Source organism: Salvelinus fontinalis, chromosome 17, assembly GCF_029448725.1.
Source record: "Salvelinus fontinalis isolate EN_2023a chromosome 17, ASM2944872v1, whole genome shotgun sequence".
Taxonomy (NCBI): Eukaryota; Metazoa; Chordata; class Actinopteri; order Salmoniformes; family Salmonidae; genus Salvelinus; species Salvelinus fontinalis.
The window spans coordinates 36,246,545-36,390,723 of NC_074681.1; the positions used below are offsets into that span (position 1 = coordinate 36,246,545).

Here is a 144,179-nt window from a genome sequence, read left to right on the forward strand (position 1 = left end):
CGCTGCTGTAGAGGACAAGTTCCTTTTAGAGTTACCAGCCTCAGAAATTGGCAATTAATTGCACCTCAAATTGCAGCACAAATAAATTCTTCACATAGTTCAAGTAACAGACCCATCTCAACAACTCTTCAGAGGAGACTGAGTGAATCAGGCCTTCATGGTCAAATTGCTGCAAAGAAACCACTACTAAAGGATACAAATAAGAAGAGACTTGCTTGGGCCAATTAACACGAGCAATGAACATTAGACCGGTGGAAATCTGTCCTTTGGTCTGATGAGTCCAAATTTGAGATTTTTGGATCCAACCGCCGTGTCTTTGTGAGACGCAGAGTAGATCCAAACTTTTGACTGGTACTGTACATGTCTCATCACAAATCTACAGACAGTTACTTGGACTTCATGGTATAGTTCCTGTTCTGACATGCGCTGACAACTGTGGGACCTTTATTTATATATATATATATACACTGCTCAAAAAAATAAAGGGAACACTTAAACAACACAATGTAACTCCAAGTCAATCACACTTCTGTGAAATCAAACTGTCCACTTAGGAAGCAACACTGATTGACAATAAATTTCACATGCTGTTGTGCAAATGGAATGGACAAAAGGTGGAAATTATAGGCAATTAGCAAGACACCCCCTAAAACAGGAATGATTCTGCAGGTGGTGACCACAGACCACTTCTCAGTTCCTATGCTTCCTGGCTGATGTTTTGGTCACTTTTGAATGCTGGCGGTGCTCTCACTCTAGTGGTAGCATGAGACGGAGTCTAGAACCCACACAAGTCGCTCAGGTAGTGCAGTTCATCCAGGATGACACATCAATGCGAACTGTGGCAAAAAGGTTTGCTGTGTCTGTCAGCGTAGTGTCCAGAGCATGCAGGCGCTACCAGGAGACAGGCCAGTACATCAGGAGACGTGGAGGAGGCCATAGGAGGGCAACAACCCAGCAGCAGGACCGGTACCTCCGCCTTAGTGCAAGGAGGTGCACTGCCAGAGCCCTGCAAAATGACCTCCAGCAGGCCACAAATGTGCATGTGTCAGCATATGGTCTCACAAGGGGTCTGAGGATCTCATCTCGGTACCTAATGGCAGTCAGGCTACCTCTGGCGAGCACATGGAGGGCTGTGCGGCCCCAAAAAGAAATGCCACCCCACACCATGACTGACCCATCGCCAAACCGGTCATGCTGGAGGATGTTGCAGGCAGCAGAACCTTCTCCACGGCGTCTCCAGACTGTGTCACGTCTGTCACATGTGCTCATGTGCTCAGTATGAACCTGCTTTCATCTGTGAAGAGCACAGGGCGCCAGTGGCGAATTTGCCAATCTTGGTGTTCTCTGGCAAATGCCAAACATCCTGCACGGTGTTGGGCTGTAAGCACAACCCCCACCTGTGGACGTCGGGCCCTCATACCACCCTGATGGAGTCTGTTTCTGACCGTTTGAGCAGACGCATGCACATTTGTGGCCTGCTGGAGGTCATTTTGCAGGGCGTTGGCAGTGCTCCTCCTTGCACAAAGGCAGAGGTAGCGGTCCTGCTGCTGGGTTGTTGCCCTCCTACGGCCTCCTCCACGTCTCCTGATGTACTGGCCTGTCTCCTGGTAGCGCCTGCATGCTCTGGACACTACGCTGACAGACACAGCAAACCTTTTTGCCACAGTTCGCATTGATGTGTCATCCTGGATGAACTGCACTACCTGAGCGACTTGTGTGGGTTGTAGACTCCGTCTCATGCTACCACTAGAGTGAGAGCACCGCCAGCATTCAAAAGTGACCAAAACATCAGCCAGGAAGCATAGGAACTGAGAAGTGGTCTGTGGTCACCACCTGCAGAATCACTCCTGTTTTGGGGGGTGTCTTGCTAATTGCCTATAAGTTCCACCTTTGTCTATTCCATTTGCGCAACAGCATGTGAAATTTATTGTCAGTGTTGCTTCCTAAGTGGACAGTTTGATTTCACAGAAGTGTGATTGACTTGGAGTTACATTGTGTTGTTTAAGTGTTCCCTTTATTTTTTTGAGCAGTGTATATATAAGGTTTATTTATTTTTATATCATGTCTAAACATTTGATTTGGGCGCAGGTGGACTCCAATGAAGTTGTAGTGATGATCAAAGGAAATTGGATGCACCTGAGCTCAATTTGGAGTGTTGTAGAAAAGGGGTGTGTATACTTGAATTATTAAATTAAATTTCATTCTTTCATTTTCAATAAATGTGCAAATATTTCTAAAAGTACGTCTTCACTTTGTCATTATGGTGTGTTTTTGTTTTATGAATTCAGGCTGTAACATGTGTAATGTGTAATAAGTCAAGGCATATGACTACTTTCTGAAGGCACTTTAATTGTGATAGACATGAATAAACAAGCCGTTTATGATACACTGTAATTACATGGCGACGAGAGCTGACAGTGACATCTCCACACCCTAAACTGTTTCACCTGTCCTTGTGCTTGTCTCCAGCCCCTCCAGGTGTCACCCATCTTCCCCATTATCCCCTGGGTATTTAAACCTGTGTTTTGTCTGTCTGTGCCAGTTCGTTTCGTATTTTCCAAGTCAACCAGCATTTTTTCCCCCCGTGCGCCTGCCTTTTCTATTCTCTTTCACTAGTCCTCCCGGTTTTGACCCTTGTCTGTTTTCTGGACTCTGTACCCGCCTGCCTGACCCTTCTGCCTGCCCTGACCTTACGCCTGCCTGCCACACTGTACCTCCTGGACTCTGAACTGGCTTTGACCTTTTGCCTGTCCACGACCAATCTCTTGTCTACCCCTTTTGGATTATTAATAAATATCAAAGACTCAAACTATCTGCCTCCTGTGTCTGGGTCTCGCCTTGTGACCCTTACACCTCCACAGACTCCCTCTTCTTAAAACTCACTGACAGTACAGGCAAATGAACAGGTTAGAGGACTGAAAGCACTTGCAAATCCCTCAAGCATACAGTATCCTTGAGTTAGATGGTAAATGTACATGATCTCTATGGAGACAAAGAGCAAACGCTCACCAAGTTGGAGAGAGCGGCGCAGTTACACGGGAAACGCTCACCAAGCTGGAGAGAGCAACGCAGTTACACGGGAAACGCTCACCGAGCTGGAGAGAGCAACGCAGTTACACGGGAAACGCTCACCGAGCTGGAGAGGGCGGTGCAGTTACACGGGAAACGCTCACCGAGCTGGAGAGAGCGGTGCAGTTACACGGGAAACGCTCACCGAGCTGGAGAGGGCGGTGCAGTTACACGGGTAACGCTCACCGAGCTGGAGAGGGCGGCGCAGTTACACGGGAAACGCTCACCGAGCTGGAGAGAGCGGTGCAGTTACACGGGAAACGCTCACCGAGCTGGAGAGAGCGGTGCAGTTACACGGGAAACGCTCACCGAGCTGGAGAGAGCGGTGCAGTTACACGGGAAACGCTCACCGAGCTGGAGAGAGCGGTGCAGTTACACGGGAAACGCTCACCGAGCTGGAGAGAGCGGTGCAGTTACACAGGAAACGCTCACCGAGCTGGAGAGGGCGGCGCAGTTACACGGGAAACGCTCACCAAGCTGGAGAGAGCAACGCAGTTACACTGGAAACGCTCACCGAGCTGGAGAGAGCAACGCAGTTACACTGGAAACGCTCACCGAGCTGGAGAGGGCGGTGCAGTTACACGGGAAACGCTCACCGAGCTGGAGAGAGCAACGCAGTTACACTGGAAACGCTCACCGAGCTGGAGAGAGCGGCGCAGTTACACGGGAAACGCTCACCGAGCTGCAGAGAGCGGCGCAGTTACACGGGAATTGCTCACCAAGCTGCAGACTGCGTAGAGCCCCACTGGGAGTACAAACCCTCCAGTACTACGGAGGCCAGGATCACAGCTTTAACACTGGAGAGAGACGGCTCCATAAACACCGGCCAGTTCTCCAGCGCTGAGCCTGCAGAAACTCAGCATCAAAAATTCCTGGGTTTGTATATAGGAGCCTATGTCTGTAAGCTCAGTAGCATTTTGGGTGCAAGAGATGTCACAAGGCTTTGCTACATGTTGAGTAGAAGTGGCCTTAGACGTTCCAACACAGCAAGGATGGTCTGTCTATTTCTCAGTAGACATGGCTTAGCTATCACTATAGCAACCTGAAAGAGAACATTAACATTAATTAAACCTTGGATATAGTAGGTTTACAGGCCCATGACAGAGATTAGACCATCTCTCTGTATAAATTGTGTGGGGTGGGGTTGATCTCAGAGAGCATTCCCCTCCCCCTACACACAAATCAGATAACTTGTTAAATTCGCTGTAGCAGTAACTGTTTCCTCTCAGATGCCACAACACATCTGGATAGTCCTCAGAGATACTTTAATATGAGTTGCTATGGTCTCTGATACTAGCTATTAGTGTGATAATATGACAAAGTATATCCTAAATTTACCTTTTCTTTTCAAAGGAATATGTTTGAAGCATGATCAGATATCTCCATCTGATAAACATTAAGCGTTTACTTTGAAAGATCACCGGAGCACATGCAACTGGCTCTCTCCACAGTCACCTTGAACTCTCCCAGCTCTCCCCTTGGTCACTGTCACCAGAGAGTCTTCAAACCAATGATGTATGTAAACCCTGGATTGTTGATGCCATTTAATGGCCAATGGGAGGCTTTGATGCCACCTGTCTGCCATATCGGCACTACCCAGAAGCAGTCCTCATAGGAATGATTGGAATTCTACAGTATTATAATTAAATGTTTCAAGGACAAAATTACATGTATTTAAGTATTTTTTGGGGTGTAGTGGGGACGGTAACATGAATGAATATATTAAGGAAAAGAAAAATCATTTTTTAATGTTTAGCTCATAAAATATAATTTAAAAGTATGATAGAATAGAATAAACATGGCAAAACAAATGTAGACATTAATAAATACATTTCAACAGCTTCCAAAATATTTTTACAATGGAGGGGGAGTGCCAAGATGGCGACGCGCTGGCTTTAAAATGGTGCCCCCTGTCAGTCATCTAATGCATTGGTTCCCAACCCTTTTCTGTTACTGTACCACCAACTGAATTGAGTACCCCTGAAGTAAGCCTGATGTGCACCAACAACAATTAACAAAGGAGAAAAAAAAGGAAAACACAAAACAATGCAAAAACAAAAGTCATCAAGGACAACAAAAATCAAAACAAGGCCACTGTATACATTCAGAGCATGTGTGGCACAGATTCTGCAGTTTCCCAATCACCTATCCTTGCCAAACAACAAAATGACCCCTTGAGGTGGGGTCATCTTTCCCTCGATCTTGACTAGTCTCCCAGTCCCTGCTGCTGAAAAACAATCCCACAGCATGATGCTGCCACCACCATGCTTCATCGTAGGGATGGTGCCAGGTTTCCTCGAGACGTGATGCTTGGTTTCATCAGACCAGAGAATCTTGTTTCTCATGGTCCGAGATTCTTTAGGTGCCTTTTGGCAAACTCCAAACTGGCTGTCATGTACCTTTTACTGAGGAATGGCTTCCATCTGGCCACTTTACCATAAAGGCCTGATTGGTAGAGTGCTGCAGATATGGTTGTCCTTCTGGAAGGTTTTTCCATCTCCACAGAGAAACTCTGGAACTCTGTCAGAGTGACCATCGAGTTTTTGGTCATCTCCCTGACCAAGGCCATACTCCCCCGATTGCGCAGTTTGGCTAGGTGGCCAGCTCTAAGAAGAGTCTTGGTGGTTCCAAACTTCTTCCATTTAAGAATGATGGAGGCCACTGTGTTCTTGGGGATCTTCAATGCTGCAGACATTTTTGGTACCCTTCCCCCACATTTGTGCCTCGACACAATCCTGTCTCGGAACTCTACGGACAATTCCTTTGACCCCATGGCTTGGTTTTTGCTTTGACATGCACTGTCAACTGTGTGACCATATACAGACAGGTGTGTGCCTTTCCAAATAATGTCCAATAAATAGAATTTACCAAAGGTGGACTCCAATCAAGTTGTAGAAATATCTAAAGGATGATCAATGGAAACAGGATGCACCTGAGCTCAATTTTGAGTCTCATAACAAAGGGTATGAATACTTATGTAAATAAGGTATTTATTTTTATTAATGTGCAAAAATGTATTAAAGTGTTTTTGCTTTGTCATTATGGGGTATTGTGTGTAGATTGATGAGGGAATGTTTTATTGAATCCATTTTAGAATAACATGCTGGCCACACAACCCACATTGCGTGCGCAAGCGTTGCAAAATAAATGTACACAGATGTTATTCAATCATTGCACCCACACTGCTCGCATGCTTCAACGAGGGTCTGCGTAGCCAGGCGCTGAAATAGAACTTGGTTTTATTTGTGACACTTGATGCGCTGCAAGTCCCGCCTCTCCCCATTGTTTTAGCATATTTCCACGTGGGTGATTGAAAGATGAACTGAGGTCCACACTCCAGTCCAGTTGGTGGTGGCAATGCACCTTAAAGTTGGTTGCCAACCGCCATATAAAGTCCAAAGAAGAAGAAGCCTGAAGGAGAGATTACTAGATACAAACTCGGTTAACCCTTTTATCTCTGGATTAATTGTTGGAGTACAGGACCTTGTGCATTTCAGGTAAAATAACACGCCAATGTTTATATCCCGGGACAAATGAGCTAGCAACAGTAAGCTAGCTAGCTAAATTGCCATAAATGTTTAATCAACATGCGTGCGAGCGGTGTGGTCAGCATGCAAGGCTGTAACGTAACAAAATGTGGAAAAAGTCAAGGGGTCTGAATACTTTCCGAATGTACTGCATATTTAAACTCACTATATGCCATTTTGATCTTTTGAAATGCATTTTCTGAAGTTCATAAGGTTCCTTAAGGAATTAATAATGAATGATTTTTGTGGTGGTGTTTATTTAATGGATTTTAACACTTTTTTTGTAGGCTACATACAGTGACACATTTTTTTGTTGCTTTGGCTCTGTACTCCAGCACTTTGGATTTGAAAGGATGATACAATGCCTATGAGGTTAAAGTGCAGACTGTCAGTTTTAATTTGAGTTTTTTTTAATCCATATCGGGTGAGCAGTTTAGAAATCACTGTCCTATTTGTACATAATCCCCCCCATGTAATCATTGCAGAAAATGAGACCAAATACTAAACTTTTGACTACTTTAATATACAAACTCAGCAAAAAAGAAACGTCCCTTTTTCAGGACCCTGTCTTTCAATGATAATTCGGAAAAATCCAAATAACTTCACAGATCTTCATTGTAAAGGGTTTTAACACTGTTCCCCATGCTTGTTCAATGAACCATGAACAATTAATGAACATGCACCTGTGGAACGGTCGTTAAGACACTAACAGCTTACAGACGAGAGGCAATTAAGGACACAGTTATGAAAACTTAGGACACTAAAGAGGCCTTTCTACTAACTCTGAAAAACACCAAAAGAAAGATGCCCAGGGTCCCTGCTCATATGCATGAACGTGCCTTAGGCATGCTGCAAGGAGGCATGAGGACTGCAGATGTGGCCAGGGCAATAAATTGCAATGTCCGTACTGTGAGACGCCTAAGAGAGCGCTACAGGGAGACAGGATGGACAGCTGACCGTCCTCGCAGTGGCAGACCACGTGTAACAACAACACAAACATCACACCTGCGGGACAGGTATGGCAACAACAACTACCCGAGTTACACCAGGAACGCACAACTGTCCACAATAGGCTGAGAGAGGCTGGACTCAGGGCTTGTAGGCCTTTGTAAGGCAGGTCCTCACCAGACATCACTGGCAACAATGTTGCCTATGGGCACAAACCCACCGTCGCTGGACCAGACAGGACTGGCAAAAAGTGCTCTTCACTGACGAGTCGAGGTTTTGTCTCACCAGGGGTGATGGTCGGATTCGCGTTTATCGTTGAAGGAATGAGTGTTACACTGAGGCCTGTACTCTGGAGCGGGATGGATTTGAAGATGGAGGGTCCGTCATGGTCTGGGGCGGTGTGTCACAGAATCATCGGACTGAGCTTGTTGTCATTGCAGGCAATCTCAATGCTGTGCATTACAGGGTAGACATCCTCTTCCCTCATGTAGTACCCTTCCTGCAGGCTCATCCTGACATGACAATGCCACCAGCCATATTGCTCGTCCTGTGTGTGATTTCCTGCAAGACAGAAATGTCAGTGTTTGGTCATGGCCAGCGAAGAGCCCGGATCTCAATCCCATTGAGCACGTCTGGGACCTGTTGGATCGGAGGGTGAGGGTTAGGGCCATTCCCCCCAGAAATGTCCGGGAACTTGCAGGTGCCTTGGTGGAAGAGTGGGGTAGCATCTCACAGCAAGAACTGGCAAATCTGGTGCAGTCCATGAGGAGGAGATGCACTGCAGTACTTAATGCAGCTGGTGTCCACACCAGATACTGACTGTTACTTTTGATCCCCCCTTTGTTCAGGGACACATTATTCCATTTATGTTAGTCACATGTCTGTGGAACTTGTTCAGTTTATGTCTCAGTTGTTGAATCTTGTTATGTCAATACAAATATTTACACATGTTAAGTTTGCTGAAAATAAACGCAGTTGACAGTTAAGAGGATGTTTATTTTTTTGCTGAGTATATAAGTGAATTTGTTTGAGGGAAAGAGTAATACAGTGCCTTCAAAAAGTAGATAAGTACTCACCAAGGGCGCAACTTTGGTTTTAGAAGTGGGGTGGACAACTTTTTTTTATATATATATATATACGTGACTCGTTTCAGGAAACTAGGCATATCGCGGGTAACTACTTCAGAGGAGAGCCATTTAAACCTTAACATTTTGGGCAGAAATGCCTTCTGGAACATTTGAACTTTATTGTGCATTAATAACAAACTTGTATGCCATCTGTAAATACAATTGTTAAATTACGATCCTAGTTGGTTTAGCCACAGAAAAAGCCAACAACCTTCCCGCTAGCCATGATTGGCTGAGACAATGAGCGGGCTGGATATGCCGAAAGTTGAGTTTGGATTGGTCTGCCATATAGCATGGCGTCCGTGACAGGGAGAAGTGTCCATCCATGATGTATACGAGTAAGATAGTCTAGCTAGCTACATTTTCAGATATTACACGTCTCTAATTTTGGCAGAAAGTCATTTTCATTTCAAGTTAGTGTACTGTTAGCTAGCTAGCTAACGTAAGCTGGCTGGCTCACTAGCTAACGTTACGTGTATGATCTTATTATTCATATCTCAGAGCCTTTTGCTTTGCTAGTTATAGCCTTGAACCTGGTTGGTAGCAACCTGCAGATTCATGCAGGGTAGTAATGTCATTAGTTGGGATTATGGTTCATTGTTTACCTAGTTAGCTAGCTACATGTCTTACCAAATGACTCCACTATGCAAGTGACCCTTTCAATAGAATGTCACAACTATTGATAGATGTAGCTGGTAAGTTCTCTCTGGCTATCTTCTCCAATTTCAGAGCACTCTCGTCTGAGTGTGCCAGAGCAGAATAACTGATGAATTTACAAACACTCAACGCCCATTGAATATGGCCGGTGTCAGTAAATGTTGGAAAAAAAGTGTAAATTGTTTCCAGCAGCACAGTTGCAGTCACCAACGCTCTAGATAACATAAAAACAGCCTAACCAGCTCTGCTAGTGTGAGTAAAATGGTCAGATTGAGCTGTTCCCTTATTTGTGTCTGGAAGTAGCTGGCAAGCTAGCCAACGCTAGCAAGTTAGCTTGGGTGCTTGACTGCTGTTGTTAGGACAGAATGCTTGGATCAACCCTTAAAGAGATGGGTGGGGCTAAAGCTTAAGAGGGTGTGAACGATTCTGAATGATTGTAGACAAAGAAGAGCTCTCCAGTAGGTACCAAACATTCAAAGGCCATTTTATCAAAAGTGAGGTTACAAGTTTATCAACATTCAAAGCAGAATTACTTTCCCATTGTTCTTCAAATGCAGTGTATGATACACACTCTGTAGCTTTGTGTCTCTGATTTTATCCAATGTAAAAAACACAATTTCAAATGTTGCTACATAAGACTGAATCAAGGCGGTCGGTCACATATTTTTAAACACTCCAAATAGCCTACCCGACCTCTTCGGAGGCGTCGCATGGTCTTAAAGCACACCAGTGCCTTGTTTGGTATCACATTCCAATGATAAAACCTGGGGGGGACAAAAATGCAATTTCAAAATGTCCCCTCCGTCCCCCGTGAAAGTTGCACCCCTGCTATTCACACCCCTGAGTCAATACATGTTAGAATCACCGTTGGAAGCGATTACAGCTGTGAATCGTTCTGGGTACGTCTAAGAACTTTACACACCTGGACTGTGCAACATTTGCCTATTATTCTTTTCAAAATTCTTCAAGCTCTTTCAAATTGTTTGTTTATAATTTTGAGACAACCATTTTCAGGTCTTGCCATAGATTTACAAACAGATTTAAGTCAAAACTGTAACTTGGCCAAAATTTCACTGTCATCTTTTTAAGCAACTCCAGTGTAGATTTGGCCTTGTGTTCTAGGCCATTGTCCTGCTGAAAGGTGAATTAATCTCCCAGTGTATGGTGGAAAGCCGACTGAACCAGGTTTTCCTCTAGAATTTTGCCTGTGCTTAGCTCAATTCCATGTATTTTTATCCTTAAAAACTCCCCAGTCCTTAACGATTACAAGCATACCCATAACATGATGCAGCCACCACTATGCAAGAAAATATGGAGAGGTACTCAGTAATGTGTTTTATTGGATTTGCCCCAAACATAACACTTTATATTCAGGATAAAAAGTGAATTGCTTTGCCACATTTTTTGCAGTATTACTTTAGTGCCTTGTTGCAAACAGGATGCTTGTTTATTATTCGGTCAATTAGGTTACTATTGTGGAGTAACTACAATGTTGTTGATCCATCCTCAGTTTTCTCCTATCACTGCCATTAAACTCTGTAACTGTTTTAATGTCACCATTAGCCTCATGGTGAAATCCCTGAGCGGTTTCTTTCCTCTCCGTCAACTGAGTTAGGAAGGATGCCTGTAGCTTTGTAGTGACTGGGTGTATTGATACACCATCCAAAGTGTAATTAATACACTATATATACAAAAGTACGTGGTCACTCCTTCCAATTGGTGGATTCGGCTGTTTCAGCCACACCTGTGTATAAAATTGAGCACACAGCCATGCAATCCCCATAGACAAACATTGGCAGTATAATGGCCGTACTGAAGAGCTCATTGACTTTCAACGTGGCACCGTCATAGGATGCCACCTTTCCAACAAATCAGTTCGTAAAATTTCTGCCCTGCTGGAGCTGTCCCAGTCAACTGATTCTTTACTTCCAATTTTGTGGCAACAGTTTGGGGAAGGCTCTTTCCTGTTTCAGCATGACAATGCCACGTGCACAAAGCAAGGTTCATACAGAAATGGTTTGTTGAGATCGGTGTGGAAGAACTTTACTGGCCTGCACAGAGCCCTGACCTCAACCCCATTGAACACCTTAGGGATGAATTGGAACGCAGACTGCGAGCTAGGCCTAATCACCCAACATCAGAGCCTGACCTCCCTAATGCTCTTGTGGCTGAATGGAAACAAGTCTCCGCCGCAATGTTCCAACATCTAGTGGAAAGACTTCCCAGAAGAGTGGAGGCTGTTATAGCAGCAAAGGGGGGAACAACTCCATAATAATAACCAGGATTTTGGAATGAGATGTTCGACATACACTACATCACCAAAAATAACTTCACCATGCTCAAAGGAATATTCAATGTCTGCTTATTATTAAAAGAAATCTCCCAATAGGATCTCTGTGGGCCTAGTTGTCAAAGATTTGTCATTGAACTTTTAAAATATATGACCTTTTATTGTGGCATAACCACAACCAGTCATGTTGTTTTCATCTGATTGTCAAACAATCACTTCAAAGGACTATATTTCCATCCTCCAAACAGTGGTGAATGGAAAGAGACATCTTTTACACAAAACACCAAAAAGTGTATTGACATTTGGCAATTGTCATTAGGCCAGAAATGATGTGTCCTCTGCTGTCCATGTGCATCTCGGTGTTTGCCACTCATCTCTGCCATAGCAAAATTTCAGTGTTCTTATAGAACCACATTACATTTAGGAGTGTAGACTATAGGCCTACCACCTGATTTCAAGTCTATTCACTCCTTTTCCATGTCTCTGACATACAGTAATGATAAAACGTGGTGTAATAGCCTACAGTTTTCTTGACCTTTTGTTTGATTTATTGTGATCGGCTCATGTTTTACCGACACAGTGTACCCCCACTATTTATTTTGCCTTGATGCCGGACAGTACCACCTTACTTTCACCCATGGTTGTAATAATCTTGGGCTCCCGAATGACGCAGCGGTCTAAGGCACTGCATCTCAGTACAAGAGGCGTCACTACAGTCCCTGGTTCGAATCCAGGCTGTATCACACCCGGCCGTGATTGGGAGTCCCATAGGGCGGCGCACAATTGGCCCAGCGTCGTCAGGGTTTGGCCGGGGTAGGTCGTCATTGTAAATAAGAATTTGTTCTTAAATTACATGCCTAGTTAAATAAAAGTTAAATTAATTAATTAATAATACAACAAAAGTCAAGGAGTGTGAATACTTTTTGAAAGCACCTTAAGGAATTTGGAGTGCATCTGCCTGTCCTCCTCCCACACCAGACGCCTCTTCTCAAACACAGGCGTATCATCCATCACCTCTGACACACAACACACAAGCATTGAAATAGTGGAACACTCCTAATAGTGTGTGTGTGTGTGTGTGTGTCTGTGTATATCTGTGTATGTATGTATCTGTGTGTATTTGAGGCGGGAGCAGCAGGAGCGCTCAGCTGCATCCGGTTGGCCAGGTGCCTTAACAGGAAGAGGATATGACATCACACAGGGAGAAATAAATGGTGCAGGCAGGGTTATTGTAAAAGCGCTATGTGATACCTGCCGGTGTAAAAAAGGCCATATAAATTTGCTTGATTGATTGATTGTATAAGTAGAAGAAAAGACCTATAACCCATCAGGTAGGAAGAAGCACTTTAAACACCTCCACTAACATCTTCTGTCTGCACCCCAGGTCCCTCTAACCACAGATAGACCACACATTAACCACGCAAGATGGTCAATACACGGTCAAATCAAACTACCGGGAATACACACTTCATAGAAAAGTAAACACAATGTTATCTCTCACAAAAAAGACACACTTTTTCTGAGTAGGACAGACTAAAACAACTGACACACGCAAGCACACATGGACACACTCACATGTGGAGGTAGAGATTTGTGTATGTCCTGGTCAAAGAAGAGGAAGGTCATGTTTTGCGGGACGTTTTCCTCAGAAAGCATCATGTGAAGCAGCAGCTTTGAGCCTTCACACACTAACCCCTTCAGAGAGGACAGAGGGTATGACCCAGTTGGACTAAGTAGGACTATACCACCAGTAGTAGGCCTGTGCCAAATATCACAGTCAACTGATAAGTCACGATAATACTTTTTTGATAATACTGCAGGCCTATTCCCCACAACCACAGTAGCTACATGACAGAACCCTTAGTTTCTCTCCCAAGAATTACACAGTGTTTGGCCACAACTTATTTCGACACATTATTACAAATAATAATTTTGACCAGTTTTTATTCCACACCCAACCTCCCATCCCATCCCACAACCCCACCCATTCAACATGTCTCCATCCAATGTATCCAATCTAACTTTGTCCCAGAAGCATTTAACCATAGGGCAGTCCCACACAGGGACGGTTGGAGCCCTTCAAGATGAGCGAGGATACATTTTGACTGTCATTCATATTCCACTCACCCAGCTCAATGTAACATCAGTATGTGATATACCCATCATGAGGTTGCTACAACCTGGCCTATGAATGAAAGTTTACAACATAGGTGCACAGGTTGAGAGAAATTTGAGTAATCAAGGTGACAGACATTGACACATTCGGATCTACAGTAGGGTGTAATCATTAGTTCAACAGTTGCAAACAAGAGTTTCTATTGGACAAATTCAGGTATGTTAATCCCCGCTTCATTCTGTTTGCTTCCATTTAAGAAACAATTTTCAACAGAATCGGTGGAATGAATCCCCCCGATCACACACAAACACAGTTCACTTTCATAGCAGCCACATACAAACGGCATGATCACTTTGCTTGTTGTAAATCCTTCTCGCACTTACGCTCTCTCCTCCTCTCACCTGTTCCCTTCGCTTGTGGAATTCAGTTCACGACACATCAGCATCAAAAAAAAATCCAAGCCAAACCTTCATATCATCACCGCTACACACAGCTTACATTGATGTCACCATATTAGCTAACGGCAAGTCAACATAGCTACTAGAACTAATGTGTTAGTAAACCCGCTTCAGTCATGCAGTACAGTGTATAGTTAGCAAGCAGTTTAACAGTTACACCGGCGTGCCCCAGTAGCAATAAATTAATAAAACCAAAAGCTTACCTTGACTTGGAAGAGTTCCAGTGTTGGATAGCCAGAGCCAGCTAGGTAACATATCCTTCTCTGTTTGAGCTGGGTGTTTGAGTAGGCTGAACTAGCTAGCTGCATTCGCTAGCTAAGTAAATGAAAGTGAACCAGAAATACAGCCGATATGATGCAAAATGCCTCACACCGGCTGTATTTATGTATTTTGAAAGTTAAAGATCTTGAAAACTTGATTGCTGACATGGATAACATTTTGGAACTATATCAACAAGGACTAATGAAACAAATACCAAAAGATAGTTTTTGGGTGGACTTTTCCTTTAAGGGACCTAATGGGAATGTTGCTGAATGTCCTCAGGACATGCCCTGTTTGCTGGGATGCTGGATTGCATGGAGACAATACTATTTTTTCAGTCTCATCAACTGTAGGCTACTAACAACAGCAGCTGCATAGTCTAGCCCACTATGCGCCCTGTCCCTCTGGCCAGATTAAAAGAAGCGGTAACGTTGTGTATTTATAGCCCATTTCTTTGTGAGGAAATGTGAATGGGATCAAATTTGGGCTGAATAGGGTACCAAGCTCAGCCCTGTTTCATTGTCCAATCATGTTGCTTTCTGTGTCTGTGCCTAATGACCCCTTTGGCCCTCAAAACAGCCTCAATTCTTTGGGGCATGGACTCTACAAGGTGTCAAAAGCGTTCCAAAGGAATGCTGGCCATTTTGACTCCATGGGGCATTATCCTGCTGAAAAAATTATTTTGCAGATGGATACACTGCTGGCATGAAGGGATGCACCTGATTGGCAATGATGTTCAGATATCCTGTGGCATTCAAACGTTGCTCCACTTTTATCAAGGGGCCCAATATGTGCCATGAAAACACACCCCACACCATCACACCACCACCACCAGCCTGCAATGATGACACACGGCACGATGGATACATGTACTCATGTGGTTTTCTCCATACCCTAGTCCTCCCATCAGCGTGAAACAGCAGGAACCGGGATTCATCAGACCAGGCAATGTTTTTCCAATTCTCCAGTGTCCAGTGCTTTTGTTCCTTAGTTCAGTATTTTGTTTTTTGTTGAAGGAAGTGGAACTCTAAGGTCGTCGGCTGCCATACAACATTCGTGTCAAGGTAGGACGAATTGTGCATTATTTTATAGGTCTCTGGGCACCAATGTCGTACTGGACTGTCAGTTGACTAACTTTAGCCCGTCTGTTGCTCTGCACAATTGGTGTCAACCTCCTTTGTCCTCTTTCATCAATGACCTGTTATCAACCACTGGCCTGCCGTTGGATGGATGTCCTTTGGGTGGTGGACCATTTTTGACACATATGGGAAACTGATGAGGGTGAGAAACCCCTCAGTGCTACAGTTCTTGACACACACAAACTGGTGCGCCTGGCACCTACTACCATACCCCGTTCAAAGGTCCTTAAACATTTTGTCTTGCACATTCACCCTCTGAATGGCACACATCCATGTCTCAATTGTCTCAAGGCTTAAAAATCATTCTTTAACCTGTCCCCTCCCCTTCAGCTACACTGAAGTTTATTTAACAAGTGACATCAATAAGGGATCATAGCTTTCACCTGGATTCACGTGGTCAGTCTATGTCATGGAAAAAGCAGGTGTTCCTTATGTTTTGTACACTGTGTAGGCTAATATATGCAGAATTGGACAATTATTGATATAAAAAATGGAATTATCGATATCAATAATTCTACATCAGATCCATTTAAAAAAAATGATTGATATCTATATTTAAATTCTCCATTGAATCCTATGAGGAATATTGACATCCATTTTTGAATTATCGATACATAAACATCTAATAATTTATATTGATCATTCAATTATATATAATTTTTTATTAAATGTTTTATATAGATAATTCAATTTTTAATATCGATAAATATTTAATATATTAAAAATATTATTATATTTAAAATATATATTTTTAAATTATTGATATCGAAAATGTAATTATTGATATAAAAATATAAAATTATTGATATAAAAAAATTCTATGAATATATGTTAAAATGGCTTTCCATATTTCTCCATTGAACCTATGGGGAATTATTGATATAAAAAGAATTATTTTATATAAAAAAATATGATTATTGATATAAAATGTTTTATGAATATATGTTAAAACGGCTTTCCATAGCCATGGCAAAATATTCATTTTGACAATAGATATTCTGCCAGCTAAAACAACTGGGATGTTAGTCCATCTACTGTGATCGGATTGAATTGATTTAAATGTTCCATTAAAGTTTCTGGCCTTTATCCTCTCATCCCCTTCCTTACTCCTGAATTCCACATGGTTGACTGGACTGGCCTGGATGAGACTGGCCTAGACTGGAGGGTTTGGCTTGTTCATGTCCCATTGGTTTTCATAGGCTTCATGACTTTGAAGTTTGACAAGCTCAATTTTACAAAGTTTCTGGCCTTTTTTTCTGGCCGTTTTACCTAAGGAAGTAAATATATCTACTCCCAAATATTTTAAATGGGAAACAATTGGGATTCCATAAGTAGAGATGGAGTCCTCCATCAGGGTCTTGAGAGAAAGTAGAGCTGATTTGGTTAGATTCATTTTAGAACTCGAGATGAATTTATCTATGATCTTCAATGCGTTTGGGAGAGATTGACATACATTGTCTAGATATAGGAAAATATCATCTGCATATAATGAGATGAAGTGATCAATAGATTTAAGGCAAATTTGTGTTATTTCCTTCGATTGACAAATTGCCTGGGCAAGCGGTTGCATGGATAATAAAAATTGCAAAGGAGAAATCAGATCGCCTCGTCTGCTGCTTCTATTGATTCTGAACGGAGCAGATGAGATTTTGTCTCTTATAACTATGGCTGAGGGATTGGCATATAGTATTTGAATCGTATTAATTAAATTGGAGCCAATTAATCACACATTCTGTACAGCAGCTCCTGACCCAACAACCACAGGGAACAGTGTCATGTGTCATTAACCCAAGAATAATGTGTAGGGCCACAAGTCTCAGAATAATTTCCAGTTCAGGAAGTATTATCATATGATGAAATGAGATGTTGAAATAAGGTTCATGCAGGTGATAGTTGTCTTTTATTAGCACGTTGTTTTTTGGAATCAGAGGATACTCTGATGAGAAGAGAGGGTTGGGTGGATGGGAGGAGAGGGTTCCTGGAAAGACAGTGGTGATGTTTTATGTAAATGCCTGGACAGCATTACTGAATGGTTTCAAACAAGCCAATTAACCAGCAGGAAGCAAAATCAAAACAAGCATTGCGTGAATAACTGAAAAAAATTGCTTTGTGTTTGCTTATGCATGTGTGCTACCTTGGTGTGTACAGTATACACATCATAGGCACCAGATGCCAAAGTATCCAGTATTGTATGGTAGTAAGGCTTTTGTACCCCTGTCGTTTCCCTTTGACAAAAGTTTTTTTCTAACCTCTGGTACAGTGTCCCAAAATATTTTTGGACTGTACTCTTCCATAAGACTAAACTCATTGACTGTATAAAATATAGACTGAACATAGCAGCTATAGTGTAGAGCGACAGGAATGTCAAACTGTTAACCCGTAATAATGTAATTGAATTGAGAGACAGAGTTGATAAAATAAGAGGCATTTAGGCAAATTGACAATGGTTCGCTATCTTGAGTCGCCAAGATGTACTCAGCAAGACATAATCATCTCCTTGTTGATTGTAAAAATGTGGACAAGCTGCCCTTCATTTCCAAAAACAAATGATTAAAATGTATTTGACACAATAAAAATGTGTCAAGTTTGGTTCCTGTCAAACCTATGGAAATCAGTTTTCTGTATGTTACAGGGAGGAAACGTTTGAGTGCCGGTGAGAGCTATTATGAAGCTGCTCTACACTACATATCTATAACGTATCTTCGCCGCTTCCTTTATATTTGTATCATATATCAATGAATGACAGAATTTCAGTCCCTAACCCTGGGGACAGTTTTGCACCATGTTAAATTTAATCAAATCAAATTTTATTGGTCACATACACATTTTTAGCAGATGTTATTGCGGGTGTAGCGAAATGCTTGTAAAAAACAAAAGTGACTAAGACCTAAGACACTGACTTTATCCTCTCATCCCCTTCCTTACTCCTGAATTCCACATGGTTGACTGGACTGGCCTGGATGAGACTGACCTAGAATGGAGGGTTTGGCTAGTTCATGTCCCATTGGTTTTCGTAGGCTTCATGACTTTGAAGTTTGACAAGCTCAATTTTACAGCCTCATGCAATTAACTTCAGTAAACCAGTTCATTTCCAAATGTTATGTCATGACTTAATCACGGAGCATACAGTGGAGAGCAATCGACCATGACCACATGCTAATATGGTTTATCCTAATAACACACTGTTGATGATAGTGGTCTCCTTACAGTACTTACAGTCTGGTCAATTTATTATACAGTACTGAAAACTGTACAATAAATTTAAGTTAAGTTACTAATCAATTGAATTATTCCACAGAATTATTGAGCCTGCAAACATCTGGTCACAAGACTTGACAATTCTCCTCCTCTCTCTGTCATTCTACCATGACACACAGGTCAGAGTTCAACAGCCAGGGCTAACTGAAGGATTAACGTAAAGGTGTGGACACTGCCTGACAGCTGAGGAAAAGCAGCAGGTGACACGAAGGAGTCAGAGAGTCGGGGGAGCTACAGTAAGACCGATCAATGACAGAGGTCAGGGATAGGATTCACACTCTTTGGTGTGCTTTGTCTCGGCTTGCCTGTTAAGCATGCGTCTTAAACAACATGCTAATGCTAAATGCATCTCCTCTTAGATGGTTTGGGCTTTGAAAGAAAGACATGACTGAGAAACAGTGCAGTGAGGGTTTTGCGATGTGTTGTAACAAACCTGTCTTTGGTAGGCTGGCTATGATGACGTCTATGACCGCTTAGTCAATTCGGGGACTACGGAGCATTTTCACCTTGGTGGCTAGAGGGTTCTGAGCTTGATTCTTCTTGAAAAACAATATTCCCAAATTTGCAGCAATATAGTACCTAGCACATGCAACTAAGCCAATTTCTGTCACCAATTCTTACTTTTAAGTCATTACTTTCTTTATAACTTTGTCCCGAAATCCAACCCCTAGGGCTGGTGTGAGATCTTGTGGAACGATTTGCCAAACATTTCCAGTCCTCGTCCTTCCACAGCTAGTGCATCCAACTGGGCAGAGGAATGTGTTCAGCTAGAGAGAGGCCTGTAGGAAAATACTCCTCAGTATTAAAACCCAGTCCAAGTTCATAAATCTACACTAGCCTGTTTTAAATGTACTGGTTCTAATCCCACCATTTCTCATATCTCAAGTTTGTGTTTGCGTGTTACACAGAACTGGTCCAAAGCACGTCACAAGGATCCACATAAAACAGATGCTGGTGAACTTCAACCGACCATGTGAACAGTGTAAGACCAGGGTCTGACTAGTTCTGTAGCCACAAACTGGAGAAAATATTTTTACATGGAGAACAAGTTCAGGTACAACTGCCTCCGTATCAAAACATTTTCTCTCGTTAAGTGCATCCTGAACAGGACCCAGACCCTTACTGACCTAGATAGGTCAGAAGATCATACGCAAAATTATCTATTTAGGCATGAAGTGGGTGTGTTGGTGGAATAGGGAGTTGTTCCTGTGTGTGGGAAGACCACCCAGTCCTACCCCAGCTCTGCTCTGGGAGAATTACTGTAAATCAAGATTCACTATGGGACTCTCAAGTAGGAAACCTGGCACAGTTGCAAAAAACTAGCCTGGGTTATTTACTGGAAGAATGGCTGCTGACGCTATGAAGCTTTGTGTTTTTCATACCAAACATGTTTACAAATGTGTTAACACTCATGTGGATGGTTTTATAAGAACAGGGATTCTAACAATAGCATCGTCGTTAGACTTCACCTGTAGGATCTTAGCACGCACAAAATTAATTTTATCACAACTCATTCCCGTACTATTCAATGTATTACACTTCTTTAAGTCTCATCCCACTTACACTTAGCTCTATTTAAACCACTTGTAACCATGTGATTAGGCTACCACTGACAAGGTGAAGGCACAACGCTCTAAAGCAGGGGTGGGTAACTCCAGTCCTCGAGGGACTGATTGGTGTCACACCTTTTCTCCATCCCTAGCAAACACAGCTGATTAATCAAATCGCATTTTAAACTGAAGATCATGATTAGATGATTATTGGAGTCAGGTGTGTTAGCTGGGGCAAATGTGACACCAATCAGGCCCTCGACGACTGGAATGACCCACCCCTGCTCTAAAGAATACAATAGTCTATGACAAAGGTTACTCTACGCATATGAAACCTACATTATTGAGTTAGTAAATTGGTCAATAAGACAAGCGTATTCTGTCATGGGAACTGAGGGGGAGTTCAGAGTTTGGGATAAGTTAAACGGCGGAGCCAAAGACTCCTTATGGGGTTAAGAACGACCCCACTGGGCAAAAACTTGTTGAATCAACATTGTTTCCACGTCATTTCAACCCCAAAAATGTATGTGATGATTTTGAATGAACGTGGAAAACTAATTGGATTTGAAAAATCATCATCAACCTAAGGGAATTTTGTAATTTTTCTCACCCAACTTTTAACCAAAATCCAATGACATTTTGTTGATTTCACGTTAGATGAAAACTCAACCACATGTAAATCAAAACTAGACGCTGGGCTGTGCCAGTGGGATTACACATCATGGCTATCTATTAGGCCGACGTGCCAAAAGTCTGAGTGTTGTGCCACAAGGTTGGACATTCAGCTCGCTCTGAAAGGAGGCGTTGCCAAGGTAACAGTTGTCCCTCTCCCATGTACTCTCCCTAATTGAGTCTTGTATTATGGAGGGTGAATTCCACAAGCATACAAAGAGGGGATTATTCCCCCTGGCCATAGACTCACTTAAGAGGTTGTTGACGGGAAGAGAAAGGGGTAGAGGGGGAGGGAGAAAGTGAGGGAAAGAAAAATAAAGGGGGGGGGGGGGGTTGAGGTGAATAAAGAGAAGGGAGGAGAGAGAGTGAACGGGGGGTGGGGGGGTTTGAGGTTGGATTTTTGACTGTGTGCCACAGTGCTGTTCTAATGATCTCTGTTGGTTGCTAGGAAGTCTGTTCTGTTGCTCTCCGGACAGTTGGGGTCTATGCCAGTCATTCTGCAACAGTGGCTTTTCACAACACACATAATTCCTGGCTGTGCTCTTGTCTATTACACTAGTGGTTAGGTCACTGTCTGATGTCGAGGATGTCTCTGGGTTTTAGGTTGGCAATCTCAGATATACAAAATCTCCGAAGGTCAAGTCATTCTGACACTAGCCCAAACACGAGTCCCAAAAATCGGTTAGTATGGCATTGCCATCTTCTATGTCATTGTCCTGCCAAAACAGCACAAACAGATAAGGGACTCAGGCTAGTGTCAGTATGACTTGACCTTCGGAGATGATTAGTAATTATGAGGTAAAAGAACACTCAGCAGTGGGTTCTCGGTGGTCTCAGCTTAGATAAAAATAGAGACATCCTGTATGGAAGACTTCATGAAACAAAGTTTATTGATACAAAATAACCAAAACAATAGATGAAATGTCTATATTGGGGACAAATGGCAATAAATACAACAACAGTGGATGGGGTCTACATACAGACGGGGGCATTATGGCACAAGGAATCAATGAGATATGAAGAACATTTAAAAATACCTAAGAAGTTTGGTCATGTGACAGAAACTAACATTTGAGATGATCTTCTGAGAGTCTCAAGATAGGCAGCGAAAGTACAAAAACAGAGAACTACAAAAACATTGCAGCGCTTTCAAGTCAAACTGGGACATGACGGCCGTAAGCATCTCAACTACAACATCCATCTTTTTCTCCTGCCAACCTTCTCTAAAATGTGATTGCTGTATATTCAGAATGGACAGAACATATAAGTCTCTTACCAAAACTTACCACAGAGCAGTAGACTTGTGGTTCAGATTTGAAGGAGATGAAAGAGAACAGACGATATAGTATATTGAAAAAAAAAGAGGAAAGGAGGGAGCAGGTAAACATGATGTGTAGTGAATGCCAGTGATGGAATGTTTCTCATAGAACTCCCCAGTTGAGTTTCTGAACCGCGAGAACTACAAAACATAGAAAGAACTTGCCACATTCTATACATTATTACGATTGGTCGGAAAATATTGACATTCTAACGAGTTTAAAAGGAATGCTAGATTGATAAACCAACATTTCCCTTTTAGAGGGGGGGGGGGATGTTTAAAAAAACCTAGCAAGGATGGTAAAAGTCTTGCTCTGTTAACAAAATCGCTCCCTCACACTTACTTTACATTACAGTGGCTTTATACCAGAGTAACACATTTGCATCAGTTTAAACAACTTCATCAAAAATGGTACCACAAAAATTGTATCAAACTATATATAGGCCTACGGTTCTTATGATCCGTCAAGGTACTTGAACATGCAACTCCACTCCGGATTCCGGTAGAAGGCCACTATAAACGTTACATATTCCCAGACATACTGTGTTACACTTGGAACTACTGCTACACAGGGTGACATTTTGACTACGCAAAAAAGTCATGCAGTTGTCCAAACAAGCGCTACTTTTTGTGAAGCCAAAATGGGGCCCACAGAGGGGAACATGGCACCCTATTACCCATATAGAGCAATTACACACGAGACAGTCAGTCTAATAGTTGATGCCCTGGTCCTCGTCATAGTGCCCACTGTACTGCTGTTGGTACCCGCCCCTGTACTCTTCCTCGTCGTCATGCTGATACTGGTACTCCACCTGGTAGTCGCTGTCACTAATCTCCGATCCATTGGTGCCTGTTCCCAGGCTCCCGTTGCCGTGGCTACCGGCGTGGTTGCCGAGGGTGACGGGTGAGGTGGGCTCTGTGGGGGAGGCGCAGTACTTGGGGTCGTAAATCTGCCTGCCCAGGCCATAGCTGCTCATGCCCTTCTGGGACGCCACCTTGTTGGTGCCCATCTGCAGGGAGATGGTGGAGCTGTCTGCAGGCTGTCCCGCCGACTTCTGGTCGTAGATGTCGCGGCGGGTACCTGGAGCCGACATGCCAGCCTGGGGGAGAGGAGGTCAGGTTGGCGGTGGAGCGGTCGGTAGTATGTGTGTGTATGTGACCGATAGTGTGTGTGTGTGTGTGTGAGTGAGAGAGGGAGAAAGAAAAAGAGTGTGTGTGTGCGCGTACACCTGACCACAGTAACCTTTAGTTGGTAGAGGTCTCACCCTGTTACAAGATTACTGCTAATTGCTTCCAGGGATTACAGTGGCTAGGAATCCATTGCAGCAGAAACCATTGAAGCATAAGAAACACAGCATACACATCAAAGACTACATTCTTACCTGGCTGGCGCCCTTGTTGGTTCCCATCTGCAGACTGATGGTAGTCTGGTCGTAGGGCTTGTCTGTCTGTGACTTTGGGTCATATAAGTGTCTCCTGGTCCCATACGCTGTCATACCAGACTGGCTGGCACATTTATTTGTTCCCATCTACCCAGGACAGAAACAGCTTTCAGACAAGGCTCCATCCATCGGTCATAATGTTCTCTAATCAAATCTCTTCTATATCTGGCCATTTTTATTGACCACAAATTAATTTCCGAGTATGACTGGGATACATTATTAGGATTTTTTTTTAAATTAAGTGGAAAAATACAAACATGTCTACTGCTATAATATCATTATTTAGTGAAAAACAGATGAGATCCATTTAAAGCATTATCTCTGTTGTCATTGCTATTGTGTGTGCACGACTCACCTGCAGTCCAATGACACATTGTCCAGCCTTCATTTTGTCCTCGTCGAAATGGCGCGTCCTCTTGTCTGCGAACTTCACACCGATGTCACAGTTGGAGTTTGAGCCTTTGGTTTTCGCCTGTTGCATGGTATGAGACAAAGGAACAAAAGTCAGTGTCGCTTTCAGTTTTACATGACCATGTTTCTACTCCCTATTTCCAACTGTACTGTGAGCCTACATAGTGCTGCATGGTTATCTCAGCCAAATAACATTTTATGTCACATGCACCGAATACAACAGGTGTAGTAGACCTTACCATGAAAAGCTTACTTACAACCCCAACCAATTCGTAACCAACATATTGCCCTAACAGATCCACAGATGATGCAATCTCTATTGCACTCCACAGAGCCCTTTCCCACCTGTGAGAAAGCTATTCATTGACTACAGCTCAGTGTTCAACACCATAGTGCCCTCAAAGCTCATCAATAAGCTAAGGACCCTGGGACTAAACACCTCCCTCTGCAACTGGATCCTGGACTTCCTGACGGGCCGCCCACAGGTCGTAAGGGTAGGTAACAACACATCCGCCATGCTGATCCTCAATACAGAGGCCCCTCAGGGGTGTGTGGTCAGTCCCCTCCTGTACTCCCTGTTCACTCATGACTGCACAACCAGGCACGACTCCAACACCATCAAGTTTGCCCATGACACAACAATGGTAGGCCTGATCACCGACAACAATGAGACAGCCTATAGGGAGGAGGTCAGAGACCTGGCCATGTGGTGCCAGGACAGACAACAACAACCTCTCCCTTAACGTGATCAAGACAAAGGAGATGATTGTGGACTACAGGGAAAAGAGGACCGAGCACACCCCCATTCTCATCGACGGGGCTGCAGTGGAGCAGGTTGAGAGCTTCAAGTTCCTTGGTGTCCACATCACCAACAAACTATCATGGTCCAAACACTCCAAGACAGTCGTGAAGAGTGCACGACAAAACCTATTCCTCCTCAGGAGACTGAAAAGATTTGGCATGGGTCCTCGGATCCTCAAAAGGTTCTGCACGGCAAGCGGTACCGGAGCACCAAATCTAGGTCCAAGAGGCTTCTAAACAGCTTCTACCCCCAAGCCATAAGACTCCAGAACATCTAATCAAATGGCTACCCAGACTATTTGTATTGCCCCCCCCCCCCCCACACCCCCCTTTTACACCACTGCTACTCTCTGTTATCATCTATGCATTGTCACTTTAATAACTCTACCTACATGTACATATTACCTCAACTAACCGGTGCCCCAGCACATTGACTCTGTACCGGTACCCCCCTGTGTATAGTCTCGTTATTGTTATTTTACTGCTACTCTAACTTCTTTGGGATAGGGGGCAGTATTTTCACGTCCAGATGAAAAGCCTGCCCAGAGTAAACGGCCTGCTACAAATCCATTAAAGCTAGAATATGAATATAATTAGTAGATTTGGATAGAAAACACTCTGAAGTTTCTAAAACTGTTTGAATGATGTTTGTGAACTCATATGGCATTCAAAAAACCAACCAGGAAGTGGGCAATCTGAGGTTGGTCGATTTTCAACTCAGCTCCTATTGAAGATAGGAAGTGCAACATTACCAATATTTCACTAAGGTTTCCACTAGATGTCAACAGTCTTTAGAACCTTGTCTGATGCTTCTACTGTGAAGTGGGGCCGAAGGAGAGGGGAATGAGTAAGGTCTATCATGACCTGAACATGCCCTGACCATGCGCATTCACGTGAGAGCGAGCTCTGTTACATTGCACTTCTGAAGACAAAGGAATACTCCGGTTGGAACATTGAAGAATTATGTTAAAAACATCCTAAAGATTGATTCAATACTTCGTTTGTCATGTTTTTTCAGACTGTAATATAATTCTTTTAACTTTTCGTCCGTACTTTCCGTTGGACTTGCCCGCGCATCGTGAGTTTGGAAAGTGTACTGAACGCTAGAACAACAAGGAGGAATTTGGACATAAATTATGGACATTATTGAACAAAACAAACATTTATTGTGGAACTGGGATTCCTGGGAGTTCATTCTGATGAAGATTATCAAAGGTAAGTGAATATTTATAATGTTATTTCTGACTTCTGTTGACTGCATAATATGGCGGATATATTTGTGTCCTGATTGGGCTCTGAGCGCCGACTCAGATTATTGCATGGTTTGCTTTTTCCGTAAAGCTTTTTTGAAATCTGACACAGCGGTTGCATTAAGGAGAAGTGCATCTAAAATTCCATGCATAACAGTTGTATCTTTTAGCAATGTTTATTATGAGTATTCCTATAAATTGATGTGGCTCTCTGCAAAATCAAAGGATGTTTTGGAACTTCTGAACATAAGGCGCCAATGTAAACTCAGATTTTTGAATATAAATATGAACTTTACCGAACAAAACATACATGTATTGTGTAACATGAAGTCCTATGAGTGTCATCTGATGAAGATCAAAGGTTAGTGATTCATTTTATCTATATTTCTGCTTTTTGTGAATCCTCTCTTTGGCTGGAAAAATGTCTGTTGTTCTGCAAATAGGCACTCAACTAACAATCGTTTGGTTTGCTTTCGTCGTAAAGCCTTTTTGAAATCGGACACTGTGGCTGGATTTACAACAAGTGTATCTTTAAAATGGTGTAAAATACATGTATGTTTGAGGAATTTTAATTATGGGATTTCTGGCACCCTGCAGTTTCACTGGCTGCTGAAGAGGTGGGACGCTACCGTCTCACATACCCTAGAGAGGTTAATACCTTGTTACTTTTATTTCTTATTCTTGCTTGTATTTTTTTTAAACTGCATCGTTGGTTAGGTGCTCGTAAGTAAGCAAAAAATGTAAAATAATAAAGTTAAAAAGTAACACTAAATAAAAACAACGAGGCTACAGTATATACAGGGGGTACCGGTACCGAGTCAATGTGCAGGGGTACAGGTTAGTCGAGGCAATATGTACATGTAGGTTGGGGTAAAGTGACCTCGCATAGATAAACAGCGAGTAGCAGCAGCGTAAAAAAGGGGTCATGGCAAATAGTCTGGGTAGCCATTTGATCATTTCAATTTAAAAAAATGAAACCCTCGTGTTTGTCCGATCCAAGGTTTCAGCACCAATAAAAACAATGTTTTCCTCTTTCTCTTGATCAATCGTAATCCACTTCTATGACACACTCTTTCTGTGTGTTTGGTACTGGGTAATAACGGCGTCAGGAACAACTCAGGGTTCTACACTCCCCCTGGTCTAACTGAGAACCTACCATGCCAGCCAGGGACAGCAGGGTGCTCTGGACCTGGGTCATGTTCCCATTCTCAAACAGGTCGTTGGCTTCAAAGATGTCATTGGGACAAAGGCCAAACTTCAGAATGGCTCGGATGAAATTCCCAAGATTTTCCAGCTAGAACAGAACAAAGGAAATCAGACTCCGGTTCATTCTAGTTATTTAGTCTCGTATAATTAAAAGCATATTTCTCTGAAATACTGTAGCAGCTTTACAGTGTACATCAAAATCTCAAATTGTATTTTGTCTCACGTACCTTGTGCCAGTTGAGTTTGGAGTGGTTGATTTTCTTAATGGAACAAGGCTGCAGTTTGTTAATCAGCCTGAAGCAGAAGAAAACAGTCCATCTCTTACAATTTGATATGAACAAACAAAATTGTCAACTAGAGCAATGGAAAATAACAATACACAATTCCTAGTGGTAGTGAAAAGAATGGAGCGATTAAGACCCCAGGTAATCCTCTGTAGGCCTTTTCAACACCTGATCACTGTTATGGCAACAATATAACATCCTGTATTAATTCTACTTGAGTGATCATCTATCGAGGAATGTGACTAAGTATTCCCCTACATCCTCATAGCTGAAGTCTAAATGGTTCAGTAACCTGAACAGGGAAAAACATCCTTCACATGTTGGGCGAATACAAACGAAGACTACTGATTGGAAGAATTGTACAATATGCACAAATACCTAAAACGGCAGCATACAAACCCTGTTGGTGAGTGGGTAAATCTAAACACACTTTTTTGTATAGCCAGAAAACTTACTCGCAGAGGATGACTCCGTCCTTGAGGCCCTTCTGGAAGTTCTCTCCAATGGGCATGCCCGTCACCTCCTCGATCCAGAACCGGAGCTCCTCCTCCTTCTGCAGGTCGTACTTCCCTGCGATCTGAGAAGACAAAATACTGTTAACTCCACCCACTCTTCATTCAACAGTTGTTCAAAATCAAACCCCGACCCCCAAGACACTTGTTGGGATCTGACTTGTTTGGATAGGTAGGCTATAAAACATCAATACCACTTAGCTTAGAAAAGGGCAAGGTTGATCAATTACCATAAACATCCGATCCTGCAAGCAAACACAGTCCTAACACTAACCAACCGAGCCACACACTTAAGGCATCTTGTAATTTGAAACAATTATAACCACAATGCAAGCCTAAACCCAGACTACTTTGCATAGAAAACTGAGTAACCTCTTTGTATATTTATGTATGTGTTGGCCACAGGGAGTGAGAGACAGAGGGAAAGTTATAATAGCCAAGCAGAGGCAGTTTGCTGTTATGAGATTCAAACTGTCAGATTGCTTAGTAAGCAGAGAGCAGCACGCCCACTCAATAGTTAGAACTCATGGTCATTGGGCCCAGCCGCTCCACTCCCTGGGAAAGATAGTCTGTTAAAAGGAAGGCTTGCACAATAATTCAGAGGGCTTTTAGCACAATCTACTGTAAATACAGAACATCTGAGGAAGCAATGCGCAATAAAACATTGAGAAAAATCTGGTATCCATTCACGTATTTTGTGAAGCCACTTGAGGTAGCACTTCAGTCCTCACTGCAGAAGGTCAAAGCTGTAAGTGAAGCCATTACAGAATTGGTCTAAAAAAGGTGGTGCCGACAATGCCGCAAGGTCAGCTTTTCGGGAAAACGCTCTCCTCACCCACGTCTAGGCTGTGTGTTTTCCCGAGGCCCGCTGCTAGGAGAGGTAAGACACAGGAAATTACATGGATCGCTGCCCCGCGCCTGAACCCTGGCTTCAGGGGGATTGCTCCACAGGTTCCTAAGACCAGACCGACACTGTTTCTTTACCCAATGGCTTGATTGAAGGAGAGATAGGAGAGAGACAGACAAAGACACACACACAAAGTGAAAATATCACAGCCGACAACTTTATCTGGCGTAGCAGACGGAAGGATTAGAGGGATAGTGTTGTCATTCATCTTAAATAACTTTCATTGACTGCTTGTTTGAAGCCCAGGGCTTCCAACTGTGATATACATTTCTTGCTGCTTTTGATAAGAACTCAGGAGAAAGCACTCAGGGGCTCCATGTACATGTATCAACCATCTCAGAGTTGAAGTGCTGATCTAGGATCAGACCCCATGTATTCATTATTCTCTGAAAGGCTAAACTGAACCTAGATCCTACTCTGACGTTTAATGCATATGGTCCCCCCTGGCCATAATATTATTCATCATGAACTAAATGACAAAACTGATCCTAGGTCAGCACTCCTCCTAGGAGACGGCTCCAGGGCTAATTACATGACTAAGGGGAAACTACGTGACAGCATGGCCATTTTTTTTATTTATCTCAGATTATTCTTGCAGTTCTCACATACAACTTCACTGGGAGGAAGGATGTTTAACATACAAATGTATAAAGTATCACAAACCATTTTTGAGAAAATCATGACGAAAGTGGCCATTTTAGGCCCTTTTAAACCTGTACGACATGTATAGTGTGCTCTTAAATATGAAGTATATCTATATTCTGAAATACAAAGCCTTCACATTTACATCTCAAAAAGTACCTTTTTGATTTTGCCTATTTGTTTGGAACAATATACTCTTCAAACATAACATTTCCAGTGTGGGCTCTCCTCTACTTTTGAAGAAATTATCAGTGTTATATACACTACCGTTCAAAAAGTTTGGGGTCACTTAAAAATGTCCTTGTTTTCCAATAAAACATACATGAAATGAGTTCCAAATGAATAGGAAATAGTCAAGACGTTGACAAGGTTATAAACTTTAAAAAAAATTAAACGTCTTCTCACTGTCAACTTCGTTTATTTTCAGCAAACTTAACATGTGTAAATATTTGTATGAACATAACAAGATTCAACAACTGAGACATAAACTGAACAAGTTCCACAGACATGTAACTAACAGAAATGGAATAATGTGTCCCTGAACAGGGGGGGTCAAAATCAAAAGTAACAGTCAGTATCTGGTGGCCACCAGCTGCATTAAGTACTGCAGTGCTTCTCCTCCTCATGGACTGCATCAGATTTGCCAGTTCTTGCTGTGAGATGCTACCCCACTCTTCCACCAAGGCACCTGCAAGTTCCCAGACATTTCTGGGGGGAATGGTCCTAGCCCTCACCCTCCGATCCAACATGTCCTTGACATGCTCAATAGGATTGAGATCCGGGCTCGTCGCTGGCCATGGCAGAACACTGACATTCCTGTCCTGCAGGAAATCACGCACAGGACGAGCAGTATGGCTGGTGGCATTGTCATGTCAGGATGAGCCTGCAGGAAGTGTACCACATGAGGGAGGAGGATGTCTTCCCTGTAACGCACAGCATTGAGATTGCCTGCAATGACAACAAGCTCAGTCCGATGATGCTGTGACACACCGCCCTAGACCATGACGGCCCTCCACCTCCAAATCCATCCCGCTCCAGAGTAAAGGCCTCGGTGTAATGCTCAAACCTTCGACGATAAACGCGAATCCGACAATCACCCCCGGTGAGACAAAACCGCAACTCGTCAGTGAAGAGCACTTTTTGCCAGTCCTGTCTGGTCCAGCGACGGTGGGTTTGTGCCCATAGGCAACGTTGTGATGTCTGGTGAGGACCTGCCTTACAACAGGCCTGCAAGCCCTCAGTCCAGCCTCTCTCAGCCTATTGTGGACATTCTGAGCACTGATGGAGGGATTGTGCGTTCCTGGTGTAACTCGGGCAGTTGTTGCCATCCTGTACCTGTCCCGCAGGTGTGATGTTCGGCTGTACCGATCCTGTGCAGGTGTTGTTACACGTGGTCTGCCACCGCGAGGACGATCAGCTGTCCGTCCTGTCTCCCTGTAACACTATCTTAGGCATCTCACAGTCTGGATATTGCATTTTATTGCCCTGGCCACATCCGCAGTCCTCATGCCTCCTTGCAGCATGCCTAAGGCACGTTCACGCAGATGAGCAGGGACCCTGGGTTCGATTACAGGCTCAAGCCACTTTCACCGTTATAATTTTTTGAGGTGTGTTACAAATGTAAAAAGCATACCAAACATCCTTCCTCCCTATTAAGTTTCTGTGAGAATTGACAGAACAAATCAGAGATACCAAAATTGTAATCGCCCTAAAGAGGTATTGTTTTTACTCTCCGGGCTACAGGAACAACTCCAGCAGGTTATGGTACAGTAACTCTTACCCTACGAGGTCCAGAGCCTGTTGGTTTTCTGTTCTACCTGATAATTAATTGTCCCAGGTCTAAATCAGTCCCTGATTAGAGGGGAACAATGAAAACAATGCAGTGGAACTGGCTTCGAAGTCCAGACTTGAGTTTGAGGGATGTAGTGCATCTTTTTCCATTAGCGTGGTCACAGGCTCAATTTCAGCCGGCTACATTTTCCACTTCATATTAACTAGGCTACTTTTTATTTTATTTTTTAGATTCGCTACTCCGTCGAGCCCTCTCCCACTAGAATGAACGATGTGCGTCTTCTAGCGATCTACTGATAGGCTAGGCGCCTGTCAGTCGTCACAAAGTGAGCATGACAGGGAAATGCTGCAGAGTAGAAGATGCGAAGGGAGAGGTTTCACTCTCGCCAAAATAAGCCCAATGCATTTCTATGGGCTTATTTTGGACCCAAGATTGCCTTCGCGCCTTTGGGATGACTCCCATTGTCAGGGTGGAGAAATGAGCATCTCGTCAATATATACAGATCTTTGGTTGCAGTAGTTTGACACATTTAATTTATTATTTTATTTTGTGTGTCTCATATAGCCAGCCACATGGAGTCATGGTGCATGGTAGGCCTAGGCTACTTACTGTGTGTCGATTGACAACTGAACAGCAAGTGTTGACTAGTTTATGAAAAGATGTTGAACTGACTGAATAAAGTCGCTCTCCTATATCCCTTTGCCATTCATAAAATCATGCAAAGTGATTGTCCATGGTATCGCATAGGTTTTTCTTTCCATTTCCATGGATGTCGGGACTTGCCAGTTAGTGACGCTAAAATGAGTGACTCTCGTCTCATCAGCCTAACAAATCGCATCGGTGAGAGCCATTCATTTGGCTCCCTAATTTGCATAGGCTACTGGTAGGCTTAGTCTTTTTGGCGATTATCTGCAGATAAATTATGAAAACATTTGATGAAGATGGTGAATCATCACTGCAGGAACAATAGGTAGTGGAGAGAAGCATTCTGGTCCAAATATGATAATTGGGGCCCTCACGGAATACAGGCATTAAAACAGAATTAATTCAACAATATAAAAAAATATATATATTATATATATATACAGTGGGGAGAACAAGTATTTGATACACTGCCGATTTTGTAGGTTTTCCTACTTACAAAGCATGTAGAGGTCTGTAATTTTTATCATAGGTACACAAAAATCCAGAAAACCACATTGTATGATTTTTAAGTAATTCATTTGCATTTTACAAACTGAATTCACATTTTCTTAGTAACTAAAAATTGTAAAGTCATGTCTTTTTACACAATAACACAACCATTTTTCCAACCTGTGAGGTAAACTCTAAAAAGTATTCAATAATTTCAGACGGAATCAAGGTATTAGGATGTACCAGAGGCCGCCAAAACAGAGCTCTTTCGGACAAAAATGTTGAACCCTGGAGGCGCCTGGCTGGCTACTTTTTCTATTTGGCTGGCTAGTCTATGTACTGGTGGAAAACACTGCTCTAAAAGATCAGTCTGGCACGCAAGGACAGATCTGACTGCCTCATATGGGGAAACCAGAGTTTCAGACTGTACGGTATAGTCATTGTATCTGGATAACAAGGAGAAAATCTGACTCACAAGATTCTTATTCACTGAAGATTTCATGAACAGAGATTGTGAGCTATGGGCTATTGCCATGCAATATCTTCAACAGTGAAGAGGCGACCCCGGGATGCTGGCCTTCTAGGCAGAGTTGCAAAGAAAAATCTCAGACTGGCAAATAAAAAGAAAAGATTAAGATGGGCAAAAAAAACAGACACTGGACAGAGGAACTCTGCCTAGGCCAGCATCCCGGAGTCGCCTCTTCACTGTTGACGTTGAGACTGGTGTTTTGCAGGTACTATTTAATGAAGCTGCCAGTTGAGGACTTGTGAGGTGTCTGCCTCCCACTCTTTCTATTCTGGTTTGCGCAGTTCTGTGAAGGGAGTAGTACACAGCGTTGTACGAGATCTTCAGTTTCTTGGCAATTTCTCGCATGGAATAGCCTGCATTTCTCAGAACAAGAATAGACTGATGAGTTTCAGAAGAAAGTTCTTTGTTTTTGGCCCTTTTGAGCCTGTTATCAAACCCACAAATGCTGATGCTCCAGATACTCAACTAGTCTAAAGAAGGCCAGTTTTATTGCTTCTTTAATTAGCACAACAGTTTTCAGCTGTGCTAACAATTGCAAAAGGGTTTTCTAATGATAAATTAGCCTTTTAAAATGATAAACTTGGATTAGCTAACACAACGTGCCATTGGAACACAGGAGTGATGGTTGCTGATAATGGGCCTTGTGTACGCCGATGTGGATATTCCATTAAAAAAAGCGACAATAGACATTTACAACATTAACAATGTCTACACTGTATTTCTGATCAATGATGTTATTTTAATGGACTTTTTTTTGTTGCTTTTCTTTCAAAAACAAGGACATTTCTAAGTGAACCCAAACTTTTGAATGGTAGTGTACATATTACCTCAATTACCTTGACTAACCTGTACCCCAGCACATTGACTCAGTACTCTTGTATATAGCCTTGTTTTTGTTAATTTATTGTGTTATTTTTTCTTCTCCTATCATTTATTTGGCAAATTTTTCAGACTAAATTTTATTTTATTATTCTTTTTTTTTTTTAACTGTATTGTTGGTTAAGTAAGCATTTCACAGTAAGGTCTACAGCGGTTGTATTCTGTGCCTGTGACAAATTCAATTTGATTTGAATCAGTCTGTTTTATTCTAGCACTGCTGCTTGTCAGACTGAAGATACCACAATGTCAGAACAGAGCCTCTTCAAGTTCTGTGTCTGTCTGTGTTTATCAGGGAAGAGCGGAGGTAGAGGTTAAAGAGATCCCACATCTGTAATTTATTAAACCCCCCAGTCTGCACTTGGGTTACACACACACACGGTTATCAATCCCCACACAATGCCTGCAGCTCTCTCTGCCTTTGGTGGAAACAAGCAAACAAGAGGTTTTCCAAAGGTTCAGAGCCATCTGTGATAGGCCTAATCCTCCACACACAGACTAACCTCTGCTGAAAGCAGTCATCAGTAGTCCTCCCTCAGCAAGAGAGGACTCAAAACCCACCAACCTCTCCCATCCCCTTCACACAACACCACTTGTATCGTGTCTAACAATTCATCACCCGCCCACATGTCAAATGAGAAAACTGTCAAGATTAAAAAGAGCTAACTACAGAGCTAAGGCTCTGTGTAGGAAAGATGGCAGCCCTTCCTACAAAGACCAGCAGTCTTCAAAAAGGGCAAAGAGTCTTTAATGGGATTAAATGGAGGGGGAAAGTTGATGCGATGTCCCAGAAATGCATTCATTTGACTCCTATCCCACACTGGGAGGGTCAGAGGTAGATAAAGGAAAAAGTTTGCTCGCAACCTTGTGTCACACCAAACAAGCTACGTTAGGCTAGCTGTTGCTATGAGACCCAGAAGACACAAGTCCCACACAGCGAGTCCCTTTAAAAACGTCCCATGGAGAGCTGAGAGGGGAGCGTGAACAGTCCCTGTTCGAGTCTAGAAATTGCTCCTCATGGCCAAACAATAGCTTCAGTGTTCTTGATAGAGCAGAACTAGCTAGGCATTCATAGAAGAAAGAGGGGGAGAAACACAGGTCTAGCCAAAAAGACCTTGACTCATCTTTCTCTTTCTTAGACATGCAAAGAAAGAAACCCCCTCTTCTTATACTACCACTGCTGCCCACGCAACTGGAAGTATTTTCTGATGAGTCTGGGGAATGGAGAGAACATCTGGACTGAAAAAAGAATGAGAGCGTTGTATTGTAAATGGGCCGCTCCTTCAGGATACGACATTACGGCACTGCGAAAGTTAGCCTACGTTTGTGCGAAAATTACAGGCTTTGCCCTCCAAAACCTTGAAATGTATGCTCCTACAAAACCCCAAACCTGTTTAAATATTGGTTATCCATTTATTGTAGAGGAAATGTTATTGGATGGAGCCTTGACAATGGAGACAGCTGGTGGTGTTAATAAATTATTAACCTTACGTGCCTCTGGGAAATGTTCAATGGAGTGGAATGATGCAGCGATTTTTTTCTGTGATGAGTGTGAGGTGAGGTAGAAACAATTACACCATCTGTTTACGTTGCCCTAGGCCCATTGTCATAGTGTTGTTTGTTGACATACAGTAAGAACGTGTTAACAGAGACACAAGTAAAGCTGGAAGGCAGCCATTTTCCACAGTGTGGACATTTTCCCCCATTTCCAATTCAAATCTGGCTCTATCCATCCTCACCTGTGAGCCATGACGCAAAATGTCACTGTTATCTTTAGGACACCTCCTCCTGACCTGATAATATAAAAATAACCAAAAAGGAAATAACTGCCTATATGTCAAAAACAGAAAGTGCTGCTGCTCCATCCTGTGTTCTTCCTGAGTTTGAAGGGTAATTATAGTGAGTGTTTACTTAACAGCACTCAGGAAGACTCCTTCCTGTTCTCCTTGAGATGTCAGCGTGGGGTTTAAAAGGCCACTCTGGGGCATCCTCAACGGATGGAGGATGGCCAAGTTAGCACTTTAGAAGAGTGTCAACAAAATCATGACATTCCCTCCCAACAGCCATGTGTTGTGGTGGTAGAACTAATTAAATTACACACACATGCACACACTGGCCCCAGTTTGCTGAACTATATGAACATATTTTGCATTTACATTCTATTATGCAAAACAGAACAAGTGGTGAGTATTCCTGGGAGTTAAATGCAAATATTTCTGGACTGATACACTTGAGCGTAATCTATTCAGTCCTCTTTCAAACAACTAACACCACAAGCATGTCTTTGTTCTGTGTGGCTGGACATGGGTTAACCCTAAATACTGTAGTCAGGGGAGCTATTTTATGTCCTATGGATGAGGTGCACCGTGCACATGATGTTCACCACAGCCTTATCTCTTGCGCACAGGAGCGAAAAGTAGCTGTGGACACGTAAGCTGCAGATATGATACAAGGGCAGTGTGTAAACGTTGTCTGATTACTGAAGAGGTCAGCCAAGTTATGCGAAAGGTGGCTTGAACTCCTCGTTATTGCAAATGATGCAAATGGTGTCCTCTTAGTGGGATTAACCGGTACGCGTTGAAAGTTGATGAGAAAGAATGTGCTTGGTTTCACGTTGGGTTATTCATGACATGAACATGTTTGTACCGGTATAGCCCACTTCTACTGTGTCTCTACTGTAGGGGTGAAGGTTACAGGGGTATATGTAACATTAGATGAGTAGGGGTCATGTCCATGTGCCAACACTTTCAGCCTGGTTTTCATAGTTAAAAATGGGTATTTTCTCTTGCTAGCACTTCCTAGCGGACTGGAGGTTTGAAGTGTCCTGTCCTCGAGCCAGCACAGATGGTCAGACCATCACAGCACCACTTTATTACAGTCCTTACTGTTAAGGGTTATGGCAAAAATAGGCAAGCCTTACAGCTGTCTTACAGATGTTACAGCTTACAAAGTCCTCCAAGTATCTGTACTACTAAAGAAAAAGCTATAACCACAACAGTTTCAGCCCTGTATCAGATTCATAACGTTTTGGACGGTGTCAGATAACACAATGCAGGAAGCCAGAACTTGAGGTATGACTGAAGACCAGGGAGAGGGTATTTTACAAAGTAGGCTAATTCACTTTAATTACTTTTGCAATTACTGGACAAAGCAACTTCCTCTGCAGTGTAGCGCTCCATTGTTCTCCTGAGTGCATTGTAAGTATTAATAAATAGCACATACAAGCATTTCCCATCTCTGTAAGTAAAATAAACATAGGACGGGTTCAATACCATTTCAAGAAAGTCAATAATTAAATTTCCTGAATCCACTGAGTCGAAAAGGAATCGGCCACAATCACCCAAGCCTGCTACACCAGCACCATGTCCTACATTGTTGCTGTCTGGCATACAGCCATACTTGTGAAGATGTTGTGTGGTGGTTTTTAACAATCAAAGTATCAAAAGGCCGTGTAAGGTGATGCTGACAACCAGTTACAAACACTAAAGCTCCCACTGTGGTCTTGACATGATGGGAGCCTCCCATTGTGATCAGCTGTTTACTTCCTGGAACACATCTGGGTGCCAGCTTGCCAGGAGTTACCACGAAAACTATGACCAGGAACCCATGTGGAGGGCTCTACTAGGGCTTTAACTCTACTATTACGGACAGCTTCCAGGACTCAGATTATGCATATACCTGGACTAAAAAGCACTTTCAATGGATAATATCCACTGAGCATGCTTAGATCCAGGAGTAAGCTTAATCTGGGCCTGGGAAACAAGTCCAGAGGCCCCAAGGATTTGCCTAAAAGTGCCGTATGCAGATCTTCACTAGAAAGGAATATTAAAATGGTATAAGGGGGGGGGGTTGGCTACGAGGTTTTTGTACTCCGCTTGACAGTTCAGAGACATTCATGGCACTTCCTATGGAACACAATCTCGCTTTTCTTTTCCACAAGCCGTCACAGCAGACCACTGAAGGGCTGGCATATCTCTGTCAGACTTCTAATAAAGCGTATCTTCTGGCAGACCACATGGAAAATGTCTCCGCTCACACTGGAAGGAGGCGGGGATTGGGATGGAACCATTGCTTCGCATGGATGGAATGACCCACTTTGGACTCCATTTAGAAAGGGAGTGAAAGGACAAAAACCCACTGGAGAGGAGCTGTGGATACCGGTATAAAAAGACTAGTAAATATGATAGCAGTTTTTTCACACCATGTGGCTTGACTTGGAAAACTCTGGGCCCTAGATATACTGTAGCTATAACCAGGTCAAGTTAGGTGATCAGGAAAAACTCCTGGCCCTAGTGAAGGGGGGGGGGGGGGGTGATCCACCTCTTTAGTTATCGTGTGGGACATACTGTACGTGTGGATCATAGACCTCTGGGCCATCTGGGATTCTCCCCAGGAGCAACGTGCTCAATTGAGCAGATGCCAACAAAAAAACCCACAGAGGATTTGGCAAGGGGCCCAGCCCATCATTCAACAGCTAAAAAGATTCATATTTAATTTTCATGCTATATTGCTGAACGGTAGATAGAAAAACATCTAGGGGACCCTTTAAAACGATAGTAGCAAATTGATTCCACATGAGTCTGACAATGAAGGCGACACTGCAGTTTTACACTGTGTATAAAACTCAATAACCTACAGTGAGGTCAGACAAGGAGAAAGCATTGTTGAGGCGGATGTTGTCTAGTACTGCAGACTTCACTCAGCAGTATAGGGACCCTTACACAACCCGTATAGGGCTCCACCCACTATGTTGGAGCAACAATGAGTTGTTGGCCTTGCCAAACATTCATGACGCTTTCATCCTTTCCTGTAGCAAAAATGATCATAAGGGAATATTGTACACAATGTAGAATTGTTTTCATCCAGCATCACTGTAGACCAAAAAAGTTGCATTTGTGAAAGGTCTGGGAAAAGTGGACCAAGAATGACAATACTTGACATACAGCCTATTTATTTTCCAGTGCAGTGTTCTTGCTGAGAAAATTACATAATTATTTTAAAGACATTAAATCACAGGCAATTCGCTTTTTTGTGTGGGGGAGGGTGTCCTGCACCCTGTAACATGATAGACTATCCCTTTTGGGCCAAATTGTGCAACAAGACAAAGGGCACATTGATTAAGAAATTGAGGATAATTCATACTGGATTACGTGGCCATTTGCCAACACACACTTTCCACAATTATAAAAACAGTTGCAGGTCGTATCGAGAGGAAATGAATACACCGACATGATCCGAAGCAGTTCCATGGGGACCTATTTCATTTAAATAATCAGTTTTCTCCCATCTCATTTAATCACTTTGATAGGTAAAATGGTATAATCCTAATATTCACGCACGCTTACCTTGCTTCTCAATTCTGCAGTCAAACCGTACACTGGACCCTTGTTGAATTGAGTCATTTTCTTTGTTTTGCAAATGTAAAACAGTGTCAATAATTTGCACAAAAAAAAGTTGCGCCTTCTTCCACGTTTCCTCTGTTACAAAGTAGCAAGTTCCGTACAAGCGTTACAACTATGAAAATAAATCCGTAAACCTCTATAATAGCCTGATTCTTCGACGAGCAGATGGAAAGAGAACGGAATTGAGTTTGCGCAGAAAGTTCTGGTTCGCAGTAGATAGCTTGTCTTTCGACCAAAAAAAAGTGTGCAGCGCGAGAGACCTGCGGTAAGCCAATCAGAAGCCTTGATTTGCCCTGCACTCGCTCATGGATCGCAAGGAAGATAAAGAAATAAGGACGTTAAACACACGTTATTCACAATAACAGATTCACAATTTGGTTTGTCAAGTATCTCCTGATTAGGCTATATGACACTCCTACCATTCGATCCTTTTTCCATAAAATATCAATAGAATATAAAGGGAATTACAAACAATACAAATCATTTATGAAGATGTCTAATTGCATTATAGTAGGCTATCATGCAGCATATGCCTCTCTTCCAAGAGTCCTCCACAACAGGATGGTTTAGGGTAGTAATGCAAGAGTGACATAAATAATGCCTCCTTCCACAATGCATTGAGAAATGACAAGTTTCCACTGGACTGAGATCAGCTCTAAAAAGCAGCCTCTAGTAATTCTCTGTCTATACTATCTCTACTTAAGCTGGCCGAATGCAAACAAATCATTCCCTCCCTCCCTGCATCCCTCCCCCTCCCTCCATGTGTTTCCTGTCCCCTGAGCAGTGCCATCAAGGGACTCCAAGTGTCCATAAACAGGAAGACTGTCCACAATGGAAACTTGCTGTCAGAACTGCTCATCCTGAAAATAACACAAACAGAGCTACCCTCTGAAGAACTCCCCATGCTATTCCCACCATGAGGCCTAGCTGGGTCTCAGTCTCTGCCTTTTCCTCTGAAACACTCAGGGTGGTCTAGGCCTAGTCTACTAGTCTGTCTCCACTCCTGAAATAGTTCTGGGTTAAATGTCTGAGGAAAAGTCATTTGAAAAGTTGAGCAAAAATACAACACATTTTTCTCAGGATGACAGTCATACTATTACTGTATATGCCTCATAGAAAGAGTCAAGTGCATGTTATTATTACTGTTGGATTGAGTGTAGGCTGTCTTTGTCAAACATTTTTATTCTGTACATGAAACATATTCATGCGTATGAGTCTGGTGTTTTGGATGTTACTTAGGTGATGAGAAAAAAAGTAAGGGAGGGAATTGGTATTCACCTAGGTAGGTAACAGTTGCCACAAAAAAAGAAAAACAAACTGTGAATGGAAATTCAATTCCCTTTTTCCAATTTGCACAAGCAGTGACTATACAGACTCCACTGATCTGATTCAGCTCTTGTTCCAGTTTAACCTGTTGCGTAATTATTACTGTGCATCATTTCTTGTTCACCAACAACTAATAAATGCCAACTGCACAACTACTGTAGGTAGTGTACTACTTACTGCATGCTTGATCCACAGTTCTCTGAAGCAATGACTGTTAGCCATTATGGTTTTGCTTAGGAAGGGAGATAACTAAGACTTTCAGTTTACCGAAAAATACTGTAGAAGGTAAGACAATTGGGTAGTGCAGAAGACATTTCTCATGGAAACTGGCAGTGGGCTTATTTCAGCAAATTGCAATGCCAAGACATTTACTGTTAAGTCCATCAGTCATTTTTTTCTCTCTCTACATCAGGTCCTGCCGGGAAATAGGCTAAATGGCATGGAACTGTATTCCTGAGTGTTTAAAATGAGCAGTGTTTAAAATGTTTTGTGTGTGTGTGTGTGTTTGTGAGCCTATAGTGCTCAAACAAAAACAATTAGTAAAGCAGAGTACTGACAACCAGCCATTGTCCATTAAATACTACCCAGTATAATAAAACACCATTTCCCATTTTTCCCAGCATGAGAATAGCTCCCACTGTAGGAAAAGATAGTTGCCTGGCTACCCAAACTCCTTGCTCAGGCCAAATGCTATGCCATGCCCATAGACATTAGTTTCTTCTCTGCAATGAGGGGATTTGATTATCTGGACCATATTACACCCATGGGAGGAGTTTGCACCGGGGAAAAGTGATTGGATTTATTTTGGATTATAATTATTTGGGGGGGAACCGGGCTGCCTCCTGGGTGTAAACCAGGTGCCCTATTCAAAGCCCACAGCGAAGTCAACTCTAGCCTAGGCTAGATTAACCACATGAAGTAGTGTGAAGGAATCTGTATTTTCAAATGCGAAAGTGATTGCTTTTGATAAAAATGCTTTTTCTGCCTTCCAATGAAAACTAGTTTTATGGAAAATATATGTTGTATGTTTCTGGACGATGCACCATGCTGCCTTGTTGACAACATGGCCGAGCAGCGCAGATTACTGTTCCATTTGAGAAGGGTGCTCCTCCCTCACCGCTTTTACCCGTTCACGTCACAGGCCATAGACCAGTGCACCACAGCTCAGATTAATAGAACTCCCTCCGTGAGTCTGGATCTGAATACTTCCCGATGATTTCTAGAATGCAAACACATTCTAATCGTTCTGATTTGTCTCAGAAACCGATGGGTTGGGCCAGAGCCAGAACACAGGTGGGTAAAGCGGCATTAGAAAATTTGCCATTGGCTTTGATATTCTGATTGGTTAGAGATGATCCAATCGCTGATGACTTTGTTTTGTACAACACCCCTTATTTTGACATCACCACAAACAACTTCAGCGATGGCAGTCTTAGACTGAATTATGTAGCGAACATAGAGTAGCCAAATAATTCAGTTTTAGTCGTCAGGCAACAAAGATAGTACTCACCATGTCTGGGCCTCTTGGGATTAATGTACCGGTACGTGAAGTACTTATCTCATGATCTCATTCAAATGCCCTTGTATGGTCATCACATATCTGGGAATGCCAAGTTCCCTCTCCTATGCGGTGAGCCCGCCATCCCACTCATCCCAACTCGGAATTCTCCCCAGCTATGGCCATTGGCTCCTACTGTCATGCATGATTTACTAGAAACCTAACAAGAAATCCGACCAGATTCAGGACTAGATGTATTCAATGTGTTCAAAAGCCATTTTTTAAACACCTATGTGGACTTATGTGGCCATTTGCCCCACACTTTTCAAAAGTTTCAGGTCGACTAGAGGAAAGAAAAGATGTGAATTTTCCCTCCCCACCAACTTTCCCTCTCCATCGTGGTGACACAACCATCCCACTCCTCCCAACTCTATTGTACACGTTCCCCATCTGTGACTCTTGGCCCCCTCTGTCATGTATGGTTTCCTTCCAAACAAATATGGAGTCGGAGCCCTATTAGATATGGAGAATCTGACTGAAAAACACTATATAGAATGGTGACTGAGGTCCTGTATCAGCAGATTACACTGAGATGTGGTGCTACACACTGCTAATGAGCACCCCTTTGTTGACCCTGACCCATGTAGAGTAGACATGCAGTAAAGCTCAGACAAATACTCAGCCTAGACATCTGAGAGAGACAAAGAAAGAAAGAAAGAGAGAGAGCAAGAGACAGAGACAAACAGAGAGAGAGAGAGAGAGAGAGAGAGAGAGAGAGAGAGAGAGAGAGAGAGAGAGAGAGAGAGAGAGAGAGAGAGAGAGAGAGAGAGAGAGGAATGCTTCCTAATGAATCACCAGGATTAAAAGGCCCAGTCAAGTCTAATTTTATGTTAACATCTCTCTGTTTACAGTATATCTATACATGGAGACAATAACCTTTAAATAGGCAAGATAAGTCATAAAAGTTATGTCATTTCAATGGGGTAATGTCCTTGACTTTCACAATACACTTTTCATTCAGCCCTCTGTATCATGACCATTAAACATTTCAACATTTAAAAGGTTTGACAACCATTCAAAAGTATTGTGATTGATCGACACTTTCTAAACCTCCTTGCAAATCTTAGCTGAGGCATTCAGAGGCATTCGTTAAGTAATTTGAGTAATTAGCTCTCAAAATTAAGGTAACACTTCATCCGATGTACTTCATCAGATTTGTGGCCCCATTTACAGTAATAACAGGTTCAAATCAAATCAAATCAAATTGTATTTGTCACATACACATAGTTAGCAAGATGTTATTGTGAGTGTAGCGAAGTGCTTGTGCTTCTAGTTCCGAGAAGTGCAGCAATATCTAACATGTAATCTAACAATTCCACAGCTACCTAATACACACAAATCTAAGTAAAGGAATGGAATAAGAATATATACATATAAATATAAGGATGAGCAATGACAGAGTGGTGTAGGCAAGATGCAATAGATGGTATAAAATACAGTATATACATATGAGATTAGTAATGCAAGATACGTAAACATATTAAAGTTGCATTATTAAAGTGACTAGTGATCCATTTATTAAAATGGCGAATGATTTCAAGTCTATATGTATGCTGCAGCCTCTGGGTGTTAGTGATGGCTGTTTAACAGTCTGATGGCCTTGAGATAGAAGCTGTTTTTTAGTCTCTCGGTCCCAGCTTTGATGCACCTGTAAAGACATCGCCTTCTGGATGGTCGCGGGGTGAACAGACAATGGCTCGGGTGGTTGTTGTCCTTGATGATCTTTTTGGCCTTCCTGTGACATCAGGTGCTGTAGGTGTCCTGGAGGGAAAGTAGTTTGCCCCTGGTGATGCGTTGTGCAGACCACACCACCCTCTGGAGAGCCTTGCGGTTGTGGGCGATGCAGTTGCTGTGCCACGTGGTGATGCAGCCAGACGGGTACTATGGTGTTGAATGCTGAGCTGTAGTCAATGAACAGCATTCTTACATAGGTTTTCCTCTTGTCCAGATGAGATAGGGCAGTGTGCAGTGTTATGGCAATTGCATCGTCTGTGAACCTATTGGGGCGGTAAGCAAATTGAAGTGGGTCTAGGGTGACAGGTAAAGTGGAGGTGATATGATCCTTGACTAGCATCTCAAAGCACTTCATGATGACAGAAGTGAGTGCAACGGGGCGATGGTCATCTAGTTCAGTTACCTTTGCTTTCTTGGGTACAGGAACAATGGTGGCCATCTGAAGCATGTGGGGACAGCAGACTGGGATAGGGAGAGATTGAATATGTCCGTAAACACACCAGCCAGCTGGTCTGCGCATGCTCTGAGGACGCGGCTAGGGATGTCGTCTGGGCCGGCAGCCTTGCGAGCTTTAACACGTATAAATGTCTTATTCCCGTCTGCCAGGGAGAGCCCACAGTCCTTTGTAACGGGTCGCGTTGGTGGCACTGTATTATCCTCAAAGCGTTTGGCCTGTAGAACATGCAGAGAGTTTTTGTAATATTGTTATTACGGAACATGCAGAGAGAGATTTTTGGAATTAGTTTGGTTAAATATTATCCAGAACAAATCCAGGTTTCTGAATGAATACTGTAAGCCAGTTGATGCTATTAGTAATTAGCCTCTTGGACTGCTGATTTGTTTTGTAACGGAACATATTTATTTTGTGAGTATAAACCATAGGCTAGAGTAATCAGTAGTCATACACTTCAGCTCATGGTATAATATTGGATATTAAACCATGTTCAAATCATATTCACTTATGTAGAGGAACCTCAGGTAGCGTAATTGATGAAGGCATGCATACAGCAGCCTATTAATCATACATGAAGCAACACATTATGGGGTTGTTGTACTTTAATTTGATATAATATCACATAAGCTAGCTATGTCATGTAAGAATTCCTCAGCTTGCTTGAGATTACTCAAGAAAGTGTAAATACTGTATTCATCAGTGGAAAACATTTGTGTTGGTGAAAAAAACAAGTGAAAAACAGAAAGGGAATCCCACCATCTAGTGGTGATTGTAAACAGCTATATTTTGTAGTAACTTTTATTTAACCAGGGAAAACACATTGTGGCCTAGGTCTCATTTTCAAATGTGCCCTGGGAACAATACAGAAAATCAAATTATACACAATTTAAAACACAAAATGTATTAAATTAAATAGCAAATATTATATAAACAATCAAACAAACACATGTATCAATATAAAATTCCTAGTCTTTCTTCTAAACTGACACAGAGACAACACCACATCCAAATGAAACATTGCTCGAAGATTATTCCACATGATTGGGGCCTGGCAGGAAAAGGCAGATTTACCCCAACTCTGTGGATACACGTGGAGTCTCCTTAAATAACCAATCCTGGAATCTAGTGTAGTATTCTGAGTTTCTATATTTCAAAAATGATGTTAAGTAAATTGGTAGTTTATTGAGTAAGGCTTTATAAATAAAAACAGAAAAAGGATGTGACCTATGCGTTTTTAGTGAGGTCCAACCAACTTTATGATAAACGATGCAGTTGTGAGTGTCAAAACTGTCAGATGTGATAATATGAAGTGCGCTGTGATAAATTGTGTCCAAGGGCTTCAAAACACTGTTACTGTCGCTGGATTAATGTATATAATATCGCCATAATCTGTAACAGGAATAAATGTAGACTGAATGATCTGTTTTCTACTATTTAATGAAAGGCAAGCCCTATTCCTATAGAATAAGCCCAACTTAATTCTTAATTTCTCGACTAACTCGTCAACGTGCTTTGTAAAAGATATCTTTTCGTCAATCCAGATGCCCAGATATTTATAGGCGAGGACATGATCAATGAGGGCACCACCTAACGTAGTTATGCACAAATCGTCAGTTACATTATTACATGATTTGGTAAAAAGCATGTACTTGGTTTTATCAGCACTTAGTACCAACTACAGGTCAACCAAGGCTTTCTGCATGGTAGTAAAAGCAGATTGAAGAGTCAACAGAGCCTGAGCTGCCGTAGGTGTAGTAGCATATACAACAGTGTCATCTGCATACAGATGAAAGTTACAGTTTTGTACAAATAGACCAATGCTGTTAATATAAATAGAGAAAAGAACTGGACCAAGAATCAAACCCTGTGGGACACCTTTTGTTATGTCTAGAAATCCTGATTTAACGCCTTCAGTAAGTACACACTGTGATCTGTCTTTTAAATCATTCTCAAACCCGTGACAAGCAGCCTTATCTAAGCCAATCGTAGAGAGTTCCTGAATAAGTAAGGTGTGATCCACAGTGTGAATGCCTTGGACAGGTCAATGAAGAGGGAAGCTCGGTGTTTCTTCGTATCCAAACAATTTATGACATAATTTAAAACCATAGAAGTAGCAGAGATGGTACTATAACCTGGTCTGAACCCTGACTGTTTTACATTCAGAAAAGATGCAGCCGTTGAAAAGGATCTAAGCTGAGTATTAATCAATGATTCCAGGATTTTTGCCAGGCAAGAGAGTTTGGAAATGGGACGATAATTATTTTGATCACTCTGGTCGCCACCTTTATGTAGAGGAAGTACATGGGCCGCCTTCTAAACTCTAGGCATAGTACTTGATGTAACTGTCAAGTTAAAAATATGTGTTAATGCTTCCGCAATCAACGGAGCAGAAAGCTGTAATAAGAAGGGACCAAGCATATCAGCCCCAGTTGATTATTTTATACATCAATCATAAGTAGCTGTTCCAACACATCAGAAGTAGACAGTTGCTCCAGAGAGGTCCTTTATCAAGTCAACTAGCAACTGGATAGAGGACAAGAGAGCAACTGAATATGCTGGTCATATTGTGGCATTAGCTTTCCCACAACGCTGTTTACTTATATGACTGGTTCAATGACATGCTATGGGTGAATGGCATACAATAAAGTAGTACGATACTCTACACGGTTCTTATTTCCACGTTCAAAACAACTAAAACTTGGAAACTCCGAAACCGACCAGTGGAGGCTCCTCAGAGGAGGAAGGGGAGGGCCATCCTCCTCAGTGAATTTAATTTAAAAAAAATGTAAAACATTGAAAAGGTTATCATTTTTAGATAAACCTATAATAAATATAGTCACCAAATAATTAATTAAAACACACTGTTTTAAATTGGTCTACAGTAGCAACAGCATTCTGTTTGGTAGCATCATGGTGCAGTCGGAGGACAGCTAGCTTCCATCTTCCTCTTGCTACATTGTGTAACGGTGCTCTAGCTCTTCCTCCTCCTCGGACGAGGAGAGGAAAGAGGGATCGGAAGACCAATGTGCAGCGAGGTATGATGACATAATTATTTATTAAAGTAAAGACGAAAAAACACGAAAACACTTTAACAAACTACAAAAACAACAAACGACGTAGACAGACCTGGACGACGAACTTACATGAAACACGAAGAACGCAAGAACAGGGAAACTGACTACATAAAAGAACGAACATACAAACAAACCGAAAACAGTCCCGTGTGGCGCAACGACATACACAGACACAGGAGACAACCACCCACAACAAACAGTGTGAAAACACCTACCTTAATATGACTCACAATCAGAGGAAATGAAAACCACCTGCCTCTAATTGAGAGCCATATTAGGTAGGTATTAGGTAGGTAACATAGAAACAGAAAACATAGACTGCCCACCCAAACTCACGTCCTGACCAACTAACACATACAAAAACTAACAGAAATAGGTCAGGAACGTGACATAACCCCCCCCTTAAGGTGTGAACTCCGGGCGCACCAGCACAAAGTTTAGGGGAGGTGGTGGTGGCTCAGGCTCTGGACGAGGTCCCCACCCCACCATAGTCAATCCCAGCTTACTTCTCCCCCTCAGAATGACCACCCTCCTATTCCACCCACCTAATATAAGAGGCAACACAAAAATAAGGGACAGCTCCGGGACAAGGTAGCTCAGGACAGAGAGGTAGGTCAGAATAGAGAGGTAGCTCAAGATAGAGAGGTAGCTCAGGATAGAGAGGTAGCTCAGGATAGAGGGGCAACTCCGGACTGAAGGGCAGCTCCGGACAGAGAGACAGCTCTGGACTGAGGGGCAGTGCTGGATACATGGCAGCTCTGGACACTCATGACTAGCTGACGGCTCTGGACGCTCATGGCTGGCTGACGGCTCTGGACGCTCATGGCTGGCTGACGGCTCTGGACGCTCATGGCTGGCTGACGGCTCTGGACGCTCATGGCTGGCTGACGGCTCAGGACGCTCATGGCTGGCTGACGGCTCTGGACGCTCATGGCTGGCTGACGGCTCTGGGCGCTCATGGCTGGCTGACGGCTCTGGCTGCTCATGGCTGGTTGACGGCTCTGGACGCTCATGGCTGGCTGACGGCTCTGGACGCTCATGGCTGGCTGGCTGCTCTGGCAGATCCTGTCTGGTTGGCGTCTCTGGCAGATCCTGTCTGGTTGGCCGCTCTGGCAGATCCTGTCTGGTTGGCCGCTCTGGCAGATCCTGTCTGGTTGGCGTCTCTGGCAGATCCTGTCTGGTTGGCGGCTCTGGCAGATCCTGTCTGGTTGGCCGCTCTGGCAGATCCTGTCTGGTTGGCGGCTCTGGCAGATCCTGTCTGGTTGGCGGCTCTGGCAGATCCTGACTGACGAATGGCTCTAGCGGCTCCTGACTGACTAACGGCTCTGACGGCTCGGGACAGACGGGCGGCTCTAATGGCTCGGGACAGACGGATGGCTCAGACGGCACTGGGCAGACGGATGGCTCAGACGGCACTGGGCAGACGGATGGCTCAGACGGTACTGGGCAGACGGATGGCTCAGACGGCACTGGGCAGACGGATGGCTCAGACGGCGCTGGGCAGACGGATGGCTCAGACGGCACTGGGCAGACGGATGGCTCAGACGGCACTGGGCAGACGGATGGCTCAGATGGCGCTGGTGAGACGGATGGCTCTGGCCGGATGAGACGCACTGTAGACCTGGTGCGTGGTGCCGGAACTGGAGGCACCGGGCTAAGGACACGCACCTTCATGCTAGTACGGGGAGCAGGGACAGGGCACACTGGACTCTCAAAGCGTACTATTTGCCTGGTGCGTGGTACCGGCACTGGTGGCACCGGGCTGAGGGCACGCACATCAGGACGAGTACGGGGAGAAGGAACAGTGTGTACAGGGCTCTGGAGACGCACAGGTGGCTTAGTGCGTGGTGCCGGAACTGGAGGCACTGGGCTGGAGACACGCACCATAGGAAGAGTGCGTGGAGGAGGAACAGGGCTCTGAAAACGCACTGGAAGCCTGGTGCGTGGTGTAGGCACTGGTGGTACTGGGCTGGGGCGGGGAGGTAGCGCCGGAAATACCGGACCGTGCAGGCGTATTGGCTCCCTTGAACACTGAGCCTGCCCAACCTTACCTGGCTGAATGCTCCCCGTCGCCTGACCAGTGCGGGGAGGTGGAATAACCCGCACTGGGCTATGTAGGCGAACCGGGGACACCATGCGTAAGGCTGGTGCCATGTATGCCGGCCCGAGGAGACGTACTGGTGGCCAGATATGTAGGGCCGGCTTCATGACATCCGGCTCAATGCTCAATCTAGCCCTACCAGTGCGGGGAGGTGGAATAACCCGCACCGGGCTATGCACACGTACAGGAGACACCGTGCGCTCTACTGCGTAACACGGTGTCTGCCCGTACTCCCGCTCTCCACGGTTAGCCTGGGAAGTGGGCGCAGGTCTCCTACCTGCCCTTGGCCCACCACCTCTTAGCCCCCCCCAAGAAATTTTTGGTGTTTCTTCTCGTGCTTCCTTGCTAGCCGCGTACCTTCATATCTCCCGTTTTGAGCTTGATTCTCCGGCTTCCAGCCACGTCTCAATGCTGCCTCCTCATACCATTGATCCTGGGCTCTCGCTGCTTCCATCTCCTCACGAGCGCGGCGATATTCCCCAATGTAAGCCCAGTGTCCTTTTCCCTCCAATACTTCATCCCATGTCCAGGATTCCTGTTTAGTGGACCACAGTTCGTGGTCCCGCTGCTTGGTTCTGGAATGGTGGGTGGTTCTGTAACGGTGCTCTAGCTCTTCCTCCTCCTCGGACGAGGAGAGGAGAGAGGGATCGGAAGACCAATGTGCAGCGAGGTATGATGACATAATTATTTATTAAAGTAAAGACGAAAAAACACGAAAACACTTTAACAAACTACAAAAACAACAAACGACGTAGACAGACCTGGACGACGAACTTACATGAAACACGAAGAACGCAAGAACAGGGAAACTGACTACATAAAAGAACGAACAAACAAACAAACCGAAAACAGTCCCGTGTGGCGCAACGACATACACAGACACAGGAGACAACCACCCACAACAAACAGTGTGAAAACACCTACCTTAATATGACTCTCAATCAGAGGAAATGAAAACCACCTGCCTCTAATTCAGAGCCATATTAGGTCACCCTTAAACAAACATAGAAACAGAAAACATAGACTGCCCACCCAAACTCACGTCCTGACCAACTAACACATACAAAAACTAACAGAAATAGGTCAGGAACGTGACACATTGACTTCAATACAAAACCTAGGAGGCTCTTGGTTCTCACCCCCTTCCATAGACTTACACAGTAATTATGACAACTTCCGGAGGATGTCCTCCAACCTATCAGAGTTCTTGCAGCATGAACTGACATGTTGTCCACCCTATCAAAGGGTCAGAGAATGAATTTAGTACTAAAAGTATAAACTACAGCTAGCTAACACTGCAGTGTATAACATGTGGTGAGTAGTTGACTAAAATAGAGGGAAAGACAATAGTTGAACTGTTTTCAACAAATTAATTTCTTAAAAAATGAAGAAGCAAGAGAGAGAGAGAGAGAGATAGAAAGAGAGATTTTCATATTTTTTCACTTTCAGTTTCACTTACTTAGCTAGCAAATGCAGCTGGCTAGTTTAGTTACTCGAACACCTGGCTCAAACAGAGGGATGCTATGTTAGCTAGCTGGCTATGACTATCCAACGCTGGAACTCTTCCAAGTCAAGTTAAGCTTTTGGTTTTATTAATTTATTGCCACCGGGGCCCGCCGGTGTAACTGCTTACTGACTATACACTGTAACATTACTTAATGATTGTAGCGGGTTTACTCGCACATTAGTTCTATTAACTACGTTGACTAGGACGTTACTTTAGCAAATATGGGGACAACGATGTAGGCTGTGTGTAGCGGTTATGACATGGTTTGGCTTTGAAAGTTTTTTTTGCCTGGTCACATACAGCTGATGTGTTGTACATTGAAGTCCACAAACGAAGGGAAAAGGTGAGAGGAGGAGAGTGCATTGAGGAGAGAAGGAATACAATGTGGCTGCTATGAAAGTGAACTGTGTTTATGCGTGATCAGAGTATTCATTCTGCCGATTCTGTTGCAAAACGTTTATTAAACGGAAGCAAATGACACAGGGATAAAAATATCTGAATTTTAGACTTACTGTTGGACTAATGATTACACCCTGGATAAGCTGGACGCAGGCAAGAGTGTGCAAGGCGGTATTGAATGTGCCACTGTCTGTTCATGTGTCACTGTCTGTCATCTACATTTTTTCTCTCAACCTGTGTGCACCTACATTGTAAACTTTAATTCATAGGCTAGTTTGTAGCAAACTCATGATGGGTATAGGGAAAATTTGAGTATCATGTAGTAGCCTAAACTTAGAAGGCTAGAAGTAGCCTTCTAAGTGGGAACAGGCTGAATATGTTTGTGGCTGAATGCATTTTTTTGTTAAAGAGTTATAGTCGGAGCCTTCCCTGTTTCTAGTCCACACTCCAGGCCAGTTGGTGGCGGTAATGCACATTAAAGTTGGTTGCCAACCGCCACAAAAAAATCCACCAAAGAAGAAGAAGAAGAAGAAGCAGCGGCGACATACAGGGAGAGGTGCGAAATGGAGGGAGGAAGATAGATATCTGACTTTAGAAGACAATAGAGGCTGTAAAAACTATTGTTTAAAAAAAAAAGAAGTAGCTTACCTTCCACATCCGGGTGCAACTATCAAACATCAGATGAATTCACCGCCTAACAGTGGCTTTCAAAACAGGCTTAGGCTAAATCTTTTCGGGGAAAAAAAGCCACAAAGGAATAGGCCTAGTCATTCCAAATATAGCTAGCTTGTATTAACTTGAGCATCATTTTTCTTTAAAATATGGAAAGGCAGCGTTATGATTAGGCTATTTCAAAGCCATTTCATGACTATGTGAAGAACAAGGTAAGTTGACAGGGTCACTAGCTAAAGCAAACGAGTCATAAAACAGGATTGTTTCCATTTTCTCCTGCATGAACATATGCTGAAGTCATTCTAGTCATTTCAGCCTAAATATTTCCCGCTACCAGTTTTACGCGTTTAACTTTTAGTCAATATAAAAATCTCAACATAGGTGTAAAGCAGTTGTCCGTAAAGCGACCAACTCCTATTGTAGATCTACACAGCCTGCGTTGCGATGTGGAGTCACTTTTCCTAAATATGTCGGGCAACCAGTTTTACGGGTACTCTCTTGTACACAGCCTGGGTTTCGACATCACGGGGGATATTTATATATCGGGAAATGGTATTCCCCTTGAAATGCACTTGGCCTTACTCGCACTTCTGTAGCGCACGTTGACGGGACGGTTATAGGGTGTCATTGCCAGTGAAAGTCTTGTTACTCCTTGTAGCACCTTTACTCGGGGGAATAGCATTACTTAGAAACTACGACAGTGGCTTGAGGGTAAGTACAGTATGCTTCTGTCAATGGTGTGCGATATGCTTGCCTTGTATCAATTGTCTGCCTGTCTATTGACCTATCAGTATCACACTTAAGTGATGCTACTGTCTTATGGACTTCTGTCAGTACAGTATCTACCCTCATAACCCAGTACTACAGTATACTGTACTCGGTGCCTACTGTAGAGATAATGTTGTATTGTGCAGTAGTTATTCGTGCTTTAGTTTGAAAAAGTATGCTATGTCTACTTTATCTTAAAACAGGTCAGCTGTTCAGATTTCTGTCTGACCACAATTTACACTATTCCACAACTTCTTATATTTCCTAAGTCATTGGCTATTTCAGACAGGTTCACTTGTGATCAACAACTACCTGACCCAGACACTCGAGGAGAGCTTGGCGAGGTTCCCCATGTTTCCTTTCATTTGTGGAGGAGGGTTGGGGTTTAGGGCTGTGGGGACATGTAGGGGGATCTGCGTGTGTCCCTGTATTTAGTTACAGACCACCAGCGATTTTGACACAGCCAGATGGGGTCAAAGAGTTGTTTACAAGTATGATTGGTCGGCCCACTCCTGTTAGCTAAAGGTGAGGTTTGGTTCATTCAATCGATTTTCTTAAGGGCACTAGGAATGTTTCTCACCATTTTGAGGAATCAACACTTCTACATGGACATGTTATTCTTAGTAGGGAGTTGAGCAGAATTTGAGTTGTTCTACGATTGAGAACCTCAAAAAAACAAGAAATACAGAAACACTTCAAGTGACTGTTAGGAATGCAGTTTGCCATACAGTTGCACTTCCTCCTAAAATGCCTCTCACCAAATAAATCCTTGCATAAAATATGTCCGCTCCAGCTTTAGTACTGACAGGTGAACAGAAGGTCGGGGTCATCTACTACACCCCTTCACCAAAGGATCTGATGACCACATGAGTGAGAGTGTGACTGGCCTATTTGTAAAGCAGTGGGGGAGTACATGAGATGTGGCTTTGGCTGACCCATGGACTGATAATGACCTTAACGTGATAACGCAACTAAATCAACAAATACTATGTAGGAATAGGCAAATAGTCCACTGTTTCAAGGCAGCCGGTGGTAAATACATGGGTCCTGGCCCGAGGTCAGATACTGCAGAAGCAAGTGATGACATACAGTCCAACATAATTGGTAACCTTGATAAAGATGAGCAAAAAGTACTGTATAAAATAACTAATTCAAATACTGAGCTATATTGTATGCTCAAATAGTAAAAAAACAAATACTTTTATACTAATACAATTGTTAAGTGAAATAGATTTTGTTTAACAAGTAATACAAATAATTCTCAACAAGATTGGTGTCAACATTTCTAAAATGTTTTATGAGGTTGGAGAACACATTGCAAGGGATCTTAGACCATTCCTCTATACAGAATTTTTCCAGATTGTTTTGTCTGTGCTTATGGGACTGCCTTCTTAAATTCAAACCACAGGTTTTCAATGGGGTTCAAGTCCGGAGACTGAGATGGCCATTGCAAAATGTTGATGTTGTGATCAATTAACAATTTCTTTGTGGTTTTTGATTAGTGCTTGGAGTTATTGTCTTGCTGGAAAATCCACTTGCGGACAGTTTTCAGCTTCCTGGCAAAGGCAATCAGTTTTTTTTGCTAAAATGTCCTGGTACTTGGGAGAGTTCATGATGCCGTTGACCTTTTATCAAGGGCCCCAGGACCAGTGGAAGCAAAACAGCCCCATAACATCAAAGATCCACCACCATATTTTGCAGTAGGTGAGATTATTTTCTGCATATGCATCTTTCTTTTGACGCCAAACTCACCACTGGTGTGCATGGCAAAAGAGCTCTATTTTCATGTCATCTGACCAGAGCACCGGTGCCAGTCCACGTACCAATGCTGTTTAGCAAACTCCAGGCGTTTACATTTGTTGGTTGCTCTCAATAAGGCTTTTTTTCTGGCAACCCTTAAAGAGCTTCTTGGCATGGAAGATTGTAGATTTGGGTGACACGAAGACGTAACCAAGTTCGGTAATTCTCCAACTTTGGCCACTGGATTTCTCTTTGCCTCTCGAACCATCTTCCTCACTGCGTGGTGCAACTGACATTTTGCGCACAAGGGAGGATGAAGAAAGCTTGCCTTGAATCACTGGGCATCTTGTTATGACATGCATTATCTGAATTATACCTACAGAGGAGTGGCTTTTATGGAGGAAGTTGTGTGTGCAGAGCAGCACTATAATTAAAACGCGACTTACCTTTTTGTAATTAATGAATCCAATGTTCAATAATTTTTTTTGTAATGCTTGTAACGTCCTCAGTAGGCTGCAGTAACCTATGCTTCAGCGGGGAGGTGCAGGTAGCCTACGCAAGCCACTGGCAAAGATTTCCAGCTAGCAAACTCACCACAGATGCTGGAATATGTTTCTGAGTGACAGAGTGAGGGCTTTGCTAGGGGATTTTAAAATGTTTTTTGGGGGACTGGAACATAAAAAACATTATTAACCGGTTCCAATGCTTTTAAAGTAACAGTTCTGCTACTGAACAGTATAGATAGCTTTCATCTCGGGTTCAGCTTTCATTTTCGGTTCTGTTCCCTGAACCGGTTCCAGCGTTTTGATTTCCACACTGAGTTTGGAATAATACTGTGATTTTGTGAAACTAATAACGAGCTTTTAGTGTAAGAGCTGTTTGAAAAGACTGCCTCAAATGTCAGCCTCTTTTGGCAGGATTTTGTTTTGGGCTGCTTGGTTACAGGCTGTAAATTAGGTAATAGACCAGTAAGAGAGTTTCAAACCTCTCTGCCAATAACAGCTATTTTAAAATGTTCCCCTCCCCACTTACACCACTCCCAGACAGTCCTAGCAAAAGATGGCATGAGAAATTGCTCTTTGCTAAGAAGCCCCAGTATTTTTTATTTTTCCTTGGTCATTTTTAAAATTTAAAACAATCACAGTAAGATACTTAATTGATAACCAGAAATGTTTTAATGTAGAGATTAAAAATGGCTGCATTTGACCTTTTTTTAAGCTGAAATGAATTTTAAAAAGTTGAAAATTAATGCAGATTTTATTTATAAGAATCTTTAGGGGTGCCAATAATTGACGTTTTGAGAGAGAAACTATTACATCTCTTTGAGTGAGTGTATTAGTATAAGATATCAGTTGATGTAGTCTGACTGACTGTGCTGTATGTTTTCATATCTCACGCTCCTATTTGACACTCTACTATGAACTCACACTCCTTTGTCTGTTTTTTCTCTCTCTCAGTAACGAGTGATCATGGAGAGCTTCTCTCCGCTGGTCCTGTCCATCGCCGCCACCAGCTTTGTGACGTTCCAGTGTCTGTTCCACTTTGTCAGCCCCTGGATCTCTGCTCAGTTCTTTCCTGGGTACCACCGTCTCAGTCCCAGACACACCATAGAGTGGAACTCCAGGTACAGCATCTGAGAAATGATATTATTGACTATTCAGTCAAAGCTCCTATCAGAAGACCTATTGTATTATCATTTTCCCAGTTGAAGCATATTTCTGAGCGTAGACACTTTCAAATATCGTTGTCGAGAATTGTCCATATGCGTGGAATACCACTGCTGCCACCAAATGTTGCGTTTAAGGAAGTATGCTTTTCTGAGTATTTGTCTGTTTTTTGTGTTTTCTAGAACTGTGTCTACTTTGCACGCCTTGATAGTGGGGCTTTTTTGTCTCTACATATTACTTCATGATGATGCAGTCAATTATGACCCTGTCTGGTAAGAATCTCCCTGACTACTGAGTGATAAGTGTGCAATCCTTGGTAGAGTAGTCATATTTTGTATATTTGATACCAGGCTTTCTTATCATATTTTCAACATGTGCTATCTTGCCAATAGGGGAGATCCGTCACTGGTGAAAATAAATGTGGCCATAACCTGTGGCTACCTCCTATCAGGTGGGTCTCCACTTCAGACATGTCTAACCCTTGTATTACTTTGCATATTCCCATGGATTATGTTGACCCATACAGTGAGCTATCTCCCTTGTCTGTCTTGCAGATATGCTGCTCATATGTTACTATTGGCGGGCGATAGGGGACAAGTTTTTTGTAATCCACCACCTGGCAGCACTCTATGCTTACTACTATGTACTGGTGAGTTCCTTACTGACCCAGAGCAGAATGTGCAGGCAAGATGGGGAAGTGACATGGGCCAAGGGTGAACACCCATGTAGTTTGATGGGATGGGTTAGAGTGGATAACAAAAGTCTGGTCAGTGATGAAATAGTAGAGTTCCACTTTAGTCAGCATTATATTTGGAACACTTTGATTTACAGTGTTGGTACTGTGTAATTGACCTATAAGTACATTGCTACAAGTGTTATTACTCAGTTTTAATAATTGCAAAACGTGTTTTACTGCACTTACGAGAGTATTACCCAGTAATGGAACATAAAAAATTGTTTCCCTCCCCTCTTTGGACGGTACAGTGTAAGTGAGTAGTTACAGTTGTCAAGCAGTTTTGATATGTTACTTGTTCAATTGTATCTGTATCATATAAAAATCGCTGCGGATAGAGTTTAAACTAGGTATTTGGCTGACAATTTGAGTTTTATTGAGGAAGGACACGTTGCACTGTCTTTTGTGCATGTATGAGTCGGAAGAAATATTTGGGAGCTAGTTGGACTGAAAATCATTGTTTTTGTTGCATTTATTGCATATCTTCATTTGACGTACCACCGAAAGCTAGACAACAGTGTAGGTAGGTAGGTAGGTAGGTAGGTAGGTAGGTATAGATGACGGTTCACTCTTGGTCCTGTCCTGTGTAGGTGTTCTGGGCCATCAGGTTCAGTGGCTGCTAAGACTAACGATGATGACAATTGGGACCATTTTTTGCATGGAATGTGATGGCTTGTAGTGCGGGTTTCCAGGACACATTCAGCCTAGTCCTGGACTAGAAAACATGCTCAATGGAGAGTCGCCATTGAAAGTGCTTTTTAGTCCCAGACTGGGCCTAATCTGTGTCCCAGTAAACCATCCTGTAGATGTTCTGTCTATACTGCATGAAGCCTTCCCTTCACTCCGTCTGTAATGGTGATAGGTGCATGCTGCCTTTTTTTTTGTTTGTTTTGACCTTTCAACCCTACAACCTATACAACTATACAAAGAAAGGGACCTCTCATATATTTCCAAGTCACCACTGACTTATTTTAGTAAACTAGGTAATGTTAGAATGGATTGTAGAGTAAAGGTTCTGAAATTGATCATGACATTAACTTATCTGTCATCGACATAGGTAGTCCATACATCTTTTATTTTATCGGGAGTGTTTGTTCTCTTTAACAATGTTGAGATGGGGGCTTTTTAATTGTGCCAGTTCTCACTAGTTGCACTTCTGTTTTGTGTAGGTATGTATTTTTTCTCTCTCCTCCACTAACATGTGTGATAGTGATGCACCGATATAACATTTTTGCCCGATACCGATATTTTCCTTGTCCAAAAAACGTTACGATAAGTGATATACATTTTTTTTGCGGTCTTTTAAGCATTCTAGTACAGTTAAATAGTTAACACACACACATGGACGCAGCGGTCTAAAGCACTGCATCTCAGTGCAAGAGGCATCACTACAGTCCTGGTTCGAATCCAGGCTATCACATCCAGCCGTGATTGGGAGTCCCATAGGGCGGCGCACAATTGGCCCAGTGTAGTCCGGGGTAGGCCATCATTGTAAATAAGAATTTGTTCTTAACTGACTTGCCTAGTTCAATAAAGGTTACGCACACGCACCACACTGAGCAAAAAGTTATTTTGTTGGCATTTACGTATGTCCTCATTACCAGAAACATAATCAAAACCTATTTCTTTCACTTACTTGCTGTGCTGTTTCGTTGTTCAGTCATTTCATTCTCAACCAGGATTTCTATGGAACGCCGTTTGGGTCTTTGCGTGTCAAAAAAGATACTATTTAACACGTCAAATAAGCTTGTTGACCAATCAGGACCTGAATATGACTGCATGTCACATAATAATTGAACGAGTTCATGGATTTTGTATGTAGTTATTACACTATTACTCGTATTTCATATGTTACAACGATTCATCGATATATACAAATGCTGTGATGCTGATAAAGTTGTCTCGCGCACCTACAGTGCTGGTCATAAACATTTTAAAAAGCCATGGATGCAAACAATGTTCTTGCCCAAAAACATAGCAAAACGACAAATCTGTTTCAGTAGCTATATTTAGGTAGCTAACTATATAACTAGGTGTCATCTAAAATAACCCTAATTTATAAGACAGTTCTTATTTGATTAATGGTGGTCAGACCCATCTATGTGAAGCTAGCCACAATAAGGATTAGCCACAATAGTGGACTTAGCCTTAGCCTTCAAAATAAAAGTATGTCATTGACAGTGATGCAAGTTAATATAAATAGTAGAATTATGCCATAATTGAATAGATAATGCTAAACAAGGTTGGAATGTTGTTTATATAAAATCAACAAAAGTCAATCAATAAAATGTATTTATATTGTCCTTCTTACGTCAGCTTTTGTCACAAAGTGCTCTACAGAAACCTAGCTAAAACCCCAAACAGCAAGCAATGCAGGTGTAGAAGCACGGTGGCCAGGAAAAACTTCCTAGAAAGGCTGGAACTTAGGAAGAAACCTAGAGAGGAACCAGGCTATGAGGGGTGGCCAGTCCTCTTCTGGCTGCGCCGGATGGAGATTATAACAGAACATGGCCAAGATGTTCATAGATGACCAGCAGGGTCCAATAATAATAATCACCGTGGTTGTAGAGGGTGCAACAGGTCAGCACCTCGGGAGTAAATGTCAGTTGGCTTTTCATAGCCGATCATTCCGAGTATCTCTACTGCTCCTGCTGTCTCTAGAGTTGAAAACCGCAGGTCTGGGACAAGGTAGCACGTCTGGTGATCAGGTCAGGGTTCCATAGCCGCAGGCAGAACAGTTGAAACTGGAGCAGCAGCATGACCAGGTGGACTGGGGACAGCAAGGAGTCATCAGGCCAGGTAGTCCTGAGGTATGGTCCTAGGGGTCAGGTACTCCGAGATAAGACAGGATAAATACTCCAGATATAACAGACTGACCCTAGCACCCCGACACATAAACTATTGCAGCATAAATACTGGAGGCTGAGACAGGAGATACTGTGGCCCCGTCCGACCATACCCCCGGACAGGGCCAAATAGACAGGATATACCCACCCACTTTGCAAAAGCACAGCCCCCACACCACTAGAGGAATATCTTCAACCACCAACTTACTAACCTGAGACAAGGCCGAGTATAGCCCACGAAGATCTCCCCCATGACACGAACCCAAGGGGGGGGCGACAACCCGGACAGGAAGATCATGTCAGTAACTCAACCCACTCAAGTGACGCACCCCTCCTAGGGACGACATGGAAGAGCACCAGTAAGCCAGTGACTCAGCCCCTGTAATAGGGTTAGAGGCAGAGAATCCCAGTGGAGAGAGGGGAACCGGCCAGGAAGAGACAGCAAGGGCGGTTCGTTGCTCCTGTGCCTTTCCGTTCACCTTCACCCTCCTGGGCCAGACTACACTCAATCATATGACCTACTGAAGAGATGAGTCTTCAATAAAGACTTAAAGGTCAAGACCGAGTCTGAGTCTCTCACATGGGTAGGCAGACCAGTCTATAAAAATGGAGCTCTATAGGAGAAAGCCCTGCCTCCAGCTGTTTTCTTAGATGTTCTAGGGACAATTAGGGGGCCTGCGTCTTGTGACCGTAGCGTACTTGTAGGTATGTACGGCAGGACCAAATCAGAAGGTAGTAGGTTAGCAGTAAAACCTTGAAATCAGCCCTCGTCTTACCAGGAAGCCAGTGTTGAGAGGCTAGCACTGGAGTAATATGATACTTTTTTTTTGTTCATTTGACAAAATTCTGTTGATCACACTGGATGTATTATTATTTTTTAGTATTGCATTGGGGGCATTCTTATTTCTCTGTACAGGTTTACCTATGGATGGTGGATCAATGACATGGGATATCCGTCTACTCAGTGACACTCAGAGAACATTAGCATCGTGGCTCTTATTGCGGGACTCTGAAACAACTGTGAATTGAGCCACATTTATTGTCAACCTATGTGTATTGAACACTATTCCAGAGGAAAAACAATACTGCGTGGATGTTTTCGAGTCAGATAACTGTGGAGGACGTTGGGGAAAAAATCTCTTGTGTATTGAGTAGACTGTTACCCTATTTCATTGATCCCCAATCCTTAGATAATGCTGTACAGTGCAATATGAATGTCAATACACACAATATGCTGACTGGGGAGGTGATTTGTCACAGTCCCGCGATAAGAGCTGCAACGCTAATATTTGCGTAAACGCTTCACAGTTGTGTTCTGGGGTGTCACCGAGTAGACTGATACCGCATTTCATTGCTTCACATTCCAATCTTCTTTAACATCATCTAGTCTAAATATGGCTTGATTCCACCAATTGTAACTGGCATCACTTTCAAAGGGGTACTTTTATTTTGAAGGAAAACCACAAATTCCACTATTGTGCCTAATCCTTATTGTGGCTAGCTTCAACAACACATAACCCAGTCCGGTCGAGCCTCACTAGCCAGATGAAGCTAGCTCGCTGCTTATAACGTTAGCTTTGGGAAACAGGGTTAAGTAGCTGGCTAGCTATTTATTTTCATGAACTGAAGTTCAATTTCAATAGGCGAACAACTGGCTACCTAGCTAATACTTACTCACAAGGATTCCTAAATCATTGCTAAGAATAGTGAAAATGACTGCAGTTTCTATTGGTCATTGTTGTCAGGCTGGTTGTATTGGTGCTAGCTAGGTACCAAGTTAAAGCTAGCTAGCTACCCCATAAGTTGTGGTCGAACAAATAATGCTTTATTACCAACGCGCTATTGTAAACACATCGTTTGTGGCCGGTGTTTGCTTGTTTGCAGACTTTTTTTGTACAGCTTTGACGGTGCTACTGATAGTATTGGTGGCGCTTGGCTTACACGTGCATATTCAAAACACAACATTCTCTAATAGAACTGTGTTATTTTACGTGTCGAATTTAAAGCTTATTAAACGCATCAAGTAGTGTTATTGTCATATAGTGTTATTTGACGTGTATATTTTTTGACACGCAAAGACCCAAATGGCATTCCATAGTATGTTGTGAAGCTAATAGCAGTGACGCTATTACTGTTTAACTCCGGTAGGGCAGCAACTGAACAATAGCGTACTTGGTAACGTTAGTGTGTACCGGTGCTCGACCAGTCGCGAAAGCCAACGTCACCCAAGACAGAGAACGTTTGATTGTCAAGGGCAATTAATTCCATTATCTTGGCGTTAATGGATTTCGCCTTTGAGTTGTCTCACTGTAATTTTCTTACTCTTTCAAATGACTGCTCGACTTGTTGACTGCTCGATCCACACAGCAGACATTGTGGGCTAGGTTAGGAATGATGTGTTCCAGGTGTAGTACAAAATTTTACGTGGCGTCATTACATCATGTACCTACGTTATATAGTTATGCACGTCAGCTTTTACATTTCGTTTTCACATCGGCGTTAAACTAGACATTGGGTCGATACTGATGCATTTTTTTAGCTAATATCGGCCGATTCCAATATGTTCACTGACATATCGTGCATCCCTAATGTGTGATCAATTGACCTAGTCTTGTGTCTCTAACATGCTAACCATACAGTACATGCAAAAAATGGCCTAAACAAAGAACAGGCTGGTATTAATTGGCTAGGTACAGAAGGGGCCCCTTCCTATCTTGTCTGTAGTGGATTCTGTTGTGGTACATTGAGCACATGTTGCCTAGTAACAGTATGGACTTACCAGTACTTAGAGGTATGAGCATGCACTGCTGGAATGTTCAGCACCACTTTTTGTACACTTTTTGAAAATGTCTGTGACCCAAGTTTATTAACTGTGTCATAACCCCAGTAAGTGCACCTCAATTTTTCCTTTTTAGAGATTGTACAGTAAGTTTACGATCATGATTTATCCTGAACTCAAATATTATTGAGTGTACTTCTCTTGCCATTATTTTCTTTGCACTTTGTTCTTTCTCTTTTAGAGCACAGGAATGTTGCCTTATTTTGCTAACTTCCGTCTGGTCGCAGAGCTTTCCACTCCTTGTGTGAATCAGCGGTAGGTAACTTCAATGCCAAATAGACTCATGCACGTGCGCAAACTCGCACGCACAACATTACCTGGGAAGTAGAGGGAACCTTGTAAAGTAACCATTTGGTGCCCTGAATGTATTTGCAGAAGGGTTTTTGTCGTTGGTAGTAGTGCATTTAACCATTTCAGAAACCGTATTGACTGTTAATGTGTAACTACTTATAGTAATTCAGATCAGACACACCCAGCCAAAAGCTTGTATCTGACAGCATTATTAGAGACCCATGTTTCATACTTAAACACATTTGAGTCCCATTTCTAATTGTATACTATTATCCTGATTTTAATCCAACAAAGACAAAATACAGATGCAATGTTAAAGAATTGTACTTAAAACCTTTCAAGTGCTGGGTATATGTGCCTTCAGAAAGTGTTCACACCCCTTGACTTATTCCACATTTTATTGTGTTCATTTTATTTTTTATTCATTTTTAATAAAAAAATAAAAAAAACAACACCCATATACACACAATACCCCATAATAACAAAGTCAAAACATATTTTTAGAAATGTTTGCAAATTTATTGAAAATGAAATACAGAAATCTAATTTACATAAGTATTCACAAAAATGTCTAAATATGTTTTCACTTTGTCATTAGGGTATTGTGTGTATATGGGTGACGGGGGGCGAAATCTATTTTAATCCATTTTGAATTCCGGCTGTAACCCACAAAATGTGGAATAAGTCAAGACGTAGTACAATGACTTTTACCATGTCCCCTCCCATCATGGTGGAGGATTGTAGCGTAGTGATACACATTTTACATAGGGCTGGCCATTGAATAATGGGGACTCTTTCTGAAGGCACTGTATATATGTGTAATGTAGGTGACCTTTCTGTAACAATGCCAGTTGATATCCATGACTCCATTACAAAGTGAGTTCATCGTCAACTCTTATCTCACTCTGTCACCATCCATAACTGTCCTAACTGTATCTATCTTTCAGCTGGTTCTTTGAAGTGCTTGGTTACCCAAAAAGATCATTACCAAATATGGTCAACGGCATTGCCATGACGGCATCCTTCTTCCTGGTGAGGATAGCGGTCATGCCACTGTACTACAGCCGGATGTATGCCGTGTACGGGACGGAACCCTTCTACCGGGTAACCTTTGGTGGCCGCTGTGCCTGGATGGGCCCCAGTTTCTGTCTAGACATTATGAACGTGATGTGGATGCATAAAATGGCCCGTGGCTGCATTGGTGTCCTGCGTTCTCCTGGAAAAGTGAACGTGGAAAAGCTGCAGAATGGGAAAGTGCACTGAGGGATTGAAAAAGGCAATGATGGTGTTATTTTATTATATGTCTGCTTCAAATGGTTCATGGGCATTTTTGGATCAAATGGTTCATGGACTGGAAATGTCATGAGAGTCCCTATTATCCCATGACCAGCCCTAGGTAAATTGCGTACCACTACACTTATCTGCCTAGAATACTTACAATTAAACAAGCGCTAAAGTCCTCCACCATGATGGGAGGGGACATCATAAAAGCCATTGGACTATCTCTCCTCTTGGTCATTACAGATAGAGAATAAGTGAATGGACGGTGTGACATCATGGATGGAAACAGACAGACAAATACCCTTGTCTGCTGGACCCTTTGTTTCTAAATTGTTTATGTCCACCCAACGGTGTCTTGTGCATATTGCCAAAATGATATGAACTGACATGGATGAGAATGGAAGAGGAGCTCACATATTTTTCTAATGTTTATGAAGCTGTAAAGATGGCTCTTGCAAAAATATCATGAGAGATATATATATGAACAAAAATAACCTAATTTACTTACCTAATTACTCATTAAATCTGTGTTTTCACCAGCATTAGAATGTAAAAGATGTATATTAATCAGACTCCTACTGAAGTCTCTGCTCAGGAGCCTGCTCATGTTTGGAACATACAGTAGGCCTAGGAATTATCAGTCATGTGCATAAATTATCAGGGTAGCTTAAGACAAACCATAGGAAACATGCCAGATTGTGTCATTTTATCTCTAGAAGTGACCTTACTAAGTGATTTATGATAACAGCCATGAAAGTGCACTTATGTCTAACCGACACACACACAGTAGAACTTCACACAAGCAACTTTGCAGAGTTAACAAATGATTGATAATACTTCATTATTAACTGTTGAAACAGAGCTTCATAATGTGAAATCCCTGTTTGATTTCTGGATGAGAATATGTTATTTATTGTGACATTTACAGCCATGGTAGTTTTAATATTTCATTTAAAAAAAAAAAACATTTTAGTAATGTACTCTTCTTTGAGTAAGTGATAACTAAATGTCCATAGCTGCTTTAAATAGTCTTCAGTTGTCATTCAGTTGTCAGCAGACAACATGTGTTTGCTTGTGTCTGCTGTTGAGATGTCCTGCTCTCGTGTGGAGACAATGCGGGACTGCAAACATTGTATTTTCCATTTTGTCAAGACTGAACGTACTCAAAGGGAGGGTACAGAGGGCAAGGCGCATTGAGCAATATTCATAAACAAATGATTGATGTTAACCTTGGTTTAGTGTAATTTGGTCATCACATTGTTTTGTCTATACTTATGGCTACTTTGCCCACCATTATTACCTCTGTCTGTTGTTAAAAACGTGCTATTATGCATGCGTGTATTTTTTTGGGAATTTGAATTACATTAAATACTTTGATTCACTCACAATCATTTAAAAAAGTTATCCAGAAAACATACATGTTTATTTACTGTAGGGGATGTTGGCATGTTTTTCTCATTGGGAGAATCTCAATTGGATACTCATCGCATATTCTCTCCTTCTCAACCCATTTGAGTGGAAGGTCAGAGGGGTGGGACCTCTGGCTTTCTCATCCAATGGGTTTTGAGAAGGAGGCAAGGAGAGGACGCGAGGAGAATGCAATTGAGATATATTTTGGGGCGGAAGGTAGCTTAGTGGTTAGAGGGTTGGACCAGTAACCGAAAGGTTCGTGGAATGAATTCCTGAGCTGACAAGGTAAAAATCTGTTGTTCTGCCCCTGAACAAGGCCATTAACCCACTGTTCCTAGGACGTCATTGTAAATAAGAATTTGTTCTTAACTGACTTGACTAGTTAAATAAAAAGAAATACATTCCCTATATGATCCCATTTCTTTTGAAACCGGAATGCGGATTTTCAGTCGGGGTCGGTAATGACATCATTTGAAAGACCTCTACCAAACCAAAGTAGACAAACATGTAACCACAGGGTTTACTGTCTTTGATGTAACGACAAGGGAAACTACTTCACAGAAGAGGCATTTGAACGTTCTTTTTTTAATCAAAATGCTTTCATTGGCAGAAATGCCTTCTGGAAAATGTGAACTTTCATGTGCCTTAATAACGAACGTGTATGCCATCTGTATGTATGAATAATTTTTTAAAATGACAAGCCTAGTTGCTTTAGCCACGGAAAAAGACAGGAATCTTCCCACTAGCCATTATTGGCTGAGATAATTAATGGTCTGGACATGCCGAAAGATGAGTTCACCATGTAGCACCTTCTGTTTATAACATGAGCTGCTTGGTAGATAATCCTTTCTACTGCAGCTATTTTGAAAGATATCATGGAGAACTGTAAAAGGGTTTCTCTGGATTACATCTTCAAACTAAAGGCAACCCTGGCATCTGTGACAAAGCGGGAGAAAGATCTGATGATTCTTAAGGCATTGCACACGGTCAGTGTGAACCAGAGTGACTTGACACAATGAGCCAAGCAAGCTGTAAAAAACAAAACAGAAATGACACAGGACGTCTTATTTAATGAAAGGGGTCGCAGTCTGCCGTGAAGCGTTCATCCATGTATACGGGTAAGAGTATAGCTACAGTTTCAGATATTATACGTTTCTAATTTTGTCAGAAAGCTATGAAAACCGGTTTGTATTGCCCGTACTCTTTGGATTGGGATGACTGCTACTATAGCTACATGTCTAAACAAAATACTCCAAGTTAAAGCGTAATGTCAGCTAGCTAGCAAACGTTATGTTTATGATCTGTGTAGTAATATTATTAGTATCTCAGATATGGCCTAATGTTAGCTAACTAACATTTAACCTAGTTGGGTTAGCTTTAACTTGTTATGGCTGCATCCCTTGTTCTCAATTTCCGCCTGAAGACATACCCTAATCTAACTGCCTGTAGCTCAGCCCCAGAGGCAAGGGTATGCATATTCTTGTTATCATTTGAATGGGAACATTCTGAAGTTTGTGGAAATGTTAATTGAATGTAGGAGAATATAACACAGTAGATCTGGTGGAAGAAAAGAGAAAGAAAGAGCATACGTTTTCTGTTTTTTTATTGTTGTAGCATAATTTTCACATGTACTAGAATAGCCACACAGTCAGGATGCTGGAGATAATTTTGATGGATAACACAAGAGGGCAACTGTAGGTGTGCAAAGTTTCAGACTGATAACTTCAGGAATGGGTGAGCTACATGACATTTAGCATGAAGTCACCCAGGTGTCCCACACAAGTTGCCCAAATGTACCCAAGTGGCCGAATTGGTGAAATGACCTATAACTATATTCAACAGTGCAAATAACTATATACAACATATCAAAAAGCAATTCTAACACAATAAAAAAAAAAGCGGGGGTAGACCCTTTGGAGTCCTCTACACAATATATTGCTGCCTGTGCCATGTCCCATAGCAGTCTCTTTCTGATGTAAAGCAGAGGCAAACTGAACAAGTGGTGCAGGTGATGGGGGACTTCATGCGACACAGAACACAACGACGCCTCCATGCTTTGCCCTTTTGGCCCTAAGGCACAGTCATGCCTGCAGTAATGAACTGTGGCATGTGAACACATATGTGTGTGTTTGCTGTTCTACTCCATTCCATTTGAATAAAAAATGGAAAATATACACTGCTCAAAAAATAAAGGGAACACTTAAACAACACAATGTACCTCCAAGTCAATCACACTTCTGTGAAATCAAACTGTCCACTTAGGAAGCAACACTGATTGACAATAAATTTCACATGCTGTTGTGCAAAAGGAATAGACAAAAGGTGGAAATTATAGGCCATTAGCAAGACACCCCCAATAAAGGAGTGGTTCTGCAGGTGGTGACCACAGACCACTTCTCAGTTCCTATGCTTCCTGGCTGATGTTTTGGCCACTTTTGAATGCTGGCGGTGCTTTCACTCTAGTGGTAGCATGAGACGGAGTCTACAACCCACACAATTGGCTCAGGTAGTACAGCTCATCCAGGATGGCACATCAATGCGAGCTGTGGCAAGAAGGTTTGCTTCCAGAGCATGGAGGCGCTACCAGGAGACAGGCCAGTACATCAGGAGACGTGGAGGAGGCCGTAGGAGGGCAACAACCCAGCAGCAGGACCGCTACCTCCGCCTTTGTGCAAGGAGGAGCACTGCCAGAGCCCTGCAAAATTACCTCCAGCAGGCCACAAATGTGCATGTGTCAGCATATGGTCTCACAAGGGGTCTGAGGATCTCATCTCGGTACCTAATGGCAGTCACAAGCGTAGTGGGCGGGGGACCGTTGGGCGAAGCTAGCATTGGGGAGGGAGCGTGAACTTTTGTCACATACTCTGCAACGTCGCGTTGCTATTGAATAATTGAATCTCACTAGTTTGCAGTCCCTACTGGATTAGCTGTTGATATCTAGCACTACCTAGCCTGCTTGCTATTACCAACATGAGGGCAAATCAAGCTTTGCTATTCGGGTCTCCCTGTGGGCATTCCCCAGGGATTTATTTTACTACTGTGTAGTGTAGTCAGTACAGTGTACAGTGTAGAGTGTGTACAGTACAGTGTACAGTGTAGTCAGCTCAGCCATCCCCATTGAGACTGTGTCTGTGCCTCGACCTAGGTTGGGCTAAACTAAACATGGCGGTGTTCGCCTTAGCAATCTCATTAGGATAAAGACCTCCTCCATTCCTGCCATTATTGAAAGAGATCGTGATACCTCACATCTCAAAATAGGGTTACTTAATGTTAGATCCCTCACTTCAAAGGCAGTTATAGTCAATGAACTAATCACTGATCACAATCTTGATGTGATTGGCCTGACTGAAACACGGCTTAAGCCTGATGAATTTACTGTGTTAAATGAGGCCTCACCTCCTGGTTACACTAGTGACCATATCTCCCGTGCATCCCGCAAAGGCGGAGGTGTTGCTAACATTTATGATAGCAAATTTCAATTTACAAAAAAGAAAATTACGTTTTCGTCTTTTGAGCTTCTAGTCATGAAATCTATGCAGCCTACTCAATCACTTTTTATAGCTACTGTTTATAGGCCTCCTGGGCCATATACAGCGTTCCTCTCTGAGTTCCCTGAATTCCTATCAGACCTTGTAGTCATAGCAGATAATATTCTAATTTTTGGTGATTTTAATATTCATATGGAAAAGTCCACAGACCCACTCCAAAAGGCTTTCGGAGCCATCATCGACTCAGTGGGTTTTGTCCAACATGTCTCTGGACCTACTCACTGCCACAGTCATACTCTGGACCTAGTTTTGTCCCATGGAATAAATGTTGCAGATCTTAATGTTTTTCCTCATAATCCTGGACTATCGGACCACCATTTTATTACGTTTGAAATCGCAACAAATAATCTGCTCAGACTCTAACAAAGGAGCATCAAAAGTCGTGCTATAAATTCTCAGACAACACAAAAATTCCTTGATGCCCTTCCAGACTCCTTCTGCCTACCCAAGGACGTCAGAGGACAAAAATCAGTTAACCACCTAACTGAGGAACTCAATTTAACCTTGCGCAATACCCTAGATGCAGTTGCACCCCTAAAAACGAAAAACATTTGTCATAAGAAACTAGCTCCCTGGTATAAAGAAAATACCCGAGCTCTGAAGCAAGCTTCCAGAAAATTGGAACGGAAATGGCGCCACACCAAACTGGAACTCTTCCGACTAGCTTGGAAAGACAGTACCGTGCAGTATCGAAGAGCCCTCACTGCTGCTCGATCATCCTACTTTTCCAACTTAATTGAGGAAAATAAGAACAATTGAAATTTCTTTTTGATACTGTTGCAAAGCTAACTAAAAAGCAGCATTCCCCAAGAGAGGATGGCTTTCACTTCAGCAGTAATAAATTCATGAACTTCTTTGAGGAAAAGATCATGATCATTAGAAAGCAAATTACGGACTCCTCTTTAAATCTGCGTATACCTCCAGGGCTTAGCTGTCCTGGATCTGCACAGCTCTGCCAGGGCCTGGGATCGGGAGAGACACTTAAGTGTTTTAGTACTATATCTCTTGACACAATGATGAAAATAATCATGGCCTCTAAACCTTCAAGCTGCATACTGGATCCTATTACTACTAAACTACTGAAAGAGCTGCTTCCTGTGCTTGGCCCTCCTATGTTGAGCATAGTAAACGGCTCTCTATCCACCGGATGTGTACCAAACTCACTAAAAGTGGCAGTAATAAAGCCTCTCTTGAAAAAGCCAAACCTTGACCCGGAAAATATAAAAAACTATCGGCCTATATCGAATCTTCCATTCCTCTCAAAAATTTTAGAAAAAGCTGTTGCGCAGCAACTCACTGCCTTCCTGAAGACAAACAATGTATACGAAATGCTTCAGTCTGGTTTTAGACCCCATCATAGCACTGAGACTGCACTTGTGAAGGTGGTAAATGACCTCAGGATCAGCACATCAGAACCGGGTCTATGAGTTTGTGGAGTGCCCCATGAAGGCAGAAGACAGAGAAATGTGTGTCTGACATTGATATGGCAAACATGATACGCAAACCAGATAAATGTGTTTTAGATGCGCAGTGTATCGTTCTTATTACTGTATAATTACACTACTTGTTACTCCTACAAGTATAATAATATTGGCATTTGGTGTACTTCCTCTTTTTTTATCCAGGAAGTTGTTGGCTAATGGCTAAAATGTATTTAAAACCAGTCAGTTACAAGATAGGAGCTTCTACAGCAATAAATACAGAATTGTTACGTGATATGCAATGCTTCCATACACCGTTACAGCAGTGGTAATGAAAGGTCAGACAGCTAATTTTCAACAAACCTTTACATGGCGATACTTCCTTAGTTCTCAACTTGGAAGGCAGCGGTGTCTCTCCCTTCGCATGTTGCAGGTGGAACGTTGGAATTTATAAAATGTTCCGTTATTAAATTAAATACATTTTTGCTTCATGAAGTAATCCAATAATGCATAGGCCGCAATTTTGTCTATTTCGAATCCTCTCATTGATCAAGACAGGTGGGGTGTCCAGCCCAAAGTGCTGCATGTCATGAGCGTGACACAGAAATTAAGCATGGCTTTGAATGACATACACCTGATGTAACTGGAAATTCTGTAGGCTACATCGCATCTGGATAAAGAGAAATAACATAAAACGATGCGACGTAGCCTACAGAGTTTCCAGTTACATCAGGTGTATGTCATTCAAAGCCATGCTTCATTTCTGTGTCACGCTCATGACATGCAGCACTTTGGGCTGGACAACCAGCAGCACGCCCTAGGTCAGCCCTTTGATCTGTCAGTGTCCCAGATCCCCTGGGCGGTACGGGTCAGAACTGGGTCTACCCCTCGGGAACAGAAGTTCTGGAATGCCATGGTGAGGAAAGGGTGAGTGGACCAATCACAACACTGCTAGAGGAGGAAAAGGGTTTTAGTGCACCATGTAAATGGGTATAGCCAGGCTCGTGTTTATTTGGCACTGAAAATGGACTGAAACAGGGAGGACTTATGAACACAACTCTTTTTTTGTTTTGTTTTCCTTTGCAAAACGTTTTCCGTTGCATGCCCTAATGAACACAATCAATGTGCTTTTAACTGAAACTTTAAATAACCTTTGAATGACCAGTACTTGTCATGATATGTGTGCCATGCCAGATATGTGAAATGTATTTTATTGATTTCTTTCTAGGGACTGTCCCTATGGACCATCCCTGTTATGGTTAGTGGTGGAAAAAGTACCCAATTGTCATACTTGTAAGTAAAGATACCTTAATAGAAAATGACTCAAGTGAAAGTCACCCAGTAAAATACTACTTGCGCAAAAGTCTAAAAGTATTTTGTTTTTATATATTTTATTTAACTAGGCAAGTTAGTTAAGAACAAATTCTTATTTACAATGACGGCCTATCCTGGCCAACCCCTAACCCGGACGATGCTGGGCAAATTGTGCGCCGCCCTATGAAACTCCAAATCACGGCTGGTTGTGATACAGCCTGGAATCGAACCAGGGTCTGTAGTGACGCCTCTAGCACTGAGATGCAGTGCCTTAAACTGCTGCGCCCATCAAGAGCCCCCGGTTTTAAATATGCTTAAGAATCAAAAGTAAAAGTAAAAAATGTTTCACATTCCTTGCATAAGAATGATTTTCTTGTTTTTTTTATCAAAGGATAGCCAGGGGCACACTCCAACACTGACATTATTTCCAAACGAAGCATTTGTGTTAACTGAGTCCACCAGATCAGAGGCAGGGATGACCAGGGATGTTCACTTGATAAGTGTGAATTGGACCATTTGTCCTGCTAAGCATTCGAAGTGGAACAAATACTTAAAATATATATATATATATTTTTTTTCACCTTTATTTAACCAGGTAGGCTAGTTGAGAACAAGTTCTCATTTGCAACTGCGACCTGGCCAAGATAAAGCACAGCAGTTCAACACATACAACAACACAGAGTTACGCATGGAGTAAACAAACATACAGTCAATAATAGAGAAGGAAAAATATTTAAGTCTATATACAGTGAGTGCGAATGAGGTAAGATAAGGGAGGTAAGGCAATAAATAGGCCATGGTGGCGAAGTAATTACAGTATAGCAATTAAACACTGGAATGGTAGATGTGCAGAAGATGAATGTGCAAGTAGAGATACTGGGGTGCAAAGGAGCAAGATAAGTAAATAAATACAGTATGGGGATGAGGTAGTTGGATGGGCTGTTTACAGATTTTTATTTATTTATTTTATTTCACCTTTATTTAACCAGGTAGGCAAGTTGAGAACAAGTTCTCATTTACAATTGCGACCTGGCCAAGATAAAGCAAAGCAGTTCGACACATACAACAACACAGAGTTACATAAACATACAGTCAATAATACAGTAGAAAAATAAGTATATACAATGTGAGCAAATGAGGTGAGATAAGGGAGGTAAAGGCAAAAAAAGGCCATGGTGGCGAGGAAGAATTGGCTTTGGGGGTGACCAGTGAGATATACCTTCTGGAGCGTATGCAACAATGCAGTTTTAAGAAAATCCCCCCAAAATTAAGATAAGATGAACAAATGATTAAAGAGCAGCAGTAAATAACAACAATAGAAGGGCTAGTGAAGTGGGTACCGGTACAGAGTCAATGTGTGGGGGGCACCGTTGTCGAGGAAATTGAGGTAATTATGTACATGTAGGTAGAGTTATTAAAGTGACTATGCATAGATAATAACAGAGAGTAGCAGCAGCGTAGAAGGGGGTGGGGGGGTCAATGGAAATAGTCCGGGAAGCCATTTGATTAGCTGTTCAGGAGTCTTATGACTTTGGGGTAGAAACCTCTTGGGCCTAGACTTGGCGCTCTGGTACCGCTTGCCGTGTGGTGGCAGAGAGAACACTCTATGACTAGGGTGACTGGTGTCTTTGACAATTTTTAGGGCCTTCCTCTGACGCCGCCTGGTATAGAGGTCCTGGATGGCAGGAAGTTTGGCCCCGGTGATGTACTGGGCAGTACACACTCCCCTCTGTAGTGCCTTGCGGTCGGAGCAGTTGCCATACCAGGCAGTGATGCAACCCGTCAGGATGCTCTTGATGGTGCAGCTGTAAAACCTTTTGACGATCTGAGGACCCATGCCAAATCCTTTCAGTCTCGTGAGGGGGAATAGATTTTGTCGTGCCCTCTTCACGACTGTCTTGGTGTGCTTGGACCATGTTAGTTTGTTGATATGGATGCCAAGGAACTTGAAGCTCTCAGCCTGCTCCACTACAGCCCCGTTGATGAGAATGGGGGCGTGCTCGGTCCTCTTTTTCCTGTAATCCACAATCATCTCCTTTGTCTTGATCACGTTGAGGGAGAGGTTGTTGTCCTTGCACCACACGGTCAGGTCTCTGACGACCTCCCTATAGGCTGTCTCATCGTTGTCGTGATCAGGCCTACCGCTGTTGTGTCGTCAGCAAAATTAATGATGGTGTTGGAGTCGTGCCTAGCCATGCAGTCATGGATGAACAGGGAGTATAGGAGGAGACTGAGCACGCACCCCCGAGGGGCCCCCGTGTTGAGGATCAGTGTGGCGGATGTGTTGTTACATACCCTTACCATCTGGGGGCGGCCTGTCAGGAAGTCCAAGATCCAGTTGCAGAGGGAGGTGTTTAGTCCCAGAGTCCTTAGCTTAGTGATGAGCTTTGAGGGCACTATGGTGTTGAACGCTGAGCTGTAGTCAATGAATAGCATTCTCACATAGGTGTTCCTTTTGTCCAGGTGGGAAAAGGCAGTGTGGAGTGCAATAGAGTTTGCATCATCTGTGGATCTGTTGGTGCGGTATGCACATTGGAGTGGGTTTCTGGGACAATGGTGTTGATGAGAGCCATGATCAGCCTTTCAAAGCACTTCATGGCTACAGACGTGAGTGCTATGGGTTGGAAGTAATCTAGGCAGGTTATCTTAGTGTTTTGGGAACAGGGACTATGGTGGTCTGCTTGAAACATGTTGGTATTACAGACTGAGACAGTGAGAGGTTGAAAATGTCAGTGAAGACACTTGCCAGACACTTGGTCAGCACATGCTCGGAGTACACGTCCTGGTAATCCGTCTGGCCCAGCGGCCTTGTGAATGTTAACCTGTTTAAAGGTCTTACTCACATTGGCTGCAGAGAGCGTGATCACACAGTCATCCGGAACAGCTGATGCTCTCATGCATGTTTCAGTGATACTTGCCTCGAAGCGAGCATAGAAGTTATTTTGCCCATCTGGTAGGATCGTGTCACTGGTCAGCTCTCGGCTGTACTTCCCTTTGTAGTCTGTAATAGTTTGCTAGCCATGCCACATACGACGAGCGTTGGAGCCGGTGTTGTATGATTTGATCTTAGTCCTGTATTGATGCATTGCCTTTTTGAGGGTTCATCGGAGGGCAAAGCGGTATTTCTTATAAGCTTCCGTGTTAGAGTCCCGCTCCTTCAAAGCTGCAGATCTACCTTTTAGCTCAGTGCGAATGTTGCCTGTAATCCATGGCTTCTGGTTGGGGTATGTATGTACAGTCACTGTGGGGACGACGTCCTCCAAGCACTTATTGATGAAGCCAGTGACTGATGTGGTGTACTCCTCAATGCCATCGGAAGAATCCCGCAATATATTCCAGTCTGTGCTAGAAAAACAGTCCTGCAGTTTAGCATCTGCTTCCTGCTTTAATTTTTGCTTGTAAGTAGGAATCAGGAGGATAGAGTTATGGTCAGATTCGCCAAATGGAGGGCGAGGGAGAGCTTTGTGGAGCTCTGTAGGGTAAAGGTGGTCTAGAATTTTTTCCCCTCTGGTTGCACATTTAACGTGCTGATAGAAATGAGGTAAAACTGATTTAAGTTTCCCTGCATTAAAGTCCCCGGCCACTAGGAGCACCGACTCTGAATGAGCGTTTTCCTGTTTGCTTATGACGGAATACAGCTCATTGAGTGCGGTTTTAGTGCAGCTTCAGTCTGTGGTGGTATGTTGAAAGCTACGAAAAATGCAGATGAAAACTCTCTAGGTAGATCGTGTGGTCTACAGTTTATCATGAGATTCTCTACATCAGGCGAGCAAAACCTTGAAACCTCCTTAGATATTGTGCACCAGTTATTGTTTACAAATATATGCATAGGCCCCCGCCCCGTGTCTTACCAGAGGCTGCTGTTCTGTCCTGCCGATACAGTGTATAACCCGCCAGCTGTATGTTCTTAATGTCGTCGTTCAGCCACGACTCGGTGAAACACAAGATATTACAGTTTTTAATGTCCCATGTACGTGCTCGTCCCATTTATTTTCCAGCGATTGAACGTTAGCTAGCAGAACGGAAGGGAAGGTTAGCTACTCGTTGCCTGATCCTCATGAAGCATCCTGATCTCTTTCCGCAAAACCTATGTTTCCTTTTTCCAGCGAATCACGGGGATCTGGGCCTGGTCGGGTGTCCGTAGTATATCCCTCGCGTCCGACTCATTGAAGAAGAACTCCTCGTCCAATTTGAGGTGAGTAATCCCAGTTCTGATGTCCAGAAGCTCTTATTGTTCATAAGAGACCTTAGCACTGTTCGCTATTTGTATCCAGTATTATTTGTAGGAGCCGTTTTGGCCTGTTTGTGTGTTGGGGTTATTTTTTTTTAACACGTTTTGTACACTAGAGGGCACTATACATTGGGGTCGTCTCTCTCTCGCTCAGCACAGGTGAGAGGAGAACACATACAGTTGTTACCGTATCACAGATGCAGCTTATAGAATACATCTCTCTGCATCTTTTCTTTATGAATATGTGTTTTGGAGCTAATTATATTTTATGCGCAATAAATGGGAACTTCACCCAAAAAGAGTAACGTTTGGAAAGCTGATCTTTGTGGACGTGTTATGGACAGCTCTCTCCTGTGCCAGTGGCTTTTCATAAGAAATCACCACTACATTTTGTGTAAAATAGATATTTGTATGGAGTTGTTTTAAGTTAAAGGGAGGGAGGGTCAAGATAACAGTACAGATCCTGTAATTGTGGGCTTCTAACATGTATTGAAAGTGTCAGCTCAATGACTAAACGCATGAAGACAATATGAGAAATAATTTGTTCCATACAAAACAGGTTCATGGTATCATTTGGCTTGAAGTTGTACAATGCAACACTAAACTATGCTTTGTCATAGTTTAGTTTAGTTCAGGGCAGAAGTAATGCTTTTGAACGAGAGCGACCCGGCTCTACATTTTGAACTGGTTTGGGACTCTGACACCACCCCCAGTTAGAGGGGAATAAAGAAGCCCAAGAGTTAACACAGGAACTGAAATAAACTGAGGAAGATGAACATAGGGATGTACATGGGAATGTACATAGGGATGAAAAGTGGTAGTGGAATAGTAGTGACTAACTATGAAGAACAATATACAAATGTCACACAACTCACTCTGGGCACGCACACCAAGTCCAGAGATATGAGTTAGTCCAATTGTTGATGGGCAGAGACAGAGATGTGTTGCTCTCTGCCACTTGAGGGAGACTGCAAGTATTATGTGACCTGCAGAATCAAGAGAATGGGCAGATGTTTGGCCCCCTAGTAACCTCCCTAGCAACCTATCAGGGCACAGGTCACACAGGTCAGGGAGAGTTTGAGAGGCAGGTTTATGGTTCCCCCTAGGCTCTGGTCGTGGGGGAAGGGGAGTGGAGTGTGCAGCTGAGGGTTGTGAGGTGCTGATAGCTGTCACTGGCACGGAAAGTGGTAACAGCTTTCATAAAACATTTCACAGCCTTGGTTTGTAGAAGTTGGTTGTACATTTCTGTTTCATTCTGCTCTGAAAATGAAGGTTATTGTTCATAACTTGTCTAATAATTTGCCATGGACCAAAGTTTATAGCTGGTTTAGCAGCCACAGGGAAAATATACATAAATGTGGGTTACAAGCTCAAGTATTAAAGTAAACTCTTTTGGCAGAGGTTTTGGTTTGGAGGTATGCAGAACTAAAAATAGGAACTTGGAGCACATCGGACATAAACACTAAGCACACATTTAACTGAGTACTATCTGGGATCTCCCTACACCATTGAAGTTGACATTTTAAATGATAAGGGTTTAGTGTAGGGACTTCCCAAGGACTTGAGATTACGCTGACCCCAGGTCGAAGAACACTGATTTCTTTTCGTCATTTTGAATGACAGTTGTAATTTGACATGACTGAGCTGGCATTGGATGAAATGTCAGTTTTATCAGCAATATACTATGAAAAGGACGAATTCGATCTACTTGAGGATTAAGGAACGTTAATGGCTAGCCTAGATACTAGCTAGGTAGCAATTAGTATTTCGCATGTGACGTGAGGTTTATGAGTTACTTGAACACCTGTGCAATACCTTGTTATTTTCACAGCTGACAAGAACTTGTATTCCCCATCCAGACAGTAGAAGTGGAAGCGGACCCGGCGCCACAAGGGGGAAAAGTGTCCCATAGGGCGGCGCACAATTGTCCCAGCGCCGTCCGGGTTTGGCCGGGGTAGGCAGTCATTGTAAATAAGAATTTGTTCTTAACTTACTTGCCTAGTAAAATAAAGGTTAAATAAAATTAATAAAAGGGATGTGTGGTTATTCATAAACCTTTAGTCCTTCACAAATAATTGTACATTTTTTTTACAAGCAGGGTGTCAAATTGTCTAGTTTCTTTTAATTTCAATACACAGAATCGGATTTACTTTTTAGAAGTTACTCATAGAGGTGGACCATCTTCTTTAAATCTTTGTGTGGTCCAACTTGAACTGGACCCAAGGCTGTGACAATGTCAGCCACACACTGCTCATTACCCTTCCTGGTCTCCTTCCCCATTAGCAGGATGGTTTTATAACCAAGTTTATGCAACTCCTGCACCTGAAACACGAAACATTAACACACTACATGTCTGATCTTCACAGAGAATAGAAAAGTAAGCCAGTGTTTGGATGAATGGGATGAACCGTATGATCCAACTGTAGGCCTATACAAGCATCCATCCGTCCAATGATGACAGTTCATTTAAAGCTGTCCATCTGCCCTTTTGTTAAATTAAATTAATTCATTTCATATAGCCCTGGTGCACTAATTTATCTGTATTAGATGCTGTATGCTCTGTTTTATCACAACACATTCTGGTAACTGTGGTGGCATATTTCTGCTTTACCAAATGAGAAGAGTTACAAACTACACACCAGTCAGAGTTATACTTAAACTCCATCTTTAATAATAATAAGCTTTGCAATAGCCTTTTTGACTTTCAATGATGCGCTATCTCTAATGAACAATTGAAAAATGACTACAGAAAAATACAAAGATCTTTTATAGCCAAGATACACCCCTCTCAACTTACATGACGAACCACAGATCTTAGAAACTGTTCACAAAGAAATACTTTTTCTTGAGAAAGGAGTATCCCTTAGCCAGATAACATTCGCTATAAATTATCATTCAGTTTGGTCCCTCAGACGAGGTTCTAATCTTGTTCCTGGTACTTCATAGTACAAAAACACCAACTCATCCAATGGCATAACTCAATTATCAACTCTAGATACTCCCATCTCAAGTAAACCCTCTTGACCCCACTCCTGGACAAGCTCACTGAGGGGAGTGAGCCTCTAGGTCATACACTGTCCCAGGATAAGTGTAAGATCAGAGAGGACATACAATATTTCCAGACACTGCCATACACCTCCCCCCAATGGAAAAAGGAGGGAGTGACTTGCGCACAGACATTGTGGAGACAAGTAATTGGTTCCCCATTAATCACGCCTTCACATGGTTTAAGAATAGGTAAAGACACATTCACATATGAAGACAATGTTCCATTCTGTCCTCTTCCCTTTCTGATATTCTGCATAGCACCAGGGACATGTGAAAGACAAGCCTGCCCTCTCCCCTCTCTGGGCCCCAAGTGACTGAGCCCCAGCTTAGGGAAAGTGCAACTGCCAACACTATAGTCCAAAAGGATACATTCTAATCACAAGTATCTTACATAAGCATATTATGCAAATAAAACATCTTAATTAGCTATGTTACCCAACTAATTCTGATTCATCTGCCACATAACATCAAATGATCAGTAATTCAATAAGAACATATTCAAGCAACCCATCTCAAAAACTGCAGAGCCATCTAAAAATGTTCTTGAATGTACAGTTTTGCAGCAGGTATAAATGTCATGAAAAATACTAATGTTGCAGAATTGAAAACAGGTCTCGCTCTACATTCGAGTCCGCATTTTGAGTGTCTTGGTCACGTCTCAGACACATTTGTACCCGTTACAGATAACTTAAATGGTCTTGAATTGAGTAAGTCAGAGATCAGGGGCCATATGTACCATATGTATCAAGCTTCTCAGAGTTGGAGTGCTGATCTAGGATCAGGCCCCCCTGTCCATGAGGTCCCCTGGTCCATGAAGTCCGCTTGTCCCGACGTGACGGTGCTATCCCTTTCCTGGTAGACCCACTTCCTCTCTGTTTCCTCGTGTCAAAATAGAAGTCCTGCATGTGTGCCGCCATATGTGCACAAACAAGCGATAAGTTGTGGGGGCTTTTATTTTGACATGAGGAAAGCAGAGGGGAAGTGGGTCTACAACAGACTCTCGTTTGTCTGTTTAATAATTCGTTGATTTGGATATTTTGTCTAAAATTCCCTAAGGTATAAGGTCAAGCTCTTCTGAACTGTCACCTTGCAGTGGTGGAGAGGCTTGTATATACCAAATATACCCCCGGCAGATGCAACTATGCCGTTTAGGTCGAAGGGTACGAGGCAGACAAAACAGGCTGGTCCTCTAGGTTGGGGGTTGTGTGTGGGGCTAACCCCCCCACCACTTAAAAAATAGCTTGTTACTGAAACCTTTACAGGCCTTGAGTTCCTCCAGGAACAAAGATGATTAAGTAAGTATAAGGGACAATCGGTAGAGTATATTCAAATATAATTGTAATCAACATTTGTAATAGACAAGGGACTTTTAGGTTTTTGTGTATGTAGAAATGCGTGGCGCTGCTGTTCAGGCAAGGGTCAGATAGTATTGTCACGTCTGAACTAGAGGTGCCACTGACCATGTAATCTTATTTGTTTTTGATCTAAAGGTTTTGATCTTTAATCAGCACTCCTACTCTGAGATGCTTGATACTGTACATATGGCCCTCTGACTTGACTCTGTCAAATGCACCTGTATTTGGGGAGTTTCCCCCCATTCTTCTCTGCAGATCCTCTCAAACTCTTGTCAGGTTGAAAGGGGAGTGTTGCTGCACAGCTATTTTCAGGTCTCGCCAGAGATGTTCGATCGGGTTCAAGTCTGGGCTCTGGCTGGGCCACTCAAGGACATTCAGAGACTAGTCCGGAAACCACTTCTGCGTTGTTTTGGCTGTGTGCTTAATGTCGTGAACCTTCGCCTCAGTCTGAGGTCCTGAATGCTCTGGAGCAGGTTTTCATCAAGGATCTCTCTGTACTTTGTTCTGTTCATCTTTCCCTTGATCCTGACCAGTCTCCCAGTACCTGCCGCTGAAAAACATCCTTACAACATTATGCTGCCACCACCATGCTTTACCGTAGGGATGGTGCAAGGTTTCCTCCAGACGTGACGCTTGGCATTCAGGCCAAATAGTTCAATCTGCTTGCCTTCTAGGCAGTTGCAAAGAAAAAGCCATATCTCTGTCCAGTGTCGGTTATTTTGCCCATCTTAATCTTTTCTTTTTATTGGCCAGTCTGAGATTTTTCTTTGCAACTCTGCCTAGAAGGCCAGCATCCCGGGGTCGCCTCTTCACTGTTGACGTTGAGACTGGTGTTTTGCGGGTACTATTTAATAAAGCTGCCAGTTGAGGATTTGTGAGGTATCTGCCTCCCACTCCTCTTTCTATTCTGGTTTGCGCTGTTCTGTGAAGGGAGTAGTACACACCGTTGTACCAGATCTTCAGTTTCTTGGCAATTTCTCGCATGGACTAGCCTTCATTTCTCAGAACAAGAATAGATTGACGAGTTTCAGAAGAAAGTTGGCCATTTTGAGCCTGTAATCGAACCCACAAATGCTGATGCTCCAGATACTCAACTAGTCTAAAGAAGGCCAGTTTTATTGCTTCTTTAAATCAGGACAACAGTTTTCAGCTGTGCTAACATAATTGCAAAAGAGTTTTCTAATGATAAATTAGCCTTTTAAAATGATAAACTTGGATTAGCTAACACAACGTGCCATTGGAACACAGGAGTGATGGTTGCTGATAATGAGCCTCTGTGCGCCTATGTGGATATTCCATCAAAAATCTGCCGTTTCCAGCTAAATAGTCATTTACAACATTAACAATGTCTACACTATTTCTGATCAATTTGATGTTATTTTAATGGACAAAAAATTGCTTTTCTTTCAAAACAAGAACATTTCTAAGTGACCCCAAACGTTTGAACAGTAGTGTATTTATTTTTTTAAATGAGAAATTAGCAGAAATTTCGAAAAACAGTTTTTGCTTTGTCAATTTGGGCTACTGTGATGAGATTTTTATTTCATTTAAACCATTTTAGAATAAGAATGTAACGTAACAAAATTTGGAAAAAGTCAAGGGGTCTGAATTCTTTCCGAATGCACTGTATATATACAGTACCAGTCAAAAGTTGACACACCTACTCATTCAAGGGGTTTTATTTTTACTATTTTCTACATTGTGGAATAATAGTGACGACATCAAAACTATAAAATAACACACATGAAATCATGTAGTCACCAAAAAAACATATTTGGGATTCTTCAAAGTAGCCACCCTTTGCCTTGATGACAGTATTGCACACTCTTGGCATTCTCTCAACCAGCTTCACCTGGAATGCTTTTCCAACAGTCTTGATGGAGTTCCCACATATTCGGAGCACTTGTTGGCTGCTTTTCCTTCAATCTGCGGCCCAACTCATCCCAAACCATCTCAATTGGGTTGAGGTCGGGTGATTGTGGAGGCCAGGTCATTTAAATTCAAAATGATGGAATTCAAATACAATTTCTGTTGGCACTGATATCGCTCCATAGACTTGTCTGAATGGTCAAATCGGATTGATTTGCCCTCAATGGTTTTTAAAATGTTATTTGGCATATCTTGTTGCTTGCTAGTTACTCTGTTGACAGTTTCACATAAACATGGGGTAGCCAACTAGCTTTGTAATTATTTACAAACAAATTAGTGAATGTGCTAGAAAGCTGCTGTCGCAAGCCATTTTGAAAGTTGGATTATTTTATTCTTTGAGTCTTAGGAATTTGAATTATTCTGTTGAATATATGAAAAACGAAAACGGGGATACCTATTAAATTGTACAATTGAATGCATTCAACCCAACCCCTCTGAATCAGAGGTGCGGGTGGCTGCCTTAATCGACATCCATGGTGCCCGGGGAACAGTGGGTTAACTGCCTTGCTCAGGGGCAGATGTTTACCTTGTCAGCTCGGGGATTCGATCCAGCAACCTTTCGGTTACTGGCCCAAAGCTCCTACCTGCCGCCCCATGAAACTTTGATGATACTTGAAATGATAGTTTGTACACTTGATACACAGACAATGAACACAATAATCAAATCAAACTTTATTTGTCACATGCGCCGAATACAACAAGTGTAGACTTTACCGTGAAATGCTTACTTACAAGCCCTTAACCAACAGTGCAGATCAAGAAGAAGAAAATATTTACCAAGTAGCCTAAAATAAAAAGTAATAATAAAAAGTAACACAATAAGAATAACAATAATGAGGCTATATACAGGGGGCACCGGTACTGAGTCAGTGTGCGGGGGTACAGGCTAGATGAGGTAATCTGTACATGTAGGTGGGGGCGAAGTGACTATGCATAAGTAACAAACAAACAGTGAGTAGCAGTAGTGTACAAGGGGGGGGGGGGGGGGGGGGGGGGGGGTGCTCAGTGTAAATTGTCCAGCGGCGATTTTAGGAATTGTTCAGCAGTCTTTTGGCTTTGGGGTAGAAGCTGTTGCTCTACCATATTGAAATGGAATATATAAATATTGAAAATTCAATTAACTGTCAATTTTATTTTAAAACTGAATTCAGTATTCATTCAATTCAGTTTGAAATCATGAAATACAAGTTAAATCTATGAATTCAATGATTCAATTTGTGCATGACAAATAAAAAAATATTACATTCAAATTCAATATCCTGTTGGCACTGAAATCGCTCAATGCAAGTCGTATGGCCAGGAATCAAATTTGTATCTGACATCAAACCACCTACGAAGGTGGTTTTGGCTGTTCAGACAACAGAACAAAATAACAGATTCTAATCAGATATACAAAAAAAAATGTATTTGAGTCACTTCCAATGTGAACATGGCTTAAATGCAGCCTTAGAGACACATTTTAATACCATGTGTAGATGCATTTATGAAAATGTGGGCACAATAAGAATGTGGGCAAGATCAGGACACAGGACGAATGTTAGCACCTGGTATAAACAAGGCTCTAGAGTCCTGCATCGGGTCAGATATCCGCTGGTGGGTGGAATGACATTATTTCAACCCGCGGATCAGTGTGCGGTTCAGAAATTATATTGCGAGTCGGAAACATTTTAAATCCAGAGAAAATATTCCATCTTGTGAGCGGTGAGGCACACAGGCTACCAGCCATGCAGTGGATCAGGGAACTGTCCATTATTTGTGTGGAGCTGAAACTTATGTTTCATCACCCCACGTGAGAATACATTGCGAAGTGTACTTTCCCTGCCTAGCTTAGCTCACACGAATTGCAGGAAATTAACTTTAAAACGTAAATATTTCTCTCCGCTGTCAAGTTGGAAGCCACTAAAATGTTTTGCCCGTGAAGTGGGGGGACCCTCAACCAAATCTCAGTTAGGGCCCTCAAAACTCTAGGGCCGGCCCTGGCTGTGGCTCCAACAGAACTTCACTGAACTCCTCAAATGCACAGTCCCAGGTAAAGGAGGCGCGGATGGGTAGTGAGGAGCGATCAAAAGTGTATTAAATCGAACACGGGCATGCAAAGGTACAGGACGGCAGGCAGGTTCGGGGTCAGGTCAGGCAGAGATTGGTAATCCAGAGTAGTAGGGCAAAGGTACAGGACGGTAGGCAGGCTCAGGGCAGGCAGAAATGTCAAAACAAGAACTATAGACAAGACAGGAGCAAGCGAAAAAACGTTGACAGGTTTGATGAACAAAACGAACTGGCAACAGACAAACAGAGAACACAGGTATAAATACACAAGGGAAGATGGGCGACACCTGGAGGAGGGTGGAGACAATCACAAAGACAGGTGAAACAGATCAGGGTGTGACAAAGGTAGCAACTCCGGTGAACAGGTCAGGGTTCCATAGCCGCAGGCAGTTGAACAGTTGAAACTGGAACAGCAGCACGACCAGGTGGACTGGGGACAGCAAGGAGTCATCAGGCCAGGTAGTCCTGAGGCATGGTCTTAGGGCTCAGGTCCTCTGAGAAAAGAGAGAAAGATGGAGAAAGATGGGAAAGAGCGAATTAGAGGGAGCACACTTAAATTCACACAGGACACTGGATAAGACAGGAGAAATACTCCAGACATAACAGACTGACCTTAGCCCCCCCGACACATAAACTATTGCAGCATAAATACTGGAGGCTGAGATAGGAGGGGTCGGGAGACACTGTGGCACTGTCCGACGATACCCCCGGACAGGGCCAGCCAGCCAGATGAACCCAAGGGGGGGGGCTCCAAGCCGGACAGAAAGATCACGTCAGTGACTCAAGTGATGCACCCCTCCTAGGGACGGCATGGAAGAGCACCAGTAAGCCAGTGACTCAGCCCCCGTAATAGGGTTAGAGGCAGAGAATCTCAGTGGAGAAAGGGGAACCGGCCAGGCAGAGACAGCAAGGGTTTCCACGTCATCTCCTGACGTCTTCAGACATGGATAGACGTCTAATACTGACTTGTATCAGAGGTGACCTGGCTGGTTAACATTTGATCTAAACCTAAATGAATGACTATCAGTCCACAACATCATGTCTGTGTTGTTTTCCATTTTTCTTTTGTTCATTGATTAACTGCATGGAAATCGACTTGTACTGAATATGGAAGTTGGGAAATAGAATTCAGACAGTCAGTGTCGGGACATGTTGACTTGATACCTTATTTATTGCAACATCATTATTAAATGTATTGATATTTATTAACCTGCTTTCTTCTTCATTATTTGCCAATAAGGAATGATTATTACCCATGCTAAACTTATACTTGAACAGTATTAATTCATTAAGCTAAGATAATAATGGCCAATCAGAAATGCCTACCATCTCCATGACTACTGCATTGACAGGTAATTATAATTACAAGCCAAACCCATGCCTCAAGAGACCTCAAACACAACATCCATTTAAAATGTCGCCCTGTTTGCCATTTGTTTTCCCTGTGTAGGAATACAGTACATCCATCTTCAGAGAGCTGTGAAAAGTAGACGTGGATTCATCAGGTAAGAGGTGCAAAGAGAAGATGATGAGAGTTCCTTGCGAAACCCAAGTCTTAGACCTCAAACAGTTTAATTATTTTCTCAGCTGTTCTGTATGAACGTGTGTCTTAACTTGGCATTGTACAAGTGGGAATTGTAAAGGTCTTAGCAGTAAATGTGGTCAAGGTATCCGAGACAATAGCCAGCCGACACATGCTCTGCTAAGAACTGTCTCTATGGCGTGTCCTTGATTTATCTTACTGCTCCTCGTCACTCCGTCATCCTTCATTGTGTTTCTTTCTCTCTCTCATTCATAGGATCTCATCTCTCTCATCTCATCTTTTTATCCCTCAAGGAGCTGAAGAGAGTTTGAGCAGGTTGGACTATTAGAACTGTACCAAGAGTTATTGCCGACATTGCTGTAGCAATCATGGTTTTGTCATGCTGTGCTTTTCCAGACTGGTGCAGATTGTGTGAACTTTCCATATATTTTCCATATAACAGACAACATACGGACTACCCTAAACATCTGATTAACATTAAATGATGGGTTACAGTTGTGCATTGAAGATAGTAATTCATTCATTGTTTTCGTTGATTTTATTATTTGATACATTATACCGTCCACAAGATGGCAGCAAAGTCTACCATATCAATCAGAGATTTGTAAAGTTGTTTGTTTAGTTGTTAGTCTTTTCACTAGTTAAAAAGTTGGGCCTTTCTAATCCTGACAGATTTGTCCCTCCCTCATGTACCTCTTCAACGTGTTGATGATGCAGTTTGACGGTAAATACAATAATGTTGTATAGATGTATAGATAATGTATAGAAAAATATTAAGTGGTGGGCAAACCATGATGTAAGATAGAAGTTACATTGTTGGAATAAGTAACAACATATACCATTACACTATTCATGTAACTGCCTTTTAGAGCTACTTAAAAACACTGAACTGAAAGGTTGTTGCAAAGTTTATCTCAAACTGTGGGAAGTACCACTCATCATATATTCCTGCCTCCATCAGCCATAAATAAAACAGAGCCCAAAACACAACCATTACTCAGAGTTCCGCGTATGTCAATATCAATTGTTTTTCTCCCTTACAGAAGGCCTGCAAATGAGGCCATTTAAATGTTAGGCAGTGTTTTATAGTTTTATTGATCTCATCTTAAAACAGCTGCGTATTGGAAGATGGATGTCTTTTACATTTCGGAGGCACATTCAATAATATCAGTTTATTCCTGTCCTGCCCAGCCATCGAGTTATTATAATTAGAAATCAGAAGCAGAGAAGTAGTCATGTTGGCTGTTGTACCTATTAACCAGCTGTCATGGGTATCTGCACTGAATACCTCCGGTTGTTGTTAGGAAACCGACTTTGAGGGATTCATAGTGTCACTATCGATGGTACAGGTATAGAATGTTACAGGATACATACGTGTCATTAAACAATGTATAGGTACAGAATGGTATAAAAGTCTTTATGAATGGTATATCATACAGGTATAGAATTGTACCCGGAGAGTGTTCGTATGAATGGTAGATGGGTACAGAATGGATGGGATGGTCCTTAGAATGGTATACAAGTATCCTTGTGAATGGTATAGGTACAGAATGTGTGTCTCAATGAATGCCATACAGGTATAGAATGGTGTAGGAGAGATAGTGCTTGTGAATGGCGTAGGGATACAATGTCTTTTGTTTTTCTCAGTGATTAAACAGGCCTTAATGAAACCCACTCACTCCAGCACCTTTATACCACCTCCTGCCCTGAACAATCAATCCACCTGGCCTGCCCTTTTCCCTGACACACACTCTCAAAATAACACTGCTTAAATGTCACTCAACTACTGGCATTGAATTGGATAAAACAGGGCTTAGAGCAGAGACCGCAGGGCCAGCCGGTTATGAAATAGAGATTATGACAAAAAACGATTTTGTCTGTTCAAAATAATGATTGATTTATACATTCTTAGAAAAAAGGGTTCCAAAAAGGTTCTTTGGCTGTCCCCATAGGAGAACCCTTTTTGGTTCTAGGTAGAACTCTTTTGGGTTCCATGTAGAATCATCTGTGTAAAGGGTTATTATTATATATTTTTACTTTTCCCCCTTTTTTCCCCCAATTTCATGGTATCCAATTGGTAGTTACAGTCTTGTCTCATCGCTGCAACTCCCGTACGGACTCGGTAGAGGCGAAGGTCGAGAGCCATGCGTCCTCCGAAACACGACCCTGCCAAGCCGCACTGCTTCTTGACACAATGCCTGCTTAACCTGGAAGCGAGCCACACCGATGTGTCAGAGGAAACGCCGTACACTTGGCGACCGTGTTAGCGTGCATGCGTCCGAGATGGGACAAGGACATCCCTGCCGGCCAAACCCTCCCCTAACCCGGACGGCACTGGGCCAATTGTGTGCCGCCACATGGGTCTCCCGGTCGCGGCCGGCTGTGACAGATCCTGGACTCAAACCAGGATCTCTAGTGGCACAGCTAGTAACTGTGATGCCTTGGACCACTGCGCCACTCGGGAGGCCTGTGTAAAGGGTTCTACTTGGAACCAAAAGGACCTGGGACCAAAACGTTTTTTTCAAAGGGTTCTCCTATGGGGACAGCCGAATAACCCTTTTAGGTTAGAGATAGCACGTTTTTTTTATAGAGTATAAGCTCAGTGGAACCTCCCTCTGCTGTCATCCTAAGGTAAGACTTCACAGCAGAGAAGTATGGCACCTTCTAGTCTAGAAATATCGATGTTGGTCGAGACTCATCCATCCATCCATCATATGGTATGTCCTCCTTGTGATCCAGGAGATATTTGTCAGGTGGACAGTTGTTGCCATGGCGGTATAGCCCCTGTACTGTGGACAGTTGCTACCATGCAGGTGCAGTCCCCTGTACTGTGGGCCTTTGGTCAAGAGGGTAATACATAACTTTCCCCTGAAGCTGTCTGCTATGAGAGAGGCCTTCAAGGTGAATACTTCAATAGTAGCTACATGCATGTTTCTAGTCGTTACTGGTATACTGCTACTATAGGTATCGTAATAGTTACAGCATGCCATCTCATTTCCTTCTCTGTCCCGTAGACCCTTCTGAGCAACAAGGAGTTCATTAACTTCCTCCATGACTGGAGAAATGTAACTGGGTGGATAGGCCATTGCTGGCAACAAGGTAGATATAACCTCTGACCTGTAGTGGTCTCAATACCTGTACTGGGCTCCTGAGTGGCGCAGCGTTCTAAGGCACTGCATCTCAGTGCTATAGGTGTCACTACAGACCCTGGTTCGATCCCAGGCTGTATCACAACCGGCCGTGATAGGGAGTCCCATAGGGCGGCGTACAATTGGCCCAGCGTCATTCGGGTTCGGGTTTGGCTGGAGTAGGCCGTCATTGTAAATAAGAATTTGTTCTTAACTGACTTGCCTAGTTAAATAAAGGTAAAAAAATGTATAATTAAACTTGAAGGGTAACAGCATACTGTACACTTAAGGCTCTATTCAATCCCTAGTGCTGAAGTGCCGCTTTATAGCGCGATTGACAATTAAAGGCAGTGTTCCCGCGTAGACGGCATTCAATACAAATGACCTTTACATTAATCTTGCTCAATCTGTAAAGCTTCAGTGATACAGATTGAATAGAGCCTTAATACTGACTTTGTTATGAATTACTGTCCCTCTTGCTTCCCCTGAAACAGAACAGGAGAGATTTCTACTCCCTATATGAATAGCTGCTGAAGTAAGCCAGGGATTAAACAAATCCTACCGCAATCGCCCAGGAGTTGGCCGACCATGGAGTAACTTCACCACATTTCTTGGTCTATTTACTGTATATTCATTGTGTACAAATGAATACCATATTGCGCAGTAGTCCCAAACGAACAGGTGTAAATTGACTGAATGACGCCTTACAGATCCAACATTTCAACTTTGCGGACGTCACCATCACCATGCATTGTGGCAGAGGTTCATTGCAGATGTTGCTAAATCTTATCAAGAACTTGAAGTCAACCCTGGTCAACTCAAGACCTTCACACTCGACAAGTACACAGTGGATCTCTATCGCCTGCCCCCCAACAAAGCTTAAATTAGTCCCATTCAACAAATCAAATCAAAGGTATTTATATAGCCCTTCTTACATCAGCTGATATCTCAAAGTGCTGTACAGAAACCCAGCCTAAAACCCCAAAAAGCAAGCAATGCAGGTGTAGAAGCACGGTGGCTGGGAAAAATTCCCTAGAAAGGCCAAAACCTAGGAAGAAACCTAGAGAGGAACCAGGCTATGAAGGGTGGCCAGTCCTCTTCCGGCTGTGCCGGGTGGAGATTATAACAGAACATGGCCAAGATGTTCAAATGTTCATAAATGACCAGCATGGTCAAATAATAATAATCACAGTAGTTGTCGAGGGTGCAGCAAGTCAGCACCTCAGGCGTAAATGTCAGTTGGCTTTTCATAGCCGATCATTAAGAGTATCTCTACCGCTCCTGCTGTCTCTAGAGAGTTGAAAACAGCAGGTCTGGGACAGGTAGTACGTCCGGTGAACAGGTCAGGGTTCCATAGCCGCAGGCAGAACAGTTGAAACTGGAGCAGCAGCACGGCCAGGTGGACTGGGGACAGCAAGGAGTCATCATGCCAGGTAGTCCTGAGGCATGGTCCTAGGGCTCAGGTCCTCCGAGAGAGAGAAAGAAAGAGGGAAAGAGAGAATTAGAGAGAGCATACTTAAATTCACACAGGACACTGGATAAGACAGGAGAAGTACTCCAGATATAACAAACTGACCCTAGCCCCCCGACACATAATCTACTGCAGCATAAATACTAGAGGCTGAGACAGGAGGGGTCAGGAGACACTGTGGCCCCACCCGATGATACCCCCGGACAGGGCCAAACAGGCAGGATATAACCCCACCCACTTTGCCAAAACACAGCCCCCACACCACTAGAGCGATATCTTCAACCACCAACTTACCATCCTGAGACAAGGCCGAGTATAGCCCACAAAGATCTCAGCCACGGCACAACCCAAGGGGGGGCGCCAACCCAGACAAGAAGATCACGTCAGTGACTCAACCCACTCAAGTGACACACCCCTCCTAGGGACGGCATGGAAGAGCACCAGCAAGCCAGTGACTCAGCCTCTGTAATAGGGTTAGAGGCAGAGAATCCCAGTGGAGAGAGGGGAACTAGCCAGGCAGAGACAGCAAGGGCGGTTCGTTGCTCCAGCGCCTTTCCGTTCACCTTCACATTCCTGGGCCAGACTACACTCAATCATATGACCTACTGAAGAGATGAGTCTTCAGTAAAGACTTAAAGGTTGGGACCGAGTCTGCATCTCTCACATGGGTAGGCAGAACATTCCATACAAATTGAGCTCTATAGGAGAAAGCCCTGCCTCCAGCTGTTTGCTTAGAAATTCTAGGGACAATTAGGAGGCCTGCGTCTTGTGACCATAGCGTACGTGTAGGTATGTACGGCAGAACCAAATCGGAAGATAGGTAGGAGCAAGCCCATGTACTGCTTTGTAGGTTAGTAGTAAAACCTTGAAATCAGCCCTTGCCTTAACAGGAAGCCAGTGTAGGGAGGCTAGCACTGGAGTAATATGATCACATTTTTTGGTTCTAGTCAGGATTCTAGCAGCCGTATCAAGCACTAACTGAACTTTATTTAGTGCTTTATCCGGGTAGCCGGAAAGTAGAGCATTGCAGTAGTCTAACCTAGAAGTAACAAAAGCATGGATACATTTTTCTGAATCATTTTTGGACAGAAAGTTTCAGATTTTTGCAGTGTTACGTAGATGGAAAAAAGCTATCCTTGAAACAGTCTTGATATGTTCGTCAAAAGAGAGATCAGGGTCCAGAGTAACGCCGAGGTCCTTCACAGTTTTATTTGAGACGACTTTACAACCATCAAGATTAATTGTCAGATTCAACAGAAGATCTCTTTGTTTCTTGGGACCTAGAACAAGCATCTCTGTTTTGTCCGAGTTTAAAAGTAGATCATTTGCAGCCATCCACTTCCTTATGTCTGAAACACAGGCTTCTAGCAAGGGCAATTTTGGGGCTTCACCATGTTTCATTGAAATATACAGCTGTGTGTCATCCGCATAGCAGTGAGAGTTAACATTATGTTTTCGAATGACATCCCCAAGAGGTAAAATATATAGTGAAAACAATAGTGGCCCTAAAACAGAACCTTGAGGAACACCGAAATTTACAGTTGATTTGTCAGAGGACAAACTATTCACAGAGACAAACTGATATCTTTCCGACAGATAAGATCTAAACCAGGCCAGAACTTGTCCGTGTAGACCAATTTGGGTTTCCAATCTCTCTAGAAGAATGTGGTGATCGATGGTATCAAAAGCAGCACTAAGGTCTAGGAGCACGAGGACAGATGCAGAGCCTCGGTCTGACGCCATTAAAAGGTAATTTATCACCCTCACAAGTGCAGTCTCAGTGCTATGATGGGGTCTAAAACAGACTGAAGCATTTCGTATACATTGTGTGTCTTCAGGATGGCAGTGTGTTGCTGCGCAACAGCTTTTTCATTTTTTTTTGAGAGGAATGGAAGATTCGATATAGGCCGATAGCTTTTGAAATATTTTCTGGGTCAAAACAACCCATAGATTTTCAAGATGGTAGGTAAAGATTTAAAACATGCCCCCAAAACTCACCCAAACTGTAATTAGGCCATCCCATTTAAATCAGGTGAAAGCCTTGCAACCCATCAACAGCCGTCCTCTCTCCTCCCTCTGTTTCACCCTCTCTTCCTATTAAACCTCTACTTTATAAATAAATAAATATTCATTCATGTACTTGACTGTATGTGTCTGCATTCATTTAGTCTCTCGTGAAGAGATCGACATAAACATAACTGGTACCATCGAATCTGTGGGGAAAGAACTGGATGTGTGGAATAATGAGCAGCAGGGCATTCGGCCTGTAACTTGCAAAGAGAGGTGGAGATCCTCGTTCCGGTTCAGCTCCACATTCTAGCTTTTAATCCCTTCTCTTAACATGTATAGACCCAGAATTTAATCGAGCAGCTGACCAATTACGCAAGTTTTTAGTTCTGGGTTGACCGAGATTACCATTCATTCAATTCCTCAACATTTTCCAAGGATTAATTGTGTTGCACATAAACCAAGCCGCACACACAGACAGAGTTCTTCAATCTTTATCAGCATAATGACTTAGTGAATGACAGTGTCATCGGATGTGGCATTTCACCCTGCACTGACTGTGTTGACGCTCTAATCGTTCTCATGACCTGCCCCTCACGGCGGTTCTGATAGCGTGTACACACACACACACACACACACACACACACACACACACACACACACACACACACACACACACACACACACACACACACACACACACACACACACACACACACACACACACACACACACACACACACACACACACACACACACACACACACCTGCCTCAATTACCCTGGCATTACTGCTGCTCTCCCCATTATTGAGCTGGCTTCTTAATTATCCCTAACTCGTTAGCATGCAGCCGCACGCTCCTGAGGAACGCAGCGAGAGGACGCTGGCCTTTTTAATTAAAGTGGAGTAGTTGTTTTTTACGTGAGAGATAAACGTGTTATTGGCAATTACGCAAAAGGAATTTTAAAAAAGTGTTACAGGATGGGACATAATGCTTCTGATTGGTGGAAAGGGGACATAATGCTTCTGATTGGTGGAAAGGGGAATTAATTCTTCTGATTGGTGGACAGGGATGGATGAGAGAAATATGTTTTTGGATGTCTGTCATACAGTATATTCTGGCTATGTGGCTTTACATTAGGATTCAAGGCTTAGTTTTTGTTAGTTGGTGACTACTGTGACTTCAACTGTGAGAGAAATGGTTATTTCAATGTTGGTACTTCACAGATTAAGGAAGTCTTATTCCATTCATCCAAACAAACAAGTCATTATTTCATTGTCAAACCAAGATTAGCATTTTGCCCTATTGTAAGCACTCTGCCACCAAAATCTATTTTCCAACACTGTTACTCAATCAAATGCAAAGGCAATCTTATTTTCCAGGAGAAGATAAGACAGCTGCCATGCTTGAGAGGGGTAGGCAAAGATTAGAGAGTCAATTAGGAGAGCGCATTATACCCAAACCACCACATGAGGGGAATGCACTGGTCTACACTGAGTGCAGTAGATGCTGCTGAGGGGAGGACGGCTCATAATAATGGGTGGAATAGAGCAAATGGAATGGCATCAAACACATGGAAAATATGTGTTTGATGTATTTGCTACCATTCCACTTATTACACTCCAGCCATTACCACAAACCTGTCCTCCACAATTAAGGTGCCACCAACCTCATGTGACTGAGTGTACAAAACATTAAGAACGCTTTCCTTGACAGACTGACTACGTGAATCCAGGTGAAAGCTATGATCCCTTATTGATGTCACTTGTTAAATGCACTTCAATCAGTGTAGATGAAGGGGAGGAGACAGGTTAAAGGAGGATTTTTCAGCCTTGAGACAATTGAGACATGGATTGTGTATGTGTGACATTCAAAGGGTGAATGGGCAAGGCAAAGGATTTGTGTGCCTTTGAAGGGGGTATGGTAGTAAGTTGCCTGGCGCACCGGTTTGTGTAAAGAACTGCAACACTGCTGGGTCTTTACTGCTCAACAGTTTCCTGTGTTTATCAAGAATGGTCCACCACCCAAAGGACATCCAACCAACTTGACACAACTGTGGGAAGCATTGGAGTCAACATGGGCCAGCATCCCTGTGGAACGCTTTTGACACCTTGTACAGTCCATGCCCCGATGAAATGAGGCTGTTCTGAGAGTAAAGGCAGAGGGGGGCCAACTCAATATTAGGAAGGTGTTCTTAATGTTTAGTGCACTCAGTGTGTTTGTGTGTCCCGTGTGCCGTGTCCCGCGTCTCATTGTTAATGACACATAAATATGCGGGCGAGTAATTTTCTGCGCAGACCTCAACGACTTGTCTATGGGACTCCATTTTGATGAAGTCTTTGATATTCACATGAAAGAGCTGGAATGAAAAAAATAACACAAGTATTCTGTACATAGACACAGTGAGTCGATAAATATTTTAATAGAGCCTGTATCCCTTGCCCCCTTAGCTCCGAATTAATACCAGCTTTAAACTTGAAGGCGATGTGGTGATGCTGGGGAGGGGTGATTGACAGCTTAGGCCTTGAAAAACACATCTATTGATATGTGGTGTGTGTGTGTGTGTGTGTGTGTGTGTGTGTGTGTGTGTGTGTGCGCGAGAGAGAGATACACATTGAGAGTGTTAGAGTGATAGAACTTGCATGTTTATACTCTCAGACCGGAACGGTATATGATCTTTAAATGACAACCACCAGAGGACACTGTCGTGCTATACCAAGTGACTATTCCCTCCACAGCCACTGTCACACATATTTGAATTCTGATGTAAATTGAGACTATGGATAATTATGATCATGATGTTTCATTTGGTTTCCTTCAAAACTACAATTACATCAGACATTACAGTTAATGTAATGAGTTACATCAACGTTATATTTCACATCAGGGGTGATCAGGTATTTTACCAACCGTTGAAGAGGTCTGTGTGTGTGTAAGGGTGTTAAAGGGGGCTTTTCCCCTCAGTTGTAGTTTTATGTCCCTATATAAAAATAGCTAAAAAGTTCAAATGATCTTCGCTGTGCTTTGCCAGCTCAATGGACAGGGCGTGCAAAGGTGTGTAGGTGGGCTATGGAAAGCCACTGGGCGGGAAGAAAATGCTTCTCATCTCTGTGGTAGGCTAAGTGAATAATGTGATATGCCTCCGCCTGTAATATTTGATTTTGATTTATAAGGGCGGGGTCTAGTTTACCATCGAAGCTGCTTCACTCAACTGTGCCTCATGCCCCACCACTACAGAGTTCAGTTAGCTTCTTAGCTAGCCGTACACAGTGTCAGTGTTATTAGCATTAGCCGATTTAGCTATCTCAAACCAGCTAGTCTGTCACAATGGCTATCAGAAATTGGCTTTGCCAAAGTACCCAAACAAAGTCAAAGGAGAAGGAGAGCGATGAGCAGCAGCAGCATCAAGCAGCGAAGATTCTGCCGAGCTGCAGCTAGCTCCATATGCAGAGCCTACCCACCGTCCAATAAGCGCCACCAGGATAATGGCTCCACAGTCCCCTCCACCTCTGACGGTTCCTGATGATCTTGGAACAGAGGAGCCAGCCCAGGTTAGCCTTGAATCCTACCCTAGCCGCAGGTTTTCCGTCCCAAAACGTTCATTTAATAGCAACTGCTTAATAGGAAGAGAATGGCTGGAATACTCGGTTACTGCAGATGCGTCATTTTGTTTCCTAAGTCAAAAGTTCTGTGTTGGGTCCAATGTTAACGCAGACAAGGCCTTCAGCAAAGGCGGGTATTCTAGCTGGAAGCATGCTATTGATAGTACCAAAGGATTCCCCACCACCAGATCCAAGCAAAGGATGACATTATGTACAGTAAGTACAAATCTCCAACAATACATGGTGGACTGTAATGTGGGCCAGCAGGACAGAGAAGAGACTGAGTTTAAAATACTGTTCTTCAGCACGTTGGATGCTGTCATTGGTGAAATGGCAGAATGATTCAACGAACACAACAGCCAACTGGTGGAGGCCATGTGTGCCCTTGACCCAGAGAGCCATGACTTTCTAGATGTGATAAAGGTGAAACCACTGCTGGATTTAAGCAAAACAGATTTGGTGAAAGCTGAGTTTAGTGTCGCTCAACAGTTTTTGCTGAAGTCGCCCGCTCTAGCTCCAATGTGGACAAATGGACCCTATTTGATATCCTGCAACAATTCTCTGGGCCTCTCTCCACTATGCTGACCGTGCTTACTGCACTGAAACACGGACTGACTACATGCAGGAACTAATTTTCCACTTTGAAAAAGGTCTTCAGTCAGCAGGGAAGAAGCATGCTACACCTGAGGAAAGCTCAACTAAGAGGATCTTACAAGAACATTTTGGGGAGAATGACATTATCGATTACTAAGGAAGTTTCACAGAGCATCAAGGAGGCTGCAACTCTTTGAAAAGTTAAGATTGAAACAATATAGCTGGTTGGTTTTTATAAAAATCTTGCTTAGTGTGTAGGGCACTGTCCATGGTGCTGATAGAAGGCAGTAGAGATTTCACGCCATTAAACCTGTTACTACTTGGTCAAAAGCATTTGAACTTTTGTGTTTTCTTGTGGTATAGCATGATATAAGCAGAATTTAAATATAATTCCAATGTAAGAATGACGCCTGTGGGTATAGCTACATAGCTCGTTTCATCATAGAAATAGATACATTACATAATGGTTTTCTTGGTAGCCTATTGGTTATCATTGCTGTAAATGGAACTGTACATATTGGAAACGTGTTTATGGTAAACTGTCATTGCTAAATGGATAAAGTGGGTAGAAAATCATTCACAGAAGTGTATTGTGCCATGTCACAACGTGTTGCTGAACTCCTGCACGAGCTGCATGATTTCCCATGTTTGAAGCAGGCCTTTATAGAGTGGTGAGGAGGAGGAGTCTACCGTGTCCGCAAGCAACTTCAGCCTTCATTTTCTGGATTCAGGTTCACTCAAACATCGTTTTAAGCTTTGTTTTACGGTCCCGTGTGGCTCAGTTGGTAGAGCATGGCGCTTGCAACGCCAGGGTTGTGGGTTCAATTCCCACGGGGGGACCAGGATGAATATGTATGAACTTTCCAATTTGTAAGTCGCTCTGGATAAGAGCGTCTGCTAAATGACTTAAATGTAAATGTTTTACTATTGACCGTTACAGCTGATTTCGGGATTGTTTATATATTAGCTCTCCTTAAATTTTTGTAATCTGATGTATTAGTTTCAGTCTCAGAATTGTTTAATCAAACTGATATCAGGGCATAAAAACTACAATCGTGTCCTGAATTAGCCTAGTGCGCATGTGTGCCCAGCTATGCTCTGAGTTTGTTTTCCCCGGTTTTCCCTGGCTGAACTATGCACGTTTTTGTCCTCATGGCCAAACTTCATAAATACTGCAACCTCAACATCAAAACTCATTTGCTAGTTATACAAACATGTAAGTAAAAATGTAAGTGAAAATGATTTATTGTTTTGTTGAATAGTCATAACACGTTGGAGCTGTCTTCCGTGTCGTTAGACAACGGTGGCGAAGGATACATTGCTACTTAACGCGGATCCAAGTTCAGTTTTGAGATACGCAAACGACTCCAGTGTAAGGTTAACTGGACGTTTCTGACTGGTCTTGGAACTGTGACAATAGGCGGCCTCTCCCCGCTTGGTTTCGATGGGATATGTAGTGATTTTGCCAACAAAGCCAGATATGTACAGTACACAGCCTTTTACCCTTTTAACTGACTATCGTATTTGTTGATTAAATCAGACTTTTTTTGGTATAATGAGTAATACTGGAATGTCACAAATGAATTGATACGAGAAAACCTGAGAATGGGAGTGCATCTGGCTCGTCATTTAACATTCAAACAAACTCTACAGAGTGCCAATGGCTACAATGATTGGTTAAATGACTTCCGGACACAAAGTGTTGGTGGAGCTCCTCTTCCTACTCACTACTCTATAGGCCTATTTATTTGAAAAGACAGCTGTGCATGGCTGCATCTCACTGTAGTAGACGAGGCAATATTTTGATCATTTTGGATCTTCTTTCTCCTTTTGTTTACTGCGTTTGTTTACTGTTAATGTAACCAGCCTACATATACAGTTGAAGTTGGAAGTTTACATACACCTTAGCCAAATACATTTAACCTCAGTTTTTCACAATTCCTGACATTTAATCCTAGTAAAAAATCCCATGTTTTAGGTCAGTTGGGATCACCACTTTATTTTAAGAATGTGAAATGTCAGAATAATAGTAGAGAGAATGATTTCTTTCAGCTTTTATTTCTTTCATCACATTCCCAGTGGGTCAGAAGTTTACATACACTCAATTAGTATTTGGTAGCATTGCCTTTAAATCGTTTAACTTGGGTCATACGTTTTGGGTAGCCTTCCACAAGCTTCCCACAATAAGTTGGGTGAATTTTGGCCCATTCCTCCTGACAGAGCTGGTGTAACTGAGTCAGGTTTGCTCGCACACACTTTTTCAGTTCTTCCCACAAATTGTCTATAGGTTTGAGGTCAGGGCTTTGTGATGGCCACTCCAATACCTTGACTTTGTTGTCCTTAAGCCATTTTGCAACAACTTTGGAAGTATGCTTGGGGTCATTGTCCATTTGGAAGACCCATTTGCAACCAAGCTTTAACTTCCTGACTGATGTCTTGAGATGTTGCTTCAATATATCCACATCATATTCCTTCCTCATGAAGCCATCTATTTTGTGAAGTGCCCCAGTCCCTCCTGCAGCAAAGCACCCCCACAACATGATGCTGCCACCCCCGTGCTTCACGGTTGGGATGGTGTTCTTCGGCTTGCAACCCTCCCTCCTTTCCCTCCAGACATAACGATGGTCATTATGGCCAAACAGTTCCATTTTTGTTTCATCAGACCAGAGGACATTTCTCCAAAAAGTATGATCTTTGTCCCCATGTGCAGTGGCAAACCGTAGTCTGGCTTTTTTATGGCTGTTTTGGAGCAGTGGTTTCTTCCTTGCTGAGCAGCCTTTCAGGTTATGTCGATATAGGACTCGTTTTACTGTGGAAATATATACTTTTGTACCTGTTTCCTCCAGCATCTTCACAAGGTCCTTTGCTGTTGTTCTGGAATTAATTTGCACTTTTTGCACCAAAGTACATTCATCTTTAGGAGACAGAACGCGTCTCCTTCCTGAGCAGTATGACGGCTGCGTGGTCTCATGGTGTTTATACTTGCGTACTATTGTTTGTACAGATAAACGTGGTACATTCAGGCGTTTGGAAATTGCTCCCAAGGATGAACCAGACTTGTGGAGGTCTACAATTTGTTTTCTGAGGTCTGGGCTGATTTATTTTCCCATGATGTCAAGCAAAGAGGCTATGAGTTTGAAGGTAGGCCTTGATACCCCAAAATTGTGCTGATTTTCAACTTCCCCCTAAGTTACTTTATCCTGGTGCCGGGTCTGGTAAGTGTGTAAGTGTAAACACTGGAAGTGTTTCCGCCTGATGCTTGAGAACAGCAGTCCGTCATACCTGTCCCTCTCTGAGGCTTTGCTTGTGGCCTCCGGGTTTACATTGAAGAAGGAGGGTCATTTCTAGACTGGTGCCAGATCAGATCTGGATGTGCCATGTATGACATGACTACGATAGTAGAACTAATGTACAGTGCTCATCATTTATACTCAGCAGGTGATTACAGATGGTAAAGGCACATCCCTAAGTCTGCTTCTCAAATGACAGCATATAGTGCATTACTTTTCACCAGTCACCCTATTTCCTGGCTTATACTATATAGTCCACTTGTTTTTACCAAGTAGTGCACTATATAGGTAATAGGCTGTAATTTCAGAGGCATCATATCTCTTCATTACTTTGGACAAATGATCATTACCCATGAGGTCACAGTCAGTCAAATGACTGCTGAAACAATCAATGGCAATAAAATGAGGTCTGTCTCATTTCACTAGCCTCCATGCCAGGACAATCCCATTTCCTTGCCCCTTTGGCAGATAGAGAGTGTGATAAAACTAATACCTGAAATTTTGCGGTATACTGCGAAACAACTTGGCATCAAGTGTTTTCTTGGTTTTCATACTCAAGCGGGCATGCCGTATACAACAAGTAATTTTTTTAAGGATGACGTGATATTGGGCTCTTGAGTGGCGTAGCGGTCTAAGGCACTGCATCTCAGTGCTAGAGGCGTCATTACAGTCCCTGGTTCGAATCCAGGCTGAATCACATCTGGCCGTGATTGGGAGTCCCATAGGGCGATGCACACAATTGGTCCAGCGTCGTCCGGGTTTTGCCGGGTAAGGCCGTCATTGTAAATAAGATTTTGTTCTTAACTGACTTGCCTAGTTAAATAAAAGTAAAAACATTTTTTATAATAAAATATTGTGTAGCTTTGAATTTGCATTCAAAAACAACTAGAGAAGTTTGTTTTAGTAGTGATTGACCCTTGCTACTGACCCTTCCAAAAATCCTGCTCTCCGTGGCTATTGCTATATATTTTTAATTGATCGGTTCGCGAAAAGACCTCGGCTTGTTCCTGTAAAGAAGGGACAACCTTGTTTCCCTGGCCCCTTTCTGACTAGACAAATCTAATCGGAGAAAAACACATCATTAACTGTGCAGACTGAGAAATACGACTCGCTCATCTTCATGCCCTCTCCAATGTTGTCTGCCACGGATAAGGTGCAGGACAAAAGTGGGCGGTGCAGGGAAGGTGCTACTTTTCTGTCTGTGGTGGCAAATGAGCAAATTAGTTGAATATCTATTAGATAAAAGTCTTAACAAAAAGGGTCTTAAATGCCCCTGTAGTTACATGATAGTTACAAAGGCAGACACAATTTATGCTGTCATTACACTGTGACTACCTATGTAACTGCCGTGTAAATACATAGGTAGGAGGGACATGTTTTGTGGGCACAAATTGGAACTAAAAAGTCTTTATCCTATTTGCCAGGCCTACTTGTACACAAAACAAATTGCATTTTGTCCTCCTTCCCCAAAAATTACACTATATGCATACAGAGCTGTGAACAAATGGTAGAAGCCATGGTCTAACAGGCTCAGCGCTGCTGGAAAACAAGCAGGATAACAGATTTGCCCTTGAAGATGACGATGTGTTGTGCCTAATTGCTGGGAAGAGGATAATTGAGCCACCTGCCGGCTTAATGAAACATTTTCCCATGTTTCACCTTGCCTCACAGAGACGCACAAATACACACAAATCTGTCATGAAAATGGGATGGAGGGATGCGGAGGAGTAGGAGGGATGTACTGTGGGCTTTGTCTGAAAGAAATTGAATCTGTTTCTAATGCCCTGGTCCAAAATAAAGGCTATGATCCCGATGCTCGTGTTCACTCATAGTGGATGAGCTCCTTCTCATGGCTAGACTCTACTGTATAGAAATCTGTTCTAATGTTAATCCTTTGCTTTGACAAACATAATTCGTTTTTGAGCAATTTGAATTGGCCAGGATACAGGTTGCAGTGGGCCATTTCAAACCTCAGGTTATGCCAATGGGCTGCTGTTGTGCAAGTCTAGCTTCTGACATAAAGATTGCTTCCTGCTCTCAATTAATGCAGCAATATGGAGACATATCTCAGTGTTTGTAACTGCTTCCTTGGTCACGACATCTTAAAGCCTTAGTTTACCGAGATTAGATGCTGACTGGATCATCACGCCTCTATGTCTTTGATGTGTCACTGCCACCCACCAGTCAGCTTAATTGTGGATACCTGGGAAAAGAAAGAATGGAAGAAAACAAAATGAAGACTACTGTCATTGGAGTGGGTTGTGTGCCTCAAGAATAAAATGAAAGAAAATACATGCCCGCACACACTCACGTGCACCCACACACATGGACGCATGCACATACATACACACTTAAAACAACACATTTCACTACACCGATCTGGTGTATGTGACAATAAAATATATACAGTACCAGTCAAAAGTTTGGACACACTTACTCATTCAAGGGTTTTTCTTTATTTTTTAAAACTATTTTCTACATTGTAGAATAATAGTGAAGACATGAAAACTATGAAATGTCACATACGGAATCATGTAGTAACCAAAAAAGTCTTAAACAAATTCAAATTTATTTCATGAGATTCTTTGAGATTCTTCAAAGTAGCCACCCTTTGCCTTGACAGCTTTGCACACTCTGGCATTCTATCAACCAGCTTCATGAGGTAGTCACCTGGAATGCATTTCAATTAACAGGTGTGCCTTGTTAAAAGTTCATTTGTAGAATTTCTTTCTTTCTTAATGCATTCGAGCCAATCAGTTGTGTTGTGACAAGATAGGGGTGGTATACAGAAGATAGCCCTATTTGGTAAAAGACCAAGTCCATCTTATCGCAAGAACAGCTCAAATAAGCAAAGAGAAATGACAGTCCATCATTAGTTGAAGATATGAAGGTCAGTCAACACGGAAAAGTTGCAATCGTAAAAACCATCATGCGCTATGATAAAACTGGCTCTCATGAGGACCACGACAGGAAAGACCCAGAGTTACCTCTGCTGTAGAGGATACGTTCATTAGAGTTACCAGCCTCAGAAATTGCAGCCCAAATAAATAAAGTAACAGACACATCTCAAAATTAACTGTTCAGAGGAGACTGCTTGAATCAGGCCTTCATGGTTGAATTTCTGAAAAGAAACACCAATAAGAAGAAGAGACTTGGGCCAAGAAACACAAGCAATGGACATTAGACCAGTGGAAATCTGTCCTTTGGTCTGATGAGTCCAAATTTGAGAGTTTTGGTTCCAACCGCCGTATCTTTGTGAGACGCAGAGTAGGTGAACGGATGATCGCCGCATGTGTGGTTCCCACCGTGAAGCATGGAGGAGGAGGTGTGATGGTGCTTTGCTGGTGACACTATCAGTGAATATTTAGAATTCAAGGCACACTTAACCAGCATGACTACCACTGCATTCTGCAGCGATACGCCATCACCTCTGGTTTGCGCTTAGTGGAACTATAATTTGTTTTTCAACAGGACAATGACCCAACACACCTCCAGGCTGTGTAAAGGCTATTTTACCAAGAAGGAAAGTCATGGAGTGCTATATCAGATGACCTGGCCTCCACAATCCCCCGACCTCAACGCAATTTAAATTGTTTGGGATGAGTTGGACCGCAGAGTGAAGGAAAAGCAGCCAACAAGTGCTCAGCATATGTGGAACTCATTCAAGACTGTTGGAAAAGCATTCCAGGTGAAGCTGGTTGAGAGGATGCCAAGAGTGTGCAAAACTGTCATCAAGGCAAAGGGTGGCTACTTTGAAGAATTTTAAAGAATTTTAATTTTAACACTTGTTTGGTTACTACATGATTCAATATGTGTTAATTTATAGTTTTGATGTCTTCACTATTACTCTACAATGTAGAAAATAGTAAAAATAAAGAAAAACCCTTGAATGAGTAGGTGTGTCCAAACTTTTGACTGGTACATTTGTGTGTGCGTGAACTGTAGGGTTAGGGTTATTTTTTTCACACTTCGCGCACACACACAAACACGCGTAGACACACGTAGACACACACAGACACACATAGAAATACAGACACACGTAGACACAGACAGATGTAGATGTACACAGACACACACAAAGAGACACATAGAAACACAGACACACGTAGACACAGACAGACAGACACACACATAGAGACATACATGTACACACGTAGACACATAGATACACATATACACACATAGACACATACTGTAGACACACGTAGACACACATACACAGACACACACACACTTACACTTCTTAAATGAGCTGTTGGAGTGCCTCACAAATGCAATTTGTCAGCTTATAAAATGGCAGGTGCTGCAAAGTGATAGTGAATGCGGTGTGTTCACTCTACCTCATCTGAGAATCTAACTAAACAGATACATCACTGTGGATTATTGTCAAACCCTCCAGCCTGCTACTCCCCACGGGGCTTCCTCAGACACTGCCCTTTTAAATACAGCAGCAGCAAATACCAGATAACCACTCCTTCATACGGCACTGGTGGATGACCTGTTGGTGGTAATTTAACCTTCTATTGGTCACTTGATGGTGAAATGCCAAAAGAAGGAATTTTGCACAAAGGAAAAAATGGTTTTGAAAAAAAATAATGTATCATACTTTTCAAGCCATCATGTTGACCACGGTTTAGACACAGCGGAACAGCCAGCCCAGTTGTACCAATCAGGAGATGTATTACAATTTCGGCCACCATTATTACCAAGCACTCTCTTTTAAACTGCCAGGTGTACTTACTGTAGAAACAGCCAAACAAATGCTGTATTAGGAATCTGGCAATAGAACAGGCTGGTAACAGCGGCTGTTCTCTGCATCACTTCCAACATACAGTGGTATGTGGTTTTACCATTTTAATTGTTGTTCCTAACAGCAAGAAAGCCATTTTAAGTGTTGTTCACAGTTCATGTAATCTAATTGAGAGTGTAGTTGCATTTCTTTAAAGTAAGATAAGGGAGGACTGCGAGTATGCCAAGATTTTACTTATTCAGAGCCAATGAGACATCTTACTTTAAGTAATTGGTGTGTGACAAATTAGGAAATGCAAAGGGTTGAGAGAAAAAGAGGACACACGCCAAGACATGATTAAAGTTAATATTTGCCATTTTGAAAAATAGGTATAATAGGTTCTGGGTTTAAAGGTTTTATAGGGAAGTGAATTTGATCTCTTTGGTATTAGCACGAGGCCCATCTCTCCACGATTAATACTCTTAGATATCGAGTGGAGTCAAAGGCACATTTCTTCATGAATGATCAATAATATGACTCATATAATACATTTCACACTGAGACCAGAAGATCATTCAACACTAAAAGTTAGCCTTAGAATATGTTAGGTCGGTTTATTTGGAGCTTGCGTCAATTACTCTTTTACTGAACTCCATGAGATATTTGCTACTTTCTCACCACCATACCTGTTCAGAAATACACACGTTATTCAACATATTTGACTGTGAGAATTTTATAGTGACGAAAAATCTCTGGTCCTTCGTGGAGGATATGAACCAGCGAAACACATGAGAAATCGTACATTAGCTATATTACCTGAATATCAACAGCCACTTGAGTTGGTTGTTTTTCGGCCAAAGTGCAATAATTATACACAACCAACTTCTTCTCATGAGCAGCAATTCTTAAGAAGAGGTCAGAGGTGAGTAATTAAGAGGTTTACGATTACTTCGGTAATATTGTGGTATAGAAATAGCCACACACAGGAGGGCTGCTATAAACATTCTGATTACACAGATAGTGAGACCTGTATATATTAATCATCCGTGGTTTGAGCTGGCCTGTCTTGACCTCTGCGAGAGCTCCTTCGAAGCCATAGAACCACCCATATGGCATGCAGACAAATGTGTGTGTGTGTGTGTGAGATGTAATTTGCCTCAGTGGGGGAGCTGGCAATAGGCCAAGTCTCAGCGCACGGCACACTCACCTCTCGCCAAGAGACACATCTCTATTCTGTGCTGTACTTTTATCTATGGTGAAAGTACATTTAATTTCTTACCGGTATGGGACCTACTATGTGTGCACGCAAAAAAAAAATGTATGGGTCTCATCATAGAATTCCATATAAAATCCATATAAATATTGTATGATCTCTGTGGGCCTAGTAAAGATTTGTCATATAACTTTTTAATGTGCCATAAACACAACCAGTTATGAAACAGTGTTCCTTTTGGCTAGTTTTGTCAAAATAATTCCAGCATCCAAACAGAGGACTTTGCACCTGCAATCTGATGAATGGAGAGAGATATCTGTTAGCCTACAAGTAAGCTAAACGTGTAATGACATTCGGGGATTGTCATTAGGTCCACTTCACTTGTAGCCTGAATTGAGGCGTCCACTGCTGTACCGGCGCGTCTCGGTCGATCTCGGCCACTTATCTCCGCCTTGGCAGAATGTTACTCATCAAACAACAGCACAATTTGGAGAGGTATACCACCCATTTTCAAGTAAATTCGCTCGTTTTCGTGCAGCTGACAATGTTCAATAAAGATAGTTTTCTTGGCATTTTGTTTTAATTATTGTGATAGGCTCAGGTATGGGATACAGTACTGGACGACAGCGGAGTAATTTCACCCCTGCTGCTATCTACCCTGCACTGTGTAGCTTTTCAGTTTACATTAAGGACTCGTTACAGTAAATGCCTTGCATATGAGCATTTAAACTACATTGAGACCAGATTGTATGGTATGACAACAGTAGTCAGAGGAGTTGGCTAAAACACACGCAGATCTGGGACCAGGCAAGTGCAGTCAGAAAATTTCTAAAACAGAATGTTTACAGAGAGATTCATTGTTCAGCTTTTTATGAAGGATGGAGAGTCAACTCTATGCACAAAGCACTGTGACGATAATCTCAGCAATCACATTCAGTTGTGCCACAGGCTCATTACATTTCAGTGGACCCTTCAGTTGTTCCACATCAGAGTTGTACGTCACTCATGATACACATGAACTGGAAGATGAGATGGCATGTGGAATTACACGTGAGATCAGCTCAAAGTAGGTTAACCATGCCAAATGCAATAGCTATACACTAACACACCAGCCCCTGTACTGTGGCAGACAGGGAACGGATGCTGTGTGTGTGTGTGTGTGTGTGTGTGTGTGTGTGTGTGTGTGTGTGTGTGTGTGTGTGTGTGTGTGTGTGTGTGTGTGTGTGTGTGTGTGTGCGCGCCTGCGTGTGTGTGGAGAGGGAAGCTGTGGTTCACTGAGTGAAAAGATAGCTCTGAGTGCGACTGTGTGAGGCTTGAAGCGGAAAGCTGATGTTTGACAGGAGCTTCGATGCTTTAAAATTGTAATTATCGTAAACCAACGGCAGCCCTTCATTACAAATATTCTCTGTAAAACGCAGCGCAAGTGATTTACTCTGTTACTCAGCAAACATGTTAAGATCACAGCTCCAACACCAATGTTATTTCTGACGCCATATCGCTGTATACTTTGAATCTGCATCGGTTGTTGAGGACTATCCATTATCATTGTAGAGAATACATTTGTCCACAGTTTCAGTGTTGGTGTGTGCGTGTGAGAGACTATTGTGTGTGTGTGTGTGTGTCTGAATGCGTAGCCTACATATCCGTGTCTTACATTACAATAGACAAACCATTCTCTCTTTCTATTACAGTTGACTTGTGTACTCTATCTCACCATGGGCTCAGTAGACATTTCTACACTCAAAGAATTAGGGCTTCAACAAGGGTTCTTCTGAGATCCTTAAAGTTCTTCGAAGAAAACTACCCCCAAAAAGGTTCTTCCAAGAACCCCGTAGGAGGTGGGGTTCATCGGGGAACCTTCTTAGATGGTGGGGGTTCTTGCAGGAACCTAACTGCCCAACTGAAACATTTGAATGTGAAAGGAAAGGCACTGAACTGAAACATTTAAAGATCTCCTCAGTTTAAGGTAAGGTTTGTCCCTTGTATGATCTAAATGTATATTGTTTTATGATGATACCATCTATCTTTTCATATTTGTGCAAATCTTTCTAAAATAGAACATGGACACAATTCAATGGTTAACAATCAACAAAGAGGTGAGAATATGTAGGCTATAAGAATATGTTGAAGGCTAGCTGTATTGGGTGCAGATGACTGAACTGCTCACTTTTGTGTCTGTGTCTGCAGGTATACAGATGAGGCATAAAAGGTATGTCAATTGGTATTGGTATGTAATGCAGATCACATTTACCATCCTCCTCCCTTACCTCTTCAATGAATATCCCAGAGGCCTCTACATTATGGACAAGGTATGTTTATAAAAAACATTATCAAAACAGTTTTTTAAATTCACATTTAACACAAAAACCAAGGTATGAATACTGTTGTGTGCACGGTTTGTTAATCATCTGTATAATTACTATTTTTTGGATTCAGACTTCACCCTCCCAACACCTCTGATGAATATTACAGGAAACCTGTTCGATCACTGCAAAAAACATCAACACATTAACATCAACACGGTAGAGGATAAACCCATTGGACTTTGGGCTCTACTGGGAGTTAAACTCATATTTGGATTTTAAAATTCTGTTTTGCCACTAAAATCCTAATAAACACTGACAACTAAAATAGTGTGCTATTGTTATGCATATTATTAATAATAATAAAAGAGGAGGGGGGGGGGGTAGTTAAAAAACGAACCCCAAAAAGTTATTCAAAGGGTTCTTCGAGGATCCATTAAAATGTGTTATTTGTATAGAACTAATAGGGGTTCCCCCACCGTTTCAATTTGAAGAGCCTCTAAAGGATCCTCCAGGAATCTTTTCAGAGTGTGGTACAGGGCCTTATTGCTTAAATAAACACTGACAACTAAAATATGGTGTTATTGTTATGCATATTGTTATTAACAATAATAATAGAGACGGGGGGGTAGTTAAAACATTTACCCCAAAGGGTTCTTCAAAAGGTTCTTAGAGGATCCATTTAAAGGTTCTTTGAAGAACATATAGGGGTTCCCCCATAGTTTCAATTTGAAGAACCCTGAATGGATACTCCAGGAACGGTTTATTTTTTAGAGTGTATGCCATACATACTACTACGTCCAAATGGGATAAAAGCCAATGATGGGGTGCTTATGAGCCATATGCCTTCCCTTTGCATAATTCATGTTTATTCTCCTCCTCGGCCAAGCCTCGCCTGCCTGGTCTCCATGCTCACTGTGACTCAGTGAACAAAGATAATGTCATGCAATGTGTTCAGACAGTCAGTGATTATTAGTCCAGGTGATGGGAGGTAACGTGCAGGTTACTAATGAAATCATATCAGGCTACTTGGATACCGGCCTCTAGTGAGGGATTATGAATTGATAGGCCAAACAATTAGCATATACGCTCAAACATGACTGGTATGCATTCATGCAAACATGCATGGAACGCAACACACATGCGTGCACACACAGCTTTGAACCCGGGGAACAAAGATAGTTTATAAATGTGAAGCATACCAATAACTATAGCTAACAAAAACATTCCTGTCAAAATGGATTAAGAGTCATTTTACACAGTTGAGTAATACAAGAATCTGAGCTTCCGAATTGGAATAATGAAAGCTATCAGATACATGTTCTTCTAAGAAGCAAAGACAACTTAACAAAGTTCATTTGTCAGGCGGCTGCACCACAACCAGATTTTGTTGCTGAGGGTGAAACGTTTCATTTCAGCTAATTCAGATTGGCAGGCAAATTAATCTTTCTCTTTTCGACAAAAATCTGCCTCCTTATTTGTGATTTACACATACTAAATATTTAGAATGTCTTTGAAAAAATTGTCCCACACAATAAATCCTCAAAAAACGGGTTTCTGACTGAAAAGTCTTTCCTAAATAATACATGTCCTAATTTGTGACTTTAATGATTTGCAAGCACTAGATAAAGCAAAATTATAAATAACTATACTGAACAAAAATATAAACGCAACATGTAAAATGTCAGTCCCATGTTTCATGAGCTGAAATAAAAGATCTCAGAAATGTTCTATATGCACAAAAAGCTTATTTCTCTCAAATTTTGTGCACAAATGTGTTTACATCCCTGTTAGTGAGCATTTCTCCTTTGCCAAGAGAATCCATCCACCTGACAGGTGTGGCATATCAAGAAGCTGATTAAACAGCATGATCAATACACAGGTGCAAATTGTGCTGGGGACAATAAAAGGCCACTCCAAAATGTGCAGTTTTGTCACACAACACAATTCCACAGATGTCTCAAGTTTTGAGAGAGCATGCATTTGGCATGCTGACTGGAGGAATCTCCACCAAAGCTTTTGCCAGTGACCTGAATGTAAATTTCTCTACCATAAAATAATTTTTGAGACCAGCCTCACAACAGCCGTGTAACCACGCCAGCCCAGGACCTCCACATCAGGGATGTGCGGGATGGTCTGAGACCAGCCACCCGGACAGCTGATGGAACTGTGCATTTGCACAACCGAATAATTTCTGCACAAACTGTCAAAAACCGTCTCAGGGAAGCTCATCTGCATGCTCGTTGACCTGACTGCAGTTCAGCATTGTTACCGACTTCAGTGGGCAAATGCTCTTCAGTGGGCAAATGCTCTTCAGTGGGCAAATGCTCTTCAGTGGGCAAATGCTCTTCAGTGGGCAAATGCTCTTCAGTGGGCAAATGCTCTTCAGTGGGCAAATGCTCTTCATGGAGGAATCCAGGTTTCAACTGTACTGGGCAGATGGCGTCATGTGGGCGAGTGGTTAGCTGATGTCAATGTTGTGAACAGAGTGCCCCGTGGTGGCAGAAGGGTTATGGTATGGTCAGGACTAAGCTAAAGACAACGAACCCAATTGCGTTTTATCAATGGCAATTCGATTCACAGAGATACCGTGACGAGATCCTGAGGCCCATTGTCGTGCCATTCATCCTCCACCATCACCTCATGTTTCAGCATGATAATGCACAGCCCCATGTCGCAGGGATCTGTACACAATTCCTGGAAGCTGAAAATGTCCCAGTTCTTCCATGTCCTGCATACGCAGACATGTCACCCATTGAGCATGTTTGTGATGCTCTGGATTGACGTGTACGACAGCGTGTTCCAGTTCCCACCAATATCCAGCAACTTCGCACAGCCATTGAAGAGGAGTGGGACAACATTCCAAAGGCCACAATCAACAGCCTGATCACCTCTATGAAAATGAGATGTGTCGCGCTGCATGAGGCAAATAGTGGTTTCAACAGACACTGACTGGTTTTCTGATCCACGCCCCTACTTTTATTAAAGGTATCTGTGACCAACAGATGCCTATCTGTATTCCCAGTCATGTGAAATCCATAGATTAGTGCCTAATTTATTAATTTCAATTGACTGATTTCTTTATATGAATTGAAACTCAGTGAAATCTTTGAAATTGCTGCCTTTTGCATTTGTTCAGTGTATTTAACACTCCTATCACTGCATATACTGTGGTTATTAGTTACGAGTAGAAAATCCCCAGTTCATTGTTACTGTTACCCATGTTATTCTTAGTTCACCTCACGTGTCCATGGCATGTCAGTCATTTGACCACCTGGTGGTAATGGAGTGGACGGGGCACCAAAGTGGACACAGTAGTTCACCCTCAAACACCTCCTAAATGAAACATACTTAAAAATAGGTCTTCCCCCTACCTTCACACCCTATCATGACACAGGTCTTGACTCTGAGTCTTGAGGTGAACTGCTATAACACAGGAGTCACACAGTGTACCATCCGGCAGCTTCCTCAATAATTTATACCAGCAGCACAAGCAGTGGGGGGTGGGGGGGGGTGGGGGGGGGGCTGTTGTAGGAGACACGCCCGGGGCGACAAACAAACCCAGGCCTGATAGTTACAGTTGTACTCTCCCTGTAGAGCTCCCTTCCCCTCCCCATGACCTCCGTCACTCAGGCCCCCGACCGGGCCATTGTTCATTAAATGCTGCCTACCACTGTTTCCATGGCGCCCTGAAGTGTTCTGTAGAGGAACGATCAAACAGGACGATGATCATGACAGGTTGAGGCCGGGGTCTGGGAGATGGTCAGTTGACCCGGGTCCTAAGAAAATTCCATAAAGTGAGGGTGTTTGTATGTGTGTTAAATGTTAGATATCATACTTCTAAAACAAAGCACAGAGATCACAACATCTGGGTGATTGGTACATTTCTGGGTTAAAGTTAATAGAATTTTGTTACAGGGTTCATTGCAAAACTGATTTTACATTATGCATAGAGGACATTCATTAATTTCACTCTTTTTCATTGTCATGGGAATTCTAAATCATAAAAACATAAAATAAACCAAAGCAAAGTTGGTAGAATGATTGTAGTTAGAGTGTTTGGTTGACAATAGCAACAGTGTTGATCTGATAACCATTCTATTTCGTTGCCATGGCGATTCTATTTCTATTTAGGATACATTTAAACATCATGATACAACAATTGAACTATAACAACTTTAGTATAATTGAAATTGTCTGTTTGATATGGCCCAAGACTTGCTTCTAATATCCAAGATGATACATTTTTCAACAATGAGCTTCAATACCCAGCGATGGGGGTTGATGCCAGCTGCTCCGCATAGGGCTACATGTGATGACAGCATCTGGCTCCGAGGATCATTCCTTGGCGATGAGGCCACTACCCAAACTATTTTAATAAGCGTTCATATTGCATTTTGTCTCTGTTGTTCGTTCAGTTGAGCCTTAAACTCGATGGAAACAGTGATGAAGCAGAACATCCATTATTTACTATCTCCACTGTTCACTAACATACTTGATGTGAATGTATCTGTTTGGGGCTAGCTTACAGTACTCCTTGCTAAGTACTGAGGCATAAGAAATCTTGAACCCAGATTTATCTTGATTTCGAGTGGCATGCAATTCAGTTCCATGTTCAACAGCACAACATCAGTTTCTTTCTCCCCCCTCCCCTCCAAAAAAACAAACATATCTCCACAAGAGAGTTCAACCCAACCCAGCCGCACTCAATCACCCTGGTTTTACATCCTTTGCTTCTATCTCCGTCTCTATCTCCCTGTCTTCAAACCTGGCTTATTGGAGCTTTACGGGCAAAACGAAACCTGCACCTTTATTATTTCAGTTCATCGTGGAACCTGCGATAGCTTATCTTGTTTTATGGGGCTAATATAATTTACCGACTTTAAAGCACACCCACAGGTGTCATACTTTAAAGCTTGACTGTTGCAATCAAGCCGTGTGACATGTTGTGATTTAACAAGCCGTGGGAGACCCCCAAGGGAAACGGAGGAAGCGGGAAAATGAAAGAGAAAAATACAAACCGCAGAGAGAAAATCAAGCCGATAAACAGCTGGAGCTACAGCCCAGGCAGCGAAGCCTTTGACGAGCGTTATAGCTTGAGGTAATTATAGAGATATACATCAACCTCGACCATATATCGTGGAACTGCCATGAGCAAAACACAAAAAGGGTAAATCAACCTGTCTGCAGAAAAGTTGTCACTAGCCTTATTGAAAAATACTCCATACATTTTTCTTTGAGTGGGTGGCTGTATTTCTAATCATCTCTATCAGTCTTGATGGTATCCCCGAGCGAATGCCTGGGCTTTAGCTCGGAGGACTAACAATATTTTCAGATCCCCAGACAACCTGAGGATAACATTTCAGCACTGGACAACAACTTATCATTGCAATTGCAGTGTCAGGTTCAGCTAGCTGCTAGACCCAATGTGTCAATAGAAGACAGGAGAGAGCGAGAGAGAGAGAGAGAGAGGACGATGAGGGAATTGTGTTGTTTAGCTTTACAGTGTGCCACAGAGCGATGGCTCCCTTCTGTCAGTCAAGGGAAACGTATTGATCAGTGGGAGGTTCAGAGGGGGCAGAGAGATGACTGGATAAGACTGCCTTTTAGAGAGAGGGGAGGGGAGGGAGAGGGAGAGGGAAAGGAAGGCAGCGAGAATCGGGGGAGAGGAGAGGTATAGAGAGGAAGGGAACAGGGCGAGGAGAAAGAAAAAAGAAAGAAAGAGACAGCAAGAGGGAGAGAGAGAGAGAGAGACTCCACTCAAGCAGACACAGCACTAGTCTGACCTGCCCACTTGATCACAGACCTTTAACAGGAAGTGGCAGCTTGCAAGAAAAACGTGCATGATGGGAGAAACCAGGCAGACAGGAGCATAGCAGAGCCTCATAGATACGTATACTATATCCATTTCTTTAGCTACAGTATCAGCTCTCTCTCTCTGTCTTTCTCTCTCTTTCTCGAGGACAACCTATATAACTCTTCTACACTACAGCCTAACATTATACTGTTCTCTAATGCCAATGGACTATGATATTGAGGAGATTTATTGCGTTCTCATTGCATAATGCTGTGCTATTCATGGAAATCCTCTGCAGCAAAAAGAGAAAATCAATTATCTAACATTTCATATCCCGACTCTGTTACACTTTTGACGTAATGAGATACATAATTTGGGATTTGGCTCAGCCTCTAAATCACGTTTTCATGGTTGTCACAATGGATTTAGGGGAGTGTCCCATGTCCTTTCTCCCTGAATACAAGATAAGGCCTATTCACTCAATATGCTACAGTGCCTTCAGAAAGTACTCATACCCTTTGACTTATTCCACATTTAGTTGTGTTACAGCTTAAATTCACAATGAATGAAATATATTTTCCCCCTCACCCATCTACACACAATACCCCCACAATGACAGAGTGAAAACATGTTTTAGAAATTGAAGCACATTTATTGAAAATTAAATACAGAAATATCTAATTTACATAAGTATTTTACAAACCTAAGTCAATCATTTGTAGGAGCACCTTTGGCAGTGATTACAGCTGTGAGTCTTTCTGGGTAAGTCGCTAAGAGCTTTCCACACCTGGATTGTGCAACATTTGCCCATTTATTCTTTTAAATATTCTTCAATCTCTGTCAAATTGGTTGTTGACCATTGCTAGACAACCATTTTCAGGTCTTGCCATAGATTTCAAAGTACATTTAAGTCAAAACTGTAACTCGGCCACTCAGGTAAGCAACCCATGTAGATTTGGCCTTGTGTTTCAGGTTATTGTCCTGCCGAAAGATGAATTCATCTCCCAGTGTCTGGTGGAACGCAGACTAAACCAGGTTTTCCTCTAGGATTTTGACTGTGCTTAGCTCCATTCCGTTTCTTTATCCTGAAAAACTCCCCAGTCCTTAATGATTACAATCATACCCATAACATGATGCAGCCACCACTATGCTTGAAAATATGGAGAGTGGTACTCAGTAATGTGTTGTATTGGATTTACCCCAAACATAACACTTTGTATTAAAGTGAATTTCTTTGACACATTTTTTTGCAGTATCACTTTAGAGCCTTGTTGCAGTGACTGTGTGTATTGATACACCATCTAAAGTGTAATTAATAAATTCACCATGCTCTGCTTTAAAAAAAATTGAACCCATCTACAAATATGTGCCCTTTTTTGCGAGGCATTGGAAAACCTCCGTGGTCTTTGTGGTTGAATCTGTGTTTGAAATTCACTGCTCGACTGAGGGACCTTAAAGATAATTGTATGTGTTGTGTACAGAGATGAGGTAGTCATTCTAAAATCATGTTAAACACTATTATTGAACACAGAGTGAGTCCATGCAACTTATTATGTGACTTATTAAGCACATTTTTACTCCTGAACTTATTTAGGCTTGCCATAACAACAGAGTTGAATACTTATTGACTAAAGACATTTCAACCTTACATTTTTAATTAGTACAAACTTTGAAAAACATAATTCCACTTTGACATTGTGGGGAATTGTGTGTAGGCCAGTGACAAAAAATCTAAATGTTATCCATTTTAAATTCAGGCTGTAACACAACAAAATGTGAAAAAATTAAAGGGGTGTGAATACTTTCTGAAGGCACTGTATATCCAGGAGACTAATAAATATACATATCTAATCCTACCGACTATGCTAAATGTAGGGCTATGCATGCTCACTCAGATACACTGATAATGTCACATTTCCTATATACATAGTTACAACTGTACGTTCTATCTAGATTCAGGGGGGATTAGCCTGGGTTGCTGATAAGCACTTTGTATCAAATGTATTTGTAAAAAGTACTATGCAAATACAATGTGATTGATTCATTCAGCCATTGAGATTGATATGTACTTCGTAATTCAAGGGGTAGAACCATGGCTAGATAGTCAACTACTTCAACTCACACCCACGCTAACACCTACCGTATCAGGTGTGTGACCCCTCATATGTGGAAGCCGTGTAGCACACAACAACATGGCAAATCTGCCAAAAATGTCAATGTAATGTCAATTTAAATACATGGCAACTCCCATGTCAGGTTTCCAGGCATCCCAATAGTCTTTGATCTCTGCTGAATTATTCCCTCGTCAGAAAGTTTAGCTTTAACATTCATTTTCTACCCAGCAGGTTAGATATCTGTCCACACTAACCGCTGTGTGTTTCCTCCTCCGTAAGACCCCACTTCCTCTCTCAATGGGTCCTGAGGACCTGTTTGAGACCATCAAATCCAGGGCCGCAACACTGTAGCTCCTGGCCTCTGAGGTTCCCCTCACTTTGAAGTCCACCGAGTGAGCTCTCTCTCCCCTCCAAAACCCAAAACGTATCAGTATTTTACAGAGGGACAACAACATGGGTAATATGTGCGGTTGGACCTGAGGCTTTGCTTTAACCTTGTTTGCTTTAAAGAGAATATTTCAAGTAGCAAAAAAAAGGATGTGAAGATCCCAAATTTACTGTACACTCACATATTGCCGCATGGCACGTGTTGTCTTACTTGTGTGTTCCGCTGCAGGTTTGATGGGTGTTTGGTTCAGCTTGTCCAATGCTCTTTCAGTGGAGCTGTGTGTCTCCATTTTTGAACATTTTATCATGCTTTCTCCTATCTAACAAAAGACGGAATCAACAAATGCCTATACAACATTACATTTTCTTTAGGGGGGGGGGGGGGGGGGGGCAGAAAAGAGGAAACGAATCAGTCCAGTATCTCTCCAAAAACACCTGCCTTGCCTGGTTTTCTACTTGTCAAACCAATCCCAGTGAAGAATACGAGAAAATCCTAAGTCCTATAGCCTGTAACATGGACCAGCATTTCCGCACTGAATGAGCCATTTTGCCACAGAGCATCAGAGAGGTAATAATGCCATTAAGAGCCATTGGGGAGAAAGGGACGAAGGCAAGTCGATCTATTTCAGCATGCAGGCCAGACTGCCTGTCATCTCCTATTTTCTGCCCAATTGACAACAGCTTCTCCGGGTGGCCTTTCTATTCTGGGTTCCTGTCACTCTCCTCTCGCACTGTATGGGGAGATACATGACCTGAACCAAACCGAACGACGCTGCTGGAGTCGACTGTGAGTCAGCCAGAGCCTCCCTCTGTGAAAGACAGGGTAAATAGAGGAAAAGAGAGGAGACGAGACTCTGATCTCATTGCGATGGTGGATGGTGGTTGGTTGATCTCTGTCTCACGAGGCAAATGCTTTTGTACACTTGGAGATCCCTCGCCTGATTGGACAGAGGTTCAGGGAGGTGAATGTGAAAGTGTATCTTTGAAGAGAGGGCTGTGGAGAAGCAGGGGACAATAGGTCGACTGGACTGGGTTGTCCTACAAAATATGCACAAAGCGTATCTCTGTTATGGGGCTAACACAGCTGATTAGTTCGCGCTCATGAAATCTACAGTAGGACTTATTTTTGCCATTCCCCATTCACTCGTTTGAAGTGGTACATGGATACCCCGAAAGTTACCTCTGAAATAACACACAGGACCATGCAGTGTTGTTGCAGTCTACACTAAAGAAGTACAATGCGACACAAAGGTAGACTTTAGTAGAGGGGGCATCAGGTTGGAGCTGCTGTGTGGATGTGACAAGCACCTGCAGTATAGCTCTTGAATCTTCACCTCCCATCAGTCTCTCAGTGACTAGAGAACCCTGACCTTTAAAGTGGAGCTTTGCCAGGAGGGAAACAGGGACGCAGGCAACGTCAGTCTCATATGTTTACATTGTGTTGTGGTGACAGACCTAAATGTAACAGGCTTGGTTTGGCAGGGGAGAAGCAATAAAGCGTATAGAAGTGAGAGAACCAGTGAAGTGGACTCTGTCTTTCTTCCTGCTTTGTCTTTTTCAGTGTTTGGCATGTAGTTTCATGTAGTTAGGCTTTCATCAGAACTAGTAACATTTTTGCACATCTACAGATGTAGGATATTAATGAGCAAGTTTGGTACAGCAAGGAAATTATGTGAATTATTATGCGGATTATAAATAGTGGACATTTTTGTAGGGTTGTTACATTTTTTATAAGAGAAAATCAAGTCTGAAATTTCAAAGTGGAAATGACAAACTTCAGAAGGCTTTTTAAACGTCAAATACACTACAGGGTTTACATTTCTTGCATTGCAGGAAAGTTCTCTTGCAAAAGGTGATCAAATTAGGACACTACATCTGTTTGCAAAGTAACATTTTCGGATGTTTTCGGAAGTCTGTCAGGTTCACTCAATCATCAACCATTTTCACTTCCCAATAATGTCTCCAGGTCCGCAACCAGAGTTTTAGTTTTAGTGAGGTCCGGAAGGGAGTAAAGTTGATTTAGTGCATTTCTATACAATAAAAAAATAATTAAAATTATATTTGAAGGACAGGAAAAACAAGCAAAAATGACCCCAGACATTATCACCTCGGCTTCTGTACACTCTTAGAAAAAAGGTGCTATCTAGAACCTAAAAGGGTTCTTCGGCTGTCACCATAGGAGAACCCTTTGAAGAACCTGTTTTGGTTCCAGGTAGAACCCTTTTGGGTTCCATGTATAACCCTTTCCACAGAGGGTTCTACCTGGAACCAAAATGAGTTCTCCTATGTGGACAGCTGAAGAAACCTTTTTTGTAAGAGTGTAGATTCATTCACCTCAGTCGATCTACAAACACATAGCCTATTAGCTATACCATTGTAATGGTATACCCCTGAAAGGGGGGAAATATGAGGCATGATTCACACTGACACATAGCATCAGTGACGAAGCGAAAACGTATATCATTTTTAGAAATGTATTGTTTGCGTTTTGATTGCATTTTAATGTAGGCCTGTAGGGAAGATAGGCTATGTGGAGATGTTTCTATTGAAACATATTTTATTTTTTAACGTTCCTAACTTGTTTGATAAGATTAGTATATATAGTATTATTTTCTCAGGGGACCCCACAGGGGACTAAACCACTGTACTAAACTCTCTCTCTCTGCTTGCTTCCTTTCTCTCCCTGTCTCTACTTCCTCCTGCATGCATTGCAGCCTGCCTCAGTCACTGTCTGTCTCAGTAGCCTCGCTCTGTAAAGCAAAGGTATGATAAAAACTTAATAGTGTATTTTTTGCTCCTGCTGGGTTAGACTCTGTTTAACCTTAACTTCATCCTTCTAGCTAGCTAAGTAATGCTAGCCAGACCCCTTCAACGTTACTGCAATAGAAGTCTCTGCCAGTAGCAAGCCACCTGAGTGACTGACATATATATATAAGTGACTATTTACCAGTTGTGCACTCTCAGAGAGTCTGTTTTTGTTTGTTTGGGGGATGTCTGTAGACATGGCAAGAGCCGCGGGACAGTTTTGAAATGTCCTTTCATCCGGAATCTCGCAAACACACTGTCATCAGGGTCTCTAGATCTTACTCTCTAGGTGCCTACTTGAGCCGACTGGGAGCTGGGGTAGTTCGTTTCACATCTCAGGCCCTCGGCCTGTGCCGCACGTGGGCGGAGTTAGCCATTTGAGAGAGTGGTGAATGTGCTGCTAAAAAGGCGAATCCGGGAGGCAAATCTGAGGAACGCATGCAAATATAACGAAGAAACCACTGTTCATGATTCAACTCATTTCTCAAAGAGGCAGGCGTGATTAAAACTCAATCAGATGCATTCTGAGCTTTGATCATTGTTGGGAGCAATATTTAGATGTTGACCTGTAATTGATTTTCTTTATTATGTACAACATATATATTTATATTATTATAATTTTCTTTCAAATTAAACCGGACCTCAGTGTCCTCATATGCAGTTACAGCCATGTCTGTTAGAAAACATGATTAGTCCAAAACTTCTTCTTCATACCACAAGTATCGATTCAGTCAGAGTCCACTGTTTAAAAGGATCGACAATCTCGATCCATCCTACTTTGAGATTCCCTTCCTGCTCTTTTCCTCTCTCCATCATACAGCTGTAAATTGATTTCACACTTAAGTGATAACCTGGCCAGTGCCTAGCTGCTGGAGCTCCCATTGTCTGCAGGCAATGCAAATTAATTACTGCAATTAGCTGATGGAAGAGGAGTGGACTGGAAGGGAGGACGAGGGGAGAGAAAGCTGGCTGTGTTTTTGTCACTGTGCTCTCCGTGACTTGAGAGGGATGGCTAAAATTAGCATCCATCTTGTCAACGTTGGAAGGTTTCGGTTGTGACAGAGATGGAAGCTATACTGTAGGTATTTCTGCTGTACAAAGAGAAAACAAGGGGCTAAGAATGGATCCCTGCTGGACCCCACATATACTTCAGGTTGGATCTAATGTCCAGAATTTGCATTTCCTTGAAAACCAACAATGACACATTATTCCATCACTTGCAGGTGTCATCTCATGCCCACTAGCTGCTGTGCTTAAGTAACTGTTATATTTAAAGGCGCCGTTATATTTAAAGGCGTTTGAGGGAGGCCTCATTTGAGACCGAGATGTATTTTAAGCAGTTTCCTAGAACACAATGTGCTGGAGATTTATTTTGTTTTGAATTGCTCCTGTGGTACATCTTTCTAATGGAGCTATGAGCGGTGTGAGTTTGACAATTATCTCTGGCAGCTAAAGAGCGACAACATTGTTTGTCTCCCAGTGGCCTGCAACCATACAGATGACATCAGTCGTTCTGTAGAGAAAATGAGACAATCTCGAAATGACATTCTGTTATGCTACCCCTTGTACAAATATACAAGCATGCATAACACAAGCACACATTTCTGGTCTGGGGCTTTAGCTACTATGTAATAAATAGGTAACAATATAGAGACAACATATATCTCCTATTTTATTTGTACAATTTGTATTATGAGTCACACTCAGGATTTAACAATTCAATCTATTTTCCCCCTTTGTTTGGAGCATATTTCTTTCTCACTATGTTTCTATCCTCTACCTCTTTTACATTTGCATGCTCTCTCCCCTCCCCCTTTCCCTGTGTTGTTCTCTTTAATTTCGTTAATCCACAGCTCTCGGCTGCTAATCTCCAAATTAAACAGAATGGTTGAAAGGTCAGCCCAGAACAATCTGCTGAGGCATTATGGATCCCCTGAAGCCTCATTCCTGGGTGGAACTAATCTCTCTGTGGCCCAGCAGCAAGGGGAGCCCTGGCCCAGCGTTGCGCCCACTCCGTGTTACAAATGACACGCTCCCGTCGAGCCAGCCACACTACGTTAGCCATTAGCAAGAGCGTGGGTGGAGGTCTCCGGGCCTCCTTGACCTCCCTGTGCTAAATGTATATTAGCATATTCCCACCTGTGGCAACCATTATGCGCTAGCCTTGGTTACATGAATTAAGCCTTGTTTGCTGTTAATATTATGCCAAAAGTGATACCTTGGGAACGTTAAAGCGCATTGGTACCATTTTGTGTCTTTTAGTGCTTGCCCAAATCCATCTGTATTCATTAGTAGCTGATGCACGATGCTACTGAGTGAACTAAGACTCAAATAATCCATTAGGTTGAAGAATGTTTAGTTAGAATTCCTGTGTTAGGATGTTTGTAAAATGATAGGCCAACTACTATTGGGCAATGTCACTGTTCTAGGCATAGGGATCGATTTTCCTTTAACTCTGGACTGTAATTCTTGTGTTATTAAAACTCTATTTGCAAATCACAATCCTTACCTCCCATTTCCTCCCCTTCTCGCCTTACCGTCTCTCTCACAGTTTCAATTAGAACAAATTGAACAAGAGGGAGAAAAAAACGCAAAGACAAAGATAAAAAATACATAATTGCTATCACTCCCTTATAATTGCCTGTGATGGAGATTGCACTGTAAACCTGCATGGTACTCCAGAGAAAACATACTCATATAACAGCCACTGAAATCTTACCATTGTGATTGACATGCCACAAATTTCCGCAATTGTTCTCCGTGCCTTCGATGGCGTTAAGTTCTGTTCAGCACATTAGGAATTCATGAAACATCAGGTCGTAGTTGCATCTGACTAATTACCTGAACACCGTAGTTGTTAAATAGAATATTTTTCCTCGTTGACAGCATATTTTAATCAAGCACGTCATTTGTTAGCAGGAGTTAACATCAACCTGCTTCACCAAGAAAAATATCTGATGACGTTACTTTGTCTTCTTGGTCAGTGCTCGTATTGACAAAAACAACTCTCTCTTTAGACAACATTTTGCCACATTAGTTATCCCAGACGAGCCCCCAAAAATCTGGAACATGTGTAACATGATAAAATGAAGAGAACCAGAGATGTTACCTTGTTTTTGGTTGGCTTCTCTTCCACTTCTCTTCCACTCTTCCACTCAATGTGAACTAACATCGCCTACAATTTTGGATGACGTACAGTGTATTTGGAAAGTATTCAGACCCCTTCACTTTTTCCACATATTGTTACATTACAGCCTTATTCAAAAATGTCCCTCATCAATATACACCCAATACCCCATAATGACAAAGCAAAAACAGGTTAAGAAATTTTAGCAAATGTATTCAAAATAAATAACTGAAATATCACATTTACATAAGTATTCAGACCCATTACTCAGTACTTTGTTGAAGCACCTTTGGCAGTGATTACAACCTCAAGTCTTCGTAGGTATGACGCTACAAGCTTGGCACACCTGTATTTAAGGAGTTTCTCCCATTCTTCTCTGCAGATCCTCTCAAGCTCTGTCAGGTTGGATGGGGAGCGTCGCTGCACAGCTATTTTACGGTCTCTCCAGAGATGTTCGATCAAGGGCATACAGAGACTTTTCCTGAAGCCATTCCTGCATTGTCTTGGCTGTGTGCTTAGGGTTGTTGTCCTGTTGGAAGGTGAACCTTCACCCCAGTCTGAGGTCCTGAGCGCTCTGGAGCAGTTGTTCATGAAGGATGTCTCTGTACCTTGCTCCATTCATCTTAGCCTTGATCCTGACTAGTCTCCCAGTCCCTGCTGCGGAAAAACATCCCCACAGCATGATGCTGCCACCACCATGCTTCACCGTACGGATGGTGCCAGGTTTCCTCCAGACGTGACGCTTGGCATTCAGGCCAAAGAGTTCAACCTTGGTTTCATCAGACCAGAGAATATTGTTTCTCATGGTCTGAGAGTCCTTTAGGTGCCTTTTGGCAAACTCCAAGCGGGCTGTCATGTGTCTTTTACTGAGTAGTGGCTTCCGTCTGGCCACTCTACCATAAAGGCCTGATTGGTGGAATGCTGCAGAGATGGTTGTCCTTCTGGAAGGTTCTCCGATCTCCACAGATTATCTCTGGAGCTCTGTCAGAGTGACCATCGGGTTCTTTGTCACCTCCCTGACCAAGGCCTTTCCCCCTCGATTGCTGAGTTTGGCCGGGCCGCCAGCTCTAGGAAGAGTCTTGGGAATTCCTAACTTCTTCCATCTAAGAATGATGGAGTTCTACTGTGTTCCTGAGGAACATTAATGCTGCAGAATTTTTTGGGACCCTTCACCCAGATCTGTGCTTCAACACAATCCTGTCTCGGTGCTCTATGGACAATTCCTTCGTCCTCATGGCTTGGTTTTTGCTCTGTTACATCTGCGCCTGCCACGCCCTCTACTGCTCATCCTGTGTCTCCCTAACCTGCCGCCGCTCCCCCAGTGCTCTCTCCCTCTTTCTCTCTGTGTGTGGGTGTGTGTGATTTTGTGGGCGGAGACAGGTGTGCTGGAGTCAGAGCAGATCCCCACCAGCTGCAACCTGTTCCATAATCAAGACCTCTACAAATATTCAGCCCTGCCATTTCCATGCTGCCAGATCATAACCTCTGCTCAGTCAGTCTGCATTTTTAGCCGTTTGTTCCTGCATATATCCTGTTTTCGTGTTGCGCCTGTTTTCCCTTACCTGAAGCTGCTTTCCTCTCCACTACAGTTCTGCCCGCTCTGAATCTGGTCCCTGTCTCCAGTCCCACGTCTCGCCAGTCCTGCAACCCTGTCCTGGACCCCCCCACTCTACTGCTTCCTTGGATTCCTCCCCGGGACCTGCTTACCCAGCCCCAACTCCCCTCGCTCCAGCCTCAGCACCTGGCTCCCTGCAACCCGCCCAAGCTTTCCCTGGCCTGCACCCCATCTTCCCCCGTTTTTCAATAAATAACTTGGTTACCTTATCCCAGTCTCCTCGTCTGTCTGCTCTTGGGTTCACCTGCGCCGCTCAGTGTAACACTGTCAACCGTGGGACCTTATACAGACAGGTGTGTGCCTTTCCAAATCATGTCCAATTAATTGAATTTACCACAGGTGGACTCCAATTAAGTTGTAGAAACATCTCAAGAATGATAAATGGAAAAGGAATGCACCTGAGCTCAATTTCAAGTCTCATAGCAAAGGGTCTGAATATTTATGTAAATAAGGTATTTCTGTTTTTTAAATTCAATACATTTGCAAAAATGTCTGTCCAAACTTTTTGTCACTGTGGGGTATTGTGTGTAGATTGATGAGGATTGTTTTTTATTTAATCCATTTTAGAATAAGGCTGTAACATAACATTTGGAAAAAGTCAAGAGGTTTGAATACTTTCCGAATGCACTGTCTCTGTACATCAGCACTGATGAAAACTATGTGTGGTCCATAGACAAGTTCTTAGAATTAATGTAGCAGCAAATCAACCCACTCATATGTGGTCGTGACAGTGGCAAACAGAAGCAAATCCCACACACACACAACCAAAACTCCTACCTCCATGCTCGAGCTGATTGTTTTTGAATGTGATGGATAAATACGTGTTGAACAACCTTTGGCAGACAAAACTACCAATTTCAAATGAGTCCAAGTGGCACCCATTTACACTCAAACTCTAAACACTCCTTGGGCCACAAATCTCTGTTTTTCATCTAAGAAATAATCACTGTTGCTCCCTCAATCTCTGAATAGTATTTCCTTGCATGAATCACTTGTAGGCTAGGCACACATATTTGAACTGTATTGTTTAATAGGATTTTGAAGAATGTCTTTTAAATCATGTATGCCCATGATTTAAATATATATCGTCAGTGCGTGCCGACCTTTAATAAACTCTGTGTGAATGGGATACATGAACAGTATGTGGAGTAATGGGAGATATTGTGTGTGCTGTGGGTATTGCTCCTCTCTCCATCAGCAAGGTGGAGTCCCCTCATCATCGTGACCTTTCTATTTCACTGAAAGTGATTGCTTCCTCTGCCGCGATGACTCACAGAGCTAATGCACCCACTAAGTGTGTGTGTGTGTGTGTGTGTGTGTGTGTGTGTGTGTGTGTGTGTGTGTGTGTGTGTGTGTGTGTGTGTGTGTGTATGCGTACATATGTGTACGAGAATAGTACATATATAGTACATTCTGTGAAAGTCAGCTCTTGTGCACGTGTGAATATGTATGTGTGTTTTCAGGCATCCTCTCCTGTATGTGTGTGTGTATCCAGCATCGTCTGTGTGAGTGACACAGGAGCTGATGTGACATGGACTGTCTTGAGGGGCTGTTGGAGGTGTGAGGTGTGAGGTCTGGGTGAGAGGACCGCAGCAGTCAGTCTGCCTGGCAGGACTCAGCCACTGAACACACTCGTTAGAGTCCAGGCCTGGTGAGATGATGTGTGTGAGGCAGAGGATTGCATGTGTGCATGTGTGTGTGTGCATGTGTGCATATACTGTATGTGTGTGTTCAACTTTGCATGTGTGCGTGCAAGTATAAAACCACGGTGTGTGTGTGTGTGACAGCAGTGAGGCCCAGTATGACTTTCCTCCACAGTGTCCACTAAGTCAAGGAGGACAGTGACCCCATTTCTCAGGCTGATCTCTATGTCCTCTCTCTGTCTGTGCACAGGCTGGAAAACCATAATGAGAGGGAGCAGAGCAGAGGGGGTTGGCTTCGGCTTTATGGGCTGGGTTATGGTGTTATTCACATGGAGTGTCATTGTGAGTGTGAGTGTGTGTGTGTGTGTACATGCGTGCGTGCGTGCGTGCACCAAGGGCCTCATAAGCATTTAATTTGATGACATTGTGGTATTCGACATCGATGTTGAAATTATGGCCCTTGGTGCGCAAATACAAATCATGTTTATTACTATGCAGCTTGTGCTGTTCTGTAAAACACACTTCAAAAAGGACCAGTGCAGTCCAAACATATATACACTACCATTCAAAAGTTTGGGGTCACTTAGAAATGTCCTTGTTGTTGAAAGAAAAGCAACTTTTTTGTCCATTAAAATAACATCAAATTGATCAGAAATACAGTGTAGACATTGCTAATGTTGTAAATGACTATTGTAGCTGGAAATGGCAGATTTTTTATGGAATATCCACATAGGCATACAGAGGCCCATTGTCAGCAACCATCACTCCTGTGTTCCAATGGCACGTTGTGTTAGCTAATCCAAGTTTATAATTTTAAAAGGCTAATTGATCATTAGAAAACCCTTTTGCAATTATGTTAGCACAGCTGAAAACTGTTATGCTAATTAAAGAAGCAATAAAACTGGCCTTCTTTAGACTAGTTGAGTATCTGGAGCATCAGCATTTGATTACAGGCTCAAAAGGGCCATAAACAAAGAACTTTCTTCTGAAACACGTCAGTCTATTCTTGTTCTGAGAAATGAAGGCTATCCCATGCGAGAAATTGCCAAGAAACTGAAGATCTGGTACAACGCTGTGTACTACTCCCTTCACAGAACAGCGCAAACTGGCACTAACCAGATTAGACAGAGGAGTGGGAGGCCCCGGTGCACAACTGAGCAAGAGGACAAGTACATTAGTGTCTAGTTTGAGTCCTCAACTGGCACCAGTCCTCAACTGGCAGCTTTATTAAATAGTACCCACAAAACACTAGTCTCAACGTCAACAGTGAAGAGGCTACTCCGGGATGCTGGCCTTCCAGGCAGAGTTCCTCTGTCCAGTGTCTGTGTTCTTTTGCCCATCTTAATATTTTATTTTTATTGGCCAGTCTGAGATATGGCTTTTTCTTTGCAACTCTGCCTAGAAGGCCAGCACCCCGGAGTGGCCTCTTCACTGTTGACGTTGAGACTGGTGTTATGTGGGTACTATTTAATGAAGCTGCCAGTTGAAGCTATTTTTCTTTCTTTTTGACAATTTTAATAGAAAACAATCACAGTTAGGTACTGAATCGTTACCCAGAAATGATTTGATATTGAGATAAAAACATCTGCATTGGACCTTTAAATAGAGAGGTGTTTTCTTCATTCTCTGCAATAAAAGGATGATACTATCAAGAGCAATAATCTTACAGTCTATGTGACTTACTTACTTCCACAGAAGCGCTGGTATAAACTGTAGTCATATGAAGTTAGTGTTAGATTCTCCTATGACCATAATAATAAAAGGCATGAGGAAGTACAGTATATCTAACATGTTCATGGTATCCTGCCACCAATAGCAAATATTATATTCCCCTGTGATTGGGTCTTTCTTGTGATAGCCTACCAGGATCTAGTGGACAAAATGACCTTATTACCAGTCAGAAGACAGTTCTGTCAAATGGCACTGGTTTCATGGCAAATAATTCATTTGATACCCCTTGGTGTCCTTAGATCGATACTATATCTAATCAAGTGTTCAGCAGAGATAGGTTTGTTCAAGGTTGTTATGCTATGCTCTTATGTATCACTTCAGTTTCAGTCAAATAGACGCAAACCTCAGCACTGGACGCAGGAAGCTGTCTACCCTGCTGTCTTGGTGCTGAAACATAGACAAAGCTGAACTATGCAACAGAGGTGCTTAGTTATTTTACACATATTTTTGATTTATTGATTCTTACTTTTCCAAAGGGGTGATTTAGTACAATAGTACATTGTAGTAGTACAATGCTGTAGTACATTCAAAGTACATAAAATAAATAAACAAACATGCAAAAGGAAGAAGTCACAAACACTTGCCCCACACTGTTGATAGTTTCCAGATAATCTCCGCCTGAAGCACAATTTTATCCCTCCATCCATCTCTCCATCCATCTCTCCATCCATCTATCTATGTATGGATCTGCCTTTTCTGCAGCAGATGGGCCTCTTAAGCAGGATGGGGAGGCATTGCGGTAACACTGAGCTCCTAAGTAACTCCAGTCAATCACCCTGCCACTCAGCCAGCCTGCCGGCCAGCCACCAGAGCCCATGTCTGCTTCTGCTTCTGCCCTACTCCAATCTTCCACTGCCACCGGAAGGGCCTGGTGGAGAGATAAGGGCCCCAGCGAGCAGACAGACTCATCAACACTGCCTCCCAATTAACTGTAACATAACACCGTGTGTGTGTGTGTGTGTGTGTGTGTGTGTGTGTGCGTGTGTGTGTGTGTGCGTGTGTGTGGGCGTGTACCCCTCCCCCCCATCCCTAAACCCATCACCGTTCACCAAAGACCCCAGTCAAAACAAATCCAACTTTTGGGCTGCCCAAAAAAACAAAAACCACAGCACAGATTTAAGCCCTGACAAACAAAAGCGGGATATATCAGGACCACTTCAGATGGATAGATACAAGGCAGAAAGGAAATGAAAGAGGAGAGGGGATGGCGTTTTTGTTTTGTTTACAACAGTACCTGACGTTTATTAAGAAGTGAAGGCAGGGCTATTGATTCATGAAGACAGAGATAATGTTGGGCACAAAATAACCCTGATATAGCATTACAACTTTATTGACATTAGAATCGATCAACATAAAGCAATGTTTTCTTTTCAAACCGCTAGTTAAATAGTAGATATGCATGACACAGCCTAGTTCAAGGCATTCAGTGAATGTATAAACTGAAGAACAGCTGACGGTGAGACATGTATGTTTTGCAGGTTTTGCCTGAGGTAGCTGAAACTGTGAAACATGATGGAGAATGGAAAAGCATTAACTGCTAGGCAACAGTGGAGCAGACTGATTTAAATCTCAGGCCCACTAATCAACCATATGTCATGGATTTTACTCCATAAGCTTTAATTAACATTTCCCTCATCTGTGGGTTACCTCCCAGATGCCGGTACATTTCCCTAGAGGCCCAGAGAGGTGCTACTGTTATTTGTTCAGTCTGTTTGGTCCTGGACTTCTCTCTCTGGTGGTTGATTATTATCTACACTACAGCTGTCCATCCCTTGGGTGTCCCCTCCATAAACCCTAACCAACAAACGGAGCACTCTCACACTCAATCAACAATGATTACGTGTGTGCGTGTGTGTACTTCGGCTAAAACAAATACCAAAAAAATATACAGTACACAGCCATCTCCATCGTAAGGAAGATAACTTCTGCCATTGCCTTCTACACAGAACAAAAATATAAGCGCAACATGTAAAGTCTTGGTCCCATGTTTCATGAGCTGAAATAAAAGATCCCAGAAATGTTAATTTTTCTATCAAGTTTGTTTTACATCCCTGTTAGTGAGCATTTCTCCTTTGCCAAGAGAATACATACACCTGACAGGTGTGGCATATCAAGAAGAAGATTAAACAGCATGATCATTACACAGGTGCACCTTGTCCTGGGGACATTAAAAGGCCACTTTAAAATGTGCAGTTTTGTCACACAACGCAATGCTATAGACTTCTCAAGTTTTGAGGGAGTGTGCAATTGGCATGCTGACTGCAGTAATCTACACCAGAGCTGTTGCCAGAGAATTGAATGTTTATTTCTCGTTTTAGATCATTTGGCAGTACGTCCAACTGGCCTCACAACCGCAGACCACGTGTAACCAAGCCAGCCCAGGACCCAGTGGGTGGGCCTGGCTGCCAAGTGTGTGAGCCTATACCCTCCAAGGCCCACCCATGGCTGCACCCCTGCCCAGTCATGGGAAATCCATAGATTAGAGCCTAATGAATTTATTTCAATTGACAGATTTCCTTATATGAACTGTAACTCGGTAAAATCTTTGAAATTGTTGCATGTTGCGTTTATATTTTTGTTCAGTATAGAAATACTGTAGGGGTTTGGGGATCTCCAGAGGTGTCCTATTAAGGTCGCCATTAACTCTTCCTGCAAGATCTTTGTAGTTGCATGAGTCATGACAAGTGTCCTGTATGTCTACAGGCTAAGTGGGCTTTGCAATGAGCTGTGGCCATGTTGGTGTCCCTCCAGTGTAGGTGTCAAACACTAAAGTGTGTCTATGGCGATCTGAACCGCCCAGAAGAATGCTCCTCCCATTAACTCAACTTCCTGGACCTTTTTATCCATATATTCCATCCAGATCCCCACTACAGTACTAGTGTTTTCATCCAAACAGCAGCTCACAAAGAGAAACCAGAAGCCGCCCATGCTTTGTGCAGCAATTCGAATCCTTCATTCATCTACTAAACGTATAATATGTGTTTTCAAGGGGAGAATGGGTCATCACTGACTATCAGTGGCAGAATTATGACAAAGGAGGACTGGCTCTTTGCCTTGCCTTACTGATTTAGGGGCCAAGATGTATTCCGAAACTCCCTAAGGAGTGTATGTCACCACGGCAGCTGAGAGTTCGCCCAGGCATTAATGGGTTTCCTCGAGCAAACAGGATTGGCCACAGCGTCAACGGCCATGGGCACAGCTCCTGGGAGATTATGGGATGGTCACAACAGGATAACAGGCAGGCAAAAGCAGCTTAAAGCTCAGGGGCGCCCCACTCTGGGAGAACCACTGACCTGTTGTAGGGATGTGGAGATGGGGTGTGTGTATGTGTGTGTGTGGGGGGGGGGGGGATAGCGGGGGAGTAGGCCATGTCTTCTTGACTGTGCAACTCCCATTCCCCCTCTGTGCAAGTGCATCACAGCATCACAGGAAACCTTGCCTATACGGGTTAGTGTTTACACCTCATCACACAAACAGATATTCCCCCGCTACTCTCTCTCTCTCTCTGCCTCTCAAACACACACACACACGCACGCACGCACGCGCGCGCGCACACACACACACACACACACACACACACACACACACACACACACACACACACACACACACACACACACACACACACACACACACACACACACACACACCAGTGTTTGTGAGGACTCATCTACTTCAGTGTCTGTGAGGACTCAGTGGAGACGCAGAGACACCTTAACAGCTCCTGTTAACAATGATCCTTTATTCCTAACTCTTTTGTTTGGCCGGCTGTGCTTCATTAAGTCTTTGTGGCCCCCGTGTCCCTCCTTAACAAGCTGCCTCGTGTAGCAGGATCACAGTGTGTCACAGCGCTGCTTTAGAAAACCTATCAATGTGGCCATGAAGGGTTCCCTCTCCTTTCCCCCCTCAACACTCAATGGTTCATCTCTATAATCTATTCTATAACACGTAATCATTTCATTTTTTGTTGACTGTCGTTGGATTCCACAATGCTGTGCAGTATTTTATTTCGATTTTTGTTCTTTAATTAATAATTATCCTTCGATATTACAGGTATCATCGACATTTCTGTCCTTATTCAACCTTTCCAAAACTGTCATTAATAAACTACTGACTTACAATTCTGTGTGTATACTGTAAAGCTCACTATATTTAATAAGGACAGATGGGGGAGTAATTAGCTAGGTTTCCATCCAATTGGCGAACAGATTCCCATGCGAAAATTCAAAAATCTGCTTAAAAACAAAGATGCGCATTTTCCCACCAGAGGTGTTTCCATCAAATTGACTTGTTGCGCATGATGACGCAGTGCACATAAAAATAACTTTAGGTTTTACTGCTCTGGGGTTTGATCACTTACATTTTGTGGTCTTGACTCTCAGATGTGCAGAATTGAAAAGCTTATAGCTAGCTAGCTATAAGCCAAAAATATAGACTTTTCATCCCAAGTCCAGGTAGCAGATAATGGACTTAATCAAATATTTATATAGTTACTGCTGCATATAAAAACCATGAAGTCTGCCAGAAAGGCCCGAACCCAAGATCATCATTTTGATGACTGACACAATGACCCTACTGTACATAAACTGGTGCGCACCAAGTTGTACTTCACGTTATAGTATGGAAAGCGGCTCGTGAGGATATTTCTACAACATTCACAGCATATTGACACAATTACAATCTTTATAGAATTAAAATCGAATTGAATCAATTACATGCGGAAAAACGTATTTGAGTGAACATTATCAAGCCAGCAGCAGATTAAACAAAGTGAATTCTCTCCTCGCTCTCTCCCCGGTTGTAGCTTGCAGCTATAACTGTCTAGCTGGCTAGCTTTCGGATATTTACTAGCCAATACCAGTGACAAACTATGTTATTGATATATGGCAGTACATAAACAAAATCTACCTCCCCTCCAAAGAAAGCCCGTCTCCAAAATGACCCGAGATCCCCGATCAGATCCATGACCAAAGCTTCGCATTTCAATTTTGCCTGAAGGCAGGCTCTATAGAAACTCCCCCGGCGCCACAGACACCATCCAACGAGCCATCCACACACACACAGAAAACCCAAGTGCAGACAGCCAGCGGCTTCCAAAACACAACTCATGAGGCAAGCTCCAGAAATAAAACTTTCCAATTGAGCAAAATCCACAATCCACCCCTCTAAAGAAAACCTGTCTCCTTTCTCTGAAATGCCACCAGATCCACGATCGAATACATGGCTGAAGCATGTCTGTTTAGCCAGCCATCAACACACATAGACACACACACACAGTTTCGGCGCCAGCCACAGGGCTCTATACAGAAACATTGACCTCCATCACGACCAAAACTACTCTTTTCCTGTAGGCTTGTACTATCTATAGTATGACAGCACCAGCAGTTAACTACCAACAGCTGGCAGACATGTTTATATGGTTACTTTAGCGTTCATTAATCAGTGTTATTTAGATGGAAGACGTGAGCTAAATGCAGTAGCTCTACAGCTAGCTAACATTAGCATAGAGGTAGCAAACCAGCTCTTTCACTTAAATGGTGAAGCCCTGATAATGCTGTCTCTGCTGATGCTTCTGGCTGTTTGTGATATCAGCCACGTTGTTGGTAGGGCCAGAATCCACTTTGAAAAGAGACATTTTGATGAAGCCCTCCTTCCATTGTTGATACATATGGAAGTTCTCTAGGATGAAATGTGCCCCGCAGATTGACGAGTAGATGTCCAATTCGGCCGCCTCATTCTCACAAATGGAAAGGGGAAAACCTAATCAGTTATACAGCTGAATGCAGTCAATTGTACAAAACAATGTAATCAGCGATTGGATCATCTCTAACCAGTCAGAGTAGCAAAGCCAATGACAAACATCCGCTTTACCCACGTGTGTTCTGGCTCTGGCCCAACAACCCATCAGTTTCTGGGACTAATCAGAATGGTTAGAATGTTTTTCCATTCTAGAAATCATCATGGAGGTACGTAGATCCAGACTAATTGCGGAGAAGAAACTAACGTCCGTGGGTGTGTCGCAGCGTTTGGCTGGAGCAAGGAGTTTGGGCAGCCAGGCAACTGTTTCTTCCTGGCTTTACAACCAATGCCCCTGCCGCTGAAGCTACATTGCACTTCCAATACAAACTACCTCAACTCCCAACCTTTCCAGCATCTGAAACCCTTACTGACATTCAACCCACTGGGCACACACTGGTTGAATCAATGTTGTTTCCACGTACATCATTTCAATGAAATTACACTGAACCAACCTGGAATAGACATTGAATTGATGTCTGTGCCCAGTGGGAATCTTCATCATCTAAATGTACATGTGTTGTTGGTTTGCGTTTTATGCGCTTTGAGATTATTTTGGTAATGAAAAGCGCTATGCAAATTAAATAAAGTATTCGAATTTTGTATTTTATGTACCGAATAAAAAAATACAAGTTAAATGGGTTTCCATCGCATTTTCAACTCTACTGATGGTTTTGTGACAAAACATTTTGTTATAGAAAGAATGTGTCCATTCTGGTCTTGGCATGTGCACTCTTACCTAACAGCTCACAGATACAGTGTGGGTACAGTAGAGCCTACATTATGAGATTATTATGAACAAAAGAGTGAGATCATTTTTATTTGTCCAACGGCATGCGGCCAAGCATCGATCATCTTGTCACCAGAATAAAACCCTCAATATTTTTATTGGAATGGAGCATAAAGCTCATCACTGTGCTCTTTTGGACCTGTAACATATCATTGTGTGACTTGAAGTTTACTTCGACATGATGGTTATTTCTATCAATATTTGTGCAAAAAGGCATTTCCACTGTCACGCCCTGACTTTAGTTATATTTGCTTTCTTTATTATTTGGTTAGGGCAGGGTGTGACAAGGGGAGGTTTGTTTAGTTTTTGTCTTATCTAGGGTTTTTTGTTATCTATGGGGATTTTGTATTGTCTAGGGGTTGTAGGTTTATGGTGGCTTGAGTGGGTTCCCAATCAGAGACAGCTGTTTATCGTTGTCTCTGATTGGGGAGCTTATTTAGGTTGCCATTTTCCATGTTGGTTTGGTGGGTAGTTGTCCATGTTTAGTTGCCTGTGAGCACTACGTTGGTTTCACGCTTAGTTTGTTAAGTGTTCTTCGTTTAATTAAAATATGTATTCCAATCTCGCTGCACCTTGGTCCACCCCTTTAAACGGTCGGGACAGAACTACCCACCAAAAAAGGACCAAGCAGCGTGGAGGAGAGGACTGGACATGGGAGGACATCCTGGACGGCAAGGGATCCTACACATGGGAGGAGATCCTGGCTGGAAGGGATCGCCTCCCATGGGAACAGGTGGTGGCAGCCAGGAGAGCGGAGGCAGCAGTAAAGGGGAACCAGCGGTACGAGGGAACACGGCTGGCAAGGAAGCCCGTGAGGCAGCCCCCCCCCAGAAATTGGGGGGGGGCCCTCCTGTCCGGCGCTGCCAGAGCCTCCCTCCTGTCCGGCGCTGCCAGAGCCTCCACCGGCGAGGGTCCCCACTGTAGAGGCGCCACCAAAGTGGGCCAAGCCAGAGGTGGAGCGGGGTCTGCGTCCCTCTCCAGAGCCGCCACCACGGGGAGATGCCCACCCAGACCCTCCCGTTTAGGTTTGTGGCCGGGAGTCAGCGCCTTTGGGGGGGGGGGGGGTGTACTGTCACGCCACGACTTTAGTTACATTTGCTTTCTTTATTATTTGGTTAGGGCAGGGTGTGACAAGGGGTGGGTTGTTTAGTATTTGTGTTATCTATCAATCAATCAATTTTATTTTATATAGCCCTTCGTACATCAGCTAATATCTCGAAGTGCTGTACAGAAACCCAGCCTAAAACCCCAAACAGCTAGTAATGCAGGTGTAGAAGCACGGTGGCTAGGAAAACTCCCTAGAAAGGCCAAAACCTAGGAAGAAACCTAGAGAGGAACCAGGCTATGAGGGGTGGCCAGTCCTCTTCTGGCTGTGCCGGGTGGAGATTATAACAGAACTATGCCAAGATGTTCAAAAATGTTCATAAGTGACAAGCATGGTCAAATAATAATCATGAATAATTTTCAGTTGGCTTTTCATAGCTGATCATTAAGAGTTGAAAAACAACAGGTCTGGGACAGGTGGCGGTTCCATAACCGCAGGCAGAACAGCTGAAACTGGAATAGCAGCAAGGCCAGGCGGACTGGGGACAGCAAGGAGTCACCACGGGCGGCAGTCCCGACGCATGGTCCCAGGGCCCAGGTCCTCCGAGAGAAAGAAAGAGAGAAGGAGAAAATTAGAGAGAGCCAAGATTTTCAAAATGTTCATAAATGACAAGCATGGTCAAATAATAATCAAGAATAAATCTGTTGGCTTTTCATAGCCGATCATTAAGAGTTGAAAACAGCAGGTCTGGGACAGGTAGGGGTTCCATAACCGCAGGCAGAACAGTTGAAACTGGAATAGCAGCAAGGCCAGGCGGACTGGGGACAGCAAGGAGTCACCACGGCCGGTAGTCCCGACGTATGGTCCTAGGGCTCAGGTCCTCCGAGAGAAAGAAAGAGAGAAGGAAAAAATTAGAGAGAGCCAAGATTTTCAAAATGTTCATAAATGACAAGCATGGTCAAATAATAATCAGGAATAAATCTGTTGGCTTTTCATAGCCGATCATTAAGAGTTGAAAACAGCAGGTCTGGGACAGATCTATGGGGATTTTGTATTGTCTAGGGGTTGTAGGTTTATGGTGGCCTGAGTGGGTTCCCAATCAGAGACAGCTGTTTATTGTTGTCTCTGATTGGGGAGCCTATTTAGGTTGCCATTTTCCATGTTGGTTTGGTGGGTAGTTGTCCATGTTCAGTTGCCTGTGAGCACTACGTTGTCTTCAAGTGTCGTTTGTTAAGTGTTCTTTGTTGAATTAAAAGATGTATTCCAATCTTGCTGCACCTTGGGCCGCTCCTTTAAATGGTCGTGACATCCACCGCCATTTCTCTCATAATTAATTTTAGACACACAAAAAAAAAATCTACCTGTTTCCATCAGGCAATTTTTTTATTTGATTTCTTATCCCGTACTTTATTCGCATAAATGTTGGATGAAAACCTGGTTATTGAGCAGTGGTGTAAAAGACTTAAATAAAAATACTTTAAAGTACTACTTAAGAAGTTTTTGGGGGGTATCTATACTTTCCTATTTATATTTAACAACTTTCACATTCCTAAAGAAAATAATGTACTTTATACTCCATACATTTTCCCTGACGCCCAATAGTACTCGTTATATTTTGAATGCTTAGCAGGACTGAAATGGCCCAATTCACACACTTATCAAGAGAACATCCCTGGTCATCTAATCTGGCAGACTCACTAAACACAAATGCTTCCTTTGTAAATTATGTGTGAGTGTTGGATTGTTCCCCTGGCTATCCGCCAATAAATAAAACAAAATGATGCCGTCAAGGTTTGCTAATAAGTCATTTTAAATGGTTTATACTTTTACTTGTACATTTGAGCAATTCCATTTACTTTGTTACTTAAGTATATTTAAAACAAAATACTTAGACTTTTACTCAAGTATTTTACTGGGTGATTTTCACTTGAGTCATGTTCTAAGGTATCTTCACTTTTACTCAAGTATGAAAATTGGGTACTTTTTCCACCACTGTTATTGAGACAGTGGCTTTATCTGCTATTTATTGAAAGAAATGTAGGAGCTATCACCTCGCAGCGTGCCCTCCTTATGACTTACTGTCTTGCTGACTGCCGTGCTACAAACTTAATTCCCCCGGAGACAGGATTCAGAACCTCTCGTAAATTAAATTAATTAGCACAAAATGCTTTCAAGAGTCATAATGAGAATAACATTTGAGATGTGGTAGGGACAGCGTTAAAAAATAAATACCAACAGGTTTGGGGAGTAACTGATCCCTACATGTAATCTGATGACCAATTATGTTTGAACTAATCAGTTACAAGTAATCTGATGACCAATTGTTTAAACTGTAATCAGTTACGTTACCAGCAAAAATACTGTAATCAGATTACAGAAATGTTTGAAAAACTAGAAGATTACTTCATGGATTACCTTTAAATTCAAAAAGGATTTTTGTGAAAAAAAATACATGACACCTTTCTGTTTTCTCAATGACCTTCAATTCAGCTTTGAAAAAAGGCGCAAGTTTAATTTTGCTCCACCTGAGTGAGTCTGACCGCAAGTCAGAGACCACAATGATGACACAGTAAAGGCGTTTAATTTATTGTTTTTGTCTTCTAATGCCTCTTAAGGGGAAAGTAACTGAAAGTAATGAGATTACGTTACTGAGTTTGGGTAATTCAAAAGTTATGTTACTGATTACATTTTTTGCCAGGTAACTACTAACTGCAATGGATTACATTTAGAAAGTAACCTACCCAACCCTGAATACCAAGTAAAAAGGTCAAGAACACATTCGCTCTTCATAAAAGAAGTCCTAAAGACATGGAGTTCAGCTTCTTGTAAGAATAGCCCTCATTACCTAGTCATGGCAGAGAGGATCACACCACTAATACTGAACACTGCTTGCTGAACCTAGAGGTATAAGTGAACACTTATGTGAAAATTAGATCATATTTAATTAACTGAAAAGGTTACAACTTTTGTCTTTTCAACTAAGCTTCCTTGGTATCTTTTGACCAAATCCGTCTAAAAATCACATTATATGGCTGTGAAGATTGCATACATATTTCAGTCTGGTATTGACTACAATAGCTACAATATATACAATGTTTTTGGTTTAGACGATGCACGCTTCTTTTAAAAGCAAATAGGCTGGCAGAGACCGTGGTGAATGGACACAGTGAATGATGTCTGACATTACTGGCAGACCTTTCAATGACTTTCCAACCTTGCTCTGAAAAAGAAGGGAAAATGCTTTCATTCCTAGACACGACCTCACAAAGATATAACCACATCATGAATCTACCTATTGACTGGTATCATCAGTCTGATCTCTTGGCTCACAATGCCACCGAATAAAGAAAGATCTGGGAGGGAAATAGCTCTGGATGAGATGATAGACACAGTACAAGTCAAGAGAAACTTTGACCAACTCCAGCCTAGTTCCAAGATCCATTTTCAGCCCTTAAGCAGAGCTGCCAGCCATCAAACACTTCAAGCCGTCACGGCTGGGGGAAAGTGAGTGGCCATAAGAACAGAACTGTGGACAAAGTGGAATAAGAAGGCCAAATCTCTATGGGCACATAAAACAAGAAGGCCAGTAACCTAGTGTCCTTTTCACACACTCGGCCCACTAAAGGAATCAGGGAGGTAATAAGAGTGGTGCCCTGACATTTTAAAACACACTTCACTGACCGGGAGTCCATTTCAAAGGCCACTTGGCTTTGCAAAAAAAAAAGGAATGGTTTGTTGACTGAAGTTACAGAGGTTTCTAGATAAGCTATTTGGGAATGTGTGTTTAATTGATCTAAGGACTGGCTTTGTTCCATTCTGCTTTATTGGTATCTTTATCAATTTTGACGCACCGATATGCTCGGGGTATTATGCAGCCCCAATGTCACCCATTTATTCCTTTAAGTACTTGATTGGCTCTTATTTTTACATGTTTCATATAGCAGGCACTCTTATTCGGAGCAACTTACTGGAGAAATTAAGGGGAAGTGCCTTGCTCAAGGGCACCGACCTTTCGGTTACTGGCCCAACGCTCTTAACCACTAGGCTACCACTGCACAGCACAATAAGTTGAGGAAAACTGCACCCGCGGATTTCGCCTAATTTTTTTATTTGCTTAAGAAATACTGCCGGCATTGACAGAAGCCAAATGTGAGTTGGCTTGGGTGTATCCTTGCCAGACCCATCTGTTAGAACCTTGCCCGCAGCTGTTTCCCCCCAGTCAATAACAACAAACAAACCCCCGGCAGGTTTGAATAGGTTAGGGTGCTTTGAATTTGCAGTAGCCTACAGAGTCATGAGAAGAATGCAATTGCTACATTTATGTAGATATTCTAAACTAAATGTTTCGATACATTTCAAATGTGGTAACAGGTCCATGTAGAATAAACAACCCTTCACATAATACCATAGAAGCAGTGTCTTGCTAATATAACCCTTTTTAATTGTCATTCTCAGCCGATACAGATACTATGATTATCTGCATTTTGTCTGGTGGTAATGGGGCTACATGTACCTTGGCAAACATGTCAGAGTGGTCATACCTTCCTGTGTGGTGTCCCATACAGTGAGCACCATAATTCATTAGACAGAGACCATTTTTTTGTTATTTTGGTTCTGTACTCTAGCACTTTGAGTTTGAAAAGATACAATGACAATGAGGGTGAAGTGCAGACTGTCAGCTTTAATTTGAGGGTATTTTCATACATATCGAACAAACCGTTTAGAAATGACAGCACCTTTTGTACATGGTCCCCCCCCATTTTAAGGTACTACAAGTATTTGTTGAATTGGCTTCACAGTAGTGTGTCGTTAAGCAGGTATACTCATGTGTCATTAGTGAATGCAGGAGAGCAGTTGATGAATAGTATTGATTCTAGACTTTGTTATTGCCTTTGGAGGTTGTTGTTGGGGTGTGACAACATGAGGAAGACAGCAGTGTCGATGCAAATGAAGCTGGCTGTCATAAGGCTCAGAAATGAAAACCAATCAACCAGGAACATTGCAAAAACCCTGGGCATGGTTCATCATTAACAAGAAAAAAACAACCGGTGAACTCAATTACGTCAAAAGACCCACTAGGCTGAGGAAGAAGAAATGGTGTTGAAGAAATGGTGAAGAAAACCTCCCTGACAACAGCCCAACAGATCAAAAACACTCTCCTGGATGCAGGTGTAGATGTGTCAAAGTCTACCATACGTAGAAGACTACACCAGCAGGACTACAGAGGGTACACTACAAGATGCAAACCATGGATAAGGCTGAAGAACAGAAAGGCGAGATTACAGTTAGCTAAAAAGCACCTAAAGAGCCCCAAGATTTCTGGAAAAAAGTATTGTGGACAGATGAGACAAAGATTAACATGTACCAGAGTGATGGAAAGAGGAAAGTGTGGAGAAAAAAAGACATGTCCATGATCCAAAGCATACCACCTCATCTGTGAAACATGGTGTAGTAGGTGTTATGCCTTGGGCCTGTATGGCTGCCAGTGGAACAGGCTCACTTGTCTTCATCGATGATGTGACTGCAGACAGAAGTAGAACAATGAATTCTGAAGTCTACAGAAATATTTTATCTGCTCAGATAAAACCAAATGCCTCCAAACTCATTGTACGGCACTTCATCATGCAACAAGACAATGACCCTAAACATACTGCTAGATCAACAAAGGGGTCTTTGATGGCAAAAAAGTGGAAAATCCTTGACTGGCCGTGTCCCTGGATCTGAATACAATTGAACATTCATTTTACATGCTGAAGAGGAGACTGAAGGCAATAAGTCCCCAAAACAAGCAGGAACTGAAGATGCTCTGCCAGGCCTGTACTGCAGCCATCACCCGGGAAGATACCCAGCGTCTGGTGATGTCGATGCATCGCAGACTTCAAGCAGTCATTGCATGCTAAGGATATGCAACCAAATATTAACAATGATTACTTTATTCTACATTACTTTAAACTGTCTAATGTTTTTTGATGCCCGAAAATGGGGGGACCACGTACAAAAGGTGCTGTCATTTCTAAACGGTTTATCCGATTATATATGAAAATACCCTCAAATTAAAGCTGACAGTCTGCACTTCACCCTCATTGTCATTGTATCCTTTCAAACTCAAAGTGCTAGAGTACAGAACCAAAACAACAACAAAAATGGTAACTGTCCAATGAATTATGGTGCTCACTGTATAAGACAGAAGTTCCCTGATCCTCGTGAATACACAGAGCTTCTCCCTCCCCATATTGACCTATACCATTCACTAATTTAAAAAAGACAATAGAAGTAAACGTTGTCTAGTAAAAATGTTATACAGAGTGCCAAGTCCCTCTCCATTTAGAGACTTTAGTATCAAGCCGGTCACTCCGGACTCCATCTTGCAAGTCTCCAAGTGCTGGCTCCATAAATGCATCTGTGAACACATACACAGTTACTGTTCTATTACCAATGGCAGTTAAGATAGGTGATATATGCCAAGAGTGTGCAAAGCTGTCATCAAGGCAAAGGGTGGCTACTTTGAAGAATCTCACATATTAAATACATTTTGTTTTGTTTAACACTTTTTTGGTTACTACATGATTCCCTGTGTGTTATTTCATAGTTTTAAGTTATTCACTATTATTCTACAATGTAGAAAATAGTAAATATAAAGAAAAACTCTTGAATGAGTAGGTTTGTCCAAACTTTTGACTGGTACTGTAGGGCGTCACTGGTTAACACAGTCACAAAGCCTGCCTATTTCTACAATTTCTCTTTTTAAAATGTGATTTTAAACCTAACCTTAACCACACTGCTAACCTTATGCCTAACCCTAACCTTAAGTTGCAATATAGACTTTTACAATAAACCCCTAATTCTATGCTTTACAGATGTACTGCAGTCTGACTGTAGCTCCAGATTGGATTACATTCCGTCACGGTTTGTTGCTCCTAGTTCACTATATTTGTCAGATTTAAATTAGCTACCACGATAGCTGCATCCATTATTTCGTTTTTCCCTTGACAATACAGAATACACTTGTAAGAGCGACGAACTAACTACGCCAACTAACCTGCATCACTATCAAAAGATATATGGCCTCCCGGGTGGCACAGTGGTCTAGGGCACTGCATCACAGTGCTAGCTGCGCCACCAGAGTCTCTGGGTTCGCGCCCAGGCTCTGTCGCAGCCGGCCGCAACCGGGAGGTCCGTGGGGCGTCGCACAATTGGCATAGCGTCGTCCGGGTTAGGGAGGGTTTGGCCGGTAGGGATATCCTTGTCTCAGTATGTAAAATGTAATAAAATGTATGCACTCTACTGTAAGTCGCTCTGGATAAGAGCGTCTGCTAAATGACTAAAATGTAAATGTAAAAAAAATATCTACCTACATAAACAGCAATAACGTTATCTAACATGGTCGTTAAGATATACCAGAGGTCATTATATCCCAGTTTCTCTGGTTATACTCCCCACAACCGGTTGTTGCACACCAAACGCTAGCATTACTGGTGCTGACTTGGGGACCGACAAACTCCAAGCATCTATTCTGAATACTAGCTAGGGTCCTTCTTCGGCAGGGCATGCAAACTATAGAACTTTAGCTTTGGAGTCATGATCAATCCGTATAGGGTCAGTTGTCCTTTGAACGCATTGCGGACGATGAAACAACAGAGCCCCATTCAATAAAGGGAAGCGAAATGGGAGGGGAGATTTGCACGTGGATCTTTGCAAGTGGGAATGATTTGTTAGACACTGACTTTCTGACCAATATTATCCTATTGATACTTTGTAGACAATTTTGACACTAGAATAAAAGTTTGACTCATATCGATGCCACATCTGCCGTTTTCAAATGGATTAGTTGATTTTTAGAGGTAGTTGCTCTTAAGCTCAGTAAAGATTGGAGCAAACTAGTGCTATTATTTAGGCAAGAGATTGAAATTACCCAGATCAGAAATGAATAATGACCTATCAAATTGAGAAAAATGTGAGCCTAAACTAATGCCTTAATTTGGTCATCAACTCCAGGGCTTTGGAAATTATTACTTAAAATGGGTAAAGCCTTAGTTTTAAGACACCTTCTGAGGAAAGGGGGCTAATGTAATTGGATAGAGAAACTGCCTGGATGAACACCTCTCATTGATTAATGCAGCAATGCTATCTAATCATATACCCACATCACTAAAAGACAACCCTGTGCTGTTTCCCAGTTTAACAGTTCTCGCAAGAAATGTAATAGCTCAGAAATTATAGATTAAACACTTCAACATACAGAGACACAACCAATCACTCTATATTCTTTCCTTTGTGGGGATTGAATTGGCCGTTTTCGGGTAAAATAATAAAAAAAAGTGTCATACTAATAAGTGTGTCACGTAAACATACAGTGCCGTAAATCATTAACAGGTCGGTGAATTCTCAGCAGTCAGGGTTTATTTGAGGACATTAATCCACTTGACATTCTCCAGTCCCGTTCATCTTCCCTGGATAAAGAAGTAATCTTCAGCAGTGCCCTCTGAGGTGAGCTGGGGAACCAATGGAACAAAGACAGTGTGGTTTTCATGAGGAAATAAATGAGAGAAAGCTGTAAAAGGAACTGTGAAAATCTAAT

General features: G+C 42.6%; 2 protein-coding genes across 7 annotated transcripts; one reads left to right on the forward strand and one right to left on the reverse strand.

Annotated features, from left to right (window-relative positions):
- Positions 1-21,934: 21,934 nt before the first annotated feature.
- Positions 21,935-39,854, reverse strand: LOC129814254 (calponin-3-like). The gene is made up of 7 exons (XM_055867250.1): positions 39,522-39,854; positions 28,240-28,361; positions 27,728-27,794; positions 27,451-27,588; positions 24,188-24,304; positions 23,773-23,919; positions 21,935-23,490 (listed from the first exon to the last, which is right to left on the reverse strand). Exons 1-7 carry the CDS (start codon positions 39,576-39,578, stop codon positions 23,101-23,103), a joined length of 1,038 nt encoding a protein of 345 aa, XP_055723225.1. The 5' UTR covers positions 39,579-39,854; the 3' UTR covers positions 21,935-23,100.
- A 12,342-nt stretch (positions 39,855-52,196) lies between these two features.
- On the forward strand, positions 52,197-66,386 carry LOC129814255 (TLC domain-containing protein 4-B-like). 6 transcript variants are annotated; one of them, XM_055867252.1, is made up of 8 exons: positions 52,247-52,615; positions 54,808-54,875; positions 56,369-56,535; positions 56,761-56,850; positions 56,971-57,029; positions 57,133-57,227; positions 63,178-63,251; positions 64,235-66,386. In XM_055867252.1, the coding sequence occupies exons 3-8, from the start codon at positions 56,381-56,383 to the stop codon at positions 64,548-64,550; spliced, it is 789 nt and encodes a 262-aa protein (XP_055723227.1). In that variant the 5' UTR covers positions 52,247-52,615; positions 54,808-54,875; positions 56,369-56,380; the 3' UTR covers positions 64,551-66,386. The 6 variants fall into 6 exon arrangements, with proteins under 6 accessions (XP_055723229.1, XP_055723227.1, XP_055723228.1 ...); XM_055867253.1 differs by having other exon boundaries at positions 54,808-54,871; XM_055867254.1 differs by lacking the exon at positions 54,808-54,875 and having other exon boundaries at positions 52,197-52,287.
- Positions 66,387-144,179: the final 77,793 nt, after the last annotated feature.

Bases quoted from the DNA above. Each gene is read 5' to 3' on its own strand.
- LOC129814255 (XM_055867254.1), top strand. From the start codon at position 56,381: ATGGAGAGCTTCTCTCCGCTGGTCCTGTCCATCGCCGCCACCAGCTTT. The intron at 56,851-56,970 runs GTAAGAATCTCC...TCTTGCCAATAG, and splicing joins GTCAATTATGACCCTGTCTG to GGGAGATCCGTCACTGGTGA. The intron at 63,252-64,234 runs GTAGGTAACTTC...TCTATCTTTCAG, and splicing joins ACTCCTTGTGTGAATCAGCG to CTGGTTCTTTGAAGTGCTTG.
- LOC129814254 (XM_055867250.1), bottom strand. From the start codon at position 39,578: ATGACTCAATTCAACAAGGGTCCAGTGTACGGTTTGACTGCAGAATTG. The intron at 27,589-27,727 runs GTACGTGAGACA...GTTCTGTTCTAG, and splicing joins CCAAACTCAACTGGCACAAG to CTGGAAAATCTTGGGAATTT. The intron at 24,305-27,450 runs GTAGGTTCTCAG...ACCATGCAACAG, and splicing joins TGCTGTCCCTGGCTGGCATG to GCGAAAACCAAAGGCTCAAA.